The sequence below is a fragment of the Myotis nattereri genome, assembly GCF_964212035.1.
Source record: "Myotis nattereri genome assembly, chromosome: 15".
Classification (NCBI taxonomy): domain Eukaryota; kingdom Metazoa; phylum Chordata; class Mammalia; order Chiroptera; family Vespertilionidae; genus Myotis; species Myotis nattereri.
This window is the reverse complement of record NC_138090.1, coordinates 50,586,504-50,727,146: the sequence shown is the minus strand read 5'-3', so window position 1 is coordinate 50,727,146 and position 140,643 is coordinate 50,586,504. Positions and strand designations below refer to the sequence as shown.

Here is a 140,643-nt window from a genome sequence, read left to right as displayed (position 1 = left end):
CGACGCAGATGGCCTCAGATGCCAGTGCACTGCTGCTTCTAACTTACAGGAAACCATCGCGTTATGAATTTCATCTTCTTTCTTACTTTCATTCATCGACAGCTATTTTGGGGGGCACCTACTATGCGCCAGACATTATTCTATTTAGTGTGCCCCTACTGTGTACCAGGCACTGGTCTACTGATTAGGCACCAACTGTGTACCAGGCACTGATCTACTGACTAGGCACCTACTGTGTACCAGGCATTGATCTACTGATTAGGCACCTACTGTGTACCAGGCATTGATCTACTGACTAGGCACCTACTGTGTACCAGGCACTGGTCTACTGATTAGGCACCAACTGTGTACCAGGCACTGATCTACTGATTAGGCACCTACTGTGTACCAGGCATTGATCTACTGATTAGGCACCTACTGTGTACCAGGCATTGATCTACTGATTAGGCACCTACTGTGTACCAGGCATTGATCTACTGACTAGGCACCTACTGTGTACCAGGCATTGATCTACTGACTAGGCACCTACTGTGTACCAGGCATTGATCTACTGACTAGGCACCTATGTGTGCCAGGCATTGATCTACTGATTAGGCACCTCCTGTATGCTAGAAGGTGGAGCTGTGAATAAGTCAGACAAACCTAAATGCTTCTTCTCACAGAGCTTACCTCCTAGCAGGAGAAGACAGACAAGAAACGAGAAACTTAATTTAAAAGTAAGGTAGAGAGTCCGGGTAAGCAAGAAGGTCAATAAACGTGGGCTGGGCAGCAGGCCCAGTGTGTGCCAGAGCCAGCTCATAACTAGCCCAGAAGAGCCCATTGGCAAATTTTCAGGAATTTTGAGAGCGGGTTGCTAAACACAGCCATTGTTAAAAATTAAATTGCATAAACTTACAATTAAACGAAGGTATATTTAAAACAAAATCCAGTCCGGCCGGAGTGGCTCGGTTGGTTGAGCGTTGTCCTGGGCACCGAAAAGTTGCCAATTCGACTCCCAATCAGGGCACATCCCTGGCTTGTGGGTTCGCCCCCCAGGGACATGTACAAAAGATAACTAATAGATGTTTCTCTCTCTCTCCTTTCCTCTCTCTAAGCCTGTTCTCAGGTGAGGATTAAAAAAATGAAATAAATAAAACTGAAAGGGTGTCTTTAAAAAAACACTCAAAACGAATCCATTCCTAATTATGTTTACCAACATTCATTCTTTGATGTTATTTATGTCTACTACATTACACCTGGTGATAGTGGGCTTCTGAGTATCTTTTTAAAAATATATATATTTTTTTATCGATTTTAGAGAGAAAAGGAGAGGGAGAGAGAGATGGAAACATCAATGATGAGAGAAAATCATTGATCGGCTGCCTCCTGCACGTGCCCCTACTGGGGACCAAGCCCACAACCCGGGCATGTGCCCTGATCGGGAATCAAACTGTGACCTCCTGGTTCATAGGTCGATGCTCAACCACTGAGCCACGCTGGCCGGGCTGAGCATATATTTTTCTGACTCAGTGTCAAGTGACTTTGCAATGGTAGGTTGATACCAACTGAAGGGGCAGTATTTACACTATAGAAATTGGCAAATGGGGCAGATCAGAGAGCTGTTAACCCCTCACCCACACACTACTGGACAGGTCAGCGTGGGAGCAACCTGCTGATCTTGGTGTCTGTCTTCTCATAGTTCTGTGCTGCGGTGGGGGGGGGGGCGGGGGGGGGGCTGCACAGTTCAGAGTGGAACACAGTGTGGCTTCATCAGTGCCCACGTGCTGTGCTGAGGGAACAGCACAGAATCAGAGAGTTCGGAGCTGGCAGCTCTGGGACCTGTGTGACCACAGCAGCTCAGAAGATTTCTGGGAAATGTCCTGGCCAAGTTGCTCAGAGCATCATCCGGATACACTGAGGTTGTGGGTTCGATCCCCAGACAGGGCACACACAGGAATCAATCAGTGAGTGCATAAGTGGGTGGAGCAATCTCTCTCTCTCTCTCTCTCTCTCTCTGTCTCTCTCTCTCTCTCTCTCTCTCAAAATTAATACATTTGCCCTGGCTGGTTTGGCTCAGTGGATAGATCATTGGCTTGTGGACTGAAGGGTCCTGGGTTCATTTCTAGTCAGGGCACAGGCTTGGGTTGCAGGCTCAATCCCCAGTAGGGGGCGTGCAGGAGGCAGCCAATCAATGATTCTCTCTCGTCATTGATGATTCTATCTCCCTCTCCCTCTCCCTTCCTCTCTGAAATCAATTTTTTTTAAAAAAGAATTTATTAAAAAAAATTAATTAAAAATAAAAATTAGCCCTAACCGGTTTGGCTCAGTGGATAGAGTGTCAGCCTGTGGACTCAAGGGTCCCAGGTTCGAGTCTGGTCAAGGGCATGTACCTTGATTGCGGGCACATCCCCAGCAGGGAGTGTGCAGGAGGCAGCTGATCGATGTTTCTCTCTCATCGATGTTTCTGACTCTCTATCCTTCTCCCTTCCTCTCTGTAAAAAAAAAAAATCAATAAGATATATTTAAAAAATAAATGAAATAAAATTAATAAATTTATTTGAATTTAAAAGAAAAAAAGACTGCTGAGCAATGGAGGCTGCACCTTCTGTCGAGGTCACACACACACACACACACACACACACACACACACACACACACTGTGGCCAAACCAGCTCTGTGAGGGCAGGGAAGGTAAGCAGCTGTGTGGCTGGGTCGCGTCAGGCCTGGGTGAGACAAGGATACAGCCCTGTTGTAATTCTTGGCCTGCCTCCTTCCATAAAGCTAAGTAAACATACCTCAAAGATTACTCTAATCTGATTTCCAACCCATACTCCCAGCTGTGGTGGTTGAGTACCATCTTTTATTGCTTCTCACAGGCACATTTCTTTCACATTTTTAACGTTTCTGAAATTGGGAGGGCAGCCCTGGGCACCAAAGGGTCTTGGGTTTGATATCTGATTAAGGGCATATACCTGGTTTGCAGGTTCAATCTCTGGTCCTGGTCCTGGTCGAGGTATGTGTGGGAGGCAACCAACCCATCTCTCTCCTCCTCCTCCTCTTTCTTCTTCTTCTTCTTCTTCTTCTTCTTCTTCTTCTTCTTCTTCTTCTTCCTCCTCCTCCTCCTCCTCCTCCCTCCCTCCCTCCCTCCCTCCCTCCTTCCCTTCATCTCTCCCTAAAAATCAATGGGGCCCAGCTGGTGTGGCTCAGTGGTTGAGTGTCGACCTAGGAACCAGGAGGTCATGGTTCGATTCCTGGTCAGGACACATGCCCGGGTTGCGGGTTCAATCCCTAGTGCAGGGCGTGCAGAAAGCAGTCAATCTATGAGGCTCCTTTCTCATTGATTTTTCTATCTCTCTATCCCTCTTCCCTCCTCCCTCTCAAAAAAATCAATAAAAACATACTTTTAAAAAAATCAATGGGAAAAATAACCTCTGGTGAGGATTAACAAAAAAAACCCAAACACCTAAAAAGTAATAATAATGCGGGGGCATATTACAGCTGATAGTGTCAGCATAATGTCATAATTTAATTGTCACCCCCCCTTTTTAAAAAATTCTCATCCAAGGATATTTTTTCCATTGCTTTTTAGAGAAGTGGGAGGGAGGGAGGGAGGGAGGGAGAGAGGGAGGGAGGGAGAGAGAGAAAGAGAAAAGCATTGATGTGAGAGAGACACAACAATTGGTTGCCAGGGATTGGGAACTGAATCTGCAACCCAGATATGTGCTCTTGACCGGGGATTGAACCAGAGATCCTCTGGTGCTTGGGGACTGACGCTCTAACCACTGAACTACCACCCAGGGCAATCACCCCTCTTTTCTTTCTTACTGGTATCCTCTTATATAATAAAAGGCTAATATGCAAATAAAAAAAAAAGGCAGAATGACTGGTTGCTATGAGGTGCACTGACCACCAGGGGGCACACACTCAACGCAGGAGCTGCCCCCTGGTGGTCAGTGCACTCCCATAGGGGGAGTGCCGCTCAGCCAGAAGCTCTGAGTCTGGCTCACAGCTGGTGAGTGCTCAGTGGGCACATCCCCAGCAGGGAGTGTGCAGGAGGCAGCTGATCGATGTTTCTCTCTCATCGATGTTTCTGACTCTCTATCCTTCTCCCTTCCTCTCTGTAAAAAAAAAAATCAATAAAATATATTAAAAAAATAAATGAAATAAAATTAATAAATTTATTTGAATTTAAAAGAAAAAAAGACTGCTGAGCAATGGAGGCTGCACCTTCTGTCGAGGTCACACACACACACACACACACACACACTGTGGCCAAACCAGCTCTGTGAGGGCAGGGAAGGTAAGCAGCTGTGTGGCTGGGTCGCGTCAGGCCTGGGTGAGACGAGGATGTTGGACTGACGGCTTATGGGCTGAAGCCATCAGTCGGACATCTCCCGAGCGCTCCAGGACTGTGAGATGGCGCAGGCTGGGCTGAGGGACACCCACTCCCCCGCCAGTGCACCAGGCCTCTAGTATGAAATAATAAAGCAAATACAATCCACAGCATGATGGCAACAGAGGGGGCTCTAAGACAAGGAACCTCTCAGGATGATCTGATCACACATTCTGAACTGGGCAGGTCACGGTGGGTGGTTAACCCCAGGCACACAACCTCTTTAGTGAAAGGTTTCAAGCCAGCCTTTGCCATTGTTCTTCTGAGTCTAGACTAACACAGGCACACACTCCGGTGCCCACTTTCCTTCCTCCCACCTCCGTGCGATCTTCCTCAGTTCCCTGCTTACGTAATTCCGAATGCGTAAGAGAGACCCCAGAACGTTTATTCTCCGAAGCATCTGAGATCTCACTCCCCAGCATGTGTCTTCAGTTTGGCTCAAATAAAGGCTTACCAAAAAAAAAAAAAATACTTGCAGGTTTGGATGCTTCTTATGTCGACAGCCTTTTATGTTGACAGCCTTTTAGAGTTAATGAAAGAGGGTGGGAAGGAAAGTGCGTGGGTGAGGAGCCAGGCGGACGTATTAACGAGGTGATCTCATCCCACCACACAGTGTTAATCTACCCGTGTTGCCCTTGGCTCGGCTAGTTTATTGCTTCTAACTGTCTTCGCAGCCTGTGTGGTCCAACGTGGTAGCCACTGGCCACTTGTGGTCATTTTTATTTACTTATTCTTTTTATTTTTTAATCCTCACCTGAGGATATGTTTTTATTGATTTTAGAGAGAAAGGAAAGGAGAAGAGAGAAGGGGGAGAGAAAGAGAGAGAGAGAGAAACATCGATGTGGGAGGGAAGCATTAATTGGCTGCCTCCTGTATGCACCCCAAGTGGGGATCGAACCCTCAACCTGGGCATGTGCCCTGACCCGGAATCAAACCCATGACTGTTTGGTGTATGGGAGGACGCGCCAACTGACTGAGCCACACCAGCCAGGGCACTTGGCGTTTTTAAATGAAGCTTAGCTGAATTTTTTAAAAAATATATTTTATTGCTTTTTTTACAGAGAGGAAGGGAGAGGGATAGAGAGTTAGAAACATTGATCAGCTGCCTCCTGCACACCCCCTACTGGGGATGTGCCTGCAGCCAAGGTACATGCCCTTGACCGGAATCGAACCTGGGACCCTTCAGTCTGCAGGCCAATGCCCTATCCACTGAGCCAAACCGGTCAGGGCCAGCTTAGCTGAATTTAACACGTGTGGGATTTCCATTCCTTCGTCTCACGGCCACATTTTGGTGATCGATAACCGTGTGTGGCTCACGGCAGCCAAATTGGGTGGTGCCAATACATAAAGTATTTGCATATCGGACGAAGAATGTTCTACTGGACGGACTATATCCTGCACCCTTGCTTCTCAGAGTGTGGCCCCAAGAACAGCCGAAGCGTAATCACCTGAAGCTTATTCGAGGTTGAGTCTCGGACCCCCAGCCCAGACCCGCTAAACCAGAGTCTGCATTTCATCACGGTCCCCGGAAGACAGTGCCTAGGAAAGTTCGAGAAGCACCACCCCACGGTGCCAACGTAAGAAACACCCAGACCCTGTAGAGAATTCTTGTAAGCCTTTCTCTGAGCCAAGCTGACGACATATGCTGGGGAGCAAGATCTCAAATGCTTTGGGGAATGACAGTTTTGCAGCTGTGTGTGTGTGTGTGTGTGTGTGTGTGTGTGTGTGTGTGTGTGTCTGAGGTTCAGGAGGGTGCGAAGGAAGATTACATGAAGGTCGGATCACAGGAGAGCTAAGGAGATTAAGTGTTCTCTCTCTGGAGGGTGGTTACGCCTTCCAGGGGTGTCACTTATGGCGTCTCAAAAAGGTGTGTTAACCTAGATGCACAAGAACAATGGCTGGTTTCACAACTTTTCACTAAAGCGGTAAGAAAAAAAAAAAGTGTGTGTGTGAGTGGGGGGTGGGGGGCGGACAAAAAAAATTAGAAATTAAAAAAAGATGCCCTGGTTGGGTCAGACCGTTTGGTTAGAGTGTCGTCCCAAAACACCAAGGTTGTAGGTTCGATCTCCAGTCAGGGCACGTACAAGAAGAAACCAATGAACGCGTCAATAAGAGAGGAACAACAAATCGAGGTTCAGTCTCTCTCAAATCAATAAAAATAAATAAATACCTAGAAGAAGAAGAAAAAAACAACAACAAATAAAGAAGTGAGAGGCCCAGGTGTGACTCCCCACCATGCCCTGCCCGGTTAGAAAATGGTAATTTATTTCACCATCACTTTTTCAGCCACCATGTGAATGACTCAATCCCCCAGTGATGGGCACACCTAGGTTCCCTCCACTACCCAAGCCATGGCGCAATGACTATTTGGGGCGTTGAGCATAAACAGCCGTCAACTTGGTATTCGCTGGACGAAAAGGGTTTATTCAGGGAGAAAAAAAAAAAACACAAAAAAAACACCCTACAATCCGGTACAGTATGTGCAACCATGGCCAGACACGTGGAAGTTCGTGCCAGGACAAAGATGGAGGAAGTCCTTTGTACAGGGGGGAAAAAGCTAAGGGAAGGGGTGGTTACCACCTTAGAGCCACATTGGAAATAGAATGGTTCCTGTAGGGCTCTCTCTACAACACGGGGCATGAGAGCTCCCCCTACAGGCCCTCCCGATTCCTGTCTAGGGTAAGGTCCCTGTCCTACATTTTGACAGAGAGGATAGGATGCCCCTTATGTACCTACAGGAGACGTCTCTGGAATATAGGAGCAGGACTAATGGACCAAACGGCCCATTCTTAATCCGTCTCACCAAATGCCAGCAGGTTTTTGTCCAGATAAAGATTCCTGTCTCCCGCCCCAGCCGATTTGGCTCAGTGGATACAGCGTCAGCCTGTGGACTGAAGGGCCCCAGGTTCGATTCCGATCATGGGCACATGCCAGGGGTTGCAGGGTCCATGCCCATTAGGGGGTGTGCAGGAGGCAGTCGATCAATGATTCTCTCTCATCATTGATGTTTCTATCTCTCTCTCCCTCTCCCATCCTCTCTGAAATCAATAAAAAAACATATTAAAAAAAAAGATTCCTTTCTCCCCACACCCTCAATCATGCCACTAGTTCATTCATTCATTCATTCATTCATTCATTCATTCATCAAATATCCATTGAATCCTATTCTATGCTGGGTACTGAGAAGTCACTTCCAGGGGAGAGGCAGACAAAGAAACAAATGAATAAGTAAAACAGAAGGTATTACAGATGGGAGTCAGCCCTGGAGACGAAGGTTCCAGTGTGGTGTGCTTTTTGTTTTGTTTTTTTTTTCATTGTCACACAAACACTTCCCACCTGCCGATGGGACTCCAATGATCCCATTAACAGATGAATCCCCTTTGTCAGTTACAGCTGACATTCATCATTACTTTATATTCCTTTCAGGTGTACAGCATAGTGGTTAAACAATTATATAATTTACAAAGTGATCCCCCTCTTAAGTCTTGTACCCACCTGGCACCATCTATAGTTAATACAATATTATTGACTACTAGAGGCCCGGTGCACAAAATCTGTGCACGGGTAGGGTCCCTAGGCCTGGCCGGCGAACAGGGCCCATGGGGCCTTCCTTCATTCCACGCCGCCCCCTGGTGGTCAGTGCCCATCATAGTGAGGGATCGAACTTTTGGTTGAACTCCCTAGAGCACACTTTGCATATTAGCCTTTTATATATAGATAGATATTCCCTGTGCTATATTTTACCAGTACATCCCTGAGGGCTGTGATGCTAAGCCACGAAGGGTTGTTAACTCAGCGGGCCTGGGCTGTCCAAGTCCTGCACATTACATAGAAAGAGAGCTCTGGCCTTTGCCTGGCTCCTTGGAGATAACCACGGAGCCTCTGAATTATCCTGTTTCTGTTTGGTCCAGGGCACGGGACCATGTCGGAGAGTCTATGCTAACACGGCGGTGACTTCCGGTGGAGTCCTCAGAGCACGTCGTATCCGTTTCATCTCAGGAGGACCCAGAGATGAAGGTCAGCCACAAAAGCAGACAGCCATGCCTACATGACCAACACCCAATAAAATACCTAGACACCAAAGCTCAGGTGAGCTCCCCCGGTAGACAGCCCTCTGTATGTGCTGCCAAACATCATTGCAGTGGGGATTAGGGGCGATCTGCATGACCACAGCCGGAAAGAACACCGGGAGGCTCATGCCTGGCCCCTCCTGGTCTCTGCCTTGTGTGCTGTGTTGCTTTGTGCATGTTCATCTATAGCCTTTGGCTGCCATTTAACCCAAACCGTGAGCAGAGCCGCTTTTCTGAGTTCTGGGAGTCCTTCTGGGGATTCTCAGAACTCGTCTTGGGCACCCAATTACAGGAGTCAAGGAAGTCTTCGTGGAGAGGATGAGGAGAATAAGAGAAGCCACGTAGACCTCTGGTTTGGGAGAGGGTTCCTAGAGTCAGAACAGGCCTGAGGTGGGAGTATGGCTGGCATGAGAGGGGCAGGAGGAGGGAGGGAGGGAGGGTAGAAGACATCAGAGGACCATCGGGGCCAGATGGTCTAAGTAGAGCCCTGGAGACCACCCTCAGGAAACTTGACTTTCACTCTGAGTGAGGCGGAAGGCATTGCAGGGTTTGGAGAAGTGGAGTGACCTGCCCTGGCTTACTTTTTTTTTTTTTTTTAAAGGTCAGTCTGGCTGCTGTGTCGCAAAGAGAATGTAGGTGGACAAGGACAGAAACAGGGAGACTAGAGAGTGAACATACCTGGTATAGGTGAGAGGGGATGGTGACTGGGAGGGACCAGGTGGCAAGGATGGAAGGTGTTGAGAAATGGGCAGATTCTGGATCTCCTTCGAAGGTGTAGAGCTGACAGGGTTTGGTAACAAAATGGATGTGTGGTAGGAGACAGGGAATTCAAGGGCAAGACTAAGGTTTGGATCAAGGAGTGGAAGGGTGGAGAGACCATCTGCAGAGAAGACCAAGACTGGAAGAGGAGCCTGTGAGAGGAGTGGAGGACAGGAGTTTGGTTTCGAACTTGGAGGAACGCGGAGACACTGAGCAGGCAGTTGGGTGCTAAGCCCCGCGTTCTAGAGCGAGGTCTTGGCCGGAGACACGGATCTGGGAGTCGTCAAACATGTGGATGGTATTTAAAGCCAGATGCGATCATCACCAAGGGACTGAGTATAGGCAGAGGAGAGAAGAGGACCAACCACTGAGTCCCGAGATGCCCCACCACGTAGAGACCGACCGGGGAGATGAGAGCGAACAGCACCAGCCACGGATGAGGACCAGCCAGTGAGTGAGGAGGAAGATCGGGAGGGTGCAGTGTCCCAGAGGCCAAGCGGAGAACCCCTTTGAAGGAACGGGGAGTGATCGGCTTGTTCAACGCAGCTGATAACTCAAGTAAGAGGAACCCTAAAGGGATGGCCACTGGGTTCAGCACCATGGAAGGAATTGGTGCCCTGAACAGGGACACAGTTGGCAGAGCGGTTGGAGGGTGGGGGTGGGGGGTGGGGGCTTAAGAAAGAACAAGAGGAGAGAAATTGCGGCCAGTGAGTGTAGCCAACTCTTTAGAGAAGAATTGCAGTGCAAGGGAGTAAAAATTCGGTGAGGAGAGCATGAAGGTTGGAGAGGTGTATATATATATATATATATATATATATATATATATATATATATATATATATATATAATTTAGAGAGATAGGAGAGAGAGGAGAAACATTGATTGGTTGCCTCCCATACACGCCCTGACCGGGAATGGAACTGGAGCCCCTTTGGGACACTGGATGGTGCTCAACCAGCTGAACCACATCAGCCAGGGCGTTTGGAGAGGTTTTGAAAAATTATTTTAATGGGACATGGGAGAAATGGTAGCATGTCTGTATGCTAGCGGGACAGCTCACTGGTGGGGGGAAGAATCGATGATGTAAACAAGGGAAGAGAGACGTGCTGGCTGGGACGATGCCTTCAAGAAGATGAGAGGGGACGGGAGACTGGGCACAAACGGAGGGGTCTGTCTTCGATGGAGGTGCAGACTGTTCCTCTGTAGACACAGGAGAGGAGGCAGGGGATGTGGGCACGCAGGCAGGCAGGTAGGTGGCAAGGCTGACCTTGCTAGCGTTTGCTATTCCGATGGGTGAAAAGTGATGTTGTCGCCGCCCAGGAAAGATGTGGACTGGGGCCAATGCCTGTGACCCAGGGATCCAGCTCTAACGAATGAATGCATGGCTCTTGACTCCTGGCACATCTCAAGTCTGGTTTTTCTGGGGACATGTCTCTCTCTCTCTCTCTCCCTTATGTCTTTGTGCCTTCTCTCTCTCTCTCTCTCTCTCTCTCTCTCTCTCTCTCCCCCCCCCCTTATGTCTTTGTGCCTTTGTCTCTCTCTCTCTCTCCCTCTGCATTTCCCGACCTCTCCCACCCACTTTGTCTGTCTGTCTCGGTGTATTTATCCCTTTGTCTTGCTTGTATCAGGGCCTCTCCTCTGGGCCTGGTTATGGGGCCAACTTTCTCGCCCCAATCAGCACTTCCAACCAGAACTTCCAGTTCGTGCCTCACAAAGAACCCCATGTTGAAGCCAAGCCAGGGTGGGGCTTCCAGGAACCTCATCTGCCTCCATCTCCTCCAGCTTTACCTATTTAACAAGCACCTGTGTGGCCCTAGGTCCCTATTAGGCGCTTGTGCAAGCACCTTCCAATATTAACTCATTTAACCCTCCTCTGTGAGGTAGGCGCTGCGGACGGTGCCATTGTTCACTGAGGCACAGAAGGTGCTGGTTGCTTGAACTCCAGAGTCGCAGCCCTAAGCCACCAGGAACCCTGCCTCTTTTTCTCGTCTTTCTTTCCCCGGCCCTACTCTCAGAAGCGGGGAAGACCCTGACCTGTGAGACAGTACACCTGGGCTTGGTCCAGTTGATGTGTAACCCACCGTGGGCTCCAGTTGCCTTATCAGTCAAGGGAGGGGGTGGAATGCACCCAACCCTCAGTGGGTCCATGACCTCACATCAACACGAGCCAGCCAGCCTTGGTCCTGGACAATCATAAGCTCAACTATCAACATTGACCTCGTACTCACCCCTCAGAAGATGCCACCCCAGCCACCCCCTCTCCAGGTTCCTTCCAGCCCTTCCTAGGTGAGAAAGGGCCCTTCCGAGATAAGAAAGGTTTTTGTTGGACGCGTGGACCCAGCCACCAGAGGGCACAGGTACCCTGACTTCCCACACGAGCCCAGCACCTCACGTAACCCGGCATCCTCCCTCCTGCCACCCAGACTGAACCCAGCTCTCCTGGGAAAGCATCAACGCGGTATCCACTCCGGCCCCAGCCCTATGGAGTGGGGGAATTCCAAGAGACGGAAGGACAATTGCTTTTCTGTCACCCGGAGAGGAGTTCACAGCTATGTCCCAGCCCACTCCCACCAAAACCCTACCTCAACATAGATGCTCAAGCTCCGTCTTCATCATCCATGGCAATCCATACATAACACCCACTCAAACGCATTTCAACACCTCCCCATCCAAAGCTTCAGTTTCCGCCCCATCCCCAGTCCCAGCCCAACAGGAGGACTCCATCAACAGCCTTATGGCCAGAAACCTCCCAACCACAGCTCAATCCTCTCCCCTACACTGTCGGGCCTACACCAGTGGTCGGCAAACCGCGGCTCGCGAGCCACAATGCGGCTCTTTGGCCCCTTGCATGTGGCTCTTCCACAAAACTGTGGAGGAACACGGAGACATTGAGTAGGCAGTTGGGTGCTAAGCCCCGCGTTCTAGAGCGGGCGCGCACGTACAGTGCGATTGAAACTTCCGTGGCCCATGCGCAGAAGTCGGTTTTCGGCCAGGGCGAGTCTATTTTGAAGAAGTGGCGTTAGAAGAAGTGGGGGGTGGACAGAGAGAGAGGATGAGCGAAAGGAGATGGACGAAACAAGTATATAAGACGAGTGTGGATGGGAGAGTTGGAAGGGGTCGACCTCAGCGAACGTACTGCAATCAGATTGAGGACGTTTTTAGCAAAGGCCAGCTTAGGAGCACCCTAATGAAGCTAATAACAATGTACCTACCTGTATAGTTTAAGTTTAAAAAATTTGGCTCTCAAAAGGAATTTCAATCGTTGTCCTGTTGATATTTGGCTCTGTTGACGAATGAGTTTGCCGACCACTGCCCTACACCAACTCCCCAGCGTCATCTTCACCACACGTCCATCCTTCTCCCCAAATTCACTTGCATTCCCAGTGCTGTCATCGGACCCATCCTAAACATGACCAAGAACTTTTCTCCCTGGTGTAAGGAAACATTGGGAACGACATTGATATTGTGAAGGCGATGGGTGACATCAATGGAAATCTAGAAGGGCCAACTGATTTTGGGGGTCTCTGCTTCTTTTACTGTCTTGGAGCTGCTTTACAACTCGGTAAATTATGGACAGCTGATAGCAATGCAAATAACTCTTGTCCGTAACCACGCAAATGAGTCTTACCAGGTAGAAGTACAATTACCTTCTCCCCACCATGTGGGCTAAGACAGCTTATGTCTATTTATAAATTCATTTCAGCATTCCTTATTGCCTATGGTTCTTTGTAACATCTTGATAGTTTTATCACTTATTAATGAATCAAAATATTAGACATATGTTCAATTTATATATGTAGGAGAGTCATGGTTAGATCTTTTTGAAAAAATTATATTTTAGCCCTGGCTGGTTTGGCTCAGTGGATAGAGCCTCGGCCTGCGGACTGAAGGGTTCCAGGTTCGATTCCGGCCAAGGGCACATGCCAGGGTTGTGGGCTTGATCCCCAGTAGGGGGCGTGCAGGAGGCAGCCGATCAATGATTCTCTCTCATCATTGATGTTTCTATCTCTCTCTCCCTCTCCTTTCCTTCCTGAAATCAATAAAGAAATACATATATTTTTAAAAAATTATATTTTAAGCCCTGGCCAGGTAGCTCAGTTGGTTAGAGGATTGTCACTATACGCCAAGGTTGTGGGTTCAATCCCTGGTCAGGGCACACACAATGAATGCATGAATAAGTGGAGCAGCAAATCAATCTCTCTCTCTCTCTCTCTCTCTCTCTCTCTCTCTCGCTGTCTTCCTTCCCTTCTCTCTCTAAAATCAACAAATAAAAATTGTTAAAAGACACTACATTTGATCCCTATGTCCAAATTTAAACTTTCCCCAATATGGCAGCACCAGTTTTGATGTTAGCACTCATTCAGTCTGGCTCAACCCCTTACCCTTATCCTGACACCACGACCCTCCTCAGACTTCATCTGGCCCCCATCCCTGGCTTCCTTCCAAATTCTGACCCCACCTCGGTTCTCCCTAATCCCTAATCCTGCCTCCTCCACCCCCTAGAATTAACTCTCAGCCCCACCCAGTCACAATTCCAGCAGACTCCTACTCATTCCCCAAACAACCTCTTCCTCCTTCCTCTTCCCTCAGCCCAGCCCCCAGAGCGCTTCCCTCTCCGCGGCCTCCATGCCCGTGGACTCCCTGACCCCGACTGACCCTGCTCCCAAAGGGCCATTGAGCCAAAAGATTGCTTCCCCAGACCCAATCCCGGCCCCCACCCTCATTTAAGGACAGTGGACTATCCATCACCCACCTGAAGAATGAATTCCCTTGCTGTGCCTGAGGGTTGGGGGTGGGGGTGGGAAGGGCAGACGGTAGAATACTTGGGCATCCCTGTGTTTGGGTTAAGGGAAAGGGCTGGAGATGGAGCTGGGGATAGCGTCCGGGCCAAGAACTGAAATCTAGATGCCTTGTTTTGTGATGTTGAGAGATAATTTTGAGATAAAGCTACGATGGCACTGGTTTGAGGGCTAGGCCAAGGGCTGGGTCCTGGTTGGAATTAGGCGGGGAAATGGGAATAGGGTGGAAATAGCCTTCTAGGAGCTGATGTATCTGGAGAGGGTACGCAGGGTTGGCGTGGAGGTTGGAACGCCAGCTATGCGACCAGGAAGGGTCATGGGGATGTGGGGTGGGTTTGGGGAAGGAAGTGATGGGCTTTCTCCTTCCGCCTAGGTGGGTCCTGCCACCTCAGAGTTCACTGTGGGTTCAACTGGGGCTTGGGAGGAGCCAAATCTGGGTCCCAGCTTGTCCCAAAAGCTCCGCCCCAAGCAGAGGGCCAAGCCCAGGCTGGGGGGTGCCTGGCACAGCCTGCTGAGCCATCGGGGGTGGAGAGGGGTAGGCCAGCGACCGGGAAATGCTGAGGGCGCTGGGGGAGGGTGTCAGGGGTTAAAAGGCATGGGTCGGGGCTGAAGTTGGAGGCAGCTGGCTGCAGAAGCTCTCCACCGGGGCCCCTCACCCAGGTAAGTGGCTTGTGCCTGGGGCCGGGGCTGGAGCTTTGGAGGGGAGGGGAGGAGGGGTGCGATGGAAGGGGGAAGAGGGAGCATCGCTGAGTCAGGGAGATGGAGAGAGAGACCTGAGGCTCAGTGAGAGATAGAAATCTGCAGAGATGGAGAGCTGCAGCCGCAGGGAGATAAGCTCAGATTGAGACCAGGTGTGGGAACCAGCCCTGGGAGGGGAGGCCGGCCCCGGGGCCGGAGAGAGGGGCCGGAGGAGCGTGCACCGAGGGCCCAGCTTGCAGGGCAGGGTGGAGGGACTAGCTGCCTGGGTCGAGGACTAGCCAGCCAGTGCCCTCGGGTGCACGCCTCCCCTCCGCACCACCACCACCCCCGACCCCCGCCCACGATGAATTTGGGGAGGACGTGGGCCGGGGTTCTCCAGAGTGTGCAGGCAGACTGACAGCTGGGAAGTTCAGGGGTCAGAGACGGGGATGCCGGCCAGCCCTTAACGCCTCCCTTCCACATTCTCAGGCCCGTCCCGCCCTCCCTGCCCCCCACCCAGGCGCTGCCATGTGGCCCCTGGCCTCTGCGATTGCCTTCCTGACCACGGCCTTGTCCTCGTCAAGCGGTAAGAATGGCGGGGGTGGCGGCGGGGTGGCCACCGCAGACAATGGGAGGCGGGGCCAGGCCGCGGGAGGGGGCGGGGAAGCCGCGAGCTCCGCCCCCCGCCCCCCGCCCCCCGCCCACTCCGGGCAGGGTCCCCTGGGGGACGGTCCCGAGAACTTCCTGCTTATCCCGGAGTGACCTGGTTTCCTGGCTGCGGTCAGCCCCGTGTCCACAGCAAGGCCCCCTCTTCTCTCTGACTCCGCGTTGAAAAGCGCCCCCCCAGCCCCTCCCCCCGTTCCAGGCCTCCCCGAGGGAGAGGAGTCGCACCCACAGGGGTTCGAAACCCTGCCGCTGCCGCTCTGAGCGAGTGGCTTCGCTTCTTTGTGCCTCGGTGGTTCCATCTGTACAATGGGGACGTACGGGGCTGGGCAAAAGTAGGTTTACATAATGCAATCGTTCATAAATTAAATTAATAATAATAATAATATTAATACAAGCATAAACCCCGCGTTTCGCCTAGTACTCATAACTGTAAATGGGCTTTTTGCCCACAAAGGGTTGGTGCGAATATTAAAATGAAACCGGGTCACGCCCGTCTGTGCTTGCTGACTGCCTGGCAGATGGGAGGGAGGGGAGGTTGGTGAGTCGTCACTGCTACCTTCTTAATCGTGTTCTCAGAGCCTCCCGTTTCTTCCTTTCACCCTTGGGGTGACCCCAGACCTATCTGATTCTACCCATAGTCAGTCCTCTCCCATGTAAGCTCCCCCCACCTCACCCCACCTCCCTGCCTTTGCCGGCAAGTTCTCTGGAAAGCCCATTCAGGCATCATTCATGCATTCAGATGATGTATTATAGATGTGTAGCCCTGACAGCTACATCCTTTTATTCACCAATGGCACCCCAATAAATTCAGTAATAATTCTTTTTTAAAAAAAAAACAACCCACAGCTCTGCAATCCAGACGGGGTCCCTGCTCTCAGCACGCAGACCTCGTTTCAACAATTCCCCAAATAATGAGTTAATCATCAGCTGCAATTGTTGAAGGAGGGGATGGCTTTAAAGGACCAAACCAGGAGACCTCCCTCCCCCAAAGGACTAGACCAGGGGTCCTCAGACTACGGCCCGCGGGCCACATGCAAATACAAATATTGTATTTGTTCCCGTTTTGTTTTTTTTACTTCAAAATAAGATATGTGCAGTGTGCATAGGAATTTGTTCATAGTTTTTTTTTTTTTAAACTATAGTCCAGCCGTCCAACGGTCTGAGGGACAGGGAACTGGCCCCCTGTTTAAAAAGTTTGAGGACCCCTGGACTAGACCCTAGAGCTGAGACCCAGTGGAGGGAGGGGGCCACGGGGCACGGGGCACCAGCCCTGGCCTGGAGGTGGGGTGCCTCGTTTCCTTTGGCGACACTCCCAGGACTCCTGCCAGGTCCCCGGCCCCTCCTGGGCGCCACGCCCTGGGCTAGGAACTCCACATGCATTGGCTTGTGGAGCCCTCAACAGTCTTAGGAGGTACCTGAGCTGTAATTACTCCAGTTTCACAGCTGAAAAAGCCAAGCCTCTGACAGGAGAGCCCGGCCGAGACAGCAGCGCCCCTGAGTCAGGGCTCTGATCCACACCTGCCCCGTCCCGTCCCCCACGTCCTGGCACCCATCTTCATTATTTTAGGCCCCAATGACCTGCTTAGAATCTTTTCTTTTCTTTCTTTTTTTTTTTTTTTTAATATTTTCGGTGTGTATTTGTTTTTTTAAATATATTTTATTGATTTTTTTACAGAGAGGAAGGGAGAGGGATAGGGAGTTAGAAACATCGATGAGAGAGAAGCATTGATCAGCTGCCTCCTGCACACTCCCCACTGGGGATGTGCCCGCAACCAAGGTACATGCCCTTGGCCGGAATTGAACCTGGGACCCTTCAGTCCGCAGGCCGACGCTCTAGCCACTGAGCCAAACTGGTTAGGGCTATTTTATTGATTTTTTACAGAGAGGAGGGGAGAGGGATAGAGAGTTAGAAACATCGATGAGAGAGAAGTATCGATCAGCTGCCTCCTGCACACTCCCCACTGGGGATGTGCCCGCAACCAAGGTACATGCCCTTGACCGGAATCGAACCTGGGACCCTTCAGTCCGCAGGCGGACGCTCTATCCGCTGAGCCAAAGCAGTTAGAGCTCACCTCAGTTTGTTGATCATCATCCCATGCGCAGAGAGGTCTCGGGTTCGATTCCTGATCAGGGCACATGCCCGAGTTGTGGGCTCGATCCCCAGTAGAGGGCATGCAGGAGGCAGCCGATGGATGCTTCTCTCTCTCCCCCTTTCCCTTCCTCCCTCTAAAAATCCATGTGAAGATCTGAATTGGAAGAGAACCGGACAGTGACCATGTCTGAGGCTACAATCTGATGTTGCTTATGCCTCATCCCTGTGCCCCCCCAAAATGACCTTGCGCCCACCAATGACTTCTGTCCCCAAATTTGAGAACCACTGGGCTAATCCTGCCGCTTATGGAGGTGGGGAAGGGGCCTGCTGGCCACACAGCTGGGGCCCTCCTGGTGCAGCTAATAATAGCAACAGTAGCAATAGTAGCCACCTGCTGAGGGCTGTGTGTGTCGTAGGTGTAGGATTTTACCGAATCCTATGGCTGCCCCATGAGATGGAACTGTTCCCTTCCCCACGGGATCGCTGGCAGCCTGTGACGGGATCCCCAGCCAAAAAGCGGCCCATTCAGAACTGGGCTTTCTCTGTTCCATTGTCAACGGCTGTGTCCAGGGCCAGATACAGGGCCGGGCACACAGGACATTGGCTGAGCACCTACTGCGTGTCAGAGACTACGCTAGGTCTGTCTCCCTCCTATATCTGCAGTGTCCAGTAGGGTGGCCATTGGCCACTTGCAGGTTTTTGAGCATTTCAAATATGACTGGTGTGGCTGAAGAAGTGAATTTTTATTTTTTACTTGGTTAATTCTCATTTGAGGATAGTTTTTCCATTGATTGTTTTAGAGAGTGGAAGAAAGGGGGGGGGAAGAGACGAGAGAGAGAGAGAGAGAGAGAGAGAGAGAGAGAGAGAGAGAGAGAGAGAGAGACATTGATGAGAGAGACACATTGATTGGTTGCTTCCTGCACATGCCCCAACCGGGGCCTGGGATCGACCTGCAACCCAGGTGTATGCCTTTGACGGGAATTGAACCTGCCACCCTTCGGCCCAGGGCCGGTACTTTACCACTGAGCCACACTGGCCAGGGCAAGAACTGAATTTTTAAGTTTCGTTTTGATGAGTCTAAATTTAGCCACACCAGCTAGTGCTACCATATTGAACAGTGCAGGTCTGGAGAAAGAGCTGTCGAGAAAGAGGAAGCAGCAAGTGCTAAGGCCCTGGTCAGTTTGAGAACAGATCCTTGAAACTGGAACAGAATGAGTGAAGAGGAGAGAGGCTAGGGGTGGGGTCGAGGAGATTAACAAAGATCAGATGATTCAGAATCCTGCAAACTTTGAACTGAGTAGTAGTTAGCCTATGGATGGTATTTGAAGCCATAGAGTAACCCAGTAAATAAGGTGTTAAAAAGATGGATGCATGGATGGACAGATGAGTGGATGGACGATGGATGGGTGGATGGATGGATGGATGGATGGATGGACAGACGGATGCTTGGATAGACAGATGGGTGGATGGATAAAGGATGGAGGGATGGATGGACAGATGGATGGATGGGTGGATGGATGAAGGGATGGATGGATGGACAATGGATGGGTAGACAGATGAATGGATGGACAGATGGGTAGATAGATGGATGGATGGGCAGATGGAGGAATGGATGATGGATGGATAGATGGATGGATGAAGGGATGAAGGGATGGATGGATGGATGGATGGATGGATGGATGGATAGACAGATAGATGGATGGATGAAGGGATGGATGGATGGATAGATAGATGAAGGGATGGATGGATGGATGGATGGATGAAGGGATGAAGGGATGGATGGAAGAAGGGATGGATGGATGGATGGATGGATGGATGGATGGATGGATGGATGATAGATGGATGAAGGGATGGATGCATGGATGGATGGATGGATGGATGGATGGATGGATGGATGGATGATAGATGGATGAAGGGATGGATGGATGGATGAAGGGATGGATGGATGAATGAATGAAGGGATGGATGGATACTGCTAGGTGGTTGTGGAGGTCCATCTCGCTTCTACCTCTTGAGACCCATCCCCATGGTGGAATGAGAGAGAAAATGGAGATGGGGAGAAAGCTTATCAGAAACATCTTCATTCAGTGAACTCTTCCTTCCTCCCCCCAATGGAGGATAGGACACTTCTGTGGAAAAGGACGTTGTCATCTCTTTGCCCTGACTCATCTCTGCTCCGTCGAAAATGGCAACTCCCAGAGCCCAAGAGATGAATCCTCAGTTCCTGGTCACCAAGAGCCAATTCTGACCCTCTCCCCAAACTCAAGAACTACACCTCCAGGCCTCCTCTGCCTGAACCCCCACTCTCTTCTCTAACATTTTCTCTCCTTTACCAGGCGTCTCTCAGGAACATCCCAAGATTATCAACAGCACCAATGGGACCAATGGGTTTCTCCCAGGCGGCTACACCTGCCCTCCCCACTCTCAGCCCTGGCAGGCAGCCCTGCTGGTTCAGGGGCGGCTGCTCTGCGGGGCAGTCCTCGTCCACCCCCGCTGGGTCCTGACTGCAGCGCACTGTCTGAAGGAGTACGTGGGGGCCGGGGGAGCATGGGGTAGGGGTGCTAATGGGACTGGGTGGAGTTTGCATTTGAGGGTGAGGTTTGGGTGGAGTTAGGGGGTGGGGGATGGGAATGGACTTGAAGAAGAGGATTTGGATGGGATTGGAGTTGATGTGGAAGGAGATGGGGAAGGTGTGATGGAGCTGGGGGGGGGGCGGGTAGGGAGGGGCCCATCTTCTCCTCTAACCACCCTGTTGCTGCACCCACAGTGGATACAGAGTGTCCCTGGGCAAGCATACCCTGGAGCACGAGGAGGCTGGAGAGCAGGTGCGGGACGTCGCCCGCTCCATTCCCCACCCTCTGTACCGGAGCAGCCCCACTCACCTGAACCATGACCACGACATCATGCTGCTGGAGCTGCAGTCGCCCGTCCGTCTCTCGAGCCACATCCGCGTCCTGCCTCTCTCCCACAGCGACTGCCTCCCGGCTGGCACCTGCTGCCGCGTGTCTGGCTGGGGCACCACCATCAGCCCCCGGGGTATGTGCCCACACAGCTGGCCTCACAGGTTGGCCGGGGAGACGGGGGCAGAGGCGGGAGAGTAGGTTGGAAGAGGATTCATTTTATTTTTTAATTTGCTGAATTCTAGAGAGAAAGAAGAGAGAGAAAGATTGATTTTGTTGTTCCTCTTATTGATGCATTCGTTGGTTGCTTCTTGTATGTGCCCTGACTGGAGATCGAACCCACAACCTTGGCATGTCAGGAGGATGCTCTAACCAACTGAGCTAGCTGGCCACAGCGAGATTCCTTTATATATAAAAATGAAAGTAAAAAATATATAGTTCTAAAGAAACAAGGAAAATATGTAGTTACATATGTATATTACATATAACATAATGTATACAGTTATATATATCTTTTACATAAATATCCTACCTAATAAAGAGGGAATATGTTAATTGACCCTCATGCAGCCGCCCACAGCCAATAAGGAGGGAATATGCTAATTGACTGCCCCACCCTCAAATATGGTGGCACCCACAGCCAATAAGGAGGAAATATGCTAATTGGCTACCACGCCCTCAAAGATGATGGCACCCACAGAGATACTATACAGTTATATGTCTTTATATACATTTATAAATATATACAATTTCATATATTCTTTTTTTTTAGGATATCCTCAGCATAAAGACTTTTTAAAAATATATATTTTGTTTATTGATTTTTTTACAGAGAGGAAGGGAGAGGGATAGAGAGTTAGAAACATTGATGAGAGAGAAACATTGATCAGCTGCCTCCTGCACACCCCCTACTGGGGATATGCCCGCAACCGAGGTACATGCCCTTGGCCAGAATCAAACCTGGGCCCCTTCAGTCCACAGGCCGACGCTCTGTCCACTGAGCCAAACCAGTTAGGGCTACAATTTCATATATTCTACATATTATGTGCATATTTATAGAAATATACATTATATGCCTGGCTGGTGTGGCTCAGCGGTTGAGCGTCAGCCCATGTACCTACCAAGAGGTTGCTGGTTCGAGTCCCGATCAGGGCACATGCTGGGGTTTCGGGCTCGATCCCCAGTAGGGGGCATGCAGGAGGCAGCTGATCAATGTTGATGTTTCTCTCATCGATGTTTCTTCCTCTCCTTCTCCCTGCCTCTCTCTCTAAAAAAAACATTAAAAACATTTAAAAAAATAAAATATACATCTGTCTATAAATATGCAAATTATAAAAATTAGATTTTCTAAATTATAATTCTATATTTATGCATTTATTTAAATATATTTGTATATAAATTGTATATTATGGTAGGTATATAGTTATTAAATATAATAAAATGTAAACTGCTTTATCCTTTGTGTATAGATGTGATATATAAATGGGTGTATACATATGTATGCGAATATAAAGTTGATCTACAGCGGCACAGCCCTGTGCCACCCCCGCGCTCTCCCAGCTTCGATTCTGTGTCTATCGGCCCAGCATGCCCCATCTCTCTTCCCACCCCTTCCCTCCTCTCCTGTAATTCTTGCCGCCTCTCCTGTGGTTTCCCCGTCTCCATTCCCTCTCACCTCCCCTGTCTTCCTAGTTCCCCCCACTCTCTCTGTCTTTATGCATCAGTTCCCTCTCCTCCTCTCCCTCCCCATCTGTGTCTGTTCACGCTCAGCTCCCTGACCCATCCCTCCCTCCCCTTCCCTTTCCTGTTACCTCTCCCCCCATTTCTCTCCACATTTCTGTCTCTTCCATCACGTTCTCCCCGTCTCCCTCTTCCCATCTCTCTTTTCTGCCAGCTGTCCTCTTGAACTCCCGCCTCATAGCCTGTCCAAGACCGATATCCCCAGACCTTCTCTCTCTCTCCTCCCCAGTGAGTTTCCCACAAGCCTTACAGTGTGCCAACATCCAGCTACGCTCAGATGAGGAGTGCCGGCAAGCCTACCCGGGGAGGATCACACGCAACATGGTGTGTGCCGGCTCCCCTGAGGGCGGCAAGGACTCCTGTGAGGTGAGGCCGCGTGGGGCTGGGGTGGGGGGCTGCCATGGGCCAGGATGGAAGCCAGAATGGAGGTGGGGACGGATGCTGGAGGGAGAGGATTTGCCTTCTAGCCTATGGGGAACTAGACTTTGTAAGGTGAGATGTCCCTTAGAATAGAAGGTTGAGACAAAAGGGAGCACCCATGGATGGCGAATAGAATTCATCTTAAGCCCCCGCTGTGGCTGCCAGATGCTGATGTTGACATGCATAAAAGTTAGGATTCTGCCCTAACCGGTTTGGCTCAGTGGGCAGAGCGTTGGCCTGCGGACTGAAGGGTCCCAGGTTCGATTCCGGTCAAGGGCATGTACCTTGGTTGCAGGCACATCCCCAGTAGTGGGTGTGCAAGAGGCAGCTGATCGATGTTTCTCTCTCATCGATGTTTCTAACTCTCTATCCCTCTCTCTTCCTCTCTGTAAAAAAATCAATTTTATATATATATATATATATATATATATATATATATATATATATATATATATATAAGTTAGGATTCTATTGGTTGCAATTGACTAAAAAATTAAACAAACAAACCCAACTCAAACTGCTTTAAGAAAAACACTGGCTTTTATAACTGGAAAGCCCTGAGGACCCTGATTCAGGCACGGATGGATCCAGGCGCACACGCAGTAGAGTTAAGACCCACGTAAACATCTTGAGCATGACACTCGCGAGGCTGACTTAGGTCCTGTGTCCTAGAACCTCCACTGTGGCCAGAGCTGTGGGATTCTCTGATGGACCAAATCAGGGTCACATGACTCACTGTGGGGGCGGAGAAGGGCAGGGACCAGGGGCACAAATTGAGAGTGGGGGGAGTGGGTCATGCCTAACATGAAAAAAAAATCAGAAAGTTGTTACCAAAATAGGGTAAAATGGATACTACACGGGCAAAATGACAGCTATGTGACATAGAGGAGACTTCTTTTATATATATATTTTTAAATTGATTTCAGAGAGGAAAGGAGAGGGAGAGAGAGACAGAAACATCAATGATGAGAGAGAATCATTGATCAGCTGCCTCCTGCAGGCCCCACACTAGGTACTGAGCCCGCAACCCAGGCATGTGCCCCCACCGGCCATCGAACCCTGACCTCCCAGTTCATAGGTCGATGCGCAACCCCTGAGCCATGCGGGCCAGACTAGAGGAGGCTTCTTAGGTTGCGGCTTGGTTCCGTGGAAAAGGGTGTGATAATGAATCAGTGGCGAGGGCCTTGTCGATAGTAATAACGTGTGTCCTGGGGCCGGGGGGAGAAGAAGCACACGTGTGTACAAGCCCCACCCAGATGGGGGTGGGTTAGCTCAGTAGTAAGATGGCGTGGAGACACCGTAAAGCAGGAGCAGGTTTGGGGGGGGCAGGGGGTGCAAGGTGGGATTCGATGGCAGGGAAAGAGGAATGGGTGTGTGGGGGGTAAGCTTTCACCACTTTCATGAGCCAGAGCAGCGGTTCTCAACCTGTGGGCCGCGACCCCTTGGGGGGTCGAACGACCCTTTCACAGGGGTCGCCTAAGACCATCGGAAAACACATATATAATGACATATTGTCTTTGTGATTGATCACTAGGCTTTCATGATGTTCAATGTGTAACCATGAAATTGGGGGTCCCCGCAACATGAGGAACTGGATTACAGGGTCGGGGCATCAGGAAGGTTGAGAACCGCTGAGCTAGAGGCACAAAAAACAAAAAAAACGAAGAAATACAGAACTCTCCCCCGGCTCAGTGTCTCTCTCTCACTCTCTGTCCTTCTGAGTTTATCTTTGTTTGGGGTTTCGTTTTTGATTTTTAGTTTGTCTTTCTATCTGTTCCTCCCTGTCTCTGCTGCTCACTGTCTCTCCATAGTCCCCCCTCTCTCTCTCTCAGCCTCCATGTCTGTCTCGCTCCATCTTTCACTCTCACCCCACACGGCCCCCTCTCTGCCTTTGTGTGGCCCCAACAAGGACCCCCCCCACTTTCTGTCTCCCCCACTCAGGGCGACTCGGGAGGCCCCCTGGTCTGCAACGGAAGGCTCCACGGTATCATCTCCTGGGGAGACTTCCCCTGCGGGCAGCCCAACCGTCCCGGCGTCTACACCCGCGTCTCCCAATACATTTCATGGATCCAAGCAACCATCCGAGGACAGAGACCCCGAGAGCAGGAATGGACGAAGGGCCCACAATAAAAGTCGGGTTGACTGACCCACCTCCTCACTCCCTTGGAGCCCTCCTTCCACAGCCTGCCCTGCCCTCCCCGGCCCCTCCCAGGGCGCCCCACTTGAGTCTGCGATCCGTGTCCCTGGCGTGTCGCACCCCGGGGATGACATTCCGTGTTTCCAAAGCACTCGGTCCCCGTCGGCATCACGGTCTACCGGGCGTTGGATCCCTGAAACACCCCAGTCCCCCCCGAGAGTCCCAACCCGCATACGTTCCGGGTCTCCCAACTGGGTCAGCGTCCACCTAGATCACCATCTAAATCAGCGGTTCTCCACCTGTGGGCCGTGACCCCTTTGGGGGTCGAATGACCCTTTCACAGGGGTCGCCTAAGACCATCGGAAAACACATATATAATTGCATATTGTTTTTGTGATGAATCCCTATGCTTTCATGATGTTCAATTTGTCACCATGAAATTGGGGGTCACCACAGCATGAGGAACTGGATTAAAGGGCCGCGGCATGAGGAAGGTTGGGAACCACTGATCTAAATGTTCTGTCTGTGGAACATGTAGGTACCTCCAGCCCATTCCAGTGATATTCCATGCCCCATGAATGTACCATTTTTGGAAATATTCTATACCCCTCCAGGTACTCATTGCCAATATTTTATTTTATACTAGAGGCCTGGTGCACGAAATTCGTGCACTTGGGGGGTGGGGGCATGTCCCTCAGCGTGGCCTATGCCCTCTTGCAGTCCGGGAGCCCTTGGGGGGATGTCCGACTGCCACGGAGGTGGGAGAGGCTCCTACCACCGCCAATGCACTCACCAGCCGTCAGCCCGGCTTCTGGCTGAGTGATGCTCCTCCTGTGGGAGTGCACTGACCACCAGGGGGCAGCTCCTGCATTGAGCGTCTGCCCCCCGGTGGTCGGTGTGCATCATAGCAACCGGTCGTTCTGCCATTCAGTTGATTTGCATATTAGCCTTTTATGATATAGGATTCTTCTGTGCTTTTAAAAAATAATTCTTTATTGTTGAAAGTATTACATAGGTCCCCTTTTTCCCCTCATTGACCCCCTCCAGCCCGCCCCAGGCCTTCACCACCCTATTGTCTGTGTCCATAGGTTATGCATATAGCAGTGATGGCGAACCTATGACACGCGTGTCAGAGGTGACACGCGAACTCATTTTTTTTTTTGGTTGATTTTTCTTTGTTAAATGGCATTTAAATATATAAAATAAATATCAAAAATATAAGTCTTTGTTTTACTATGGTTGCAAATATCAAAAAATTTCTATATGTGACACGGCACCAGAGTTAAGTTAGGGTTTTTCAAAATACTGACACGCCAAGCTCAAAAGGTTCGCCATCCCTGGCCTATAGGCATACAAAGTCTTTTCCTTGCCAATATTTTAGATCCTTCTATGTTTTGTACTCAAGAAGGTTCTAGACGCCCATGACATTTCATTCCGAAAACATTCTCTTGTGCCCACAATCTACGGCGCGGTGCCCTTCTGCATGACATCACCGCTAACCTGGACCTCCTAACGGCTCGTTCTCAGGTGGTTCTGGACCTCCCAAATGTCCCATCCCTGCCGCCTCCCATGTTCTGTCAACGTCTGACCCCCTGGCAATATTTCCTATCTCTCAATCCCCGAGCCCACTCTAGAATATAGATTGACGGGGTTCAGTATCCCCAGGGGGTCTCCATGCCCGGACCCCACTGTCCATCGCAGATCCCGTCCGTCTGTCTCCTCCAGGGACACCCTCCTTGAATGCCCCCTGCTGTGGTCACACCTTTGCCCATGACCCCAGCTCACAGGGGTCGAATGCGCGGACCACCGGAGTCCCTGCGCTGAGCAAGTCCGGAAAGTCCCCGCCTCTCTTCTCCCCTGCGAAACAGGGCTCCTCCTCGTTCCTCACAGCACGGTGTGAGGATAACTGCAGAGGACTTACTGCCATTGTTGGCACGATTCCCTGTAAAATGTTACCTTGGGTGGCAACAGCTACCCCTTTGCCGAGTGTCCGGAAGGCGTTGCATTTATTTCTCTCTGCACACGCTTGTGCAGTGCTGGCCCTGCGTGTCGGGCAAATACAGCTTTGTTTACTTACATGTCGGGGCCTAGCCTAAGCCAGGCACTTTTGTAGGCACGGGCGAATTAAACAGGCAGAAACTTCCACTCTTGTAGAGCTCACATTTTTTTTGTGGGGAGATGCATGATAAAGAAGATGAATAAAGAAAGAGATGGTCAGGTGGCAAGAAAAAAGAAAGCAGGATGAGCCCTAGCCAGTTTGGCTCAGTGGATAGAGCATAGGCCTGCGGACTGAAAGGTCCTGGGTTCGATTCCGGCCAAGGGCACATGCCTGGGTTGTGGGCTCGATCCCCAGTGGGGGGCGTGCAGGAGGCAGCTGATCAATGATTCATCATTGAATCTTTTATCTCTCCCTCTCCCTCTCTGATTAAAAAAAGTAATAATAATTTTTTTTAAAAGAGCAGGGTGGAAGGATAGAAAGTTATGATGGAGTGCATGGAGCTGCTAATATATATATATATATATATATATATATATATATATATATATATATATATATATATATATTTGATTTCAAAGAGGAAGGGAGAGATAGAAACATCAATGATGAGAGAGAATCATTGATTGTCTGTCTCCTGCACGCCCCCGACTGGGGATCGAGCCTGCAACCAAAATTGGACCCAGGAACCTTCAATCCGCAGGCCAACACTCGATCCACTGAGCCAAACCAGCCAGGGCTGGAGCTGCTATTTTAAATAGCGCGGTCTGGCAAGGAGACGTTGCACACCAAACAATATGCAAGCTGTTATGACATATACTAAGAAAATCTACATTGAGAATGTAAATGCCAATGAACTGTTCACCTGGAATGTTTCTTTTGACATGCGAGTTTCTTCTTAAATTTTTTAAAAAAAGTTTTTATTGGTTTCAGAGAGGAAGGAAGAGGGAGAGAGAGAGAGAAACATCAATGATGACAGAGAATCATTGATCGGCTGCCTCCTGCACACCCCACACTGGAGATTGAGCCCACAACCCGGGCATGTGCCCTGACTGGGAATGGAACCGTGACCTGGTTCCTAGGCTGACGCTCAACCACTGAGCCACGCCGGCCATGAATTTTTTTTAATGGTAGGTGTTTTTGTTTTGTTTTGTTTTCATTTTGAAATGTTTTTTTTTTTAAATGGATTTTACAAGAAAAGAAACAAAAACGTTTGATTTTACAGAGAGAAGCATTCATTGTACCACTTTCTTATTTCTTTATTGGTTGTCTGTGCCCTGATCTAGGATGAAACCCTCCATCTTGGCATATCCAGAGGATGCCCTAACCAACCGAGCAACCCAGCCAGGGTTTGTTTGTTTGTTTTTGTTTTTAGCAGAAAACATAGCAATTACTTCCCTCAACCTCAGTCTAGCGCAGTGACGGCGAACCTTTTGAGCTCGGCGTGTCAGCATTTTGAAAAACCCTAACTTAACTCCGGTGCCGTGCCACATAGAGAAATTTTTTGATATTTGCAACCATAGTAAAACAAAGACTTATATTTTTTGGTATTTATATTATATATTTAAATGCCATTTAACGAAGAAAAATCAACCCAAAAAATGAGTTCGCGTGTCACCTCTGACACGCGTGTCATAGGTTCGCCATCACTGGTCTAAGGGCTCATCTCCATTTTTTTTTAAAGCGAATAAACACGATAACAAAAGAGACACAGAGACAGCAACAAGGATCTACAATAACAAAGATCATCGCAAAGGAGACAATAATAAAAACAGCAGCCGAGGATGCACAATAGAGATCAAGGCAAAAGATACACAGCAGTAAGAATAGCAGAGGATACACAACAGAGATAATGGCAAAAGATACACAGTGATAAAGAGAACAGCCGTCCTGGCCAGGTCGCACAGGTGGCTGGTCCCCATGTGCCAACGTTGTGGGTTTAACCCGTTTAACACCACCCCCCCCCCCGCCCACACACACACACACACACACACACACACACACACACACCTCCATCAGGGCACATACCAGAGTCAAGCAGTGAATGCCCGACTGGAACAACAAGTCCTGTCTCTCCCTCCCCCTCGCTCAATCGATTTTTTAAAATAGCAGACGGGAAGGGGGATCCACGGGAATGAGATGAGGGGCACGAGGAGGCCCTTGCCGGGATCGCCCGTTCAACTGCCCCCACTCGAGGATGAGGACCCAGCTAAAGAGAGACACAAACGTTCTTAAAAGCAGAAGGTGCTGCCGAGGGCTCTCGGGAGATCACGGTGTTGGCATGTGAGCAGCTCTGGGAAGAACACCGGGTTCCGAGCGAGGGCTCACTAAGTGGCAGGTGTCCTTGGCACTGTGGCTCCTCTTGATAGAATTGTTATGATGCGACGTCTCCATGGCTGCCAGGGCCAGAGCCAGTCCCTTGGGTGACAGCCAGGGATGAGAGAGAGAGAGAGAGAGAGGGGGGGGGGGGAGAAGAGAGAGAGAGAGAGAGGAGAGAGGGGGGAGAAGAGAGAGAGAGAGAGAGGAGAGAGGGGGGAGGAGAGAGAGAGAGAGAGAGAGAGAGAGAGAGAGAGAGAAGAAGAGAAGAGAAGAGAAGAGAAGAGAAGAGAAGAGAAGAGAAGAGAAGAGAGGTGGCCGCCCAGATCTGTCCTGTGGAACAGAAAATGACATCCCTGAGCCGGAGACTGCCCACACCTTCACATCAGGAAGGCCAGCCAGGTGGCCTGGCTTCCAGGCTTCTCAGCTTTTCCTTCCCCTCCCTCTCCCAGGATTTCGAAATCAAGGGATCTTTTCCAGTTTCCGCCCCGGGGGAATTTTCATCACCGTGGGGACCGGGCTGGGAGGATTTGGGAAGCTGGTGGACAACACTGGGAAGGAGACTGAACAGCAAGGAGTGAGGGGTGTCTGAGGGGTGTCCACGGGCAACACTTGTAGACACTAGCCCAGCAGGAAGGCCCATTTTACGCCCCCAAGGCCCCCACTGGGGTTACGTCAGCCCCCCCAGTGCACACAAGTGTCCCCCTAGACGAAGGACACTTCATCAGCGAGTTGAATCCATCCGGGTCCATGGAGACACATTCCTGTACTTCCCCCCACGGGGGTCATTGGGCTCCGCACCCGATTCCAACTGGGTGTGGGATGGGGTTCCCCAACGTGGCCAAGCAATTCTCGGACACCGGGTGGGGGTCCTACAGTCGAAACTCAAGTCCGACACTGCCTACCAGGAGAGAGTGGGATCCCGCCAGGTGAAGGCTCAGTCCTACAAGACTGCCCCCCCCATACCCCGCCCCAACTCAGATGCCAATCCATGTCCAGGTTGTTGCAGATCTGAGTGTCCAAGAACCCCCTCCTCGGGTTCCGTTCACTGGCTAGAGCAGCTCACAGGACTCAGGGGAGCGTCTGACTTACTGGGTCACCGGTTTGTTGTCAAAGGATATGACTCAAGAGCAGCCAGATGGAAGAGATACAGGGGGCCAGGTGTGGGGAAAGGACGTTCTCCCCCGCCCCCCCAAATCCCCACATGGTCACCGCCCCGGGAGCTCTCAGCCTCTCCTCCCAGGTGTTATGGAGCGAGATTGAGCTGGTTGAGCATCAGCCCTCAGTGACTGGTTCAACCTCCAGCCCTATCCCTTCCCTGGAAGTTCCAACCCTCTGATCCCATGGTTGGTTCCCCTGGCATCCAGCCCCCATCCTCAGGTGCTTTCCCAACGTCACCCCATCCACCGGACAAGAGATACCTTTATGGTCGCTTGACTTAGGAAACGCTTAGGCAAGCATGTCAGACTTAAAGGCTAACACGGGCCAAACGAACAAGGTGTAAGTGTCTGTGGGACCGCAAAAAAACAGAAGCTTCAATTTTCATAGACACGTAGGTTTATTTCGATAGAGACGTGCTGAATGCAAAGGGCTGGAATAAATGAGTCGTCGTTAACATAAAATAATAGAACATTTTAATAAAAATTAATATCTTTTCTTGAACATTAACTTACCAGACACTGAATCACTGCACAGATTAATACGCGTCACGCAAATGAACCTATTTTTCTTGTTCTCCGAAAGCGAAATATTTCCTGTTGCCCACACCAAACAAGTCAGTCCAAGACTGATGACGTGGCCATCGGCTGCTAGAATATTCGCTGCTGGTATTAGTGGAGAGAAATGGTGTGCCTGCGTGTAAGACACGTAAGGGAAATGAATGCAACACGATTATAATCACCAGTCATTAGCGAACGTTATAGTTCATTATTAGTCATTATGTATAACAGGATATTGTAAAAATTAAGTTATGAAATTTTTATTAAAATGTTTCTTACATAACATTATATTGGCTGGGTCGCAAAAATATTCATTGTGGGCTGCATGTCAGTATGACATGCGTGCAAAGGGTTTTAGGGGCTCTGTGCCAGAATTGGAAATGAAAATCAAACATATATTTCTTATTATAAATTACTAGAGGCCCGGTGCACGAAATTCATGCACTGGGGCGGGGGGCAGGGGGACCTCAGCCCAGCCTGCACCCTCTCCAATCCGGGACCCCTCAGGGGACATCCAACTGCCAGTTTAGGCCCAATCCTGGCAGTTGGACATCCCTCTCACAATCCTGGATCGCTGGCTCCTAATCGCTCACCTGCCTGCCTGCCTGGTCACCCCTAAATGCCCCCCTGCCGGCCTGGTCACCTTCAACTGCACCCCCTGCCAGCCTGGTCGCCCCTCATGGCCCACCCCCCCCCATCAGCCTGGTCGCCCCACACAGCCTGCTGTTCAGTCATTTGGTTGTCCCTCCCTAACACCCCTGCTGGCCTGGTCATAGGCAGCCACCTTGTGAGGGCGTGAGGGTTAATTTACATATCACCTCTTTATTATACAGGATAATGTCACAGAGGACCATGGGCTTGAAACCCAAGCTTTGATTCTAACAAGTTCAATGATAAGATGCGAGGAGCAGGCAGGTTGTGGGAGGGTTGAGGAGGTAGGAGACCCCCCGTCGGGCTTCTTGGAAGCAAAAGGGACGGAGACTCCAGGAGCTCAGGAGAGAGATTTCAGGGACAGGGAGCGAACGGGCAGTTGAGGCCATCCTGGGAGCTGAATGGAAGTCTCAGCAGAAATAAAGGGAACTTGGCCCCAGCTGGTCTGGCTCAGTGGACAGAGCGCCAGCCTGCAAACTGCAGGGTCTGGGTTCAATCCCGGTCAAGGGCACATGCCCGGGTTGCGAGTTCAGTCCCCAGTAGTGGGTGGGTGTGCAGGAGGCAGACGATCAATGGTTCTCCATCATCCTTGATGCTTCTGTCTCTCTCTCCTCCCTTCCTCCCTGAAATCAATAAAAAATATATTTTAAAAATAGTTTTTAGAAAAGAAAGAAAGAAGGAAAGGAAACCTGGCCCTGGATAAGGTCAGTCTCCTGAGGGTCTGAACCAGGGGACGGCTTGGATGGTGGGACACCCGCACAGGCAGAGTTGGGGCTGGGAACACGTCTCAGACCTGTTGGTGGTGAAACACCACCCGGTGTTAGACTGTGGGAGTCAGACTGGACCTGCTGCTTGAGTTCTGGGTGGGAACGAATTCAGAGCCCTGGCCGGTGTGGCTCAGATGTCTGGGCAGCGCCCTGTGCAACGAAAGGTTGCGGGTTTGATTCCTGGGCAGGGCACATGCCTGGGTTGTGGGCTCCATCCCCTGTAAGGGGGCATGCTGGAGGCAGCCGACAGATGTTTAGCTCGCAGATCAATGGGGACAGGCGGTGAGCTTGGTCTGGGTCATTCAGGAAGCTGTTGGAGGCACAAGCCTGGAGCCAGGGAGAGGCCCGAGAACCAACCTGCTCCGGGGACAGGTGGCAGGTGAGACTGTCAGGTATATGCAGGCTTAGGACCGGGGCCTGGGAACACCCTTGTTTGTCCAGACACCTGTGAAGGAAAAAGGGCCTATTCATGCCGGAGGACAGGAAGGAGAGCCAACAGAGGAGGAGGAAAACCAGGAACGCGTGGCCTCCGGAAGCCGGGAGGGGAGCAGCCGGCCCAGGGAATGCCGTGGAAAACCTGAGTGAGGACCGGACAGGCCGGTGACCGCAGGGTTGCTCAACATGGAAGTCTGTGGAAACCCAGAGAGAGTGTGGCTGCAGGGGACTCGCAGGGAGCAGACCTCCATGGAGGAGGGTTGCTGGGAAGGATGGTAGGAAGACAGGCTGGTAGGACGAGCTTAGTTCTGACTCACGCTGTGGTCCCAGCATCACCCAGCAGGGAGCATCAGGCAGGCCGGCACCTCAGATTGTTTGCTGAGTGACTGACTGAAGAAATGAACGAGCAGTGAATCGAGAGAGAGAGAGAGAGGTGGAAAGATACACAAAAGTTGTAGCATCAAGCCCTGCCCAGTTTGGCTCAGTGGATAGAGCGTCGGCCTGAGGACTGAAGGGTCCCGGGTTCGGTTCCGGTCAAGGGCATGTACCTTGGTTGCGGGCACATCCCCAGGAGGGGGTGTGCAGGAGGCAGCTGATGGATGTTTCTCTCTCATCGATGTTTCTAACTCTATCCCTCTCCCTTCTTCTCTGTGAAAAATCAATAATATAGATATATATTTTTTAAAGTTGCAGCTGATATTTCTTCACATCTAAGGGAAAAAAAGATTCTGTCATTGAAGTCAGCGCTGCACATTTTTACAATAAAGAAATTAACTTTCTCTGACTTATTTCATGTAGCATCACACCCTCCAGGTCCATCCATGTTGTCACAAATGATGCCTTCATCCTTTTTCATGGCCAATTAATATTCCCCAATTGTGTAACTGTCTCATGTCTTCTTTATCTAGTCACCTACTGATGGACAATTAACTGTAACTGAAAAATTAAAATGGAAAAAATTAAAATGCAAATAATATATATCCTATATAATAAAAGCCTAATATGCAAATCGACTGAACAGTGGAACAACCAGTCACTATGACATGCACTGACCACCAGGGGGCAGGCACTCATTGCAGGAGCTGCCCCCAGCCCACAGGCCCCAGGCCAGCCAAGGCGGGTGCCAGCAGGCCCCCACCCCCCCATCATCCCGCTAGTCACCCCACAGATCAGCCCTGATGGCCAGCCAGGCCTAGGAACCCTACCTGTGCATGAATTTCATGCACCAGGCCTCTAGTATATATATATAAAGAGAGAGAGAGATGGCTATTATTTGTAAAAGAGAGCAGGAAGACTACGATACAGATCTTAACTTCAAGGAACTTCCGTCGGATCTGGATCTGTGCTGTTCAGGACCGTACCTGTGACTGCTGCACATCTGACAGGTGACCAGTCCCAGTTGAATTGTGCAATGTAGTCGACACAATAATTTATTTCATTCGCCAATTAGGGCGAGTTGTGTCATCTCCCCGGAGTCTGTTTCCCTTAACCACCACACAGGACCATCTGTTGGCGCTGAAACCACACCAGGTGTCAGACTGGGGGCGCCAGACCCAGCCTCCTCCGTTCAGCAACCTCGGTACTGGAGTTCTGGCTGGGAACGAATTCAGAGCCCTGGCCGGCGTGGCTCAGTTGGTTGGACATCATCCCGTGCAATGAAAAGTTGCTGGTTTGATTCCCGGTCAGGGTACAGGCACGTCTGGACTGTGGGCTCCATCCCCAGTGGGGGACGTGCAGGAGGCAGCACATCGATATTTCTATCTCTCCCTCCCTCCCTCTCTGAAATCAATAAAGATATATTTAAAACAACCCTATTTTAAAAATATATATATATTTTATTGATTTTTTGCAGACAGGAAGGGAGCAGGATAGAGAGTTAGAAACATATATTTTAATATATATATTAAAAAAGAATCTCTAGGGTCAGGCTCAGGGACCTGAATTAAAAAAAAAAAAAAAAAATTCAGTTAGAGCCCTGGTCGGGTAGCTTAGTCGATTAGAGCATCGTCCTGATACCGAAGTTGCCAGCTGGATCTCGGGTCAGGGCACATAGAAGAATCAACCAATGAATGCCTGAATACATGGGACAACAGACCTCTCTCTCTCTCTCTCTCTCTCTCTCTCTCTCTCTCTCTCTTTCAAATCAGTAAATAAAAAGTTAGAATCAGACTTCCACAGAACCCTGGGTGGAAACCCTCTCCTGTCCCTTCCGTCACCTCTTGTGAAATCGCTTCCTTCCCCTCCCCCTCTCTTTCCCAGCTTCTCTCTGCCTCGGTCCTCCTGCCTCTGGCGTCCACCCTCCTGCCCTTGCCCTGCACTTCGTGGGGAGGGACCCTCCCTGAGCCTTCGTCACGGGGCGGGGGGGGGGGGATTAGAACCCAGGTTCCAGATCACCTGGAGCCGTCAGCTGGAAGGGCTGGCTCGGAGAAGAGGGGAGAAGGCGCGGGGTGGGGTCTGTCCCCCAGAGCCTGCTTGGGCCGGTCCCCTGCTCCCCTTCCTCCCGGTAGCCTTGAAACTCAATTACATGCCATTGGAGTGAGGAAGCGTTTGTTAGGGGATTAGAGGGCGCCCCACCCCGTGCCTTCCTGGTCCCCTTCCCTCAACCAGGAAATGGAATGGGCTGGAACAAAGAGAGTTAAAAGCTGTGTCAGCTGCCAGTCTGGGGCAGACGGACAGGACAGACGGAAGGAGGGGGACTGGCGGGGCGGCATGACAGGTGGCTGAGAAGCCAGGTGGACGGGGGAGCACTGGCTGGCCGGCGGGTCGGCTGACAGACAGATAACAGAGACACAGGCACGCTGAGCCGGCCAGAGCCACATGGAGGGCCCGGCAGGCAGAGGGACCAGGTGAGGAGGGGCCGGCAGCCACAGGTGAGGGGGAGGGGGAGGGGGGAGAGAGGAAGGGGCATCCCCCGTGCATGGAGCTGACGTGGGGAGGATGAGCGGGGGAAGAGGGGGAGGACATGGGCAGGGCCATTTCTGAGAATGCCCCCTTCTCCCCAGAACCTGGAGGTGGCCAGCCATGGGGCCCAGCTTCCTTGTGCTCCTGTGTGTTATTGGTGAGTCCCTCCCGCCCCCACGAGGGGACCCCGTCTCTCCTTCTCAGCTCTGGCCTCCATTCACCTCCAGCTCCCAGGGTCCTCTCACCTCCCCTGCACCTTTTCATCCATCTCCCCTCTGTCTCTTCCTGCCACACAGTCTCAGTTCTCTATCTATCTATCTATCTATCTATCTATCTATCTTCTATCTTCTATTATCTCTCATCTATCTATCATCTATCTACCTATCTAATCTATCATCTATCTATCTATCTATCTATCTATCTTCTATCTTCTATTATCTCTCATCTATCTATCATCTATCTACCTATCTAATCTATCATCTATCTACCTATCTATCTATCTATCTATCTATCTATCTATCTACCTATCTATCTTCTATTATCTCTCATCTATCTATCATCTATCTACCTATCTAATCTATCATCTATCTATCTATCTATCTATCTATCTATCATCATCATCTATTACCTATTATCTATCATCTTTCTACTTACCTATCTAATCTATCATCTATCTATCTACCTATCTACATACCTACCTATCTAATCTTTCTATTATCTATCTATCTATCTATCTATCTATCTATCTATCTATCTATCTATCATCTATCTATTATCTCTCATCTATCTATCATCTATCTACCTACCTATCTAATTTATCATCTATCTACCTACCTATCTAATCTATCATCTATCTATCTACCTATCTATCTATCTACCTATCTACCTACCTATCTAATCTTTCTATTATCTATCTATCCATCTACCTATCAACTATCTACCTACCTATCTAATCTTTCTATTATCTATCTATCCATCTATCTATCATCTATCTACCTACCTATCTAATCTATCATCTATCTATCTAACTAACCTATCATCTATCTATCAGCATCTCTCTCTGTTTACCTCTTCCTCTCTCTCTATCTCTTGGGTGTAGCACTGTCTCTTGCTATACATCCTTAGGTGTCTCCCTGTGCCTGGCTCTGCCTTCCTCTCGCCTCGGTCCCTTTCTGTGTCTCAGCATCTTCGTGTCTCTCTCTTCCTGTCTCTGACCCACAACCTGTGCAGGTCTCTGACCCCCTTTCTCTGGCCCGTTCCTCTGCCCTCAGGGCTCAGCCACGGGGCCTCCGAGAAGATTTATAACGGCACGGAGTGTGACCCTCACTCGCAGCCGTGGCAGGTGGGGCTGTTTGAAGGTGTCAACCTGCGCTGTGGGGGGGTCCTCATTGACCGGAGGTGGGTCCTCACAGCTGCTCACTGCAGCGGCAGGTAAGCGCCCCCCCGCCCGCCCCCCCCCGCCCCCCGTTCTGGCTCCCTTCCTGGAGGGGCCGAGGAGGGTGATGGGGAGGGAGTGTCAAGGAGAAAGGAAATGGTCCTGCCACAAGAGTCTCTGAGGTTAGACGACTAGGACTTTTTATTTTAATATATTTTTATTGATTTCAGAGAGGAAGGGAAAGGGAGAGAGAGATAGAAATATCAATGATGAGAGGGAATCATTGATTGGCTTTCTCCTGCACGCCCTCTACTGGGGATCAAGTTTGCAACCTGATCAGAATCAAACCCAGGACCCTTCAGTCCACAGGCCGACACTCTATCCACTGAGCCACACCAGCCAGGGCTGGGAGTAGGACTTTTTAAACAATGGGCCTAGGTAGGGCTGGCTGGGGTGTGGGTGGGGCTGAGGAGGGGCCTGGAACCTGCCCACCCACCTTCTCTGGTTTCTTCGAGTCCCCCTCCCTCCCTAGATGGCGTCTGTCACCAGGCCCAGCCATTCCCTGACCCAGGCTGGGCCCTGGGCCCACATCTGACGCCCACACACTCTGTGCAACCTCAGTGATCCCATCTGTAAAATGGCAGGATTGGGCTTCCTGGGCCTGACCCTCTGTGTTTTATGCGAAAGGGAAGTTTCAGACACACAGAGATGGAGAGATGTGGGGACAGGGAGAGGCACGAGCAGGACAGAGAGCGGTCACACGGTGGGCAGCGTGGGCAGTCCAGGCAGCCTCCTAGGAGGTGGGGTCAGAAGACTGACAGCTGTCCCTTCCCCTGTGCACCTCACCAGCTAAGAGAATCAGATGGGGACACAGATGCAGGGACAGGGGTGGGGTGGGGACTGGGGTGATGGAGATAGAGACCAAGAGGCTGAGAGACAGCACCTTAGAGACCACAGGCAAATGAATGAGGGACCAAGATGATGACATGAGGGCCTGGGGGTCTGAGGGCAGCCCACCTGCTGAGCCAACATAACCCCTAGCAGGTACTGGGTGCGCCTGGGGGAACACAGCCTCAGCCGCCTGGACTGGACGGAACAGATCCGGCGCAGCGGCTTCTCCGTGACCCACCCCGGCTACGAGGGAGCCCGGAGGAGCCACGAGCATGACCTGCGGCTTCTGAGGCTGGGCACCCCCGCCCGCCTGACCCGCAGTGTCCAGCCCCTGGCCCTGCCCACCACCTGTGCAGCAGCTGGCACGGAATGCCACATCTCCGGCTGGGGCACCACCAACCGACCATGGAGTAAGCGGGCCCTGGGGTCAGGGGTCAAAATGGGCAAAAGTCTGGGTATAGGGTGAGAGGCCACAAGTCACACCATCTCAGGGGAAGGAGGGTGAAAGGGTCAAACATCAGGGTTAGAGTCTGGGGTTGGAGATCATGGTGGAGCAGGCCTTGAGTGTCAAAGCGGTTAAGGGGCTGGGGATGGAGTCAGAAGCCCTGGGTCAGGGAGGATGTGATTAGAGGTCAGAGTGCTGATGGAGATCATTGGACTGGAGCAAAAGGCATATGTATAAACTAGAGGCCCAGGGCATGAATCCGTGCACCAGTGGGGTCCCTCAGCCTGGCCTGGGGGATCAGGCCAAAACTGGCACTCTGGCATCCCCCGAGCGGTCCTGGGTTGCGAGAGGGTGCAGGCCAGGCCGAGGAACCCCACCGGTGCACAATCAGGGCTGGGGAGGGACACAGGAGGTTGGCCAGCCAGGGAGGGACCACAGGAGGGCTCCAGGGCGTGTCCGGCCCATCGTACCCAGTCCTGATCAGCCAGACCCCAGCAGTAAGCTAACCTACTGGTCAGAGCGTCTGCCCCCTGGTGGTCAGTGCACATCATAGCGAGTGGTTGAGCAGCCTTAGCATATCATTAGCATATTAAGCTTCGATTGGTTGAATGGCCGACCAGACAACCAGACACTTAGCATATTAGGCTTTTATTATATAGGATGGGATCAGGGGTTGGTCAATGTCATTGAAGAGTTGAGGCCATGGGACCCACTTGTTGCAGCAGCTGGCCACAGTCTCAGGATGGAGATTAGGGGTCATGGATCTGGGATTGGAAGCCATAGAGTTTCGAGTGTGGAGGCAGAGGCTAGGGGTCATGGAGCCAGGGTTCAAATAACCTAGGATCAGAGGTCACCTTGGAATAGAGACCAGTGATTTAGAGGAAGCAGAACTGAAGTTGGAGCTTAAGGTGAAGACAAGGAATAGGGGGTCAGGAGACAGAAGACATGAGGTCCAGTTGGGATCAAAGGATGATAAGACTGAAGGTCGAAGGTTACACAGTAGCTGAAACGAAAGGAGTAGGTCAGGTCCGGATTCATCTATCTATCTATCTATCTATCTATCTATCTGTCTATCTATCATCTATCATCTATCTATCATCTATCATCTATCTATCTATCATCCATCTACCTATCTAATCTATCTATCTATCTGAGGTTGGAGGGACCAGGAGGTATGGAGCAGGGGTGGGCAAACTTTTTGACTCGAGGGCCACAATGGGTTCTTAAACTGGACCGCAGGGCTGGAACAAAAGCATGGATGGAGTGTTTGTGTGAACTAATATAAATTCAAAGTAAACATCATTACATAAAAGGGTACGGTCTTTTTTTTTTTTAGTTTTATTCATTTCAAACGGGCTGGATCCGGCCCACGGGCCGTAGTTTGCTCACGGCTGGTATAGGATTATGACACTCAAAGTTAGAGGTTAAAGGTCCGGGAACTGGGCCAATGGGCTGGGGTCAAGGGTCATGATGGCATCAAGTCATACGTCTAAAGTTTGGAGGTTTGAGGATTATAGTGGAGGTCACAGGGAGGGGACGGGGCATAGTTTTGGACCAAGCTTCCTTGAGAGGAGGGAAGTGGGGGGCTCTGAGGGAACCAGCAGCATCCACCTTCCACCCCCAGGCCCATTCCCAGACAAGCTGCAGTGCCTCAACATCGCCATCGTCTCCAGTGCCACCTGCCGAGCCGTGTACCCTGGGAGAATCACAGACAACATGTTGTGTGCGGGCGGCAACATGGGAAAGGATGCCTGCCAGGTGAGGAGGTGCAGGTGATGCCTGGCCACCGGGGACAGGGAGCAGGGGGTGGAGGAGGGGGTACAGGGGGAGGGTGAGTCAGGGAAAGGGGAGAGGGGAGAAAGATGAGGTCGGAAAGAAGGGGAGGCACAGCCCAGGGGAGGGGGACAGAACAGGAGGAAGAGCCAGGGAGTGGAGGACAGAGAGAGGGAGGGTGGGCAGAGAGAAGAGAGGGAGATGGGGGACAGTAAAGGAGCAGCCGGAATGTGGGGTGCTCCCGTAGCTAAGCTACTCCCTCTCCAGTTCTGAGTCTTCCCCACACGGTCCTCCTCTGGTTGATACTGGCTCAGGTGAGATTCCAGGATGGAGGCAGGAAAGGAGGTCGGGGTGCTCTCAGCCTCCCATTCTGCTTACCTTGCCCTCTTGGGGCCTCCAGAGAGGAGCCCTGCCCCACCCTCCTGGCCAGAGCCCCAGCCTACTGCCCTTCAGAGACCTCTTTATGGAGTCCCGCCCTCCTTTGCTGCGATTGCTTGGTGGCGCCCACGCTCTCTTCCCTCATTGGCCAGGGCCCCTGCCATTGTTCTTGCGGGAACTCTCTACCCTTTGTGGACACCCGCCCACCTTCCCTGTGTCTGGCGCCTGGGAACAGCCTGTTCTTCTCTATTGTTCAGTCATTGCTGTTGTCCTTGGGGCGCTTGGCTGGGCTCTGTTTCTGTCCACCAGGTTGGGAGCCACTGTCCTCAGGGCCCAGACCTGGGCTGGGGAGAGGACACCTGCACCAGGCTTGCTCCCCTATTCATGCCCCGCTCCTTTGCCCCCCTTTTGCTTCCAGGGCGACTCTGGTGGCCCGCTGGTGTGCGGAGGAGCCCTCCAGGGCCTGGTGTCCTGGGGGTCCGTCGGGCCTTGTGGCCAAGAAGGCATGCCGGGCGTCTACACCAACATCTGCAAATACGTGGACTGGATCCGGGGGGTCATCAAGAACAACTGACTGGCTCCTTCCACCTCCACCCTTGCCCAGCTTGGGGTCCACTCGGACCCCCGGAGCGCGGCCGACACCTCCTCCATCGTCAACCCCAGCTCTCACTCTTCTTGGTCTGGGAAATCCCCTTTCCCAGAACTCCAGCTCCAGCCGGTCCCCTCCTAAGGCCCCCGGTTCAGGGAGGAGAGCCTGTGGGGCCATTTGGAATAAATGTAACTCGCCCAGGGGTGGAGTCTCTCTGTCTGTCTGTCTGTCTGTCTGGTATCCCCGTGCTGGTTGAGAACGAAGGGAGGGCTCATTCGTTCCCCTCCTCACTGGTGTAGAACTAGAGATCTCCGATGGGGAGGGATTTCCCACAGGGACAGAGTAGAAAAAGTTACTTATCACAATATAAACAAAGGACCTTTTTCTCCATCGGACACCGCAGGAACAGGGACCAAACGCTCGTAAGCTTTTCCAGGGCCCGTACGCCTAAGAACCTGAAGGAGGGGGGGACAAAAAAAAAATACACTGGTTGCAAAATACCAAGCGACACCTGTGAAACCAAAATTCGTGACCATTGAACGAAATGCCCAATGCGTGTAACATTCCCGCCAACGCGCCCACGGCAACTGGCTTCTGCTGGGGCCGAGCACACGTTACATTATTTAACGACTGGACGCGGCCTGTGGGTTGGGTGGAGTGCGGCCGCGGAAGGCCCGAGGACCCAGCCCATGTCTTCGGATCGTCCTGCCCGGCCCCTTGGGGTCTGTCCTCCCTGCCCCTCCAGGAGGCGCAGAGAGAACTTGTCCGCGGTGCCTGGAAGAGGAATTTGAGGTGTGAGCATGGCAGCCGTGGGAACATGGGGCTGAGAACCCTCTGTCCTTGGCTCTCTTCAAGTCCTCATCCAACCCCCTAAGGCAGGGCTGTCCCCCACCCCCCTCCGCGCACACACACACACACACACACACACACACACCCCTCCAGGTCACAGATGAAGAAACTGAGCCTCGCTGGGGTGGAGTCCCCCGTCCCACGTCACCGTGGCAGCAAGAGGCAGCACCGAGGTCTGGGGCCAGGGCTGGCTGCGGGCAGAACCCAGGCCCTACCTGGCGATCCTGCTCCGCATCTGGTTAGAGGAGAGAGGAGGCACCAACAGGAAGCAGATCGACTTGATAACAAGCCCGAAGACGCAGGGACTGCCACTAGACTGTGCAGGCCAGGAAACCGAGGTGGCTCAGGTCTGGGAAGGCATCGGACCCAGGTCACACAGCCAGTAAGTGCCACAGCTGGATGCCAAGGCCCCTGGGGGGTCCCCGACACACTCGGGGTGGAGGGATAGGGGGCGGGTTAGAGAGAAGGGTGGGCAGAGGAGCCCTCATTTCCTATTCCCCAGCCTTGACTCCCACAGGCCCCGACCTGCCTCCCCCACCCTCCTGTCCTGCCCCTGCGCCTGGCAACAGCCCCACCTCTGTGACGCCCCAGTTCCCCCTTTTCTTGGAATGGAGAAGGGAGGGGCCCAAAGGAGGCCAGGGGCCCACCTGGGCTCGGGCTGTGGGGAGGGAGGGCGGGGCAGGCCCAAGAGGAGATGAGATAGAAGAGGGGTTGAGAGACAGAGGGAGAGAAAGGGAAAGACAGACAGAGCGAGTAGGGAGGGATGGAGGGAGGCAGAGACAAGCTCCAAGAAGGACGGAGCCTGGGAGATGCAAACAGAGGCAGTGGGAGAGAGAAAGGCAGTCTCGCAGACACAGAGAAACGACAGGCACGCAGAATTACGGCGGCGAGGCGGCCGGCCACAGAGGCGGAGAGGGAGGCTGAGTGACAGGGCAGGATGCAGGCAGGCAGGTGGATGCACCAGCTGGAGGGACCGTGAGCAGCAGAGAGAAGAGGGCCTTGGAGAGGTGACAGAGGCTGGCAGGCGGGCAGGCCCTGCGCCTGTCTGGGTAGGGCCCCCCCACACACCCCGCCCCCAAGGCAATAAGGCAGGGCTGGGAGGCCCAGTCATGGGGCCACCCCCCTCCGACTGCCTGCCTGGTGCCTCGCGCTCCGACCCAGCCTGTCCCAGCCTGTCACAGCCGCCACCACCACCACCACCACCACCACCGTGGGTCCCGGGAGCCCCAGCTCCAGAGCCTGTGAGTCTGGGAGGGAAAAGAAGTGCCCCCCCCCCGACCCCCCCCACCCCGACCCCCAGGCATCCAGGTGGTACCAGACAGAGCACTGGGCCTTCTGGTCTTGGCACTGTTTCTCCCTCTGGTCTGTCCTAGGCTTGGGGTGGCGGGTGGGGCGGGGGGGGGGGGGCGGGGGGGGCGGGGGTGGCGGAGAGGCTCTCTGCTTCTCTCTGCCTCTCCAACCGGCTGCCGCCAACCTCCGTGACTGCTGGCCCCGGCCTCTGTCCCCGAGTCCAGCCCTCCACCTCTGCCCCTGTCGGCCAGGGCAGCTGAGGACACAGGCTCTTCCTGTCCCGTCCCCCCCCCCCCCCCCGCCCCCAGCTCAGTCCAGGTGCCCTTCGCAGGGGCTGGGGTGCAGCAGGACAGGGTCCCAAACACCATCCCCAGCTGAGGCCCCCCCAACCCCCCCCCCCCCCGCACTCCCAGAAGCCCATGTCCCCCTGGGTGGTTTCTCAATGGTGCCAAGACCCTTTCCCGTCCTGCCCCAAGCTGCTGGGGCCCGACCGGCTCTCAGGAGAAAACCTGCTCTGAAAGGGACCTGGGGGGGGGAGGAGGGGCGTGTCCGGGGTTCAGAGGTCGACGTGACATGGGGCAAAGCCTCCCCCGGCCACGTCCACATCCTCCTTGGCCGCCAGCAGCTTCTATCTGAGATCTGGTCCCTCCAAAGATTCATGTCAAGGCCCAGAGGTCAGGGTGCTGTGAGGACAGAGCGCAGGGCATCCTGCCAGCCCTGTCGTTTCTCCCTGGGGATGGTCAGAGCAGGCAAGGGAGAGAGGAAGGGGCAGGAACCCGCCCGCGGTCTCCCCACTTGGCCCCCTCCTTGCTTCCAGAAGCACCTGGGGCCTGCCCTCCTCCCCCCACCCACCGCTCCAGGCCATGACGATTCTGCCATTAATCATGCTGGCTCTGGCGACAGGTACGGTAGGCGATGGGGAAGGGCAGGGGCCTCCCTCTCAAACCTCCAGCGTCCCCCAACCCTCTGCGTCGAGAATAACCCAGAGGGGGCATCGGAAGGGATCTGCGAGCCAGAATGAGGCCCTGGAGGTCCTTGGCCGCAGCAGGTGTTAGGGCAGTGATGGCGAACCTTTTGAGCTCGGCGTGTCAGCATTTTGAAAAACCCTAACTTAACTCTGGTGCCGTGTCACATATAGAAATTTTTTGATTTTTGCAGCCATAGTAAAACAAAAGATTTATATTTTTGATATTTATCTTATATATTTAAATGCCATTTAACAAAGAAAAATCAACCAAAAAAATGAGTTCGCGTGTCACCTCTGACACAGGTGTCATAGGTTCGCCATCGTGGTATTAGATGCTAGAATGGGGAGGAGGCCCAGGAGGGTCCCAGGGGAGGGGCCAGGGCAGCGGGCTAGAGTGGGGGGCAAAGAGCTCAGGACAGTGGCTATTGGCCAACCGCTATGTCAATCATTCAATGCCCGGCCTGTCCATCCAGTGCATCCCAGCGGGACACCAGGCGGGGGAGCCCAGACACCCCCCTACTCCCTCTCTCCTGGGAGTCCTCTCATGCCTGAGCCCCCTCTTTTGCCCCCACCCCCTCCAGGGCATGTAGGGGGAGAGACCAGGATCATCAAGGGGTACGAGTGTCGTCCTCATTCCCAGCCCTGGCAGGTGGTTCTGTTCCAGAAGACACGTCTGCTCTGTGGGGCAACCCTCGTCGCCCCCAAATGGCTCCTGACAGCGGCTCACTGCCTCAAGCCGTGGGTGCGGGGGCCGGGGCGGGGCCGGGAGGGGGCTGGAGATGGAAATTTGCATGGAGAGGGGCTTGGTGATGGGGCGAATGTGCATGGGGTGAGACAGGTGGGGTGGAGATGGGCACAGAGGTGGGGCTGAGTTGGCGTTGGTGATGGGCAGCCACTGGGGATCGAGGAGGGAGGGATGGACGACGTCGGAACTGGGACGGGGTTGGGTACGGAGCTGGGTGCTGGGTGCTGGGTGAGGATGTAGTTTGGAAGGGGGTTTCGATGGGACCCAGAGCTGAGGTTGGAAGTGGACATGTGGTCCTTCATTCCTTCAAGGTGCCCTCATGTCTCCACCCCCAACCCCATGCCTCTGGCCCCACCTCCCATCTCTCCTTCTCCTTCCACCTCTGACCACCATCTCTCCCACCTCAGCCAATACATAGTCCACCTGGGGATGCACCACCTTCAGCGACATGATGGCTGGGAGCAGACCCGAAGGGCCACCGAGTCCTTCCCCCACCCGGACTTTGACAACAGCGTCCCCAACAAGGACCACCGCAATGACATCATGCTGGTGAAGTTGGCGTCGCCCGCCATCATCACCTGGGCCGTGCGCCCCCTCACCCTGTCGTCGCGCTGTGTCACCCCAGGCACCCGCTGCCTCATCTCCGGCTGGGGCACCACGTCCAGCCCCCAGTGTAGGAGCTCCACGGGGGGGCGGGGGCGCGGTGGGGGCAGGGTGGTCGCCACCGAGGAAGGAACGGCGGGAGACCGGAAGAACCTTCCCAAATGAGTCCTAGTGATCAACGAGGGGGCTACCTTTGGGTGTCAGGGGTGGGATCAGGTGACAGGAGATGTGGGTGGAGACCGTAGGCAAGCGGAGTCACCTCTGTCCACCTTGGTTTTTCTCTATGAAATGAGAACCATCACACCCACCCACCAGGGCTGGGTTAGAGGCCCTGTGTCTAGACCCCTGGCTCTCGAGCCACATGCGGCTCTTTGGCCCCTTGAGTGTGGCTCTTCCGAAGCCTTAGGAGGACCCTAATTAAGTGAATAACAAGGTACCTGCCTATATAGTTTCCGTTTAAAAAATTGGGCTCTCAAAAGAAATTTCAATCGTTGTCCTGTTGATATTTGGCTCCGTGGACTCATGAGTTTGCCGACCACTGGTCTCGAGCAATGATAGTTGTTGTTGTTACCAGCGGAGAGACGAGCTGGCTGTCCGCCAGCGCAGGGACTGGGTTCAGAGCGAGCCCTGCAGTGCGGGGCACGGAGCCAGGAGGCTCTCATTGTCCACACCCCTTCCTTCCGCTTCCACAGTGCGCCTGCCCCAGACCTTGCGATGTGCCAACATCACCATCATTGACCACAAGGAGTGTGAGAACGCCTACCCGGGTAACATCACGGAGACCATGGTGTGTGCCAGCGTGCGGGAGGAAGGCAAGGACTCCTGCCAGGTCAGAGGGCAGGGCCTGGGTCTCCAGCCTCTGATGTGTCCTCATCGACACCCGCCACCCCCACCTCTTCCCTCACACGGCGCCGGGCACCTGCCCCTCTCCCAGTCTCATCCCAGCTCTACCCCCAGCCCCTGCCCATGCCCTCGGCTGCCCCAAACCCATCTCCATCTCCGGTTCCCTATGCCCACCCCAACCATGCCCAAATCCGTTTTCTTTTTCTTTAAATATGTTTTTATTGATTTCAGAGAGGAAGGGAGGGAGGGAGGGAGAGAGAGAGAGAGAGAAACATCAATGATGAGAGAGAACCACAGATGGGCTGCCTCCTGCACGCCCCACACTGGGGGATGGAGCCCACAAAACTGGGCATGTGCCCTTGACCGGGAATTGAACCGTGACCTCCTGGTTCATAGATGGGAGCTCAACCACTGAGCCATGTGGGTCGGGCCCCAACTCCATTTTCAACCCTAACCTCCATCTTGGTTCTTACCCATAACTCCAGTCTCATCCCCACCCCCTTCCTCCGACTCCACCCTCCTAACCGCACCCCATCCCCATCTCTCCCTAACCCAGCGGTTCTCAGCCTGTGGGTCGTGACCCCTTTGGCGGTCGAACGACCCTTTCACAGGAGTCGCCTAAGACCATCCTGCATATCAGATATTTACATGACGATTCATCACAGTAGCAACATGACAGTGATGAAGTAGCAACGAAAATAATTTTACGGTTGGGGTGACCACATGAGGAACTGTATTGAAAGGGCCAGAAGGTGGAGAACCATGACCCTAAACCCACACCCAGCACCTTCCCCTCCCCCAAGGCCTCTCATTCCCGCTGATGGGTCTTCTCTCTCCCGGTCCCCAGGGTGACTCCGGAGGCCCGCTGGTCTGCAATGGGTCCCTGCAAGGCATCATCTCTTGGGGGCAGGACCCCTGTGCCGTCAGCAGAAAGCCTGGCGTCTACACAAAGGTCTGCAAGTACGTGGACTGGATTCACGAGACGATGAAGAACAACTAGCCGGCACCAGCTCGCCAGCCTCACCCACGCCCCGTCCACGCGTGGTGACGTGGCGCCTGTTCCTTCTGCTCCTGACGAAGCCCAAGCCCGGCCAGGGCCCCTTCACGCGTCCCCGGGGGCGTCCTGGGCTAGACAGACGCCGAAGCGCAATAAGCAACTTGTTGGAACGGATGAGACCGGAATTCATTAACCTGGGAGTCTGGGGGTGGTTGTTTGGTAGCTGTTTGGTTCGCTATTGTATCCCAGGCCCAAAGACAGTTCCTGGCACGAGATTTCAATAAATGTTTAGTACATGGATGGCTCGCCTGAGTGCTTACCTGGGTGCCAGACCCCGGCCCATAGGGCTTTTCCCTGTCACGTACCCTGCACCAATGCCTAAGGAGGTCGTGCTAGGATTATTATTATTACTAGTAGCCCTGTGCACAAATCCGTGCGCTGCCCTCCTGTAGCTCCCCCCAGCCCCCCCCCCCCATAGCTTGTTGCCCTGCCCCATCCTATAGCTCTCTGCCACCCCCTTGTAGCCAGTAGGTCAATGTCACCCTCCTGTAGCTCCCCCCTCCCGCCTCCCCGCCTTGTAGCTTGCTGCCCTGCCCCCTCCTGTAGCTCTCCACAGCCCGCTTGTACCTCCCTGGCCCAACCACTTGCTGATCCATGATCTGGTCGTGACGCGCTTGGTCGTTACACCTCAGGGTGTAACGGCTAATTAGCATATTTTTTTATTCTATAGGATTATGATTATTATTGTTATTATTATACCTATTTGCAGACGAGGAGCCCGAGACACAGTGAAATGGAGTCACTGGCTCATTGTCACACAGCCAGCAAGTAGAAAAGCCAGGAGTCTGAAACAGGGGTGATATCTTCACGGAGCCCTACCGCCTCGGTTTCCTTAGCTGTCAAGCCGTGCATACGCCTTGTACCCCAGCACGTGAGGTCAGTCTGCGTGCACATAGCGAAGACTGAACAAAAGGGAGTGCTCGTTGTTTTGTTTCCAACCTCCGTGAGAGGTAGCTAGTCCCCTGAGACCCCCGCAAGCCAATCCGTTCGCCACTGACCACGTGCGCCTTTTAAAAAATACGTTTTCGTGGATTTTTACAGAGTTGGGAAGGGAGGGAGCCGGAAACGTCCTTGAGAGAGAAACACTGATCAGCTGCCTCCTGCACGGCCCCCAATGGGGATGGAGCCTGAAACCTGGGCATGTGTCCTGACCAGGAATCGAACCCGAGACCTCGTGGGGCATGGGTCGACGCCCGACCACTGAGCCACACTGGCCGGGTGTGACTCTAAATGAAGATTACATGAAAGCAGAAATGCCATTCTTCCGTCCCAGGTGACACATCGCCAGTGTGGTATGGCCACATGTGGCCCGTGGCCGCCCTGTTGGGCAGCACCGTGCAGCTGCAGGAAGTTCGAGTGGACAACGCAGAGCCGCACGGCCTCTGGAAGGAACTCCCTCCTCCCTGGAGAAGTTGCTGGGTCGATAGCCCAGCACCCGGCCTCTTTCCCAGGGTTCTGCTCTCCTGGCAAGGGAGGTAGCCGGCATGAGGAGGAAGAGCCCGCCCGCCTGCCTGGAGCTGGAACTGGGGCCTCCTGGTTGTTAGGCGGACTTGCTGCGTGACCTCCCCTGAGTCACGGCCCTCTCTGAGCCTCCCATTCCTCACCCGAAATGAGGAAGTTGGCTGAGCTCATGTGAACACCCCTGGCAGCCTCCGGTGATTCATGGGCCTGCCTGTCACCTGCAGACACACGGAGGGCAGGGAGGGTGTGAGGGGACCACACATGGGGAGGGCAGGGCGTGCCTGCCTCCCTCCCCTAACACCCGGGCTTGGTTACTGGGGACACACACAGGAAGTCCACTGCCCTGGCTGCAGTGGGGCGGGGTGGGGGTGGACTCCATCACAGAGCATCCCCCTGGGTCTTGTCTTCCTCCATCTCCCCCTTTTCCTTTTCCTGTTTTGTGTCTGTGAGTGTCTCTGAGGCTCCTACGCTGTCCTTGAACCTCTCTTATCTCTGCCTCCCCCTCTCCCTGGCAGCCTGCTGGCTTTCCTTACCTGGTCACCCAGGTATGCATCTCCCTATTTATTTATTGTCCTCAGCTCCCTGTTTATGCTCTTCTCTTCTGGTCCCCGCCACCCTCAGGCTCCCCAGGCATCCTCTCCCCCCATCTGGGAAGACTCCCTGGAACAATGAGACGTAGGGAAATCCCCAAGGAAGCCAGGTCCCCACAAGGGTGTCTTGGGCACTGGGAGAAGCCTGTATTCCCGGGCCCCTCCCAGAGCAGGAATCTGGGGCCCGGGTTGGATGCCAGCCGCGCCCAAGTCTAATTAGGGAGAGGGAAAAGGAGGGGGCGCGGGCCCCAGGGGCAGGGTGGGGAAGTTTCCGGGCTCTCGGAGGTTAAAAGGGAAGGCCTGGCCAGGGGTCCCTGGGCAGAGGATCCAGCGGCCCGCACGACAAGCAGAAGCGCTCTGGGTCACCACCTCCTTCTCCACGACAACCAGGTGAGGTCAGATGCACCTCTCACTCTGGTTAGGGACCCCGAATCCCAGGCCGGAGCCCGGCGGGAGCCTGGTTTCCCTCCAGACCCCCAGCCTGGCTGGGAAGGAAGCGCAGCCCCCACGCACCGATGGGCGGGCAGCCGGGGCAGCCCCGCCAGGAGCGCGCTCCCCGCGGGCGGGCGCAGGAGGGCGCAGCCAGAGCATCATTAAGATAATTGCGCCCATGACCGCTGTCCCGGCCCGAATGGCTACTCCGCCCGCCCCTGGGGTTGTGGCCTCAGGTTACAAGGGTCCCGCGGGCTGGAGGGGGGCGAGGTGGGGGGCTGGCTTGCCAAAGGGCGCGGCAGGATGAGGGTCTTGGTTAGGGCACCTGTTTTAACCAGCGCGCCCCGCTCCCTCCGCCCTTTCCAGCCCAGGTCCAGGCCATGAGACCCCAGCACCTCCACCTCCCCGCCGCCTCGGGCGCCCGGGTCCCGGCCAAGCTGCTGCTGCCGCTGCTGATGGCGCAATTTTGGGGTGAGGCGGGGGTCAGGGCTCGTAGGAGGCGCGGAGACCGGGCGACGGGCGAAGGAGCTCTCACTACCCACCCCCGCACCCGCCCGGCCCGGGGACCCCGCGCGCAGCCAGCGGTCCCGAGCGGGCCCCACGCCCAGCCGCGCCCCCTCGTCTAGCTGCGCCCGGGAGGCCGCGCCCCGGCCCGGCCCCGCCCCGCATGCCGCCCGCGGCCCCCCTCCTCCCTTTCCCTTCCCGCGTCCTCTCTTCGCCCCTAACTCCGCCGGGTGCAGATCCGGTCCGCTCACTCCGCCGGGTGCTGATCCGGTCCGCTCACTCCGGCTCTGTAGGGTCCCGGTCCCTCCTCATGCCGCCCCGTTCGATCCCAAGTCTGGCCTCAGCCCCCTTCTCCTGCCCGTGGCGTGATTCCCACGCCTACCCCTCGCCGACCGCGCCCCGCGTCCTGGCCCCGCCCGCTCCGCCCCAGCCCCTCCAGACCCTGCCGGGTCCCCTTTCTCCACTCCGCCCGGTCCCGCCTTCTTCCCCTTTCACGCCCCTTTCCTTCGCCCACTTCCCTCAGGTTCCCGCAGGACGCACCCCGCGCCCCTACTTCCCACTGTCTCCCCGGTTCTGGCTGCGCGCGCCCCTCCGCCCCGCCCCCTGCTCCGTCCCGCGGCCGCGCTCGGACCCCAAACCCCGCCCTTGCCCTGCGCGGCCTGCTCTGATCGCCACCTCCCGCCCCCCATCTGCAGAGGCGGTGTCCCCCCAAAACGCCACGGCCTGGGACCTCGAGGTCTCTGGCGCCCCGTGCGCGCGCGGCTCGCAGCCCTGGCAGGTCTCCCTGTTCAACGGCCTCTCGTTCCACTGCGCGGGGGTCCTGGTGGACAAGAGCTGGGTGCTCACGGCCGCGCACTGCGGGAACAACAAGTAGGGAGCTCCTCGGGGCGGCGCGGGGGGCGCGGGGGAGGCGGGCCCGAGGGAGGGGGCGGGAGGCCTGGGGCGTTGGAGGGGCGGGTGCTCTCCCGGCTCCACGTGGGGTTAGTTCCGCGATGGTCTGCGCGGTGGCCGCCAGGGGGCAGTGTGGCCCTTCTCAGCATTTCTGGGCCCATCCATCACCTCCGTCCACAGGATTGCCCGTGGGTTCCATGTAGGTGCAGAGAGCTGTGTGCCACAGACAGCGGCCAAGGGATTTCGCACTAAAAGAAATGGTCCAGCTCATGAGTCCCTATTGAGGGAGGCAGAAAAGTGGGGGGACCCTCCCATGTCCCCAGCTCTCCTCTCTTCCGCTCACTCCTCCTCCCTCAGACCCAGGGGTCCAGGCCCCCAGCCCCTCCTCCCTCAGACCCAGGGGTCCAGGCTCCCAGCCCCTCCTCCCTCAGACCCAGGGGTCCAGGCCCCCACCCCTCCTCCCTCAGACCCAGGACTCCAGGCCCCCAGCCCCTCCTCCCTCAGACCCAGGACTCCAGGCCCCCAGCCCCTCCTCCCTCAGACCCAGGAGTCCAGGCCCCCAGCCCCTCCTCCCTCAGACCCAGGACTCCAGGCCCCCAGCCCCTCCTCCCTCAGACCCAGGAGTCCAGGCCCCCAGCCCCTCCTCCCTCAGACCCAGGGGTCCAGGCTCCCAGCCCCTCCTCCTTCAGATCCCCTTCTAGGATCCAGGAGTCTACCCCCACCCCACTGCCTGTACCCTCCTCCCAGGGACTCAGAGTCCTGTTTCAGCCTCTACAAAGGCTTTGCCTCCACACGGCTCTTCCCTCCCCAGGCAGCTGTGGGCCCGCGTTGGGGATGACCACCTGCTGCTTCTCCAGGGGGAGCAGCTCCGAAGAACCACTCGCTTTATCGTGCACCCCAAGTACCACCACGGCTCGGGCCCCATCCTGCCGAGACGCACCGATGACCACGACCTCATGCTGCTGAAGCTGGCCAGGCCGGCTGTACTCGGGTCACGCGTCCAGACCCTGCGCCTGCCCTACCGCTGCGCCCAGCCTGGAGACCAGTGCCAGGTGGCTGGCTGGGGCACCACAGCCCACCGAAGAGGCAAGAGCTGAGGGCCCTGTGTCTTGGGCAAGAGGGGCTGGGAGTCTGGACCCCTGGGTCTGAGGGAGGAGGGGTCGGGGGGCTGGACTCCTGGGTCTGAGGGAGGAGGGGCTGGGGGCCTGGACCCCTGGGTCTGAGGGAGGAGGGCCTGGGAGTCTGGACCCCTGGGTCTGAGGGAGGAGGAGCCTGGGGCCTGGGCTCCTGGGTCTGAGGGAGGAGGGGCTGGGGGCCTGGACTCCTGGGTCTGAGTGAGGAGGGGCTGGGAGTCTGGACCCCTGGGTCTGAGGGAGGAGGGGCTGGGGGCCTGGACCCCTGGGTCTGAGGGAGGAGGGGATGGGGGCCTGGACCCCTGGGTCTGAGGGAGGAGGGGATGGGGGCCTGGGCTCCTGGGTCTGAGAGAGGAGGGGCTGGGGGCCTGGACTCCTGGGTCTGAAGGAGGAGGGGCTGGGGGCCTGGACTCCTGGGTCTGAGTGAGGAGGGGCTGGGAGTCTGGACCCCTGGGTCTGAGGGAGGAGGGGCTGGGGGCCTGGACTCCTGGGTCTGAGTGAGGAGGGGCTGGGAGTCTGGACCCCTGGGTCTGAGGGAGGAGAGGATGGGGGCCTGGGCTCCTGTGTCTGAGGCAGGAGGGGATGGGGGCCTGGGCTCCTGGGTCTGAGGGAGGAGGGGCTGGGAGTCTGGACCCCTGGGTCTGAGGGAGGAGGGGCTGGGGGCCTGGGCTCCTGGGTCTGAGGGAGGAGGGGCTGGGGGCCTGGACCCCTGGGTCTGAGGGAGGAGGGGATGGGGGCCTGGACCCCTGGGTCTGAGGGAGGAGGGGATGGGGGCCTGGGCTCCTGGGTCTGAGGGAGGAGGGGCTGGGGGCCTGGACTCCTGGGTCTGAGGGAGGAGGGGCTGGGGGCCTGGACTCCTGGGTCTGAGGGAGGAGGCACTGGGGGCCTGGGCTCCTGGGTCTGAGGGAGGAGGGGCTGGGAGTCCGGACTCCTGGGTCTGAGGGAGGAGGGGCTGGGGGCCTGGACCCCTGGGTCTGAGGGAGGAGGGGCTGGGGCCTGGGGCCTGGGATGGGAACAGTCTGGGTGTCTGGACTCCTGGGTCCTGGAGCTTTGGGGCTGGACCCCGGGAGAACCTGGTGTTTCCTCACTTTAGTGAAATACAACAAGGGCCTGAGCTGCTCCAGGGTCAGCATCCTGAGCCCCAGGGAGTGTGAGGTCTTCTACCCCGGCGTCCTCACCAACAACATGCTGTGCGCAGGCCTGGACCAGGGCCAAGACCCCTGCCAGGTAGCGCCTGCCCGGGGAGGGCCTCTGGCCGGTGGGAGTGGGCAGAGGGAGGTGACGGGGGAGCAGAGGGTCCACCCTTGTCCCCAACCCCCCAGCCACCCAGCCACCCAGCATCCCCCCCGCCCAACCCTCTCCCACCCCTACCTCGGCCTCATCCCTGCCAACAGAACTTGGTCCAAACCTATATGCCAATCTCATGAGTTTATTGGAGTCAAAATGTTGAGGACTTGCCTGGCAGCGAGATCTCCAGGGATTGAGAAAATGCTCCGGAGACACGCTGCCTGGCCGTTTCTTTCGTACGTTCAGAATCGAAGGGGAGGAGTGAGCAGGGTGGCCCCGCATCCATCTGGTGGTGGATGAAGGAGGCAGGAGGACACACAGCAGGGAAATCTCCGGAAGTGGGTGCCCAGCAACATGGGAGTTGCATACTTTCCCATCGGTGGGCGCAGGGGAGCTCACCGCTCACACTCACAGTACAGGGTACAGAGATGGCACGGGGGGCCCCCCCATCACAAGGAGCTCTGTGGGCCGCCGGTCTGGTGCCAGCCCTTTTCCGCCCAGGGGGTTGGAAAAGAAGATGACGCTGGCATTTCAAAGGCACGTTATCGTAGATGCATGAGAAGGATGGGCAGGCCTTGACGAAGGTGAAGACTGTTATCTTTGCTAAGGGAGCTGTAGGCCTGGGGCACGACCACCCGCTAGGACCTGCCCCGATAGGAATTTGCGATCTGACCATCCTGTGAGGTTTCTTGCGGTCTCTGCGTCAGTCGGCCTGCCCTGTCGCCCTCCCCCCACCCCCGCACCCCCGCCACCCGCCCTGAGCTGGTCAGGTTTATGCCACACGCCCCTTTTCATTCGGGTCCCCACGTCCCAGCCTGCCTCCTTGGGCCCATCTTCTTATGTCCAACCCTGTCCCCAGCCCTACCCCCTTCCCAGGCCATCCTGAACTTCACTCCCATCAAGTCATTCCTAAGCCCCCTCACCCTGTGTCTCTCTCTCTCTCTCTCTAGATCAGTGGTTCTCAACCTTCTGGCCCTTTCAATACAGTTCCTCATGCGGTGACCCAACCATAAAATTATTTTCGTTGCTACTTCATCACTGTCATGTTGCTACTGTGATGAATCGTCATGTAAAACATCTGATATGCAGGATGGTCTTAGGCGACCCCTGTGAAAGGGTCGCTCGACCGCCAAAGGGGTCGCGACCCACAGGCTGAGAACCGCTGCTCTAGATCCATCTCCACCCCCTTCCCTGTCAGGAGTTAGAATCTCAGCTCCATCACGCCTCCATTCTCATTTCCGGATCCAACATCCATAAACCACGGTCAAAGGCCACCCCACTTTATACCTGACTCCAGCCCCATTCCAGCCTCCTCTCTATCCCAGCCTCTTTCTCCCCCATCACGACCTCAGTCCCCCCCAAGCGGCAGCCCTCACATTGGTGCCTGTATCCAACTGCTCCTCCCTCCTCCCCGCAGAGTGACTCCGGCGGCCCCCTGGTCTGCGATGAGACCCTGCAGGGCGTCCTGTCCTGGGGCGTTTACCCCTGCGGCTCTGCTCAGCACCCGGCCGTCTACACTCAGATCTGCAGATACACTTCCTGGATCGAGAAGACCATCCGCTCCAACTGACCCCGCGACTCCTTCCCCATCTCACATCCTTCCTTGTACAGTCGCTGGACTTCCCCTCCCTCGCCCCGTCCAGAGCTCCACCACCCATCCTTACCAGCCAGCACCTCTCCTCTCGCCTCCTCCTCCTCCTCCTGCCCCCTGGAGTGCAGGACGCGGGAGCCCGAGAGAGGCCGGGAAGCCAGTCCCTGAGAGAAGCTATCGGCCACCCAGCCTGGCTTCCTTGGCCGTTCTCTGCTGGGTGACCCTTGGGCAAGCCAGGGACCTCTCTGGGCTTCCGTTTCCACCTGGAAAACGAAGAAAAAGAAGTGCCTACCTCGTAGACGTGTTGTGAGCAAACCATGATAAAGCGTGTGTATGTGTGTAGATCAGCGGTTCTCAGCCCTCCTGATGCCGCGACCCTTTAATACAGTTCCTCATGTTGTGGGGACCCCCAACCATAAAATTATGTTCGTGGCTACTTCATCACTGTCATGTTGCTGCTGTTATGAATCGTCCTGTAAATATCTGATATGCAGGATGTATTTAGGTGACCCCTGTGAAAGGGTTGTTCAACCCCCAAAGGGGTCACGACCCACCGGTTGAGAACCGCTAGTGTAGATCATGATGGTCATTCTCGGGAAAGCATGACCTGGCATGTGGTGTTAGGATCTGTGAACAGGTCCTGGTGACAACATGTGTGACTCTGGGTCTCGGAGAGGAGAGCACAGGGCAGTCCCCAATCCTGTCTCACACACACACACACACACACCCCAGGGGTCTCCATTCCTCCGGGCCAATGGGACCATCCCATGGCCCACCCCCCTCGGAAGTTCTATGAAGCATCTCTGAGCCATTTCCTTCCTCCCTCCCATTGTGTCCCATGCCTGGGTCCACCCAAAACCAGTTGGTCCTGCACAGCAGGAGCTGGCCCGGCTTTTAGTCGCTTGATACCTTCTTTGTCTTCCTGGGGCCCCTGGAACACGAGAGACCTCACCCCGGCTCCATCCCAGCCTCTGAGGCCAGGGGAACGCTCCTCGCCTTCATTGCTAAGCTCCCGAAAAGAGCCCTCCCTCTGACATTTAGGGGAAATTCTCTTTCTGTGTATTCAGGCCAATTGCATCCCTTCACCAACCAAGAGCTGCATTCCCCTCATCCAACGCCCCTAACTCAAGTCCATCCTTCACTGCCCCGTCCCAAGGTGGCTTTGAGGTTTTTGCTCTGAAAGTGGGCGAAGAAGCGCTCTTGGCCTCGCTCTGAAGCTGTCTCTGTGTAAATATTCCTGTACCTGGAGGAGATAATACACAGGATGTGGGCACAGCGAATATATGATCTTGCACCTCCACTTAGCCTGGCGTTTGGAGCGGCAACGTAAGCCGACCCTGTGAGCCACAGAAATTCTCCATCCAGCACAGGCGGTTCTTGGGTCCCCATTCAAACACCAGTGTGTTGAGCGTTTATTGGCTGGCAGGCCGGGTGCTGGGCTGGGAACAGAGGGGTGACCACACGGCCGCTGCCCCCGCAGACGACTGGTGCACAGTCCCTGGCACGGACTCCTCCCAGCTCCCATCAGCACACCCAGGAAACCATCATGAAGCATCAGCTGAGTTTGTTATGGGAGGATCGGAAGCAAAGTGGGCAGGGACTCAAAAACTTGAATCGTTTTCTTTTAAAAAAAATATTTTTATTGATTTCAGAGTGAAAGGGAGGGAGAGGGAGAGAGAGAGAGAAACATCAATGATGGGAGAGAATCATTGATCGGCTGCCTCCTGCACGCCCCCTGCTGGGGATGGAGCCTGCAGCCTGGGCATGTGGCCTTGACTGGAATGGAACCTGGGACCCTTCAGTCCGCAGGCCGACGCTCTAGCCACTGAGCCAAACCTGCTAGGGCTTGAATCATTTCTCAAAAAAATATTTTTTATTGATTATGAGATAGAGTGGAAGGGAGAAGGAGGAGAGAGAAACATCTGTGTGGGAGAGAAGCATTGATCAGCAGCATCCTGCACGCCCCCTGGTACAAACCCAGGTTTCAGGAGCGAGCCTGAGACCCGGGTTTGTACCCTGAGCGGGGAATTGAACCGGCAACTTTTTTTAAAAAAAATTTTTTTTTAAATATATTTTACTGATTTTTTACAGAGAGGAAGGGAGAAGGATAGAGAGTTAGAAACATCGATGAGAGAGAAACATCGATCAGAGCTGCCTTCTGCACGCCTTCTACTGGGGATGTGCCCGCAACCCAGGCACAGGCCCTTGACCGGAATCGAACCCGGGACCCTTCAGTCCGCAGGCCGACGCTCTATCCCAGCCGTGGGCAAACTACGGCCCGCGGGCCGGATCCGGCCCGTTTGAAATGAATAAAACTAAAAAAAAAAAAGACCGTACCCTTTTATGTAATGTTGTTTACTTTGAATTTATATTAGTTCACACAAACACTCCATCCATGCTTTTGTTCCGGCCCTCCGGTCCAGTTTAAGAACCCATTGTGGCCCTCGAGTCAAAAAGTTTGTCCACCCCTGCTCTATCCACTGAGCCACACCAGTCAGGGCTGAACCAGTGACCTTTCAGTGCATGGACAACGCAGAGCCCACTGAGCCACACCAGCCAGGGCTTGATTCATTTTTAAAGGCAGCTCACCAGCCTTTCAGTCACACCACAAGTATTTGCTGAATCCTGTCCTGTGTCACATCCGAGAGATGAATCAGACCGGCCCTGCTTTTGAGGAGCTGCTGGTCAGGTCAGGGAGACAGGCAAGCCTTCCATTCTTGGCATCCAAGTCTCGGCTCCAAGGTTCCCTCAAGGAGGCCTTCCAGCATGGCCTGGGCTGAGGCGGTTCCCGCTCACCCCCACGTCACCCAGCCACTGTTTTGTTTCTCTCACAGCCCTCGTTATAGCGGAAACGATCCTATATAATAAAGAGCTAATACGTTAATTAGACCAGACAGCAGAATGACCGTCCGGACGACCTTCCAGACGGCCTTCCGGACGAAGCTGGGGCTGCGAGGGGCTGCGAGGGATGAGTCCCTTGCATGAATTTTGTGCATTGGGCACTAACTGGTTTGGCTCAGTGGATAGAGCATCAGGGTCCCCGGTTCAATTCTGGTCAAGGGCACATGCTGGGTTGTGGGTTCGATTCCCAGTGGGGGGCATGCAGGAGGCAGCTGATCAATGGTTATCTCTCATCATTGATGTTTCTACCTCTCCCTCTCCCCTCCCCTCTGAAATATATAAAAATAAATAAAATCCTATATAATAAAAGCCTAATATGTAAATCGACCAAACAGCAGAACTACCGGTCGCTATGATGCGCACTGACCACCAGGGGGCAGATGCTCGATGCAGGAGCTGCCCTCAGGCTCCAGGCCAGCCAAGGCAGGTGCCAGCGGGGGCCTACCGGTTGCCCCACAGATAGGCCCTGATCGCTGGCCAGGCCTAGGGACCCTACCCGTGCACGAATTTCATGCACATGGCTTCTAGTCTCATTTATATTTGTTTCCTCCCTAATGATGTGTCCCCTCCCTCCTCATACCCAGTCCATGGGGGCAGGGAGTCTGATTTATTCCTGGTGGTTTTTCTAAGCACCTGGTACAGTGCCTGGCACACAGACGCCACTCAGTACACTGTTGCATTAAAAAAAAAAAATAACCCCAATCGATCAATGCTGTAACAGGAAGAGGGTCAGTGTGCCCCGAGGAGGGGCCCAGGTCTCCTCTTGAAGGAGTCAGGGAAGTCTTCTCAGATGAGGAGGCATCGCACGGGGTTTTTAAGGATACGTAGGCGCTCACCTGTGACAGGGGACATGCATTTCTACCACTTACTATGTTAAGCAGGTTACTTAAACTCTCTACCTTAGTTTCCACCCACTTCCTGTGAAATTGAGATGCCATGCTTACCTAGCTGCCAGGTACAGAGTACACAGTCCATAAAGGCAGCTGTCAAGATGCTCTTAAAGCAGTTAGTATGACTCTTAGCACGTAGTGGGTACTCAGTCCTTGGTCTCCAGACGTGCTCATCTGGAGAGGGAGCTAAGACACCTGCAGTCCTGGGAGCAGTGCAGGGCTCTGTAGGAGACGGACAGACACAGGTGTGTAATACTCACAATGTGCCAGACACTATCCTCACAAGTGTGAATCAACCCCCCTACGACCTCAGCGAAGAGAGGGCCAGGGACCTGCTCAAGTTCACACACCCAGTGATTGCCAGCATTGAGGTTCGGATCCAGGTTGTCCAGGTCCAGAATTCATGCTCCAGACTGCTACGTCCTTGTGAGGACATGCAAAGGGAAGCCAGACCAATTTGTCAACCAGGCTGGTGGCAGGTGGAAGAGGTGGTGAGTGCTCAGGGGAGGAAAAGAGGGACTCTACCAGGAGAAATCACAGAAGACTCCCTGTAGGAGGTGGTATTTAGGTTGGGTCTTGAAGGATGAGTTCAAGTTTCCCTAGGAAAAGAAGGATCTTAAGAAACGCTGCTGTGAAAAAGAAGGAACTCTTACCATTTGCAACACCACGGGTGGAACTGGAGAGCATTATGCTAACTGAAATAAGCCAGTTCAGGAAAGATAAATACCTCACTCATTTGTGGAATGTAAAGAACATTATAAACTATTGAGCAAAAGTAGATAGAGGCAAAGAAGCATCGAACAGACTGTGAAACTACAGCAGGAAGGCAGGGGAGGGGTGGAGGGGAGGGGTAAAAGATCAACTGAAGGACTTGTATGTATGCATATAAGCACAACCAATAGACACAAGACACTGTGTTTGTGTGTGTGTGTGTGTCGGGCGGGGGCGGGGGGGAGTGGAGAGGGCTAGTGCCTGGGGATAGGGGAGGCTGGGAGGAGGTCAATGGGGGGGGGGGGGGGGAGGAGACATATGTACTACTAATTGTAACACCTTAAACCAGTGGTCGGCAAACTCATGAGTCAACAGAGCCAGCTATCAACAGTACAACGATTGAAATTTCTTTTGAGAGCCAAATTTTTTAAACTTAAACTATATAGGTAGGTACATTGTTATTAACTTAATTAGGGTGCTCCTAAGGCTTAGGAAGAGCCACCCTCAAGGGGCCAAAGAGCCGCCTGTGGCTCGCGAGCCCCAGTTTGCCGACCAAGGCCTTAAACAATAGAATAAAATAAGAAAATGAAATGAAATCAAATAAAATAAATACAATAAATAACATGAAATAAAATAAATAATAAAATAAATACAATAAATAAAATGAAATGAAATAAACTAAAATAAAATTAAATAAATTATATTAATAAAATTAAAATAAAATAGATACAATAAATTAAAATAAAATAAATACAAAAATAAAATAAAATAAATAATAAAATAAAGTAAAATAAATAAAATAAGGAAAGAAAAGCATTCACTCATTCAATTAACATATCCTTGAAACCTCCCAGGAGCCCAGCCTGAACTGGGTGATTCTGGGGACACAGAGATGAGTCAGACCTGGGCTTGGCCCTTCCTGGGCTGCCCATCAGATGAGAAGGTGTGGGGGAGCTGCAGCAAGAATGGGGTGATGGGAAGGACAACAGAAGGGAGGACATGGATGAGAAAAACAACAACAAGTGAACGTTCTCCGCGCTCAGCCAGGATCCGGGGATAACAAGAGAAAGGGAAACGCGCTGGTTCCAGGCAGGTGGGCCACCGGGGGCCTCCTGGTGTGAGGATGTGAGGAGGGGAGCAGGTGATGGCAAGTGTGTGTGAATCCCGTTGGGACCGTATTTCTCAAACATCTTTGTGGTCTCTGCTTCTTTCAGTCTGAGTCAGAGTCTCTCTCTCTCTCTCTCTCTCTCTCTCTCTCTCTCTCTCTCTCTCTATCTTCCTGTGTCTCTATCTCCCTCTCCCTTTGATTTCTTTTTCTTTCCCCACCTCAGCCACATCCCGCCTTCTTCTTGCCTCGGAGTCCTGCTGCTTCTCCCGCCTGCAGCCTGATTTCTGTGCAGGATTCCTGTTCATTGGTCATTCAAGACTCCAGAGCCCGCCTTAGGGATCTTCCTCCTCACCCTCGTCCTCCCTCAGGCCACTGACTGTCCTGCATGTAGATCGGGCACCTGGAGGTCATGGGGAACGAGGGCTCCCCCTCTTTGGAGACGCCCAGGAGGATTCCATGTCCTCGGCCCCCCTCCCCATGTAGTCAAGCCCTGGCCCAGCAGGCAGTCAGCTCTTTCTAACAGGGGATCCCCCTGGATGGCTCCCTCTCCAGGCATCCAGGCCAGGCCCCCGGGCTTCCTCCTCCCCCGGTGACATTTCCCAACCCCAATTAATCACAGGGTGGCCCCAGGGAGGAGGAAGGAGATGGCATGGCGAACCATAAAGAAGCAGGGACACCAGAGCCAGATGCCAGGACCCAGGCGCCCAGAGGTCATGCAGCTGGGATTTGTGTGTGCTCTGCTTTCTCTCCTGGCAGGTGAGGCTCCTGCCATCCTCCCTGTCTATCCCGCGGACCCTCTAGGGCCCCAGCAGCCCCTCCGCGTTGCCCTTCATGCCCCCAGCCTTCAGCTCCTGCCCTCCAGGCGTCTCTGCCTCTCCCCCCAGCCCTCCCACCTTGCTCTTCACTGACCCCCCTCTGCCTCCCACCTGCTCACAGGGAACAGCTGGGCAGACACCAGAGCCATTGGGGCTCAGGAATGCCACCCCAACTCGCAGCCCTGGCAGGCAGGCCTCTTCTATGTCACACGCAACCCCTACCGCTTATTGTGCGGGGCGACCCTCGTCAGTGACCGCTGGCTGCTCACAGCTGCCCACTGCCAAAGGCCGTGAGTGATGGCTCTGGGGAGGGCGCCGGGGATAAGAGAAGGTGAGGGGGGCAAGGGCCCCTGGGAGAGGAGGGAGGGAGCTGGAGGCAAGAAGGGATGAGCTTTTGTTTCTGTTCCCAGACGTTCAACTCAGAATTACAAAGAGTCAACTTTTCCTAATTCTAGAGTTTTAAAGAATCTGGTTCTAAGAGTCTAAGACTGGAAATTTGCAGTCTTTGGATCCTCGACTCTGACCCAGAGGAATCCAGAAAATCCGTCAACTCCTAAAATCTTGGGTCCATGAGATTGCACAGGAGCCTCAGAGAATTCTAGAATCTTAGAAGGCCAGAGCAGCATTGGCAATGAAATATAGCACTAGCCATTTAACATTTCTAGTAGACACATTGCAAAAGAAAAACAAGAAGATTTTATTTTAATAATAGATTTACCTACGTACTCAAAATATTGTTTTAACAGGTAATCAATGTTTAGATGCCTACAAATGTCATTGTTAACTCTTTATGGTGTAAGCCTTTGAAACTGGACATGTATTTTGCACATATGACACATCTCAGTTTGAACTAGTTGTACTGGATAAGAGCAATACTCGAATCTTAGAGTATTCCAGCTAAATTCATCGACTGCAGACGCTCATAATCCCAGAATACTGTGATTTGTACCATTCCAGAATCTTGAAGCAAGAAAATTCTAGAAGGTTACATTCATCAGTGTCTAGAATCTGTCGCATTTAACATCCACAGAATGCTATCATTCCAGACTCTTAAAATCTCCACACTTTTTTTTTTTAATATATTTTATTGATTCTCTACAGAGAGGAAGGGAGAGAGATAGAGAGTTAGAAACATCGATGTGAGAGATACACCGATCAGCTGCCTCCTGCACATCTCCCACTGGGGATGTGCACGCAACCCAGGTACATGCCCCTGACCGGAATCGAACCTGGGACCTTTCAGTCCGCAGGCCAACGCTCCATCCACTGAGCCACACCGGCCTCGGCGAATCTCCACACTTTTAAGTCAGAGAATTCTAGAGTCTCCAACTACTTGAATCCCAGATTTCTCAATTTCCAAAATCAGTAGACTCAGAGAATTCTAGAATGATGATAGTCTCGTCGGATTGTCCCCAAAATACTAAAATTCTAGGCTCGTTAAGTCCTAGGTTTAACTCAGATAATTTTAAAATCCTAGAATTTTGGCCTAGAGGAATCTAGAACAGGATAATCTTGGACTCATGACATTCCGGAACGTGAGCCTCATAGAATTCTAGAATTTGTCGGTTCCTAAGGGGTTAGAATCCTAGAGTCCTGGGCATTCTGATAGAATCCCAGAACTTCCATGAGGCAGAAATCCTGTCTGCATATCTCTGGAAAGGGGGCTGCCTACCCTGTTCGGATGTTCTTCCCTCCGGGAATGAAGAGCAGGTGTTGCTACAGGATGCTATGTGGGAATTTCCCATCATGCATTGCTCCACGATGGGGCCTCTTTCAGCTCAAGGTCTGTCTAGGAGAGCAAAGTTGGGATTTCAGCCCCAAAGATGAAGGAGGGGGAAAAGAAGCGATATGGAGGTAGAAGGGCAAGGATGAGAGGCAAGGATGAGTTTGGGTAGGGGGAAAAGGCCAATTTCCCAGACCCAGCGCCCCGGCACAGAGATAGAAATAACGTCACACTCCTCAAACATGGCGTTCTCAGACATTAGCCCGGCCCCTCACGTGAGAGGTCAGAGGCTGGGGGTCGGACATGCAGGCCACCAGAAGGTCCCCAGCTGTCCAGGACACGAACCCAGAGTAGAGGATGTAAACTAAAACCGCAGTAAGAAGACAGGAGGTCAAACCTCAGGAGGAAAGGCATGGAGGGGTTGGCGATACGGCCGTCAAGAAAAGCCGGGGGCCACAGGTGACCCCAAAGTTGGGGATTTTCCATACCCCATCCGCCGGCCACTCCCCACAGAACCACCAGGGGCGGGGCTGTTTTTGTGTTGTAGGTGGAGCCCCTGTGTGCCTCCACGGTGCCAGGAAACCCAGGTCACCGGCAAGGCTGCAGGTGGGGCGATGAAGAAGGTGGCTCGGGTGGCATGGACCTAGGACATGGTGTGAGGGAGACCTACAAAAGCAGAGGCAGACAAAGGGATGGGGTGGGGATCCGGAGCCCAGAGAGGGCGTGTGCCTGGCTTAAAATCACACAGCACTCTTGGGTCGCACATATGATGGGGACCCAGGGAGGATATATATATATATATACTTTGTGGAGAGTCACACAACACCTGGGGTCTTTCCCAGCAGGTTTCTGTGGGTCCGCCTGGGGGAGCATCACCTCCAGAAAAGGGAGGGCCCAGAGCAGCTGTTCCGGGTCATGGACTTCTTCCCCCACCCTGGGTTCAAGCAGAACCGTATCACCCAAGACTACAAGGATGATGTCATGCTGATCCGTCTGCCCAGGAAGGCACGCCTGGGGCCTGCTGTGCAGCCCCTCAACGTCAGCGAGACCTGCGTCTCCCCCGGCACCCAGTGCCTCATCTCAGGCTGGGGGGCCGTGTCCAGCCCCACAGGTACAGCCTTGCCCATGACACGCTCCCTTACGTCTCACGCTGAGGGTCTAAATCCCTCCTCCTTCTCTGTCTCTGCCTTTCATGTCTATCCTCTATCTATTGATCTATCTCTCTCTCCACCCATATGTTCCAGCAAATCTAAGATGCTATCCTATATAATAAAGAGGTAATATGCACATTGTTTGTCACACCCTCACAAGATGGCTGCCTATGACCAGGCCGGCAGGGGGTTAGTGAGGGACAACTAAACGACTGAACAGCAGGCTGCATGGGGTGACCAGGTTGGTGGGGGGGGCCATGAAGGGTGACCAGGTTGGCAGAGGGGGTAGTTTGGGGCAACCAGGCCAGCAAGGGGGGGTAGTAAGGGGTGACCAGGATGGCAGAGGGAAGCAGTTGGGGGCAACCTGGCTGGCAGCAGAGGGCAGTTAGGGGTGACCAGGCCAGCACGCAGAGGCAGTGAGGGGCGATCAGGCTGGGGCGGGGCGGGGGGGGGGGTGGGCCTGTTAGGGACGACCAGGCAGGCAGGCAGGCAGGTGAGCGATTAGGAGCCAGTGGTCCAGGATTGTGAGAGGGATGTCTGACGGCCGGTTTAGGCCCTATTCTGGAGATCAGGCCTAACCCAGCAGTCGGACATCCCCCGAGGGGTCCCGGATTAGAGAGAGTGCAGGCTGGGCTAAGGGGACACCCCCTCCCCATGCACGAATTTCATGCACTGGGCCTCTAGTAAATTATAGGTGCATCATTACTTCACTGAGAATGGGGGGGGGGGTCCCACTGATCCTTGTGAGACCACATTTACTGGGAGACACCTCCTGATTTCGGGGTGTTTAAATGTGCAAATATATGTATCTCAGAATCCAAATAAGGCCGCCTAGTCTCAGAGTCAGAAATCAAAGACCTACTAGCCAAATTTGGCTTCCCACATCTTCCCACATTAGTGCTGGTTTTCCCAGTGTCTTGAAAAATAATGTCTGACTTTGTTGCTGCCAACATGTACAACCTGGGCGATTCTGCATAAAAGCTGAGTGTCTGGATTCACTTGGGGCAATGCTGGACCCACGTTTCCCAAAGACCGACCACTGTTGGATAGAGAGAGTGGAGGTGGCCCCTGCAGACCGAACCACAACAGAGCCTGGCACCCCACTTCCATTTACCCAGCGGGCCCCTGGGTGCATCTGAGTTGGCGCCCAGGCATTGTATATATTGACATAGGTGTGTCTATATTCATATCTATCTCTATGTGCTGTAACCTCCTCTATCTCTACCTCGTATCTCTAAATCTTTCTCTCTCTCTGTATCAGTGACCGTCTCCCCGATAAATGTCTCCTCCCCTTTAACTCGGGGCCTTCTCACTGGATATCTGTGGGCCCGTTTCCATTTCTGCAAGGCCTCCTCTGAGAATTTCTTTCCCCTTAAAAGGTCTCTAGCTCCTGCCACGGTCTCTGTTTTTCTCCGTGTAAAATACATGCGCGTCTCTTCTCGTCTCTCGCTTCTCTGCATGTTTCTGGTTCTCTCCTCTTCATATACATTCAGGCTATGATTCTGTCTCTTTGTCACTGTCGCGCTTCTTGGAGAAGCAGATGCTGTGGCTCCCATGGATCCTCCTTAAGAAAGGGGCTGTGGCCCTAACCGGTTTGGCTCAGTGGATAGAGCGTCGGCCTGCGGACTCAAGGGTCCCAGGTTCGATTCCGGTCAAGGGCATGTACTTTGGTTGTGGGCACATCCCCAGTAGGAGATGTGCAGGAGGCAGCTGATCGATGTTTCTCACTCATCAATGTTTCTAACTCTCTATCCCTCTCCCTTCCTCTCTGTAAAAAAATCAATAAAATATATTTTAAAAAAAGAAAAGAAAAGAAAGGGGTTGTGTGTGCTGCCCTGGCCGGTTTGGCTCAGTGGATAGAGCGACAGCCTGCAGACTGAAAGGTCCCGGGTTCGATTCCAGTCAAGGGCACATGCCCGTGTTGCAGCTCGATCCCCAGTAGGGGGCGTGCAGGAGGCGACCGATCAGTGATTCTCTCTCCTCATTGATGTTTCTATCTCTCCCTCTCCCTTCCTTCTGAAATCAATAAAAAAAATTTTTTTTTTTTTTTTAAAGAAAGGGGTTGTGTGTGCCGAGTGAGGTGGGTACAGCAGCTAATCCTTGATGACCTCCTTCCCCAACAGTGCATTTCCCAGTCACGCTGCAGTGCGCCAACATCAGCATCCTGGAGCCCAGACTCTGCCGGCGGGCATATCCCGGCCAAATCTCCAAGGGCATGCTCTGTGCCGGCCTGTGGGAGGGGGGCCGCGGCTCCTGCCAGGTGAGATCTACTCTGGGGAGGCGATGGAGGATGGGGATCCTGCTACGACACTGAGGCCTGGGAGAGGATGGGGCCAGCACCAGGATTTGTGGATCTAAGAAAGCGGGGAGAGTTGGGGGTCTGAGCTCCAAGTCCTGGGGGAAGAGGGTGCTAGGGGCCCAGAATGCTAGGTCCCAGGGAGGGGTGAAGGCTGTGAGCTTTTCCTCCTGGGTCTGAGGGAGGAGGGCCTGGAGACCTGGATGTCTGGGTGTCAGGGGAGCGGAAACGGGGTGGTCTGTGTGATGTCATACTAGTCATGAGATGGGCCTAAACGTTTCTCTGCTCTTCTCCCATGCACAGGGCGACTCTGGGGGCCCCCTGGTTTGCCATGGGACTCTGGCTGGTGTGGTGTCTGGGGGCTCAGAGCTCTGCTCCCGACCTCACCACCCCGGTGTCTATAGTAGCGTTTGCCACTACGTGCGCTGGATCAGAAAGACGATGAAGGAAAATTGAGCCCTCGTGCCTTGGATGACGGGGGTGGGGAGGCACAGGGTAGGGGAGGGGCAGCATCCATGGTCTCCACCTGTGCCCTCAGCTGTCCTGGAGAGGAGCCTTCTGGATACTTAGGCTCCGCCCCCTCGGGATGGAGCAGGAAGACAGACACTTGCAGCCTCCTGGTTCCAGCTCTAAGACGTCAGCAAGAACTACAACATCTGGTGGCTCAACCCCAGGCCAGCCAGCCACCAAATAGCCCGCCCCTTGGAACTTTGCCCAATGAGAGGTCTCTGCTGGACTCCAGCCCGTGTGTGTGTTTGTGTGTGTGTGTGTGTGTGTGTGTGTGGCCCCGCCTCCTTTGTCAGAGTCCCCGCCCCCATGATATCAGGGGTGCTATAGCTTTCCCCCATTGGCGGGCAGGAAGGGTCTGGTCCCGCCCCTCATGGCCCTGCTTTGGGCGGGTCCTGGGTTTGAATCCTGCCCTGGACCATCTGGGAGAAGTCGAGGGGAGGGTCTGGGTTTCTGCAGATCCAATGGGTGGTTTTGCAATAAAGGCACCGCGGAGCCCTTTCTGCTTTCTGCTTGGGTCGTGGGATGGAGGAAGGGCAATGAGAGGGTGTTGGAGGGCCCAACGGGTATGGCCACTGGAGGAGGCCAATGGGGGGAGGGGAGAATGGGGAACAGCTGTCCTACTGTCAATAAGAATCCTATATAATAAAAGCCTAATATGCTAAGTGTCTGACCGTTCCACCATTCAACCAGTCGCTATGACATGCACTGACCACCAGGGGGCAGACGCTCTGATCAGTAGGTTAGCTTGCTGCTGGGGTCCAGCCAATGGGGATGGGCAAGACAAGCCAGACACGCCTTGGAGCCCTCCCACAGCCCCTCCCCAGGCCCCCATCGTGTACTGGTGAGGTCCCTCGGCCTGGCCTGGGCTCTCTCCCAATCCAGGACCCCTCGGGGGGTGTTGGAGAGCTGGTGTCAGCGGATTTCCGCAGGCCAGGTCGAGGGACCCCACTGGTGCACGAATCTGTGCACCGGACCTCTAGTAATAAATTAATTTCCCCTGAGCCCATCCTAGGTCATGCCTGAAGTGTGTCCCCATCAGCCCTATTGCAGCAAGCCTCCTGGGTTCTGCTCAGGCTGGTCCGGGCGCCCCCAGGGGAAGGGGAAACCAGGTCACGGTGCCTCCCAAACCTGCCTTCCCAGGCCAGACAGCTCAGGGGACAGCGGGCAGGGCTGATCTATCCTCAGGTGCCTGACCAAGAAGACTTGTTTTTCTTCTATTCGGGGTTATTGGCGGCAGCAGCAGCAGCCCCCCTCCCCCCTCAGTCCCAAAGTCCGGGCCCCAAGCCCTCTCATCCTTGTATGCAGGATCCAGACATCCTCCCCCTCCTCATTCAGACCCAGGAGGCTAGGCCCCCAGCCCCGGCCTCGCCCAGACCCAGACGTCTGAGCCTCCAGTCCTTTCTGTTTCTGACCCAGGAGTCACAGCACTGAGCTCCTCTCCCTGGCCTCTGGCCCCGAGAATCCAGCCCCTCCTCCCTGGAGAATTTCCCCTCAGCCCCTCAGCCCGCAGCCCCCCCTCCCTCCAGCCCAGGGTGCTCTGTCAGCTCAGGGCGGGAGGAGGCGGAGCAGGAGGCGGGGAGTCCCAGTTAAAAGGCTCCAGGTCCCTGGACCAGGCAGAGTGAGCTCCTGGGGCCTCTTCCTCTGGGTCAGAATCAGTAGGTGGCCCCGCCCCCTGGCCTCTCAGAGCCTGGCACCTGGACCCGGGCCCCTCCTCCTTCAGGCCCAGGACTTGAACCCCAGATCCCCTCCTCCTTCCAGCCCCGGGAATCTGAGCCCCGAGGAGCCCGGGATACTACCTCCCTTCTCCCTGGGAACCTAAAAATCCAGACCCACCGCCCCCTCTCTCCTCAGATTCAGGAATCGGGGGCCCCACCCCCTTCTAAGACCCAGGTTCTGGGTCCCAGCCTTTTCCTCCCACAGGACCCAGAAGAACAGCTCTGGATGCTCTGCTCCCCTGGACCCCCCATCCCAGGAACCTACTAGGATTTCAGGCTCCCCTCTCCTCCTGTCTCAGCCCAGGCTCTCCCTCCCCCAGGCCTCAGCATGGGACGCCCACCGCCTGCTGCCATGTGCACCTGGATCTTCCTGCTCTTGCTGCTGGAAGCCTGTGCAGGTGAGGAGGGCCGGACGGCACCGGTGGTGAGTGTGCGCCTGTGTGCACGCCGTGGTGGCTGTGTGGGTGCCTGTGGCGGGTGAGGGAGGTGTGAGGTGTGTGATCGCATGTGGGGGCTTCAGGGGCTGGCTTTGGTGGGGGCGGGCGGAGGCATGGCTCTGGGGACAGCAGGTAGGAGAGTCAGGGGATGCTGCAAATCTGCATGAGCACACCTAGCTCGCGGGGCTGCTTGCCGAGGGGTGCAGATACCCACGGGAGAGTAGGAGCATGTGGGAGCATGTGCAAGTGTGTGATGACTCAGGGGCTTCCATTGTTATCGTGGTAATTAGCTAGTTAACTTTATTTTTTAATGTTTTTTAATTTAATTAATTGATTTATTTTTATTGGTTTCAAGAGAGGAAGGGAGAGAAAGAAAAAAGCATCAATGATGAAAGAGAATCATTGATCAGCTGCCTCTTCCACGCCCCCTACTGGGGATGGAGCCCGCAACCCGGGCATGTGCCCTTGACCGGAATTGAATCTGGGACCCTTCAGTCCACAGGCTGACGCTCTATCCACTGAGCCAAACCAGCCAGGGCCAGCTAGTTAATATTAACAAAGAAAGCAAAGGGAATTCAGACATCGTTAAGCATGGTCACCTGGGAAGGTTCACCAGGAAGCTACAACTTCCACAGTATTGCTCCTCCAAGCGGACTCACACCGCTCCGTCCCCCATCCCGAGGTTGGGGGTGGAAAGGGCGAGTTAAACCAGTGAAGTCAGGATGGCATATGGAAGGCGCTTGTCTGTCAGTCTCACCTGGGAAATGCTGGAGTGTCTAGGGCAGCAGTTCTCAACCTGTGGGTCGCGACCCCTTTGGGGGTCGAACGACCCTTTCACAGCGGTTGCCTAAGACCATCGGAAAACACATATATAATTACATATTGTTTTTGTGATGAATCACGATGCTTTCATGATGTTCAATTTGTCACACTGAAATTGGGGGTCACCACAGCATAGGAGCTGTATTAAAGGGTCGCGGCATTAGGGAGGTTGAGAACCGCTGGTCTAGGGGGTGGCCCCATCAGAAGCTCCTGGAATCTTGGAAAGTTAATAGGTCAGTTTGAAGAAGCTCCTGGTTAAAATCCCCCGACAAAGAGTCCCTTCTCTCCTGCTCTCTTTAGCTCCACGACCCCACTGGCAGCTGCCTGCCCGGCTTCTCCCTGCAGAGCCAGGTGGACCTCGCACGCAGGACGCTGGCCTGGGCAGGACGCTCACCTGGAGCAGAAGCCAGGGACAGTGGCCTTTATTCTGGTCCTGCTGAAGATGAGACCGGATGTGTTCCGTGGTGGGATGGAGGGAAATGGGACATGGGGAAAGCAGGGGTTTGTTCCCACACCCATAAGCATCGCTCTCCTCCTGTGCCCGTCTCGGGAAACTCTTTTCCTGGAGACATAGCAAGAACTCCACCGCCCCCAATAACACAATGCGTGTCCGTGTGATTCCATGTGGTGCATGTGCAAGCCGGGAGCCCCACACGGGAGGGTGTGTGGACGCGGGAGGAGACAGGCAGAGAACCTGGGTGTGTCCCTTTGAACCCACAGCGGTTTTCCTGCCCTCCTCCTCCCTCATCCTCCCCCCTACACTGCCCCAGGGGTGGCGATCCACCCCTCTCCCTCCTGCTGCAGGGCACTGGAGGGCACAGGAGAGCAAGGTGCTGGGGGCCAGGGGCTCAAGGCCCATTCGCAGCCTGGGAAGGCGGCTTTGTTCCAGGGCATTCAGCTGTCATGTCAGGGTATCTTCATAGATGTCACAACTGGGTCCTCACAGGAGCCCACTGTAAAAAATAAAAATAAAAAAATTGTGGGTGGCCCTGGCTGGTGTGGCTCGGGTGGTTGAGCGGGGTGCCATGCACCAAAAGGTCACCAGTTCAATTCCCATCAGGATGCAGGTCCAGGTTTTGGGCTGCATCCCCAGTAGGGGGCGTGCAGGAGGCAGCTGGTTGATGTTTCTCTCTCTTTCCCTCTCCTTTCCTTTCTCTCTAAAAATCAACAAAAATATGTATTTAAAAACCTAGCTGGTTTGGCTCAATGGATAGAGCGTCGGTCTGTGGACTGAAAGGGTCCCAGGTTCGATTCTGGTCAAGGGCACATGCCCGGGTTGCAGGCTCGATCCCCAGTGGGGGGCGTGCAGGAGGCAGCCGATCAATGATTCTCTCTTATCATTGATGTTTCTATCTCTCCCTCCCTCCCTCCCTCCTTTCCTCCCTCCCTCCCTCTTGCTTCCTCTCTGAAATCAATAAAAATATGTTTTAAAAAAACAAAAACCTGAATGGATGCTTGGCCTGAGGTGGGTTTGGCCTAAGGAAAGAGGGGGCTGGATTTTCACATCAGGGAAGAGAAACTGGGGACTGAGTTTCTAAGAGAGGAGGCTTGGGGGCCTGGGTCTGAGGGAGGAGGCTTGGGGGCCTGGGTCTGAGGGAGGAGGGGCTGGGGGCCTGGACCCCTGGGTCTGAGGGAGGAGGGGCTGGGGCCTGGACTCCTGGGTCAGAGGGAGGAGGGGCTGGGGGCCTGGGCTCCTGGGTCTGAGGGAGGAGGGGCTGGGGGCCTGGGCTCCTGGGTCTGAGGGAGGAGGGGCTGGGGGCCTGGGCTCCTGGGTCTGAGGGAGGAGGGGCTGGGGGCCTGGACTCCTGGGTCTGAGGGAGGAGGGGCTGGGGGCCTGGGCTCCTGGGTCTGAGGGAGGAGGGGCTGGGGGCCTGGGCTCCTGGGTCTGAGGGAGGAGGGGCTGGGGGCCTGGGCTCCTGGGTCTGAGGGAGGAGGGAGCTGGGGGCCTGGGCTCCTGGGTCTGAGGGAGGAGGGGCTGCGGGCCGGGACCCCTGGGTCTGAGGGAGGAGGGGCTGGGGGCCTGGGTCTGAGGGAGGAGGGGCTGGGGGCCTGGGGCCTGGGATGGGAACAGTCTGGGTGTCTGGACTCCTGGTCCTGGAGCTTTGGGGCTGGACCCCGGGAGAACCTGGTGTTTCCTCACTTTAGTGAAATACAACAAGGGCCTGAGCTGCTCCAGGGTCAGCATCCTGAGCCCCAGGGAGTGTGAGGTCTTCTACCCCGGCGTCCTCACCAACAACATGCTGTGCGCGGGCCTGGACCAGGGCCAGGACCCCTGCCAGGTAGGGCCTGCCCGGGGAGGGCCTCTGGCCGGTGGGAGTGGGCAGAGGGAGGTGACGGGGGAGCAGAGGGTCCACCCTTGTCCCCACCCCCCCAGCCACCCAGCCACACAGCATCCCCCCGCCCAACCCTCTCCCACCCCTACCTCGGCCTCATCCCTGCCAACAGAACTTGGTCCAAACCTATATGCCAATCTCATGAGTTTATTGGAGTCAAAATGTTGAGGACTTGCCCGGCAGCGAGATCTCCAGGGATTGAGAAAAAAACAGCACAAAAGACCTGTCTGCCTCTGTAACGATAATATCTAGTTTCCAATAAGCTTATCTAAATACTCTATTAACCAGTTAACTGCCGCTCGTCCAACACAGAAACCATCCCCGCACATCAAGATGTTTTGAATTGAAATTTTTTAAAAAATCAATTCGCAATGAATATTATAAAAATAAGTATATTACTCACACTACGGGTGTCCTTGAATATTTTCCGTTGAAAATATTCTCATGGGAAAAAAAAAAAAAAGATGTTAAAGCATCTACAGACGCTTGTGGCGTACAAGGGGTTAAAATGCAAATTCTGAGGAATGAATCTCACCTAAGCCGATCAGTTTAACTCCAGTCACCTGTGGTATACTGACTCTGTAAATTTTACTGAATGCCTGTCTCCATTAAAATAACTCTCTTAAGCCCGGCCAGCGTGGCTCAGTGGTTGAGCATCGACCTATCAACCAGGAGGTCACGGTTCAAATTCCCGGTCAGGGCACGTGCCCAGGGTTGCAGGCTCCATCCTCAGTGCAAGCCATGCAGGAGGCAGTTGATCAATGATCCGCTCTCATCATTGATGTTTCCCTCCCTTCTGCTCTGAAATCCATGAAAATATTTTTCCAAAAAAATGTCAGGAAGTTTGCTAAGACATCATAAAATTCGTTTGTCAGCCGAGGGAATGCCAATGACTCATTTTTATGTTTTCTCTCTCCTAGCTCTCCTGAAGTCCTCGCTGGACATTCTCCAGGACCCGTTTAAGGGATGTGGGACTTTGGAAACGGAGGCATGTCATTTCCACAGGTAAATATCACTCCTTATCCTGAGCCAGCCTCAGCAGGCTCTTTTTCTGAACACGTCGCAAGTACCACAGCCCCACCAGCAGTGGACGAATCCCACCCACGTAGTCCTCCGATAACATCATGATCTGCAAACAGCTCCTGGGGACAACGTGTGTGGCTCTGTGTCCTGGGGAGAAAAGCGCAGGGCAGTCCCCCATCCTACCCCCTCACACACCCCAGAGCCGAGGGGAGCATCACAGGGCCCACCCCCCTCGGAAGTTCCTTGAAGCATCACGGCACCTCTTCCTCCTTCCCTCCTCCCACTGTGTCCCTTGTCTGGGCCCACCCAACACCAGTTGGTCCTGTACAGCAGGAGCCGGGCTGGCTCTGAGTCACCCGGTACCAGCTGGCCTTCCTGGGGCCACTGGAACCCAAGAGACGTCACCCTGTCTCCGCCCCAGCCTCTAAGGCCAGAGGAACTCTCCTCTCCTCTGTTGTTACATCCCCACAAAGAAGCCCGCTGACATGTAGGGCAAATGGTTCAGTTTGCTTGTGAAATCCAACGGCATCCCTTCACCCACCAAAAGCTGCAGTCGCAAGCTCACCGCGTCTCCATGCTCAGCCCTCACCCAACGCCCATAACCCAAGGCCAGCTCCATCCTCCAGACCCCACTCCCGAAACGGCTTTGGGATTTTGCTTGGAACACGCGGGAAGAAGGGTTCATTTCCTCTCTCGGGAACTGTCTCCGTGTAAATATTCCTGTGCCAGGAGTGGGACTGGGGAGGTGTGGGGCGATGATACGGAGTCCAGGCGAAGTCAGCAAATGTTCTTGCACCTCCACTTAGCCTGGCGTTTGGAGCGGAAACGTAAGCCGACCCTGTGAGCAACAGAAATTCTCCATCCAGCACAGGCTGTTCTTGTGTCAGTTTGTTGAGCGTTTATTGGATGGCAGGCCGGGTGCTGGGCTGGGAACAGAGCGGTGACCACATGGTCGCTGCCCCCACAGATGACTGGTGCACAGTCCCTGGCACGGACTCCTCCCTGCTCCCATCAGCACACCCAGGAAACCATCATGAAGCATCAGCTGAGTCTGTTATGGGAGGATCGGAAGCAAAGTGGGCGGGGACTTGAACACTTGATTCATTTCCAAAGGCCATTCACCCGTTTCTTTAGTCATGTCTCCAGAGTTCATGGAATCCTGTCCTACTTCAGTTCCCCGGGGTGACTGGGCCCTACCCCCATGGAGCTGCTACGCAGGTCAGGGAGACAGGCAGATCTTACATTCTGGGCATGCAGGTCTTCACGCCAAGGTGCCTTCCTCAGAGGCCCTCCAGGATTGCCCTGGCTAAAGGGGTTCCCCTCAAGTCACCAATCTATTGCTGTGTTTATTTTTAATTTATTTTTTTTGGAGCACTTGTCATAGCAGAAACTATCTCATTTATTTGTTTACTCCCAAATGATCTGTCCCCTTCCTCCTCCCACCCAGTCCATGAGGGCAAGGAGTCTCATTTATTCACTTGTGTTTTTCTAAGCACCTAGTCAGTACCTGGTACACAGAAGCCACTCAATAATACATTTCTTTAAAATATTTTTTATTGATTTTAGAGAGGAAAGGAGAGAGAGAGAGAGAGAGAGAGAGAGAGAGAGAGAGAGAGAGAAACATCAAGGATGAGAGAGAAACATTGATTGGCTGCCTCCTGCACACCCTGCCCTAGGTATCAAGCCTGCAACCTGGGCATGTGACCTGACCAGAATTGAACCGTGACCTCCTGGTTCATAGGTTGACACTCAAGCACTGAGCAACACCGGCTGGGCAATACACTGTTGAAATAAAAAAAACTAATAATAACATAAATCGGTCAATGCTGTCAGAGAAAAAGGTACAGTGTGCCCTGAGGAGGGGCCAAGGTCTCTTCTGTTTTTTAAAAAATATATTGTTATTGATTTCAGAGAGGAAGGAAGAAGGAGAGACTGATAGAAACATCAATGATGGGGATCATTAATTGGCTGCCTCCTGCACCCCCCCCCCCTCGAATGGGGATCAAGCCTGCAACCTGGGCACATGCCCTAACCAGGAATCAAACCGTGACCTTCTGGTTCATAGGTCAATGCTCAACTACTGAGCAACACTGGCCAGGCAATATATATATTGGCCAGGAATATATATCCTATATAATAAAGAGCTAATATGCAAATGGTCATCGCGTTATCACACTGTCACGCCGCCACGGCTCAAACAACACTGGGGAGAGAGGAAGGGGGACCAGCCAGGCACAAATGAGCTCCTGAGAGAGGAATGGGGACCAGCTAGGCTGTGGCCTGGGAGAGGGACAAGTCATCCGCCCCACGCTCCCGGGTGCCAGTGGCTGCGTCTGCACCTGCGACCTGGGAGAGGGACAAGCCACACACTCCGTGGTCCCAGGTGCCAGCGCCTGCACCTATGGCCCAGGAGAGGGACAAGGCCCGTCCTGAGGTCCCAGGCCCCAGCACCTACGGCTGTGGCCCAGGTGCAGCTACCTGCCCAATGGTCCCCTGCAGCTGCGGCTGGCCCGGGCAAAGCTGGCACAGGTCCTGGGTGCCTGCAGCCATCCAGAGGAAGGGAAGCCCAGGTCCTGGGTGCCTGCGACCGGCTGGAGGGCGGCATCCTGGGTCATGGGTGTAGGGCAAGGCAGAGGTGGTTAGGGGCAATCAGACCAGCAGGGGAGCAGTTAGGGGCTATCAGGCAGTCAGGCAGGTGAGCAGTTAGGAGTCAGCAGTCCCGGATTGCGAGAGGCAGTTGGACATCCCCCGAGGGGTCCTAGATTGCAGAGGGTGCAGGCCGGGCTGAGGGACCTCCCCCCGCCCCCCCCCCCCCCGCACGAATTTCATGCACTGGGCCTCTAATATATATATACATACACACACACACACACACACACACACACACACACACACACACGGTTGATTTCAGAGAGGAAGGAACAGGGAGAGATAGAAATATCAATGATGAGAATCATTGATCAGCTGCTTCCTGCACGCCCCCTACTGGGCATGGAGCCCACAACCTGCGTGTGTGCCCTGACCAGGAATTGAACCATGACCTCCTGGTTCCTAGGTTGATGCTCAACCACTGACCCACGCTGGCCAGGTGGCAAGGTCTCTCCTTAAAGGAATCAGGGATGTCTTCTCAGATGAGGAGGCATTGCATGGGTTGCTGTTTTCTTTAATCCTCACTCTAGGATAAGTTTTTCTTGACTTTAGAGAGAGAGGAAGGGAGAGAAACATTGATGTGAGAGAGAAACATCAATTTGTTGCCGCCTCTAAACGCCCCGACCTGCGATTAAACCCAAAACCCAACCATGTGTCCATATGGGGAATTGAACAGGCAACCTTTCGGTGTATGGGATGAAGCGCCAACCAACGGAGCCACCCAGCTAGGGCTGCATGGGGTTTTAAAGGATAAGGAGGCGTTCACCAGTTCTGGAAGGAAATGTATATCTATAACTTATTGTGTGACACTGACGGCTCTACCTTAATTCCCATCCCCACTTCCTGTGAAATTGAGATGAAAAAGACTTTTGTGAGAAGTAAATGAGATAGTATACATCAGCGGTTCTCAACCTGTGGGTCGCGACCCCTTTGGTGGTCGAAAGGCCCTTTCACAGGGGTCGCCTAAGACCATCCTGCATATCAGATATTTACATGACGATTCATCACAGTAGCAACATGACAGTGATGAAGTAGCAACGAAAATAATTGTATAGTTGGGTCACAACATGAGGAACTGTATTGAAAGGGCCAGAAGGTTGAGAACCACTGGTATACATGCAATGCTTACCTAACGGCCAGGTACAGAGTACACAGTCCATAAAGGCAGCTGTCAAGATGCTCTTAAAGCAGTTAGTATGACTCTTAGCACGTAGTGGGTACTCAGTCCTTAGTCTCCAGACGTGCTCATCTGGAGAGGGAGCTAAGACAACTGCAGTCCTGGGAGCAGTGAGGGCTCTGTAGGAGACGGACAGACACAGGTGTGTAATACTCACAATGTGCCAGACACCATCCTCACAAATGTGAATCAACCCCCCTACAACCTCAGCGAAGAGAGGGCCAGGGACCTGTTCAAGTTCACACACCCAGTGATTGCCAGCATTAAGATTCAGATCCAGGTTGTCCAGGTCTAGAATTCATGCTCCAGACGGCTACGTCCTTGTGAGGACATGCAAAGGGAACCCAGACCAATTTGTCAACCAGGCTCGTGGCAGGTGGAAGAGGTGGTGAGTGCTCAGGGGAGGAAAAGAGGGACTCCGCCAGGAGAAATCACAGAAGACTCCCTGTAGGAGGTGGTATTCAGGTTGGGTCTTGAAGGATGAGTAGGAGTTCACTAGGAAAAGAAGGATATTGAGAAAGACATTCACTCATTCAATTAACATATCCAGGAATCGAGCCTGAACTGGATGATTCTGGGGAAGCAGTGATTAATCAGACCTGGGCTTGGCCCTTCCTGGGCTGCCCATCAGATGTTGAAAGAGAGGAAGAGAGGCAACAAGAATGGGGTGATGGGAAGGACAACAGAAGGGAGGACATGGATGAGAAAACAAAAGACAAGAGAATGTTCTCTGCCCTCAGCCAAGATCTGGGGATAATAAGAGAAAGGGAAAAGTGCTGGTTTCAGGCAGGTGGGCCACCGGGGGCCTCCTGGTGTGAGGATGTGAGGAAGGGAGTAGGTGATGGCAAGTGTGTGTGAATCCCGTTGGGACCGTATTTCTCAAACATCTTTGTGGTCTCTGCTTCTTTCAGTCTGAGTCAGAGTCTCTCTCTCTCTCTCTCTCTCTCTCTCTCTCTCTCTCTCTCTCTCCCTCTCTCTCTCTCTCTCTCTCTCTGGATCTTCCTGTGTCTCTATCTCCCTCTCCCTTTGATTTCTTTTTCTTTCCCCACCTCAGCCACATCCCGTCTTCTTCTTGCCTCTGAGTCCTGCTGCTTCTCCCGCCTGCAGCCTGATTTCTGTGCAGGATTCCTGTTCATTGGTCATTCAAGACTCCAGAGCCCGCCTTAGGGATCTTCCTCCTCACCCTCGTCCTCCCTCAGGCCACTGACTGTCCTGCATGTAGATCTGGTACCTGGAGGTCATGGGGAACAAGGGCTCCCCCTCTTTGGAGATGCCCAGGAGGATTCTATGTCCTCGGCCCCCTTCCCCATGTAGTCAAGCCCTGGCCCAGCAGGCAGTCAGCTCTTTCTAACAGGGGATCCCCCTGGATGGCTCCCTCTCCAGGCATCCAGGCCAGGCCTCAGGGCTTCCTCCTCCCCCAGTGACATTTCCCAACCCCAATTAATCACAGGGTGGCCCGAGGGAGGAGGAAGGAGATGGCATGGTGAACCATAAAGAAGCAGGGACACCAGAGCCAGATGCCAGGACCCAGGCGCCCAGAGGTCATGCAGCTGGGATTTGTGTGTGCTCTGCTTTCTCTCCTGGCAGGTGAGGCTCCTGCCATCCTCCCTGTCTATCCCGCGGACCCTCTAGGGCCCCAGCAGCCCCTCCACGTTGCCCTTCATGCCCCCAGCCTTCAGCTCCTGCCCTCCAGGCGTCTCTGCCTCTCCCCCCAGCCCTCCCACCTTGCTCTTCACTGACCCCCCTCTGCCTCCCACCTGCCCGCAGGGAACAGCTGGGCAGACACCAGAGCCATTGGGGCTCAGGAATGCCACCCCAACTCGCAGCCCTGGCAGGCAGGCCTCTTCTTCCGCACGCACCTATTCTGCGGGGCGACCCTCATCAGTGACCGCTGGCTGCTCACAGCTGCCCACTGCTACAAGCCGTGAGTGACCGCTCTGGGGAGGAGGCGATGTGTGAGGAAAGAGTGAGGTGGACAAAGGCTCTGGAAGAGGAGGGAGGGAGCTGTGGGGCCAGAAGGGACGAGCCTCTATTTCTCTTCTCAGAGGTTCAACTCAAAATTACAAATTTGTCAACTTTTCCTAATTCTAGAGTTTTTAATCATCTGGTTCTAAGAGTCTATGATTGGAAATTTATGCCCTTAGAATCCTCGACTCTGACCCAGGGTAATCCAGAACTGTAGACTCCTAAAATCTTGGATCCACGAGATTCTACAGGAGCCTCAGAGAATTCTAGAATCTTAGAAGTCCAGAGCAGTGCTGACAATGAAATATAACACCAGCCATTTAAATCTAACATTTCTAGTAGACATGTTGCAAAAGAAAAACAAGAAGATTTCATTTTAATAATGGATTTAACTTTAAATATTATTTTGACATGTAATCAATGTTTAAATATCTACAAATGTCATTGTTTATTCTTTTGTGTGTGTGTGTGTGTGTGTGTGTGTGTGTATGTGTGTGTAAGCCTTTGAAACCGTACGTGGATTTTGCATGTCTGACACATCTCAATTGGAACTAGTTGTACTGGACAGAGCAATATTAAAATCTTAGATTCAGAGTCTTCTGTCTGGATTAATCAAATATAGACACTCATAGTCCTAGAATAATACTGTGGTATGTAACGTTCAGAATCTTGAACCAAGAAAATTCTAGAAGGTTTCTCTTCATAAACATCTAGAATTTGTTGGATTTAATATGGCAGAATGCTATGATTCCAGATTCTTAAAATCCCCACACTTTTCATTCAGAGAAGTCTAGGGTCTCCAACTATTTGAACCCTAGATTTTCAAATTTCCAGTCAAAGCTTTGTAGAATTCTGGAATGATAACAATCTTGTGCGATTGCTTCAAAATATTAGAAATTTAGACTTGTTATGTCCTAGATTTAATTCTGATAATTTTTAAAAAATATATATATATTATTGACTTTTCACAGAGAGGAAGAGAGAGGGATAGAGAGAAACATCGATGAGAGAGAAACATCGATCAGCTGCCTCCTGCACACCTCCCACTGGGGATGTGCCCGCAACCAAGGCACATGCCCCTGGCCGGAATCAAACCTGGGACCCTTCATTCCGCAGGCCGACGCTCCATCCACTGAGCCAAACCGGTCAGGGCAATTCTGATAATTTTTAAAACCGAGAATATTTGATCTAGAGAAATCTAGAACAGTACAATTTGGGATTCATGACATTCTAGAACATGAGCCTCATAGAAATCTAGAATTTGTGGGTTCCTAGGATGTTAGAATCCTAGAGTTTTAGATTCTGAGCATTCTAATGGCATCATATAGAATCTCCCTGAGGCAGAAATCCTCTTTGCCCATCTCTGGAATGGAGCTGTCCACTCTGTTCGGATGCTCTTCAGGAATGAAGCACAGGTATTGTTTACAGGATGCTGTGTGGGAATGTCCCATCATGCATTGCTCCATGATGGGGCCTCTTGCAGCTCAAGGCCTGCACACCAGGCTAGATTTCAGCTCCAGACACAGAGCAGGAGAAGCAAAGAGGGGTGGGGGTGGAAGGGATGAAGGGGCAAGTATGAGTGTGAGTGGGGAAAGGGCTGGTTGCAGAGGCAAGACCGTGACAGAGAGACACAGAGAGAGAAATAACCTCACGCTCCTCGAACCCGGCGTTCTCCGGGATCGGCCTGGCCCCTCCTGTGAGAGGTCGGAGGTTTTGCAATGGGATGGATATGTAGAGCCCCCAGAACGTCGCCAGCTGACCAGGCCATGGACCCAGAGCAGAACAAGGGAACGAGAAACACAGCAAGAAGGCGCAAGGTTACACCTCAGGGGGAAACGTACTGGAGGGTTAGCCATAGGGCAGATCGGAAAAGCCTGAGGCCACAGCTGACTCCCGAGTTGGGGATTTTCCATATCCTATCCACCTCCTGCGAACACACTGGAAGGCACAAACAGCCACTCCTCACAGAAGCCACCAGACCTGCGGGGGCAGGGGTGGGGCTGTTTCTGTGCTGTAGGTGGAGCCCCCATGTGCGTACCTAGTTCCAGGGGACACAGGTCACCAACAAGGCAGCAGGTGGGGCAATGACGAAGGCGGACCCGTTGGCACGGACCTGGGGAAGGGTGTGAGCTTTGGAGGAGAGTTACAAATGCCCAGGCAGACAAAGGGATGGAGTGGGGAGCAGAGGCCCAGAGAGGGTGTGCGCCTGGCTTAAAATCACACAGCACTCTCGGGTCGCACATACGATGGGGACCCAGAGAGGATACGGAGCGTGTGGAGAGTCACCTAACACCGTGGTGGACACGGATTCTGACCCCTGAGGTCTGTCCCTGCAGGTATCTGTGGGTCCGCCTCGGGGAGCACCACCTCTGGAAATGGGAGGGCCCAGAGCAGCTGTTCCGGGTCACGGACTTCTTCCCCCACCCTGGGTTCAACCAGGACCTTAGAGCCCAAGACCACAATAATGACATCATGCTGATCCGTCTGCCCAGGAAGGCACGCCTGGGGCCTGCCGTGCAGCCCCTCAACGTCAGCGAGACCTGCGTCTCCCCTGGTACCCAGTGCCTCATCTCAGGCTGGGGGGCCGTGTCCAGCCCCATAGGTACAGCCTTGCCCATGACACACTCCCTTAATCTCACGCTGAGGGTCTAAATCCCTCCTCCTTCTCTGTCTCTGCCTTTTCATGTCTATCCTCTATCTATTGATCTATCCCTCCACCCGTATATTCCAGCAAATCTAAGATGCTATAAATTATAAGGCGTATCATTATTGCACCTCATATTATTTATTCTCATATTATTGAGAATGGTGGGGGGTTCCATTGACCCTTGTGAGATACCATTTACTGGAACTCACCTCCTGATTTCGGGGTGTTTAAATGTGAAAAAATATATGTATCTTAGAATCCAAATAAAGCCTTCTATTCTCAGAGTCAGAAATCAAAGACCTACTAGCCAAATTTGGCTTCCCACATCTTCCCACATTAGTGCTGGTTTTCCAAGTGTCTTGAAAAATGATGTCTGAATTTGTTGCTGCCAACATCTAAAACCTGGGAGATTCTACACAACAGTCAGGGTTCTTACTCACATTCATTCCCACAAGAGCTACCAATATTGGAGAGAGTGCAGGTGGCCCCCTGCAGGCCAAACCACAACAGCCTCCTGTTTACCCACCAACCCCCTGGATGCACCTGAGTTTGCATCCATGTCTGTCATTTTTGCACATTACATACGTGGACATATGCATATTTATATCCATGTCTATCTCTATATGCGGTAACGCCCTCTATCTCTACCTCGTATCTCTACATCTTTATCTCTGTCAGTATCAACGACCATCTCCCCATAAATGTCTCCTCCCCTTTCACTCACAGCCTTCTCACCGGATATCTCTGGGCACATTTCTATTACTTCATGGCCTCCTCTGAGAATTTCTTTCCCCGTAAGAGGTTTCTAGCTCCTGGCATGGTCTCTATATTTTCTATGTAAATTATATATGTGCCTCTTCTTGTCTCTTGCCTTTCTGTGTCTCCCCCCCCCCACCCTCTCTGCATCTTTCTGTTTCTCTTTCTCCCTTTCTCCTTCTTCATATGCATCCATTTCCCTTCTATGCTATGATTCTGTCTCTTTGTCGCTGGCTTTGTTTCTGTCTTGGAGAATCTTATGCTGTGGTTCCAAGGATCCTCCTTAAGAAATGGAGGGGGAGCCCAGCCCCGTGCTTTAGTGGCTGAGCATCGACCTATGAACCAGGGGGTCACAGTTGGATTCCTGATCAGGGCATATGCCCAGGTTAGGGGCTCAATCCCCAGTAGGGGGCGTCCAGGATGCAGCCAATCAATGATTCTCTCTCATCATGGATGTTTTTATCTCTCTCTTCCTCTCTGAAATCAATTATATATATATATATATATAATTAGTGGCCAGTGCATGAAATTCATGCACGGGGGGGGGGGGGTGTCCCTCAGCCCAGCCTGCACCCTCACCAATCTGAGACCCCCCAGGGGATGTCTGACTGCCGGTTTAGGCCCTCTCTCAATCCGGGACCACTGGCTCCTAACTGCTCACCTGCTTGCCTGCCTGATCGCCCCTAACAACTCTGCCTGCCAGCCTGCTTGCCCCCAACTGTCCTCCCTGCCGGCCTGCTCACCCCCAACTGCCCCTCCCCCCTGCTGGCTTGATCACCCCCAACTACCCTCCCCTCCTGGTCTGATTGCCCCTAACCGCCTCTGCCTCGGCCCTGCCACCATGCCTTTGTCCAGAAGGGCATCCGGAAGGTCTCCTGGTCTAATTAGCATATTACCCTATTATTAGTATAGATTTTTTTTAAAAGAAATGGACAGGGAGGATGCTGAATGAGATGAGTAAAGCTGCTGATCCTCCTTCCCCAACAGTGGAGTACCCACTCACGCTGCAGTGCGCCAACATCAGCATCCTGGAGCCCAGACGCTGCCGGCTGGCATATCCCGGCCAAATCTCCAAGCGCATGCTCTGTGCCGGCCTGTGGGAGGGGGGCCGCGGCTCCTGCCAGGTGAGATCTACTCTGGGGAGGCGGTGGAGGATGGGGATCCTGCTACGACACTGAGGCCTGGGAGAGGACGGGCCAGCACCAGGATTTCTGGGCCTAAAAGAGGAGGGAACTGGGGTGGGGTGGGGGGTCTGGTTTCTAAGTCCTGGGGGAAGAGGGTGCTAGGGGCCCAGAATGCTAGGTCCCAGGGAGGGGTGAAGGCTGTGAGCTTTTCCTCCTGGGTCTGAGGGAGGAGGGCCTGGAGACCTGGATGTCTGGGTGTCAGGGGAGCGGAAACGGGGTGGTCTGTGTGATGTCATACTAGTCATGAGACGGGCCTAATCGTTTCTCTGCTCTTCTCCCACGCACAGGGCGACTCTGGGGGCCCCCTGGTTTGCCATGGGGCTCTGGCTGGTGTGGTGTCTGGGGGCTCCGAGCCCTGCTCCCGACCTCGGCGCCCCGCCGTCTATAGTAGCGTTTGCCACTACGTGCGCTGGATCAGAAAGACGATGGAGGAATACTGAGCCCTCGTGCCTTGGATGACGGAGGGCGGGGCACAGGGTAGCGGGGGTCCAGCCTCCATGGTCTCCACCCGTGCGCTCAGCTGTCCTGGAGAGGAGCCTTCTGGATAGTTAGGCTCCGCCCCCTCGGGATGGAGCAGGAAGACAGACACTTGCAGCCTCCTGGTTCCAGCTCTAAGACGTCAGCAAGAACTACCACCTTGTGCAACCGCGCCACCTGGTGGCTCAACCCCAGGATGGCAATAGCCCCACCCCTCGGAACTTTGCCCAATGAGAGGTGCCAGCCGGACTCCAGCCCGTGTGGCCCCGCCTTCTCCTTTGTCAGAGTCCCTGCCCCCATTGGCGAGCAGGAAAGATCTGGTCACGCCCCTTGAAGCCCTGCTTTGGGCGGGTCCTGGGTTTGAATCCTGCCCTGGACCATCTGGGTGAAGTCGAGGGGAGAGTCTGGGTTTCTTCAGATCCAATGGGTGGTTTTGCAATAAATGCATGGAGCCCTTTCTGCTTTCTGCTTGGGTCGTGGGATGGAGGAAGGGCACGGGATGGGCGGTGGAGCGCCGGTAGGGAACCGTCACGGGGTTAAAATTTCCCCGGGTCGGTCCTGCCTGAAGTCTGTCCCCATCAGCCCTATTGCAGCAAGCCTCTTGGGTTCTGTCAGGCTGGTCCGGTCGCCCCCAGGGGAAGGGGAAACCAGGTCACGGTGCCTCCCAAACCTGCCTGCCCAGATCCCACCCTCTCAGGGGACAGAGGGCGGGGCCGACCCGCCCTCAGGTGTCCTAACCAAGACTTGCCTGTCTTCTGTTGGGGGTTACTGGCAGCAGCCCCTCTTTCCTCTTCCCCCCCCCTCCCCGCTCAGTCCCAAAGTCCGGGCCCCAAGCCCTCTCATCCTGGTATGCAGGATCCAGACATCCTCCCCCTCCTCATGCAGACCCAGGAGGTTAGGCCCCCAGCCCCGGCCTCGCCCAGACCCAGACAGACGTCTGAGCCCTCAGTCCTTTCTGTTTCTGACCCAGGAGTCACAGCACTGAGCTCCTCTCCCTGGCCTCTGCACCCCGAGAATCCAGCCCCTCCTCCCTGGAGAATTTCCCCTCAGCCCCTCAGCCCGCAGCCCCCCCTCCCTCCAGCCCAGGGTGCTCTGTCAGCTCAGGGCGGGAGGAGGCGGAGCAGGAGGCGGGGAGTCCCAGTTAAAAGGCTCCAGGTCCCTGGACCAGGCAGAGTGAGCTCCTGGGGCCTCTTCCTCTGGGTCAGAATCAGTAGGTGGCCCCGCCTCCCGGCCTCTCAGAGCCTGGCACCTGGACCCGGGCCCCTCCTCCTTCAGGCCCAGGACTTGAACCCCAGATCCCCTCCTCCTTCCAGCCCCGGGAATCTGAGCCCCGAGGAGTCCGGGATACTAACTCCCTTCTCCCTGGGAACCTAAAAATCCAGACCCACCGCCCCCTCTCTCCTCAGATTCAGGAATCGGGGGCCCCACCCCCTTCTAAGACCCAGGTTCTGGGTCTCAGCCTTTTCCTCCCACAGGACCCAGAACAGCTCTGGATGCTCTGCTCCCCTGGACCCCCCATCCCAGGAACCTACTAGGATTTCAGGCTCCCCTCTCCTCCTGTCTCAGCCCAGGCTCTCCCTCCCCCAGGCCTCAGCATGGGACGCCCACCGCCTGCTGCCATGTGCACCTGGATCTTCCTGCTCTTGCTGCTGGAAGCCTGTGCAGGTGAGGAGGGCCGGACGGCACCGGTGGTGAGTGTGCGCCTGTGTGCACGCCGTGGTGGCTGTGTGGGTGCCTGTGGTGGGTGAGGGAGGTGTGAGGTGTGTGATCGCATGTGGGGGCTCTGGGGCTGGCTTTGGTGGGGGCATGGCTCTGGGGACAGCAGGTAGGAGAGTCAGGGGATGCTGCAAATCTGCATGAGCACACCTAGCTCGCGGGGCTGCTTGCCGAGGGCAGAAGACACACATGGGAGTGTAGGAGCATGTGGAAGCATGCTTGGGTGTGTGACTCTGTGTGATGACTCACGGAGTTCATTGAGTGTACGTGTGAATGTGTGCGGTGGTATGTGCCAGCCGGGAGCCCCACACGGGAGGGTGTGTGGACACAGGAGGGAGGCAAGCAGAGAACTTGGGGTGTGTCCCTTTGAACCCACAGTGGTTTTCCTACCCTCCTCCCTCATTCCCCTTCCACTGCCCCAGGGGTGGCGATTCAACCTCTCCCTCCTGCTGCAGGGCACTGCAGGGCACAGGAGAGCAAGGTGCTGGGGGGCCAGCCGTGCAAGCCCAACTCGCAGCCTTGGCAGACAGCCTTGTTCCAGGGGGACCAGCTGTTATGCGGGGGTGTCCTCATAGATGACAACTGGGTCCTCACGGCAGCCCATTGTAAAAAACCGTGAGTGGGTGCCTGGGGCAGAGGTGGGCTGGGCCTGGTGAAGGAGGGGGCTGTGTTTTACCTTGGGAAAGAGAGCTGGGTACCAGGCCTCTAAGGGAAGAGGTCTGAGAGAAGAGGGAGCTGGGAGCCTGGACGCCTGCATCCCAAAACTAATCCTCATCACTACAGGAGGTACACGGTCCGCTTGGGAGAGCACAGCCTGCAGAATAAGAGTGGGCCGGCACAGGAGAGGGCCGTGGCCCAGTCCATCCCACATCCCTGCTTCAGTGGCGACAGTGAGGACCACAACCACGACCTGATGCTCCTTCGACTACGTGAACCAGCATCCACAGGGCCCAGCGTGAAGCCCATCAACCTGACAGATCACTGCCCTCAAGATGGCCAGAAGTGCACCATCTCAGGCTGGGGCACTATTACCAGCCCCCAAGGTAATTGGAGTGGAGGAGGAGCTGGTGTTCCCAGTGGACCCCAAGCCACTAGGAAAACTTTACCCCTGGAGAGACATAAGAAAGGAAATGTGACTGTGGGGTTGCAATTCACAAGTGGTCCATGTTAGGAACTTCGAAGGCCAGAATATGAATAGGATTGGTGGGAGAAAGCATAGTAACACATTGCTTAGCAGGGCTCGAAAATATGGATGGATGGATGAATCCCTCTTTTATGATGGAGAGTAACGTGTTATGAGATCTTTGTTGTATAGGATTTTATATAATCTCATTAATAGACTTGGGATACAAAGGATTTACAATGGCCCAAGAAAGCAGATTTCTCAGCCCCTTTTCCCTCTTGAACCCAAGAATACTGGCCCAGGCTCTCGGCCTCACTCGTTTATCTAAACGAATGGATAGACTCTGAAGCTCCATAAGGGCTCATGTTATATCTATTTTTTTAATTGGGCATTCCTGGTGCTCAATACGTATTTGTCGGATGATCATGTGGATGAGTGAAAGAGGGAACAAATAACTCCCTCCTTCCAAAAGCTGTTGTGAAGATTAAACGAGATGAGAGCATATAGCTCCTGGCTGGTAGAGGTGCCTACGTTTCCCCACTCAAACCTACTGCTCAAAGGCGAATAAGAAAGACAAATTCCACTTACACTCATTAAAACGCAAACACTTGTGAGGATCTGACAGGCCCCACATGCTGGACGGGATGAGTCCCTGTCCTTATAGAGTTGCATGACAGGTGGGGGAAAATAGATAACATAGAACATGAAATATGAGAGTTGTGGCATAGTGAAATACCCTGGAAGGTAAGAGGATAGGGCAGTGATGGCGAACCTTTTGAGCTCGGCGTGTCAGCATTTTGAAAAACCCTAACTTAACTCTGGTGCCATGTCACACACAGAAATTTTTTGATATTTGCAATCATAGTAAAACAAAAACATATTTCTGATATTTATTTTATATATTTAAATGTCATTTAACAAAGAAAAATCAACCAAAAAAACGAGTTCACATGTCAGCTCTGACACACGTGTCATAGGTTCGCCATCACTGGGATAGGGAGTGATAGAGATGTGGTGTTTTATTTAAGATGGTCGGAGAAGGCGGGGGGGGGGGGAGGAGGAGGAGGAGGAGGAGGAAGAGGAGGAGGAGGAGGGGGAGGAGGAGGAAGGGGAGGAGGAGGAAGAGACGACGGAAATGGGAAGTACAATTCAGCTGAGATTGAGAACCTGGTGGCCTGGGGGTGGGAAGACTGGAGGGAGTGGGACAGATGTGTCACAAGAGGGCACCTCCAAATCCTCCTGTCCCAACTCTTAATTTGAACATGACTCAAGGCAAGAAACAAAAGATAGGATCCAATGGTCCGACACCAGGGGCCATGGCTCTATTGAAGATGGTGAGAAATGATGAGCCACAAGGAATGTGCCAGAAACTACCCCTGTTCCTCTCCCCACCCCCCGCCCCCTGCAGCTGTGGATGCAGAGGAAAGGTTAGATCCAGGCAGGCATGGAGGGCAAGGGTTGCTCTCTCTGGGAGCTTACAACCTGTACTCCCTCAGAGAACCTTCCGGATGCCCTCACCTGTGCAGAAGTCAAAATTGTGTCCCAGAAGAGGTGTGAAGACGCCTACCCTGGGAAAGTCACCGAGGCCATGATCTGTGCCGGAGACAGCGGTGGGGCTGACTCATGCCAGGTGAGTGACTTCCTAATCAACCAATCAAAACCCTCTGAATTAGCCAACCTGAAACCCCTTTCTTTCCCCCCCCCACCCCCTTTCTCTCCTGGTAGAGGCTGGAGGCACCGCAGTGGGGTGACCCCAAAGGCTCGTTCCCGTCTCTATAAGGTGGGAAGAAGATTCAGAGAAGGCCACACTCTCCCTGCAGGTCACACAGCACAGGGATCAGAAGCGTTGAGTAGTCGCTGTCGTTTTTATGGAAACCCCTGTCTGCAGGATGAGGATGAGGTTCAGGGAGGGGAAAGTTAAAGGGGGTGAGAGGATGTTTCCATGAAGGAGAGAGTCGGAGGCTACAGGGCGCACAACCTTCCGACGTTTGTGCAGACTCTGCCATCCACCAGCTAGTCAGCCACTTTGATTGGCTCCTGACTCCGTTTCTTAGCACAGCTGCCTGCTCCTGATTGGTTTCTTGGGGGAGTCATGCTCTCTTCTCAATTGGCCAGGGAAGGGTGCCATGGATTAGTCCTCCTTCAAAGACGCCCCATCCCCAAGATAACACGTCTTGGGATTTGCCACAGATGTTAACTCTCTCTTTTCCATTGGCTGCAACTCGTCTTCAGGGCTCTTCCTGGCTTTGTCCCCTGCATGGAAACCCCGCCCCCTTTGCCAATGATCGGACCCTGAAAACGATGCTCCACTGCAGTTCTTCCCCATTGGCTGGGAACACAGTCATTCCATCAGTGATCCTGCCCTGAAATCAGTTTCTGTGAATGGTTCTTAGAGAGGATGGTTTCTCCCCACAGACTCCTACAATTATTGGCATAGGTGCATGTGTGTGTGCATGTGTACAGGAACCCTGCTCTTTTTCATGTTTGGTAACTAGATTCAATAATCTGTTCACCAAAAGCCAGGAATGGAGAACACATCAGCTCAGTCCCCGATGTTTTCTCTTTAGATGGGACCCTTCAGAGCACTCTCTTCTCTCATTGCCCGGTGTTTCCCTCACCCCCCCCCCCCCCCCCGAGACAATTTGTCTGGTCCCTTGTATGTGGAAGACCCCACCCCACTCTCTTAACCTCTCACTCACCCTAGCCTGCTGGAGCTGACCAGCAGACCCTAAGCAACAGATGATTACTCTGACACACGTTTCTGTGAAAGAGAGGGCTAAGGGACTGCCTGGCTAAAGGAACCAAACAGCCCCATTTACCTGCCTCCTTAGGCTTTTACTGTAGTAACAGCTTGAACTAAACTTGACCTCTAGATCAGTAGTTCTCAACCTTCCGGCCCTTTAAATACAGTTCCTCATGTTGTGACCCAACCGTAAAATTATTTTCATTGCCACTTCATAACTGTAATGCTGCTACTATTATGAATCGTAATGTAAATATCTGATATGCAGGATGGTCTTAGGTGACCCCTGTGAAAGGGTCATTCGACTGCCAAAGGGGTCGTGACCCACAGGTTGAGAACTGCTGCTCTAGATACTATTAGCAGGGTAAGCATCCTTGAGAAAACACCTGCATCTGTAATGTCTTTAAAACAAGGACGTTTTGAAATCTAAACATAAAGATTCCAGTAAAACACCCAGGGGCTCAGACTTGTTTAGAAAAGTCAAGGCAGGGTCTACCACCCTCAGCAAGGTTCCCCTAGGTATCCGACCTTCCAGAGAATCCTTACAAACTTTCCAACCAAGTCCCGTGCTTCCCTACATCAGCCAGCAGTTGGAACCAGGGGACAATGCTCTTGTCCCCAGTGGCTGGGGGGGCCAATCATGCAGCAGAGCTGGTGCTAAATGCTGGGTACAGCTGGGTATCTTAGGTGAAACTCTCCCCCTACTCCCCTGCAGGGCGATTCCGGGGGCCCACTGGTGTGTGGTGGAGTTCTCCAAGGGATCACATCCTGGGGATCGGACCCCTGCGGGCAGCCCCAGAGGCCTGGTGTCTACACCAACCTCTGCCGCTACCTCGACTGGATCAAGAAGACCATGGGCAGCAGGAGATCAGCCTAGGACAAGCTTTGGATCCCTCAATAAACCAAAAACCATGGCCTGGCTCTTTGCCTGTCTTGCTTTGGCCCTGCTGGGAGTGTGGAGGGACAGGATCTGTGCACTATGGGAGGCTTGACAGGAGGTCTAGAGAGACCAGGACCCCAAGGCCACTCTGGCCATTACCACTGCCTGAAGAGACCCCGTTTTCCTGGAAAGAGTTGGAGGAAGGGGAGATTAATTTCAGGGGAGAGAAAACATGTAAGAATTTTTAAAAACCTTTATTGTATTACATATGTCCCCCTTTTTCCATTAACCCCCTCCAGCCCGCCCCAGTCCCTCACCACCGCACTATCTGTGGCCATGGGCCATACAAGGTTCTTGGTTGAATACTTCCCACCCATCCATCCTCCCCCACCTTTCCTCTGAGATTCTGCACTCTGTTCTATGCTTCTGTCTCTCTGGATCCACTCTGTTCATCTGTTTACTGTGTTACTTAGATTACACATATGAGCGAGATCATGTGATCCTTGTCTTTCTCTGATGAAGACTTGTAAGAATTTTCTAATATCCAATGGCATGGCCTGCCAAAGACGGACTTGAGAGGGTTTATGTTTCCTTTTCCTGAGCAGCTAATGTGTTCTTACCTGCCGAGGAGAGATTCTTCTTCCTCGCATTGTTAAAATTTTGAAATATGCAAAACAGGGTGCAGGAAGTATGTTGACAACTAAACATGCACTCGTGAACACCCATAAGGCACCACCCAGGTGAAGAAATAGGACACTGACAGCCCTGAGATGTCTGAGAGACCAATTCCCTCCCCCAGCTCCCCTCAGGAGAAATAGCACTCTTTCTCACAGCTTAGAGCTGCCCGGGGGTAACTGCTGTGGAAGAAGGGGGTGAGGCACATCATTGCTGGTGTCCAAGTTGAAGTGTGGGGAAGAGGAAATTTGGGGCAGTTCTTAGGAAAGATGTGTGTGGAGTGGGTAGTTGTTGTGAGGATATAATGTATTGCAACCAAGTGGAGACAGGCTCCCCTCTGCACCTCTCTCCTGGCTCTTCCAGGATGTTCTATGACTTTCTTGCTAACAACCTTTGGTGCTGCAAATCCCTTTTCTACTGCTTCTGCATTTTCAGTGTCTGCTCCCTCGTGCCTTTTCCCATTTCTCTCTCATTTTAACTTTTCAACTTCACCTTCAACCATCAACGGCTCCATTCTCCCAGAATTCTTTAAATTTTATTTATTCATTCATTCATTGAGAGAGAGAGAGAAACACCAGTTTGTTGCCCCACTATTTGTGCATTCATTGGTTGGTTCTTGTATGTGTCCTGACCAGGGGATTGAACCTGCAACCTTAGCATATAGGAAGAATGCTCTAACCAACTGAGCTAGCCCTCCAGGACTCCCAGGATTTCTCAGGACATATTTTCATAAAAGAAAATCCAACTGGTCCAGCTCAACTTTTCTCCTTCAGCCACATCATAGGTCCCTGAATGGCCAATGGTTTGACTGCATTCTGGTCAAGTGACCAACCCTATCCAATTACCACAGGGTGTTTGGAGTCAAGCTCTATGAGAGATGTGGATGAAGTGGTTTTCCCCAAGGGTTGTGAGATGTCTTGTATATAACAGTCTCCCTGAACTTCCATGAAAGTCCCTTCATGCCAGAAATCCGGAGGAAATCTTTCATGCCTGACACTAAGTCCCTGGTGCCACGAATGCGTATCTGGAGGGGCTACCCAAAGGTCATCTCAACATGAAGAATAGCCCAGACTTGGAAGCAGCCCAAATGTCCATCAGTAAATGAGTGGATAAAAAAGCTGTGGTACATTGACACAACAGAATACTGCTCAGCCCTAAGAAAAAAAGAAATCTTACACTTTTCTGCAGCATGGATAGACCCAGAGAGTATTATGCTAAGTGAAATAAGCCAGTCAAAGAAAGACAAGTACCATGATTTCACTTATATGTGGAATCTAAAGAACAAAATAAATGAACATAGTGGAGGCAGACTCATGGATACAGAGAACAGCCTGACAGTTGTCAGAGGGGAGGGGATTGGGGGCTGGTTAAGGGTGAAGGGATTAAGCAAGGGAAAAAAATAAAGACTCATGGGTGCAGACAACAGTATGGTGCCTACCAGAGAGAAGGGGGGAGGGGGGATAGAAGAGGAAAAAAGGGATAAATGGTGATGAAAGGAGACTTGACTTGGGGTGGTAAACATGCAATATGGATAACTTCCCTCTAGCGGAGAAGCTCTCTGAATCCTCAGACCCATTAGCTTTTATTTGATATATACCCTGATACTGGGAGGAGATGAACCCAACATTCCTCATCATTATCTTTTACCTGCATAACCTCAGTAAAATATTTATGTGCAGTTAACGAACTTGCATTACCTGTAAAAGAAACATGTACCTCTCCATTGTCCTTTGTATGTATCCAATCCTACAGATTTCCCCACTTTTAAAAAATTCAACAAAGAGGGATATCATAAGCCATTGGCAACAAATTCCACTCCTGGACTTGTATAAAGGAGCTGAGAGGCAGGACTAGAATACACATTTGACCTTTAGCAAAGCAAACAGGCATATCAAAGGTAAAGATTGGTAAACAGTAAAAGGATTAGCAGGTTAGGGCAGTGGTCAGCAAACTCATTAGTCAACAGAGCCAAATATCAACAGTATAATGACTGAAATTCTTTGGAGAGCCAAATTTTTTAAACTTAAACTATATAGGTAGGTACCCTGTTATTAACTTAACTAGGGTACTCCTAAGCTGGCCTTTGCTAAAAATGTTCTCAATCTGATTGAGGTACGTTCGCTGAGGTCGACCCCTTCCAACTCTCCCATCCACACTCGTCTTGTATACTTGTTTCGTCTATCTCCTTTTGTTCACCCTCTCTATATGTCCAAACCATCTCAACATACATACCTTCTCAATCCTCGACACATCTTCTTTCACTCCACAACATTTCCTAAAATTAACTTAATAAACTTTACTTAAAGTTTTAAGTCTTAGTTAAACTATAGGTACGTTTAATAAAACCTGGTATCATACTTAATAACGATATTATTTATTGATAAAATTAAATTCCTTACAATTTACAATATCCATAAAATTAAAACATGACAATGACTGACAAACACTAATGTGAACAATGGCCTTGCATCTCCTTGGAAAGTCTGGGTAAGTCAGGTTTGTATGTTGTTGTTTTTAATTTTATGCACGATTCCAGGTTCTCATCAGTAAGACAACTTCTCAATTTACTCTTGATAAGGTTCATGCTTGAAAATGATTGTTCGCATAAATATGTAGACCCGAATAAGGAAAGAACAGCAAACGCTAGTTTTTTCAGTTGATTATATGAGTCAGGAATACTATTCCAGGCGTTAAAAATCAACGTATCTTCCTTCTCCAGGTCTTTCAAAGCAGGCCACTTGTGCTGTGAACTAAGTTCACATTTGTTTTCCTCCATTATTTCTATGTCAGCACAAAGACGTTCAAATTTCGAGCTCCACAGTTCTCTGTTTTTTAAATCCAGCAATTGCATTTCAAAGTTGCCAATGTCAATATTAAAGGGAGAAAAATTTAATTCTGTTACAGTAGCATCGAGAGGTTTTTTAACAAAGGCTAATGTTGCTTTGCTGTTTCTGAATTCCTGAAACCTGTTGAGAAAAGCTTCCCTCATATTTAAAAGTGTTGTTTTGAAATAGCAAATGTCAATATCAGAATTATTTTCTTGGCGATGTTTCAACAGGCTTGGAAAGTGAATCAAAGTTTCTCTATCAAAATCTTGAGCAAAAAGATATAATTTGTTTTCAAATGAAATAACTTCTTCTAACATCGAAAAAGCTGTGTTTCCTTTCCCCTGTAGTTTATGATTAAGCTGATTTAGATGAGACGTAACATCTACCATGAAATAAAATTTTTGGATCCACTGATCGTTTGTTAGTTCTGGATAGTGAATACCCTTCTCAAGGAGAAATGCTTTAATTTCTGTTAATAAGGAAGAGAAACGTTTCAAAACGTTTCCTCTTGATAACCAACGTACCTTGTTATGCAGCAGCAGATCTGCGTACTCACTCTCTATTTCAACTAAAAATTCTTTAAATTGGCGATGATTAAGAGCTTTAACTATAATGGAGTTGATAATCTTAATCACCAATTCCATAACTTTGCAAATTTCTTCTGGAAATGTCTGTGCACAAAGCGCTTCTTGATGAATGATGCAATGGTAAGTAAGTATCTCGTGATTAATTTTTTCTTTCAAAATAGCAACAAATCCGTTTCTTACGCCAGTCATACTTTTCGACCCGTCTGTTGAAATTGAGACAATTTTATCGAGTGGAATATGATGTTTTTCAATGCACTCAATTACAGCATTTGCTATATCCTCTCCACATGTTTGACCTTTGAGTGGCAATAATCCTAAAAGTTCTTCTTTAGGACCTGTAGATGAAATAAATCGTACAAAAAGTGAAACTTGTGCTGTATCATTTATGTCACAAGACTCGCCAACTGCTATTGATAAAGCTGAAACCAATTTAAGATCTTCGACTTGCTGGTTGGTTATATTCGAAGACATTTTGACTGTTCTATCTTTCACTGTTTCAGCAGACAATGGTAACTCTTTAATTTTTTTTAGAATATCTGCTTTGTTCTTAAAATCCCGAAATAGCTCTTCGGATGCATTTATAAAACAACTTTTTATATATTCCCCATCTGTATATGGTTTTCCTCTCTTAGCAATCTCTTGACTAACCACAAAACTTGCAATATTAACATTGTTGGAAGATGGCATCCAGTAATTAAATTCAGAACTTAATTTTTCTTGACTCTTCTGAAGTTCCTCAACTGCTTTCTTCCTTGCATCACCGACAGGATATTTAATACTAAATGACACGTGTTTAGTTGTAAAGTGTCTCTCCACATTTGATTTCTTATTATGCGCCAATTTTTCCTGACAAATAAGACAGGTCGGAAGGCCATTTAAGTTTTGAATAAATGCAAAAGTCTCGGTCCATTCAACTTTAAATTCACGGTTTTCATCTTCTGTTCTTCGCTTCTTCTTTGTAGTCATGTCAAACAGGACACCTAAAAAATGTTTCACTTTATAATAAAGCCACCAACACAAAATAATTACATTCTTAAATTGATGACAAAAATACCTGTAGGATTTGCAGCTGGTTGGAAAAATACAGGTAACTTTATGCTTCGAGTAAGTACTTTTGTCACCTGCATGCAATTTGCGGACACGACTAGCACTAACCACTGCACAATGAGACTGCTGACTGACGGCTCACTCAACTTGTACATAAATCACGCGCGCCTCCCCTGCGCTGTGTATCCCACAGTCTGCCTGCGCGGCGTCTCCTATCGCCTGACCGACCAACACCCACCCCTTCTTCTAATGCCACTTCTTCAAAATAAGACTTGCCAACACTGAACACTGACTTCTGTGCATGGGCCATGGAGTTTCAATCGCACTGTACTTGCGCGACCGCACATGGTATTTTGTGGAAGAGCCACACTCAAAGGGCCAAAGAGCCGCATGTGGCTCGCAAGCCAGTTTCCCGGCCACTGCCCTAGCCGGTTTGGCTCAGTGGTTAGAGTGTTGGCCCATGGACTGAAGAGTACTGGATTTGGTTCTAGTCGAGGGCATGTACCTCAGCTGCAAGCTCAATCCCCAGTCCAGGTCAGGGTAGTGTGGGAGGCAACCAATTGATGTGTCTCTCCCTCTACCTTCCACTCCCAAAAAAAACATCTATGGAAAAATACCCTTGGGTGAGGATTAACAACAGCAAAAGCCAACCTCGTTGGTTCTGCCGACTTAGCTACAGGGAAGAGGCAAACAGAGAGCACCCCCATGTGCATGGAGGTTGCAGAAATAAGGCCCTTTCCCCTTTTCAAAAAGGAGAGGGGCATGGGAAAATCAGAGTCTCTGTACGTGCAGGTCCTCAGCTGTGGAACAGGAACAAACGAGCCAGTTCACTGGGCTCCTGAGGTCTGAAGGAACAAGTGCAGAGCACTGCATGCTCAGAGTGGGTGCTCAGCACCTCTCATTATACCAACATCACCACAATTTAGGTCTTTTCAACTAGAAATTTGTAACATTAGAAGCTTAACATGATTATTATGGAGTTAATAAGAAGATACTTCTGTTCTTACCAAGAAGGATGAGGGCGGCTGTTGACTCCTGGAGGAACCACCTGCAGAAAGGAGTAGGGAGGGAAAGCAGTCAGCGGGGTGCAGGGCAACCATGGTCCCCCATGCATCCCTCCCCAGAGCCAGGGCCCCTCAGACTCCTGGGTGTCAAAGATCCCAGGGGGCACCATGTCCTCAGGGGAGGTCAGAGCCCAGTGCTGGACATCATGGGGACCCTAGTCTCCCTCTTCACCCAGGCCCCAGAGCGACTTGCCTACAGTCCTAAGGGGACAACACAGACAAGAACGCAAAGATCCAGGCAGGAAAAATGACTAATACATGGCCCTGAGCTGCAACAAGAGAACCCCCATTGCCTGCCTTCTGACACTGTATCTCATTGACACCTCAGTGGCTTATCCCTGGGTGTCACACTACTTGTATGACCTGCAGCACCTGACCTAAGCCCCACTGTTGAAAATGGGAATAGATTCGCCTTGCAGACAGGCTGTTGGCAGAATCCAATGAGATGAAGGTGTCCCCTTGGCTCAGCTCCAAGGTGGGTCCGATGAGCACATCCCTGCACGTGCTCTGCCCACACCTCAGGTCTGCTTTCCCACCCAGCTCCCCAAAGCATCCAGCTCTGGGCCAGGCCTGCATCGCCATTCCTTGCTTCTTAACCTGGGGAAGCAGCTATACCAGAACCTTCTGAATCAGAAAAAGTTAAATGCCTGCCATCAGGATCTGGGAGGATCTGGTGAGTTCTCAAAAGTACTGAAACAGGGCAAGCACTTCCTATTGTGAGCTACTCTTTAGCAAACAGAAACCCTTAAATCCGAATTTTGTATAGAAATATGCTGTCCACTTGAATGCACATATGCATGGTCCATGAACACAGACAATGGGGTGGTGAGGGTTTGGGGGGACGGACAGACAAGGGACAGGCTGGAGAGGATCAATGGGGAGGAAAAGGTAACAGGTGTACTGGTTAATAATGCGGATTTTGTAATCAAAACACGTAATTTCAACAGAAACATCAAACGTGCTTTATTCAAAATAATGACCATCGCTAGCTACACATTTCTCCCGTCTTTCCGATAATTTGTGGATACTATTCTAATAGAACTTTTCTTGTTTTGAGGCAAACCATTCAGAGACCTAATTTTTCACTTCTTCATACGTTTTGCAGTGCTGCTCAGAAAGTGTGTGCCATCGATCGGAACAAGAGGTAATCTGAAGGAGCAAGGTCTGGTGAATACGGCGGGTGGGTTAATACTTCCCAGGCAAGATCTTTTTTATTTTTTTTTAAATGTATTTTATTGATTTTTTTACAGAGAGGAAGGGAGAGGGATAGAGAGGTAGAAACATCGATGAGAGAAAAACATCAATCAGCTGCCTCCTGCACACCTCCTACCGGGGATGTGCCTGCAACCAAGATACATGCCCTTGACCGGAATCAAACCTGGGACCTTTCAGTCCCCAGGCCAACGCTCTATCCACTGAGCCAAACCGGTTAGGGCCCAGCAAGATCTTTTAACATGTCTTTAACTGGTTTTGAAGTGTGTGATGGTGGGCCATCATGAAGCAAAATTACTTTGCCATATCTTCTGGCCCATGCTGGTCATTTTATGATCAAAGCATGGTTCAAATTGATTATTTGTTGTCGGTATTGATCAGTATTAACAGTTTCACCTTGTTTTAGAAGCTCATAATACACCACACCTTCCTGATTCCACCAAACGCAGAGCATTGTCTTCTTTCCAAAGCGATTTGGCCTTGCAGTCAATGGTTGACCAGAATCAACCCATGATTTTGTGCATTTGGAATTCTCAAAATAAATCCACTTTTCACTGCCAGTCACAATTCGATGCAAAAGACGTTCTTTTGTGCCGCCGAAGCAGCATTTTACTGATGACTTTTCGGGTTTCCCATTTGTCTTTCGTTCAGTTGATGTGGCACCCATTTTCCTTCCTTTAAAATCTTTCCCATTGCTTGTAAATAATCGGAAATTGTTTGCTGAGGAATGTCTAATCTTTCTCCAAGTTGTTTTTGAGTTTGACACACATCTTCATCTAATAAGGCTTGTAATTGTTGGTCTTCAAACTTTTTTGGTTGACCAGGATGTTCTTTGTCTTTCACATCGAAATCATCACTTTTAACACATTGTTTGTGGGTAGTTTTTATCGCGCGCTAACAGGTGGCACGGGCCATTTTTGCTAATTTTTTTGCGCAAATGGCAATGTTCAGTAAAATTACGATAACTTTAGTTTTGCATATTTTTTTCAATGAAACTTTTCGTGATTTACTATAAAATGTATACTGCATTATTTTTCTTAAATTTTAAAGACAAATACTGGAATTGTGTGAAGGGATGATTCTACGCAGTTGAATAGATTACCGTTATACCTGGAAGTACATACATAATTCACCATTGTATGTGTTAGAGACCCAAATTTTGTCCTTTGGAATTCGTATATCTTCATGTTAGCATCCCTTTAGAGCAATAAAAAAGTATAAAAATAAACGTATTTATACGTTACCTGCATTCTACCGCTAGTCCATAAAAAACATATTAATACGTGTCCCGCACTCTACCACCAGTCAACATAAAAAGTATAAATACGTTTCCCGCATACAATGTGTTAAAGCGTTTAAACCAGCATTCACAAGTATCTTGAGATGGAGCATGTTCACCATAAGCTTCCCAAAGTATACAACTCTGAGCAGCACTTTTCTGTTCAAAATAATGAATTAAAACTTCTCCCAAATGCTCTTTTTTTGGCACGAAATTCGACATTTTTAAGTGTAAAAAATCTCTGTTAACACCTTCAGAAAATTTGACATAGGAAGGTTTGAAGCTTGCTGTCAATGCCAAATAGCATACGTATCAAATTGCATATATAGCAACCCATGTGTAACTCCATCTACTGAAAAAAATCCAATTAACCAGTACACCTGTATGTAACACTTTCAACAACAACAAAAAAAGACAGAGACACTATCTCCCCTGCCCCCCATACCCACGTCCAGCTGGCACCTCCCTCCCTCCATGCTTTCCCAGAAATTCCCTCTCAAAGGGCACTTAGGGTGAAGAGCATCTGCCCCTCAAAAGACAATTAGGGCCTGGCCGGTGTTGCTCGGTGGTTGAGTGTCCACCTATGAACCAGGAGGTCAGTTGGATTCCTGGTCAGACACATGCCTGGGTTGCGGGCTCGATCCCCAGTAGGGGGCGCTCAGGAGGCACTGATATTTCGATCTCTCCCTCTCCCTTTTCTCTCTGAAAAAAAAAAGTGAAAAGGGGGCATGAAAAAAAAAAAAAGAAACGTATGGGGCAGTGGCGAAAAGACGGCAATGCCAATGATGAATGAATGAGAAAAATCTTCCCACTTGGGACATGGTGGTTTGGTGGGGGAGACGGGAAATGAGCTTCACAGCCGGTAGCCTGGGGCGAGCCATTGCCCAGCAGCCAAGAAGCCCAAGTCCAAGGCCATAAGGCAGCGGTTCTCAACCTTGGCTGCACATTAGTCACCGGGGAATCTTTTTAAAATCCTGATTCCTAGGCCCCATCCCCCGGTGTTACGGAGCGAGTTCCCCAGAGACAGACCACCGACTTCTAATTAGAGCAAGCAAGCATTTATTGATTACAGATTCGAATCTGGGCCCCTGCCGTAGCTGACACAGCAGCAGGCAATCGCCGGGTGAAGGGCGGAGGGGCAGTCCCTCCTTTTATCACCCCTCCCGACCTTGGCTGATCTGTCCTATTCCTATTGTTTGGCTACTGAACTAACAGCCCGCCCCCCCTGGCGAGGGCCACGCGGAATTCCTGCTGTTTTTCAGGCTTTGCCCAGCTTCCTTCTTTCCCCAGATGCCACTCTGGCGAATTCCTGCTGTTTTTATTAAAGCTATTCTTCTCCCTGACAGGCTTTGCTCAACTTCCTTCATTCCCCAGACGGCACCCTTATCTTGACTTGTTTTTCAAATCTGGTCTTCCCCTATGTCTGATTCAAGTTACAAGCTATGTTCAGTACTTTTCCACCCTGGCTGAGCCCCCCACCCTGTGATTTCTATCTCATTCCCCACTCCTCTTACGGGGGGGAATCAAACCTTTGATTCGCTCTCACTCTCCTCGTCCATAGCGCGATTTTGGTACTGGACACGGAGAGCAAGGATCTTAAGGTCCTGAGTCCTGGCTTGAATCATGTTAGCTATCGACCTAAAAATGCAGGGGGCTATAGTTAACATTAGTATAAGTCCAAGTAGTGGCCCCAAAAGGGGAAGTAGATAGGGGAGGAGTCCGTTGAAGCTGCTCCATAAGGGGTTGTCGGACAGTTCTTTCCTCCTCTTGACTAGATCCTCCTGGAGATTCTTGATCTTGTCTCGGACGATTCCAGATTTGTTGGCATAGAAGCAGCAGCGTTCCTGGAGGGCTAAGCAGATCCCTCCCTGCTCTGCAGTGAGTAAGTCGAGCCCCCTCCGGTTCTGGAGGACAACTTCAGGTAGAGAGTCTATTTGGTCTTGGAGGTCATTTATAGTTCCTGAGAGGGCTTGATCATCAATTAAATGATTGGAAAGCTTGGTATAGGAGTGTACAGCTACTCCTTGTCCTGCGGAGCCCGATGCCACAGCACCCGAAACTCCTAGGCCTAAGAGTAGGGGAATAAATTGGATAGCCCTTTTACTGCGTCCTGCTATGTAATCAAGACTAGGAAGGGGAACGGGCTCTTCTCCTGGGATAATGTCTATATCGGGGAGGATAATAGCCTGTATGCATAATCCTGTCCAGTTGACAGGTAGGGCTGTGAAGGCCAGGCTACCCCCGCAAACAAAAACCTGCCCAGGGGCTGGGCAGAGGGGTGTGGAGTGGTTTGAGACCTGGGTGCACTCGGAGAAAGTCTGATACCCTACATCTAAATCATAGCTATTGTTCTGGAACAGCCCCCTAAAACATAGGGAGGTATTGAACCTTACGGGCTGTATTCTGAAGGGAAGGGTGAGGCTGCAGCTTCCAGTCTCCTGTATGGAAGAATTCCCGGCGGGGAGGGCAAGGGGCATGGCTGTCCCAAGAGTCATACATAGCCAACAGTCTGCGGCCAGAGACGGGTTAGAGCCATTTAGAGCTCTAAGGGTAGCCTCTAAGATGTCGGAGGTCTGGGCATCTAGATCGATGTCCCTGGGCTTGCGGAGACCCAGAGGATGGTAACGGAGGGGTGGGTACAAGGAGTGAATCATCTGTTCTATCTGTTCTTGTACCTCAGCTTCTCTAACCCGATCAGTGGGTCCCCCCCCATCAGATACGTGGATTGGGGCACGAGGTGACCAGCAGCTAGCCTGGCCAAGATTGCCTCGGCAGGAGGCTTGAGCAAGTTTGGAGTACCCTTGGCTACTGCTAGTGTCCCAGTCCCCTCCAAAAGAACCAGAATACGTTCTCTGCAGGATGGCAGTTAGATAGATTTTCCCATCTGTATGGGTGCACTGCTGGACCTCCCGGTAGCAAGTAGAATGCATTTCTGTGGCCATCTGACAGTTGGAAGGGCACGGTCCGGGTTTGCCCTTCTCTGGCAGTATAATTTTAGGTTTACTGACACACTTCCATCCCTGTTTAAATCCGCCCCCCGTCAAAGCCTTAAAAGTTAAGTAGGCTGTTTTACTGCCACAATCAGTTGTTTGGGAGTATTGGGACGGAGTCACTCCCGTACTCCCTCCCCTGCAGTCACAAGGGCTCCCATAAAGTTCCCGCACTAAGTCCTGTGTATTGGGTGGGGGCTCTAGCCCACCCTCTGAAGGGTGGGGCAGAGTCGCCAATAGTAGTAGTAAGGTTATTATTCCTTCCCCACCCGGGTTAACTTGATCTTGAGTGGGTCGTCGGTCGGGCTGATTTGCCATTTCTCCTGGTCCCCTGGGAGTTCTTCAGGTGCCCTTTTCAGCCGGGTGTGATGTATCCAGTGCTGCTTTCCAGCTACCCTGACGGCTGTAGGAGTACTGAGAACAATGAAGGGTCCTTCCCACCTTGGTTCTAATTGTCCAGGATTTAACCTTTTAATCCAAACCAAGCTTCCAGGTTGTGCCACCGGAGGTCTAGGGGGTGCGCTCGCCTCTGGTGTTGGCTGGCGGACTAGCCAGTGGACTTCCTCTCTGGTCTGTTGTAATGCCTGTAGAGACTTAAGGAGGTTTCTGTTAGTTATTCCCCCCATGTGTTCTTCCCCCACGCGGGGGAGAAGGGGAGGTGGTCTCCCAAACATAATTTCATAAGGAGTGAACTTCTCCAGGTAGGGGGTACATCGAGCCCTCAGTAGGGCAAAAGGGAGGAGGTTCACCCCATCTCCGCCAGTTTCTAGTTTTAACTTAGTTAAGGTTTCTTTTATCGTCCTATTCATCCTCTCTACCTGCCCGGAACTCTGTGGCCTATAGACACAGTGGAGTTTCCACTTAATTTTTAGGGTAGTTGCCAGTTGTTCGGTGACCTTGGCGATGAACGCCGGCCCACTGTCAGACCCCATTGTAGATAGGTAAGCCGAATCGGGGAAGAATTTCAAAAACCAATTGTGTTTTACTACTGCCTGGGCAGTCTCTCTCTTCGTGGCGAACGCTTCTGGACACCTGGAGAAAGTGTCCACAAACACAAGGAGCTACCTGTATCCTCCCCATGCGGGGGAAGTTCGGTGAAGTCCACTTACCAGTGCTCACCGGGGGTGCTGCCTCTGAACCGGGTCCCCGGTTCCTTCACTGGCACTGGATTGGGGTTGACTAATGCACAGGCGCGACATCTTCTGGCTATACCTCGAGTTAACCGGTCTAGTCCTTCAACTAGGTATTTCTTCTTTAGGAGTTCAGCTAATTTGACTCCACCCAAGTGTGTGGCCCGATGCGTCTGTTCCGCCACCTGTCTTCCTAGGGCTTGCGGTAGGAGGCTTCTTCCATCGGTCAGCTGGATCCACCCGCCTGCGTTCCTCTGAGGCCATTCCTATCCGCTTCTCAGAACACCAGCCATTCGCGTGGAGACCCCACTCCCACGTTCCCCTTCGTGGCCTCTGGGGTCCTAACTCCCCTCAGTCTCTGTTCGAAGCGGCAAAACATGCGCAGCCGCCTGGGGTGGGAAACAAAGAAGCTACGTCCGAAGGGAAGCACGCGCGGTAAACCTCAGGAGAACTCGCCGCCTCACGCCCCCCGCCCCCTAGGAAGACGGACAAAATGGCGGACGCCCGGGCCGAGCGCGCCAGCGGCGAGAGTCCTCCCCACTGCGCGCGCCCCCCACCCGCTCCAGACGCCCCAAGATGCGGGGCGGAGGCCGTGGTCCTAACCACGCGACAGCGTGGCCATCCCGCCACAGCCCCGGGCACCTCATTGCACGCGCGGCCCAGATCCCCAAGCCCCGCCGCGCAGACGGAAAGAAACCGAAGGCGAAGGAAACACTCACGCGATTCCGACTTTCTCCTCAACAAACGCGACGGGGCTCGCGCTCGCGCTCGCGTCCCACTTTAGGGAGCGCGCCGCTCGCGAGGACCCCCCTCACGGCCAGTCTGGGGCCCCGCCCCGAGGCGTCTAGTGGCGGCGCCGGTGCCAGAAACCCCGCCTTGGTGCTTGGGGAAGGACAGTGTCTGTCCCCGTTAGAATCCTCCTGAATGTCGGGACATAATACGTTGCCCCCGTAGGCGGACAACACAAACCGAGGAAACATCGCCGCCTGCTGTCCTATCAGGAGCGTCAGGCACTTCGGTGGACAGCCCCAAAGAAGGATCGGGAAGGGGAAGGACCCCGAGTGGAGGCGGGGCCCGCGCCACAGCCCTGGCGGAAGGGGCGGGGCCGACTCCCGACGTAATCCCAGCGGCAGAGTGGGAGGCGGGGCTAGAAATGAGATTGACAGGGCGGAGTTCTGGGAGGGCGCTCTGGTGCCGCGGAGTAGAGGCTTAGCCTGGACTCTGGTTCGGGGCGGGGAGGTGCGGGGGGCGGGAAGCGGGGAGAGGGGGGCGGACTGGGGTCCTGGGCTCCGGTGTCCGGAGGAGGAGGACGGGGACAGGACTCTGGGGCGGAGGCAGCACCGCCTTTGGGCTTGTTCCCCGGTTTTTAGATCGCCAGAGACCTGGGGGCTGGGTTTCATGGTAGGGTTGGCGATCTAAGGCGTGATGGTAAAACGTTTTTGTGGTTTTTTTTTTTTATATTTTATAAATTTTTTACAGAGAGGAAGGGAGAGGAATAGAGTTAGAAACATCGATGAGAGAGAAACATCAATCAGCCGCCTCCTGCACACCCCCTACTGGGGATGTGCCCGCAACCCAGGTATGTTTTGTTTTTTGTTTAGTTTTTTTTTTTCAAAGATGAAATAGGAAACTTTAATATATCAACCCACACACCGGAGGTCGCCGTGGTCAACAGTTTGGTGCGGACTCTTTATGACACACGCACACACACCACACATGCACACACATACACACACGCGCGCACACAGGTACGTGCGCACACACGCACACACATGTGAGCAGAACACACGTTGTTTAGCTGGTTCCCCTCGTTTTCTGGGGGTTTTTCCTTCCTTCTGGCTGGGAGAGTCCTCCCGTGAAGTCTGTAGTCCGAAGTGAAAGGAAGAGACGCGAACTCCTCGCTTAGGAAAAAACGAGGCGTTTCCTACCCGGACCACACGCCACCCGAGTGAAGCCAGGGCTTTGCTGTGGCCCCGAGGCTGGGAGTGACGGGGGGGGGGGGGGCTGGGAGTGGCGTGACCCCGAGGCTGGGAGTGACGGGGGGGGGGGTGGGGGGCTGGGAGTGGCGTGACCCCGAGGCTGGGAGTGAGGTGCCGCGGTCCCCTAATCCTCCTCCCTCCCCTCCCTTGCCCGGCCCCACGGGCACGCTGATTCCCGGGCCTTCTTAGGACCTGCCAAGCACACAGTTGCGCCCCAGGACCTTTGCATTTGCTGTTCCCTCTGCCTGGAACTCTTTCCCGCAATCTGACTCCATTTGCTCTCTTCCTCTCTTGAGCCATGATTCCGCTCAGGTGTCACCTTAGCAGAGAGGCCCCCCCCACCCCCCTTCTCTTTACAGAACAGACCGGTCTCCCTTACACTCCTTTGTTTCTCTTCAGAGCACGGATCCCCTAACACACCCAACTCTTCGTTAGTGGTCCTATTATTTTGCCTCCCAGATGAAATGTCAGTTCCGTAAAGACAGGGATTTGCATCCAATGTGATCACCGTTATAGATCCGGTGTCTGGCACATAATTACAAATCAGCCTGCGTGAAAAAGAAAAAAGAAAAAAAATTTGACCCCTGGCTGGGTAGCTCAGCTGATTGGAGCATTGTCCTGTACACCGAAAGGTTGCTGGTTCAATCCCTGGTCAGGGCACATACAAGCAGCAAGCAATGAATGCATAAGTAAATGGAACAACAAATCTCTCTCTCTCTCTCTCTCTCTCTCTCTCTCTCTCTCTCTCTCTCTCCCCCCCCCCCCTCCACCTCTCTTCCACTTTCTCTCTCTGAAAAGCAATGGAAAAAAAATCCTCGTTGGTCTAATTCTTGGCTGGCCTTGTACCTCAAGTCTCTTTGTCATGATTCCCTCCCCTCACTTCTACCCTTAAGTCCCATCCTTCTACCCCACAGGGCCCAAGGTGCTGGGGTCCAGCCCCAGCGGGTCCAGGGTTTCCCCAAGGTGTGGACGGAGTCAGTGTTCAGGTGATCATCATAGCCAGGTTCTTCTTTTTATTGTCATCTAACATCTGTATTTATACTATTTTGTCCCAATCCTATCCATTCTATACAAAAGGCCAGGGGGCATCCCATCTCCATTCAAAGGTTACTCTATTGCTCCACTAAGCTACAAGGAAGTAACTGAAGGAGGTCACTCCAAGCAAAGATCAAAGAGACCAACCACCCCTCTGGGGAAACAACCTTTCTCAGGCAGGTGGTCCTGTTTAAAACACATAGCTGTTAAGAGGGGAGCAAACATATTAAGAACAATATGCCATATATGCCAGGTCCCTTGAAACATCCCTGCAGGGACTGCCTCAAGCAGCCAGGGTGGATCGGCTTCCAACACCAAGGGACGACCTCAGGAGGTAGGGCAGTACCACAGAACACTGACAAGGTACTAACTAAGCCAAAAGCATATTCTGGCCAAAAGTACAGATTTAAAAATGCCGATTTTTAACAAGAGTCGTGGTGGGTGTGAGGGCCAGAGAGCAGGGTCGTCAGCCCCATTACAGGGAGCTATGGGAGCAGGAAGGAGGGCCATTCCCATGGCCTGGGGTGCCAGGATGAACCAGAAATTCACGTAGTTCATGTAGGAAATGAAACCTGAGGGAGGAAGGAAGCAGAGGGGGTGAGGTGTAGAGTTCACCAGCCCCACCTGGGCCCCAGTCCTCTCCCATGCCCAATGATACCCCCTACCCTGTCCCCACATCCATCCCTACACCCAACCTCAACCCCATTCCCTGCACTGTCCGAGTCCATTTCCAAATTCAATCCCGTCCCCAGTTCCATCTCATTCCCTACTCTGTCCCCAACCCCTTCACCTGCATTTTCCTCAACCCTCCACCTTCAAACCCAAACCTAACCCATCCCTACCCGGCCCCCAATAATCCATTTCCTAACCCAAACCCAGCCCCATCCTCATCCCCAACTCTTTCCGGGCCATCTCCCACCGGTATCACGGAACCCTGTCCAAACCCAACCCCATCCCAGCTCAGACCAATCGCCAGGAAGCAGAAGATGCCAGTCCACGCCAGGTAGAAGCTACGCCCCAGACTGTAGGTCATGCATTCCTGCAGGAACTCATGGGCCTGCAGCAGGTAGAACAGGACACCCAATACCATGCTGGTCCCTGCAGGAGTACAGGTGTTAGGAGGCTGGACAGCAGATGTGTGAAGACCCGTGCCCCTGGCTGTGTAACTGCGTGGCTCTTGCCCATTATTTCCCCACTTCCTTTGCCCCCCTGTATCTCTGCTCACAAGCAGGATAAGAGGCTTCTGACAATGTCATAGCAGAGGGCATTGGAAATGCAAGTCTTGGTCTTTCTGTGGGCCACGGGGTTGTCTAAAACCACAGGCTTTGGGGCCAACTGACTGGAACATTTGTCTGGCCTCGGCCTCCCACCGTCGGGACACACTCCATCTCCCTGAGCCTCATTTCCCCCATCTGTAAAGTGGGCATAATTGCAGGAACCATCTCCTTGGTTGTCAGGAGAAGAGTTATTGAGGTTGGCCCATTTCCTGGCACACAGGGAGCCCTCAAGAATCAAGCCAGATTACCATCACTGTACTGGGTCTTTAATTTGGGGTTTCTGAGGTAGTGGATAAGGAACTCTGTCATTCTGGATATTTTAGCTGCATTTTTAAATGACATGAATTGAAGATGATTTGTGAAAAGGAAAAGTTTTTGTTTTCAGGTAGTGAATGGAGTACTGGGTAATTTTTATTTATAAATTTTTGAGAGAGAGAGAGAGAGAGAGAGAGAGAGAGAGAATGGAGAGCGAGGAAGACAGAGAGAGAACATCGATTAGTTGTTCCTCTTATTTATACATTCATTGGTTGATTCTTGTATGTGTCCTGGTTGAGGATAAAACTCACATCCTTGCTGTATCAGAACGATGCTCTAACCCAGTGGTCAGCAAACTGCGGCTCGCGAGCCACATGCGGCTCTTTGGCCCTTTGAGTGTGGCTCTTCCACAAAATACCATGTGCGGGCGCACAGGTACAGTGCGATTGAAACTTTGTGGCCCATGCACAGAAGTCGGTATTTTGTGGAAGATCCACACTTTGTTGAATTTTTTAAAAAGTGGGGAAATCTGTAGGATTGGTTACAAAGGGCAATGGAGAGGTACATGTTTCTTTTACAGGTAATGCAAGTTCGTTACCCTCTCACATAAATATTTTACTGAGGTTATGCAGGTAACAATTAACGATGAGGAATGTTGGGTTCATCTCCTCCCAGTATCAGGGTATGTATCTCTGGAATTTTGGAGAGATTATACTGACTTTGAAAGCAGATGCACAAACAGTGAACAGGGTGTGCTCAAGATAAAGGTTAACATACCATATAGACCTTAGGACGTGACTTTCTGCAATAACCCATCTGTTGGGAGTATTTTATGATCAGAACATCCCATGTGGTTACTTTCAGTTAGTGAGTTTGTCAGACTTGCCAAATAGTTATATTCTTGCTCGTATTTCTTCTCATCGTATCTCCCTCTTGAGTCTCTCCTAGCCCCACGCTCCACCCTTCCCCATTTTGCAGAAATTCTGCAGCCATTGGTTCACTGCACCCAGGAGGTGAAGACCCCTCCTGGAACAAAGTCTCCCAGACGCCCCTCTCTCAGACTCAGAAGTCCACACCCGTCCTGCTTAGGACCCACAGTCAAGGGACCAGCTCCCTCCTAATTCTGGACCCCAAAGTCTGGACCACCATGAAGGTCCTTCCTTTTGAGACTTTGGAGTCCAGGTAGCCCCTCATATTCTTCTTCACAGTGGAGAACTTGGGGTTCATCTCAGAAAGGCAATGTGTCTCACCAGGAAGCAGCACAGCCCGGGTTCAGGTCCCTGCCGGCCTGACTCTCATTTCTCAGAAAACACGGAGAGGCTGTGAAAAGCCACCCAGGGCCTCATGGGCTATACTGAGGACCAGGTTCTATGCTGTGATTTGGCAGGGACACCCACTTCTCCAGCGTCAATGCTGAAGCTGGCATTGTCCTCAACGAACACTCATCAAGCTCACTTCCTGGTGTGAAAATGAACTTGGCCACAAAAATGGAGAGATTGGTCAGATGATCCACGTGGCATCCATATAGTGAGCGCCCCCTGGACCCCAGCCCTGTGGGAGGAGGAGAGGCCTTCAGCTACTGGCGAGTCGTTGCCCCAAATCCATTCCCAACACACTGAAAATCTCCTGACCTCCACAGGGTGCAGCCCTGACATCCTGGAGAAGTAAGGGTGTGGCCTAGGGAGGCCTAGCTTGTCATACATAGTAAAGCTCACTGGCCCTAGCTGGTTTGGCTCAGTGGATAGAGCCTCGGCCTGTGGACTGAAGGGTCCCAGGTTCAATTCCAGTCAAGAGCACATTCCTGGGTTGCAGGCTTGATCTCCAGGAGAGGGCATGCAGGAGGCAGCTGATTCATGATTCTCTCTCATCAATGATGTTTCTTTCTCTCCCTCCCTCTCCCTTCCTCTTTGAAATCAATAAAAATATATTTTAAAAAATAAAAGTTCACTGTATCCAGTCCTCCCCCCGCCCCCCAAAAAATCAACAACAACTGTTGTGAAGATTAAATGAGATGTGAGCATATAACTTCTGGCTTATAAAGGTGCCAGATAAGTGTTTTCACCTCAATTCTATAGCTCACAGGCTAAAAAGAAAGGTAAATACACTTTCAGCCATTAATTCAACATTTACTGACGATCATCTGACAGACCCCAGATGCTGTACTGTTTGAGTCCCGATCTTTTTTTAAAAAATATATTTTATTGATTTTTTTACAGAGAGGAAGGGAGAAGGATAGAGAGTTAGAAACATCGATAAGAGAGAAACATCGATCAGCTGCCTCCTGCACACTCCCTACTGGGGATGTGCCTGCAACCAAGGTACATGCCCTTGACTGGAATCGAACCTGGGACCTTTCAATCCGCAGGCCCATGCTCTATCCACTGAGCCAAACCGGTTAGGTGTATGAGTCCCTATCTTTATGCAGCCGCATGCGACGTGGGGGAAATGGACAATGAACAAATGCATAAAAAACAAAACACGACACAGGGTTGAAACAGGAATTTTAGGGGTAAATAGAACAGATTTAGGAAATTTTTGAAATGAAGGGGACCATGGAGGAAGCACAGGGCTGCAGAACAGCAGAAGGTATATTTCTATAGAATAGGGGAAGCTGAAAAGCTGCAACAGGCACATTTCCATAGAACGAGAGAGCTAGGAACAGCAAATCTTTAAAAAATAAAGCGAAGGAAGCCCTTTATCCAGAAGGAGAAGAAGAAAGCCCAAAGGGAATAGGAAAATAGGGAAGGAGTTGGGGGAGAACCTCACATGTCCCACGTGGGCCAGGAGTTACTATAGTAACCAGTCTAAGGGAATAGTGACCATCAGAGGGAATATCAAGGCACCGGGATCTGCAGTCTTTATAAGCCATAGGGAAAAGGAACTCAGTGGGACCCTTCCCTCCTCCCTACGTGGGAGTCCATTCTGTGGGACTCTTTCTCTCTCCCCACTTGGGAGTCTACATATTCTTCAATAAATCTCCATCTTTGCTATACCACTTTCTCTCCGTGCATTCATTCTTCGATTCTGGCGGACAAAAAATCGAGTTCTAGTCCAAAAATTCCATTTCAGAGTTAAGTGCTATAATGAAATATCGCAGATGGTAAGAAGAGCTTACCCCTGGAGAAAGGGAAAGGTTTGTTGGTTAATTTGGATTCCACATGAAAATTCAGCTCGTAATTAGATTTGGAATTGATGGTTTGGGATCAAATTCTAGACTAGCTCTGAAATTGGGACAGGACATCGAGGTCTACCTAAGAAGACTCTGGCAGTGGGGACAACAACAACACAGAAACTTTAAACCAGAAAGGAAACCTGCGGGTGACATGAGATGAAGGGACTCCATGGAGCATTAACTCACCAGCTCAGCGACCACATCAAAGACAATGACCATCACCATCGCTTTGTCTACCTTTGTCCATCCCCAGAGCTATGGCTCTATCCCCCGGGCACTTCCCTCCCCAGATCCAGGAGGGCTGCCTCCCTTCCAGAATTTACACCCAGAAGGGACCCTGTCTAACAGAGTTGAGGAGAACTCTTCTCCTGCCTCATTTTGGGAAGAGGAGAGCAGTTCCCTGAAGTAACCCAGGGGTCTTCCCCTGCCTCTTCATTGGCCAACATTGTATCACATGTTTTTTAGAAACCAATCCCTGGACAGCAGACAACCCCCACCCCCACCCCCTTGGTGCAGTAAAGTTCATTTGTGGTCACATGAGCACAGCAGGTTGTCCAAACTAAATCAAGGTTCTGACAAGTGGCAGAAGGAGTGCATGCTGGGTAGGGAACACCAATGTCTGTGATGGGTCAACTTGTGGGACCGAGGTAGAATTGGATTAAAGATCTGAATTGAGATAACACATGGGCTCACACTAAGGAATGAAACATATTTGGGGTCTGAGTTAGAAGTGAGGGTCAATTCCACTGTTAGGGATCAGCCGTCTAGTAGTAATCTGACAATGGTTCCTGTGTTACTCCATGAAAATGCCAAAGTCCTACCTCTGTCCTCAATCCCCGTGTTTTCGAAATCCTATGAGGCCTCTGAACCCATCCCCCAACCTTGTCCCTCTGATTCATTCAGCTCCAATAAAAAAGTCTTCCCTGCTAGAACATTCTAGGTCTCCCTCCTCTTCTCACCTGCCCACGACTCTGCCAGGACTCACTGCTCCCAAGTAGCAACAGGAATCCACCTACCACCTCCTACAAGATTTTGTTCAAATGTCCTCTTCACCTGGGGTCTTTCCAACCACCTTTCCCAACATTATAACTGCAGGGGTTGCTCAGATCAAAGGGAACCAATAACCCCCTAGGCCTCCTCTGGTCTTATTTTTCTCCATAGCACTCACTGCCTCATAAAAAACAACCTATAAATGTGAAGTTCTTGTTTCCTTAAAGTCTCCACCCACTGGAATGAGGGGCTTTGTGACTGAATTTTGCTGTTTTGAGGAAGCTGTGCCCTCAGAGGCCAGAACAGATTCTGGCTCAGAGTCAATGCTCAGTAGATACTTCAGGAATGAATACAATGAGCAAAGATGAAAGTGCAAAGAAATTCATCCCACCATCATTGTAATGAAAGCCATTCAAAGGCACTTCAATGTTGAAGAGTGACATAAGTCAGAAGACAGATACAGTGTAGAATAACGGTAGGAGTAATCATTCTAAGAGAGGAAATTCTCCAAGACTTTTTAAATTTATTTTTAATTTGTTTGTTGTTGTTGGTAATCCTCACTCAAAGATATTTTTTCATTGATTTTTAGGGAGAGTGGAAGAGAGAGGGAAAGACAGAAACATTGATGTGAGAGAGTGTTACGGCCAAAGGAGAACCTCATTGGGGGGCGGGGGTGGGGGGGCGGTGAAAGGATTGAGAAAAGACAGGCAAGAGAATGAAAGCTGGATCTCGGTGGGACGCTGCTCCCTGATGAGGAGACAGCGCCAGCGCCCACAAGCCGTGTCTTTATTTTATAGCAGATGCCACGAGGCAAAGTAGGGGCATGATCACGTTGTTTACAGCATTCTCGTGAGTTTCAACCTCACTTAACTACATGTACCCGAACTCTACCACAAGGCACGTGGGGCTATGAGTTCAGACCATAGATTCAAGCTCACAACCACAGCCGTTGGCTATGATTGTGCTGGGAAGGCCCTGCCCTCCAACTGGGACATGCACGTTGCATTGAGAGGACCCTGTCCTTTCATTAATCCCAGGCCTGAACCTGGCCAAAACACTGTAACCGCGCCCCACAAGAGGGACACATCGATTGGTTGCCTCTTCCACCAGCCCCGATCAGGGCCCTGGCTGGGGAGGAGCCTAAAACCAAGGTATACGCCCTTTACCGGAACCAAACCCAGGACCCTTTGGTCTGCTGGCCAAAGGGCTTTCCACTGAGCTGCCTAGGGCTTCTAAAGACTTTTTATAGAGTAAATAAAATGTCCCATGGCATAATGTTCAGATTTTTTTGCTAGAAATTCATACGATGTATAGAAATCAAAGTATAATAAGTGAAAAACAGTACATATTTAGTAGGTGGAGTTAGAAAAGCCTTCTCTTTAGATTCATACCCCAATATTAGGGTTGGGTTCAGGTTCAAAGACACATCTGGGATTCGGACTGACAAGTTCCCACAAGCTGCTCAGAGTCACGGGATAAGGTCTAGGCCACCCCTGAGAGGGACTGAGGGCAAGAAAAGTGGCCACAGTGGAGGACCCAGGGCACAGTCCATCCTTGACTCCTGCTCCTGCCCCTCAGCACCAGTACCTGGTCACACCCTTCATAGATGCCACCAGAGAGCTGGGACGTGCTGGAGCCAAGCCCCTGACCTGGCATCAGGAATGAGGGTGGAGGTAGAGTGCGGGCATATGGGTTTAGCAGCCTCCAAGTACCAGATAAGAGCAAATGCAGGTAAGGTAACCCCAGAGTTGGGTTCGCTGAACTCCAGGACCCTGAGAGTTGGAGTGGGGCGGGTGGCTATAAGAGGTCAACTATGCACAGGGCTGGGCACCATTGAATCCCAACCCAGACTGAAGACCAGACCAGACCAGACCAGACCAGACCCCTGCAGGTGAGAGGAAATCCCATGTGGGGTGGGGCAGGTGCATCTGGAGGGACAGCTCCGTCTTGCTCTTAAGGGCAGAGCAGTAGAGGCCCAATATCTGGTTGTGAGAAGGAGGGGCTGGAGGTCTTCAGTTTTGGGACTTTTACCTTAAAGGAACTTGGGACATAGAATTAAAATGGGGAGGGACAGACAGCCCCATCATTAGGTGCTCTGCATGGAAGGCTGTCTCTGGCCTGGACTTGTGGGTCTAGAGGGAGCAGGTGGATGGAGACTGAGGCTCCTGGGTCTGAGCGGGAGGTGGGCGCTCCTGGGTTTGGGCAAATAGAAGGAACGTGGAGACCAGGAGTCCTGCTTCCTGAACTCTCTGTCTTTCCAGCCCCAGCACAGGAGGCCCTTCCTCCGTGGCAGCCACAGAGGCTCAGACAGGGCACATGGCAGTTCCCCGGCTCCCACCCGTGCTGCTCCTACTGCTATCCTTCACCCTGGGATCGGCTGGACAAGCAGGTGAGGACCAGCCTGGGAGTCCTGCCCCTGCCCCTGGGCCTCACAGTCCCCCGCATCCCCTCTCCAGGCCCCCTCTCTCCAAGGAGCCCCTGAGTCAGGACCCTCCGCTGCAGCAGCCTCCTCCCATGGAGACCCGCCCCCTGGCCTGTGGCCCCTCTCTTCCTGCTCCCTCCTGACTCCTGGGCTCTGGGTGCCCTCCAGGCTGCTTCCCGCCCTCAGTGTCTCTCTCATCAGAAGCTGGGGCTGCCTCCAGATCAGCTGCTGCCCTGGGTTTTTTGATCAGCCTCCCTCTGTCTCTCTCCATCTCCGTCTGCAGTTGTCACTGCCCTGGGCTCCATGTCTGCCTCTGCCCTCCTCCACGCCTCTCTGTCTGTCTCTCTCTCTATCACTGTCTCTGCGCATCCATCCCCTGAGGCCTGCTACCCACGCTTTTTCCAGGTCTCCATCCAGCCCAGGATACCGGGGAGAGGATCTTTAATGGAGTTGTATGTCCAAGAGGCTCCCATCCCTGGCAGGTGGCCCTGTATGACAACAATAAGTTCCAATGTGCAGGCGTCCTGGTCAACCAGCAATGGGTGCTCACCGTCGCCCACTGCCACCAGAGGTATGGGACAGGGCAGCCAGTGCCACTCTATGTCCCTCTCTGGGTCCTTCCCTTTCTCTCTCTCTCTCTCTGGGCTTCTGTCCTCCTAACTCTGGGTCTGTGTACCCTTCTCTCAATCACAGTGTCTCCCTGTGATCATTACTTTTTTTTTCTTAAGTGAGTATATTGTGCAAATGGGTAGTGATCTTCTGGTTGATGGAAATGCCCAGAGGATCAAGGCCACACAGTCCTTCATCCACCCCCGGTATATCAACCACACCGATAACCATGACATCATGCTGGTGAAGCTGAGCAGCCCGGCCACGCTCTCGCCCACTGTGAGCACAATCGACCTACCGTCCAGCTGCAAAGACCCTGGGACAAGCTGTACTGTGTCTGGCTGGGGCGTCAGCACCGGGGATAGAGGTGAGGCTGCCCCTGTGACCCCAGTCACCAAGGTCCCAGCTCCCTTCTTCCTCAGGCCGCAGACACAGGGGACAGATCCAAGGTTCCAGACGCGCCCCCTCCCCCCCAAACACCTCCGATCTCAGATCCAGGAAGCCAGACCCCCAGGGCATGCACCTTCAGATCAGGAAGTTTGACCTTTAGACATAGGTTCCCCCAGGACCCATCCCGCAGACCCAGGCGTTTAGAACCCCAGTCACCACCTCACGCAGAGCCAAGTGGTTAGGCTCCAAGCTGCTTCCCCCCTTTAGACCCAGGAGTCATGGCCTCCAGGCACCTTCTCCCTCAGACGAAAGGAGACCTGGTCCACAGCCCCCTTCTACCCAGGAGGTGTCCCTCAATGCCAGCACCTCGTCCCTCCCTTGGTAGCTGCCACCAGGGATGGTGGGGCTGGAACGTGCGGGGGCCAACCCCCTGGCCTGGCCTGAGGAATGCGGGTGGAGGTAGAGTGCGGGCATCTGGCTTTAGCTGCCTCCAGGTTCCAGATAAGAGCAAATGCAGGGAAGGTAACCCCAGACCTGGGTTCGCCTGAACTCCAGGACCCTGAGAGTTGGAGTGGGGAGGGTGTGCTATAAGGGGTCCACTCTGCACAGTACGTTATAACCCAGGTGTTCAGACACAGGTCCCTTCCTTCCGAAAACCCGGAAGTCCAAGAAATAGGACCCTTTTCATAACTATGGTACTGAGTCACCCAGCTCCTCCTCCTTCCATGTCCGGGGTCCCCATCCTTTATATCAGCACCCACTGGTCCATAAGACCCAGCCTCTGACTGCCCCACCCCCTCCAACATCTGCAGCAGCAACAAATCAATCCGACCTCATGTGCTCGAATGTCAACATCATCTCCTACCGGGAATGCAAGCGGTCGTACTGGATCCTGTTGAAAAAATACATGCTCTGTGCGGCTCCACCCCGCGACGGGCTCTCAAACAGCTGCAAAGTGAGTCCCCTCCTCCCCTGCCCAGGGTTCCGCTTCTCAGTCCAGGCCTGTCTCCCCCTCCGTCCAGTGTCCCGGGGCCTGACCCTGGTGCTGAGCCTTCCCTCACACCTTACCAGCCCCGCTTTCCTGGCTCTGTCTCCTCAGTTCTCTGCCCGGCTGAGGGTGGGAGCCCACGGGAGACTGTGGGGCCTTAGGGGCGGGCACAAAGCTGAAGGATAGAAACTGGGTGTGGGAATGGCGCTGGGACTATGGGGAGGGCAGTGAGGCACTGGCTATGAGCACAAGCTTTAAGGGCATACCAACAGCTCAGTGACCAGGAAATATCATATTCCACTGAAATATTTAAAAAATAATCCATGGCCGAAACCGGTTTGACTCAGTGGATAGAGCGTCGGCCTGCGGACTGAAGGGTCCCAGGTTCGATTCCGGTCAGGGGCATGTACCTTGGTTGCGGGCACACCCCCAGGAGGAGGTGTGCAGGAGGCAGCTGATCAGTTTCTCTCTCATCGATGTTTCTACCTCTCTGTCTCTCTTTCTTCGCTTCTGTAAAAAAATCAATAAAATATATTTAAAATAAAATAATACATGATTAGCAAAGCATCAGAATTTTCAACAAAAGAAGCAACCAGAATGGGCTGCATTTCCCATTGGCTTCGGGCTTCTATGTGATTCAGAGCAGCACTGTAATGACCTGGTCTTTATCTAAAACTGGAATACCACCCTAGCCAGTTTGGCTCAGTGGATCGAGCATAGACCTGCGGACTGAAGGGTCCCAGGTTGGATTCCAGTCAAGGGCACATGCCCAGGTAGCAGGCTCAATGCCCATTATGGGGCGTGCAGGAGGCGGCCAATCAATGGTTCTCTCTCACTGATATTTCTACCTCTCTCTCCCTCTCTCTTCCTTTCTGAAATAAAGAAAAAATTTTAAAAATAACACAAAAGAACCTGGAAAGCAGGTTGCTCATGGATTTTTTTCATATTAAATTTGACTTTTAAAATATGCCTTAAAATGTTTGTTGCAGTCACTGAGATGCATGCGCCTGAGGCTCATGCCCTGCTTCTATGTCTGTGTCTCTGGTTCTAATTCTGAAGAAAGAAGGAGCCCCTCCCTTTTGTTCTCCCTTCCTCATCTCTGTAGCCTCCTCTCTGACTCTCAGAACCCTCTCTCCGAATCGCTCCTCACACCTCACTTCGTTTTATTTCTAATATTTTTATTGATTGCAGAGAGAAAGGGGGAGGGAGAGAGAGAAACAACAATGATGAGAGAGAATCATTGATCGGCCGCCTCTGCACGCCCCCACACGGGGGATCAAGCCAGCAACCCAGGCATGTGCCCTTGGCCAGAATCAAACCTGGGACCCTTCAGTCCACAGGCTGATGCTCTATCCACTGAGCTAAACCAGCTAGGTCCTCACACCTCATTTCATTTTCTGGTTCCCTCTGTGTTCTGTATTGTGATCTCTCGCTTTCTGTCCCACCCTCCCTCCGTCCCCCTCTTCCTCTCTCTCCGGCCTCCATCAATTCTTTTTTATTTTCTCCATCTCTGCCTCATTCCCTAGCCCTAACATTCTGCTTCTCTGTCTCCTTCATCCTTCCCTTTCTTCTTCTCTCCATTCTTCTCTCTCTCTCTTTCATCCTTTGCCTCTTTGTAACCCCACTATCTTTGCTCACATCTGCATCTCAGCTTTCAGGGGTGGTGAAATGGTATGTGTTAGGAAGAGAGGTGATGGGACAAGGTTGAATGTCCTAAAAATGGGGGATTCCCCATGGTCCCCCACTGAGGACCTGATTCATAATTCTGCAAACTGTGCAGGGACACAGAGTCGCAACCTAGGGACAGTCCCGCACTTGTTGAACGCACTCGCTTCTCTTAAACTTCCTATATTTGAACCTGGTGGTCCGAACTTTATTTTGCACTAGAGCCTGTAAATTAGGGCATTGGTCCCGCCCCTGGTTTCCAGGACTACCCTGTTCCCTATCTCTGGGTAAGGCAATGAATGGGATTCCCTGGAGGTAATGCTTCTTCTCCCAGGGGCTTGACAAATAAATGGGGCGCTGACATACTGTAAGCCCCACCCACTCCCTTTGATTGGCTGGGGGTCAAGCCAATGTCTCCTGAAAACCTGGACGGTCCTCTCCATGATAGTATTAATTCTTGCTCTGCCATTGGTTCCCAGAGACAATGAGTCTCTTCCCATTGGCCAGGTGGTAGGCTGAGTTCTGGAAGGATAAAGGCCTGAGAAGCCTGGTGTCTGTGGGACCTCATTGCTGGTTATTTTGAAATCAATGCTAATCTGCTCTCTCCCCTCCAGGGTGACTCCGGGAGTCCGCTGATTTGCGAAGGTTCCCTGCAAGGCCTGGTGTCCTCCGGCTATGTCCCTTGTACTCCGCCCTTTGAGCCAGTGATATACACCCGCATATGCATGTACCGCAAATGGCTGTATAAAACTATGAAAGCAAATTCCTAATCTCTCCATGCTTTCATCCTCCATCCCTATGCCCTGAACAGGGCCTTCCCAGAAATAAAGACATCCCTGACTTGCAGCCGTATTTGACTGTCTCATTTTCAAAGTTGCATGAAACCGTCAACAACATTCTAATAAACATTTGCAAAAACCTACGAGTTAAACATAAAACACAAAAACGTCAGTGCTGGTGAAGATGCGGGGAGACCCCGGCCATGGTCTCAGGGGAAGTGGAGAACAATTTTTATGACACAAGGTTAGGCAAGGTGAGTCCACAGTCTCATTCATCGCTTTTGACCTAGGAATTGTGGTAAATCCAAAACGTGGGCAAGGTTTGAATTCATCACAACACTGTGGGGAGCTGGAAAGGCCATGACATACTCAGCCACAGGGCGCCTTGTGTGCCATGCCAGCTCAGCCTGGGTCAGTGACCCTGAGAGGGGGCCGTGAAAGGCTTAGAAAAGACAGACAAGAGAATGAAAGCTGGGTCTCAGTGGAACACTGCCCTCTCGGGTGGAGAGAGACAGCGTCAGCGCCCACAAGCCGTGTCTTTATTCTATAGCAGATGCCAGGAGGCACTGTAAGGGCGTGGTCAAGATGTTTACAACATTCTCGTGGGTTTCAATCCCACTTCACTACATGCACCTGAACTCTATCAAGCCTGCATCACTCAGGCACGTGGGGCCATGTGTTTGGACCATAGGTTCCAGCTCACAACTACTCCTGTTGGCTATAATTGTGCTGGGAGGGCCCTGCCCTCCAAGCTGGGACTTGCACGTGGCAATGAGAGGACTGTGCCCTCTCCTCATTCCAAGGCTTGAACCTGAGCAAAACACTGTAGCTGTGCCCCACATATTAGCTGTCATAGCAAAACAGTGGAAATGCTGAACCTCTCCCGAGTTATTCCATGGCTTATGTCAACAACAAATGGATGTAGGTCAGGAGACTAATGATGCTGTTCAGATTAATAATTATGCAGAACTGTGAGTGTCACTCAGAATGCATATGCTGTCTTTTGTTAAATGCAAAAAAAGAAACAAAAATCGTATATGTCTGAGATCGTCACCGTGTAAAAAGAAATAGTCACAGAATAAGAGCATGTACCAAACTGCCTGTGGACGGAGTCCTGGGTGCCTCCTTCCTTCCATGTCCCTTTCTGTGCCCGTGCACCTCTACAACCTGAACAATATGGTGGGGACCTCTGAGGAGCAGAGGTTGGGGCGAGGAGACCTTCACAGAGGGAGGTGGGAAAGGAAAATGAACTGATTTTGGAATCTCACCCTGTCACCTGCTCCCACTGACACAGTGGCGTGTTCCTCTACATTTTCCAGGCTTCAGTTTTACAGAGATAGAGGGGGAGAGAGAGAGAGAGAGAGAGAGAGAGAGAGAGAGAGAGAGAGAGAGAGAGAGAAAGAAGAAGAAGAAGAAGAAGAAGAAGAAGAAGAAGAAGAAGAAGAAGAAGGAGGAGGTGGAGGAGGAGGAGGAGGAGGAGGAGGAGGAGGAGGAGGAGGAGGAGGAGGAAGAGGAGGAGGAGGAGGAGGAGGAGAAGGACAAGGAGAAGCAGGAGGAATAGAGAACAGGAAGGCCTACTTCACACGTGTGCAAAGGGATGTGAAAAGAGGTCTGAGCACGTCACAGATGAAAAACGAGGAGAGAAGGGCCACATTTTCAGAAAGGATGGCGCTGGCACGTAGACAGGACACCAGAATCCATCGAGGCCACAAGTGAGCACCAGAGTTTGGAGGAAGAGAGAACAGTGGGGGTGGAAACAGAGGTAGGTGGGCTCCTATTCTCACCGTGTGCCTGGAAGGGGCCTCTGGATGAGAGGAGGGAGGAGGGAGGAGGGTGGAGTCCCCTGTGTCTCAGAGCCTGGCAAGACCAGCAGGTTCCTGGTACCCTGGGCTCCCTGGGCAATGACCACAGTCCCTGCTGACTGAGGGTCTTCTCCAACCAGCTGTGATAGGCAGTTAGGCAGACATGAGCACAGCAAGGAACACAGACCGGGCAAAGAAGGTCACCAGGGCAAAAAGCCCAGATGCCTAGCAAGGGTCAATATTGGGAAAACAAGGACCTCACCCTCAGGATAACCCACCCCCTGTCCCCCAGCACATGGCTGGTCATGTAGTTTTATTCCCTGGGGATAACGTCTAGGCCTCAGCTGTATTTCAGTTCCTGGCCCAGAAAAACAGCAAAACTCAGACAAGTGATGCCATGGCTACCTCAGGACCCCTTGCCCAGGCACTGACCAATCAGTGGAGACCACGACCCTGAAAGAACACACCTGGAAAGCTGATGAATATTTTATTGAGTCCCTCCCCTGAGACCTCCCCAATGATTCCCACCTGCAAGAGGGAGATAAGTCCCCTCCCTTCTGGGGAGCATGCCCCAGACATTCCCTCTCCCATCTTCTTCCCCTACAGGCATTACTCTCCTAAACTCTAAGGGAGTCCAGGAGAATTGCAACCAGGGGAGCAACGAGCAGCGGCCGACTAACCCCCTGAGCCTGTCTCCAATCCCCTCTTTGCCCTGACTTCCCAGTGAGCCAGAGCGGCCCAACCTGGACTCTCCTAACGCTTCCATGTTGAGCCCTTCCTTACGTCATTGTCCTGGCTATGCTTTTGCTGCGGCCAACAAATCCTTTGCTTGCTGTGCTGCACGTTGTTTCTTGATTGAATTCTTTCCTACAAGAAGCTAACAACCGAGGTCTCTGCATCTCCCAGGTCACAGAAGAAATGAAAGCAAACGCTATCTGATTAGGATATTGTTGGCATTTTAAAAATATATATATTGATTTTTCACAGAGAGGAGGGGAGAGGGATAGAGAGTAAGAAACATCGATGAGAGAGAAACATCCATCAGCTGCCTCCTGCACATCTCCCTACTGGGGATTTGTCCACAACCAAGGTACATGCCCTTGACCGGAATCAAACCTGGGACCCTTGAGTCTGCAGGCAGACACTCTATCCACTGAGCCAAACTGGTTAGGGTTATGAGTCCCTATCTATTTTCAGCCCCATGTGAGGTGGGGGAAATAGACAATGAACAAATGCATAGAAAACAAACCATGCTACAGAGTTGAAACAGGAATTTTAGGGGTAACATAGGACAGGTTTAGGAAATTTTAGAAATTTTTAAAATGAAGGGGACCATGGAGGAAGCACAGGGCTGCAGAGAGCAGGAGGTATATTTCCATAGAATAGGGGAAGCTGAAAAGCTGCAACAGGCACATTTCCAATGAGGGAGCTGGGAACACAAAAAGCCCTATATTTACAAAATAAGGGGAAGGAAGCCCTTCATCCAGAAGGAGAAGAAGAAAGCCCAAAGGGAATAGGAAAACAATACGAAAGGAGTGGGAGAGAACCTCACATGTCCCATGTGAGACTCCACCTTGAGCCCAGGAGTTACTATAGTAACCAGTCTAAGGGTCTAGTGACCAATCAGAGGGGATATCAAGGCACCAGGATCTGCAGCCTTTATAAGCCATAGGGAAAAGGAACTCAGTGGGATCCTTTCCCCCTCCCCACGTGGGAGTCTACATGTTCTTCAATAGATCTTCTCCTTTGCTATACCACTTTCTGTCCATGGGTTCATTCTTCGATTCCGGGAGACAAAAGAATCCGGGTTCCAGTCCAAAAATTCCGTTTCAGAGTTAAGTGCTATAATGAAATATCAGAGATGGCAAGAAGAGCTACCCCTGGAGACTGGGAAAGGTTTGTTGGTTAATTTGGATTCCACATGGAGATTCAGCTCAGAATTAGATTTGGAATTGGTGGTTTGTGATCCAATTCTAGACTTGCGATGAGATCTGAACATGACCTCGAGGTCTATCTAAGAAGACTCTGGCAGTGGGAGCAACACCAACACAGAAACTTTAAACCAGAAAGGAAACCTGCAGGACACATGAGATGAAGGGGCTCCATGGAGCATTAACTCACTAGCTCAGCAACCTCCTCAAAGACAATTACCATCACCATCACTTTCTCTCCATTTGTCCATCCACAGAGCTATGGCTCTACCCCTGGGGCACTTCCCTCCCCAGTTCCGGGAGGGCTGCCTCCTTTCCAGAATTTACACCCAGAAGGGACCCTGTCTAACAGACTTGAGGAGAACTCTTCTCCTGCCTCACTTTGGGAAGAGGAGAGCAGTTCCCTGAAGTAATCCAGGGGTCTTCCTCTCCCTCCTCATTGGCCAACATTGTATTACATGTCTATTTATAAACCAATCCCTGGACAGCAGACATTCCCCCCGCCCCCCTTTGTGCAGTGAAGCTCATTTGTAGTCACATGAGCACAGCAGGTTGTCCAAACGAAATCAAGGTTCTGATAAGTGGCAGACGGAGTGCATGCTGGGTAGGGAACACCAATGTCTATGATGGGTCAACTTGTAGGACCGAGGTAGAATTGGATTAAAGATCTGAATTGAGATTACATGGGCTTACACTAAGGAATGAAGCATATTTGGGGTCTGAGTTAGAAGTGAGGCTTAATTCCACTGTTAGGGATCAGCCGTCTAGTAGTAATCTGACAATCGTTGCTGTGTTACTCCATGCAAATGCCAAAGTCCTACCTTGGTCCTCAATCCCCGTGTCTTCCAAAACCTTGAGGCCTTTGAACCCATCCCCCAACCTTGTCCCTCTGATTCATTCAGCTCCAATAAAAAAGTCTTCCCTGCTAGAACATTCTAGGTCTCCCTCCTCTTCTCACCTGCCCATCACTCTGCCAGCACTCACGGCTCCCAAGTAGCTACATGAATCCATCTACCACCTCCTACAAGATTTTGTTCCAATGTCCTCTTCACCTGGGGTCTTTCCAACCACCTTTCCCAATATTATAACTGCAGGGGTTGCTGAGATCAAAGGGAACCAATAATTCCCTAGGCCTCCTCTGGTATTATTTTCTCCATAGCACTCACTGCCACATAAAAAACAACAGCCTATAAATGTGAAGTTCTTATTTCCTTACTTAAGGTCTCCACCCCCTGGAATGTGGGGCTTTGTGTCAGAATTTCACTGTTTTGTGGAATGTGTGCCCTCAGAGGCCAGAACAGATTCTGGCTCAGAGTCAATGCTCAGTAGATACTTCAGGAATGAATACAATGAGCAAGATGAAAATTCAAAGAAATTCATCCCACCATCATTGTAATGAAAGAGTTTCAAAGGCACTTCAATATGAAAGAGTGACAAAAGTCAGAAGACAGCTATAGTGCAGAATAAAGGTAGGAGTAATCATTCTAAGAGAAGCAATTGTCCAAGACTTTTTAAATTCATTTTTTAACTTTTTGTTGTTGTTGTTAATCCTCACCCAAGGATATTTTTTCATTGATTTTTAGGGAGAGTGGAAGAGAGAGGAAAAGATAGAAACATCGATGGGTCTCTCTAGACCAGCCGTGGGCAAACTACGGCCCACGGGCCGGATCCGGCCCATTTGAAATGAATAAAACTATTGAAAAAAAAGACCGTACCCTTTTATGTAATGATGTTTACTTTGAATTTATATTAGTTCACACAAACACTCCATCCATGCTTTTGTTCCGGCCCTCCGGTCCAGTTTAAGAACCCATTGTGGCCCTCGAGTCAAAAAGTTTGCCCACCCTTGATCTAGACACATCGATTGGTTGCCTCTTGCACCAGCCTTGATCAGAGCCCATGCTGGGGAGGAGCCTGCAAGGTGCATGCCCTTAACTGGAATCAAACCCAGGACACTTGGTCTGCTGGCCAAAGGGTTTTCCACTGAGTGGCTAGGGCTCCTTAAGACATTTTATAGAGTAAATAAAATGTCCTATAATATAATGTTCAGACTTTTTTGGTAGAAAATCATACGGTGTATAGAAATCCAAGTATAATAAGTGAAAAACAGTACATATTTAGTAGGTGGAGTTAGGAAAGCCTTCCTTTAGATTCATACCCCAATATTAGGGTTGGGTTCAGGTTCAAAGACACATCTGGGATTCGGACTGACAAGTTCCCACAAGCTGCTCAGAGTCACGGGATAAGGTCTAGGCCACCCCTGAGAGGGGCTGAGGGCAAGAAAATGACCACAGTGGAGGACCCAGGGCACAGTCCATCCTTGACTCCTGGTCCTGCCCCTCAACGCTAGTACCTGGTCACACCCTTCGTAGATGCCACCAGGGAGCTGGGACGTGCTGGAGCCAAGGCCCTGACCTGGCCTCAGGAATGAGGGTGGAGGTAGAGTGCGGGCATATGGGTTTAGCTGCCTCCGGGTTCCAGATAAGAGCAAATGCAGGTAAGGTAACCCCAGAGCTGGGTTTGCTGAACTCCAGGACCCTGAGAGTTGGAGTGGGGCGGGTGTGCTATAAGAGAACCACTCTGCACAGGGCTGGACACGGTTGAATCCCAACCCAGACTGAAGACCAGACCAGACCAGACCAGACCCCCTGCAGGTGAGAGGAAATCCCATGTGGGGTGGGGCAGGTGCATCTGGAGGAATACCTCACTCTTGCTCTTGAGAACAGGTCAGTAGATGCCCAATATCTGGTTGTGAGATAGAGGGGCTGGAGGTCTGCAGTTTTGGGTCTTTTACCTAAAAGGAACTTGGGGCATAGAATTAAAATGGGGAGGGACAGACAGCCCGATCATTAAGTTCTCTGCATGGAAGGCTGTCTCTGGCCTGGACTTGTGGGTCTAGAGCAGGTGTGGGCAAACTTTTTGACTCGAGGGCCACAATGGGTTCTTAAACTGGACTAGAGGGCAGGAACAAAAGCATGGATGGCGTGTTTGTGTGAACTAATATAAATTTAAAGTAAACACCATTACATAAATGGGTACCGTCTTTTTTTTTTTAGTTTTATTCATTTCAAACGGGCTGGATCCGGCCCGCGGGCCGTAGTTTGCCCACGGCTGGTCTAGAGGGAGCAGGTAGGTGCAGACTAGAGCTCCTGAGTCTGAGGGAGGAGCTGGAGGCTCCTGACTTTGAGCAAAGAGCAGGGACCTAGAGACCAGGAGTCCTGCTTCCTGAACTCTCTGTCTTTCCAGCCCCAGCACAGAAGGCCCCTCCTCCGTGGCAGCCACAGAGGCTCAGACAGGACACATGGCAGGTCCCCGGCTCCCACCCCTGCTGCTCCTACTGCTGTCCTTCGCCCTGGGATCTGCTGGACAAGCAGGTGAGGACCAGCCTGGGAGTCCTGCCCCAGCCCCTGGGCCTCACAGTCCCCCACCTCCCCTCTCCAGGCCCCCTCTCTCCAAGGAGCCCCTGAGTCAGGACCCTCCCCTGCAGCAGCTTCCTCCCATAGAGACACGGCCCCCTGGGCTGTGCCCCTTTCTTCCTGCTCCCTCCTGACTCCTGGGCTCTGGGTGCCCTCCAGGCTGCTTCCTGCCCTCAGTGTCTCTCTCCTCAGAGGCTGGGGCTGCCTCCAGACCAGCTGCTGCCCTGGGCTTCTGAGCAGCCTCCCTCCGTCTCTCTCCATCTCCGTCTGTAGCTGTGTCTGCCCTGGGCTCCATGTCTGCCTCTGCCCTTCTCCACGCCTCTCTGTCTGTCTCTCTCTCCATCACTGTCTTTAGGCATCCATCCCCTGAGGCCCGCTACCCACACTTTTTCCAGGTCTCCATTCAGCCCAGGATACCGGGGAGAGGATCATTAATGGAGTTCTATGCCCAAGAGGCTCCCATCCCTGGCAGGTGGCCCTGTATGACAACAATAAGTTCCAATGTGCAGGCGTGCTGGTCAACCAGACGTGGGTGCTCACCGTCGCCCACTGCCACCAGAGGTATGGGACAGGGTAGCCAGCGCCACTCCATGTCCCTCTGGGTCCTTCTCTCTCTCTCTCTCTCTCTCTCTCTCTCTCTCTCTCTCTCTCTCTCTTTCTCTCGCTCTCTTGGCTTCTGTCCTCCTAACTCAATCACAGTGTCTCCCTGTGATCATTACTCCTTTTTTTTTTTTAAGTGAGTACATTGTGCAAATGGGTAGTGATCGTCTGATTGATGCGCGTGCCCAGAGGATCAGGGCCACACAGTCCTTCGTCCACCCCCGGTATATCAATGGCACCAATGATCATGACATCATGCTGGTGAAGCTGAGCAGCCCGGCCACGCTCTCGCCCACTGTGAGCACAATCGACCTACCGTCCAGCTGCAAAGGCCGTGGGACAAGCTGTACTGTCTCTGGCTGGGGCGTCACCACCGCGGATGCAGGTGAGGCTGCCGCTGTGACCCCAGTCACCAAGGTCCCAGCTCCCTTCTTCCTCAGGCAGCAGACACAGTGGACACACCCAAGTTTCCAGACACACCCCACACCAAACACCTTCATTCTCGGACCAAGGAAGACAGACCCCCAGGCCCTGCATCGTCAGATCAGGAAGCCTGACCTTTAGACATACCTCCCCCCAGTCCCATAATCATTGGATCCCAGGCCTCCATCCCACAGACCCAGGAGTTTAGAACCCCAGTCACCACCTCACCCAGAGCCAATATGCAGGCTCCCAGCCACTTCCACCTTCAGACCCAGGAGTCTGGGCCTTCAGGCGCCATCTCCCTCAGATAAAAGCAGACCTGGTCCCCAGGCCCCCCTCTACCCAGGAGGTGTCCAACAATGACAGCACCTGGTCCCTCCCGTCGTAGATGCCACTAGGGATGGTGGAGCTGGAATGTGCGGGGGGCCAACCTCCTGGCCTGGCCTCAGGAATGAGGGTGGAGGTTGAGTGCTGGCATATGGATTTATCTGCCTCCGGGGTTCCAGATAAGAGCAAATGCAGGGAAGGTAACCCCAGAGCTGGGTTCACCTGAACTCCAGGACTCTGAGAGTGGGACAGTTGTGCTATAAGGGGCCACTCTGCACAGTACGTTCAAACCCAGGAGTTCAGACAAAGGTCCCTTCCTTCCAAAGACCCAGAAGTCCAAGAAATAGGATCCTTTTCATAACCATCGTATTGGGTCACCCAGCTCCTCCTCCTTCTTTGTCCAGGGTCCCCATTCTATTACATCAGCACCCACACGTCCACCGGACCCAGCCTCTGACTGACCCCTTTCCCCCCCCACCCCCCAACTTCTCCAGCAGCAAAAAAGTCCTCAAAGCTCATGTGCTCGATTGTCAACATCATCTCCTGCCGGGAATGCCAGCAGTCTTACCGAGACCTGTTGAAAAAATACATGCTCTGTACGGCTCCCCGCGACGGGCTCTCAAACAGCTGCAAAGTGAGTCCCCTCCTCCCCTGCCTGGGTTCCGCTTCTCAGTCCAGGCCTGTCTCCCCCTCCGTCCAGTGTCCCAGGGCCTGACCCTGGTGCTGAGCCTTCCCTCACTCCTTACCAGCCCCGCTTTCCTGGCTCTGTCTCCTCAGTTCTCTGCCCGGCTGAGGGTGGGAGCCCACGGGAGACTGTGGGGCCTTAGGGGCGGGCACAAAGCTGAAGGATAGAAACTGAGGGTGCGAATGGGGCTGGGACTATGGGGAGGGCAGTTAAGTACTGGCTACGAGCACAAGCTTTAAGGGCATACCAACAGCTCAGTGACCAGGAAATATCATATTCCCATGAAATATTTAAAAAATAATCCATGATGAGCAAAGAATCAGAATTTTCAACAACAAAAAAGCAACCAGAGTTGGCTGGATTTCCCGTTGGCTTCGGGCTTCTATGTGATTCAGAACAGCACTGTAAGGACCCTGTCTTTAGCTAAAACTGGAATACTGCCCTAGCAGGATTCGATCAGTGGATCCAGGGTAGGACTTTGGACAGGAGGGTCCCAGGTTCGATTCCAGTCAAGGGCACATGCCCAGATAGCAGGCTCAATGCCCAGTAGGGGACGTGCAGGAGGCGGTGAATCAACAATTCTCTCTCATTATCCATTCTACCTCTCTCTCCCTCTCCCTTCCTTTCTGAAATAAAGAAAAAATTTAAAAAAACACACACACTCACACACAAAACTGGAAAGCAGGTTCCTCATGGATTTTTTTTTCATATTCAATTTGATTTTTAAAATATGTGTTAAAATGTTTGTTGCAGTCACTGAGATGCGCCTGAGGCTCATGCCCTGCTTCTATGTCTGTGTCTCTGGTTCTAATTCTGAAGAAAGAAGGAGCCCCTCCCCTTTGTTCTCCCTCCTCATCTCTGTAGCTTCCTCTCTGACTCTCAGAACGCTCTCCCCTTATCTCTCCTCACACCTCACTTCTTTTTATTTCTAATATTTTTATTGATTGCAGAGAGGAAGGGGGAGGGAGAGAGAGAAACAACAATGATGACAGAGAATCATGGATTGGCTGCCTCCTGCACACCCGGCACTGGAGATCAAGCCTGCAACCCAGGCATGTGCCCTTGACTGGAATCGAACCTGGGACCCTTCAGTCCTCAAGTCGATGCTCTATTCACTGAGTCAAACCAGCTAGGTCCTCACATCTCATTTCATTTTCTGGTTCCCTCTATGTTCTGTGTTGTCATCTCTCTCTCTCCCCCACTCCCTTCCTCCCTCCCTCCCTCCCTCCCTCTCTTCCTCTCTCCAGCCTCAGTCAATTTTTTTTTATTTTCTCCATCTCTGCCTCATTCCTTACCCCAAACATTCTGCTTGTCTGTCTCCTTCATCCTTCCCTTTCTTCTTCTCTCCATCCTTCTCTCTCTCTCTTTCATCCTTTGCCTCTTTGTACCCCCACTATCTTGCTGACATCTGCACTCTCAGCTTTCAGGGGTGGTGAAATGGTGTGTTTTAGAAAGAGAGGTGATGGGACAAGGTTGAATGTCCTAAAAAATGGGGGGGTTCCCTCTGGTCCCCCACTGAGGACCTGATTCATATTTCTGCAAACTGTGCAGGCACAGAGAGTCGCAATCTAGGGAGAGTCCCGCACTTGGTTTAACTTACTCGCTTCTCTTAAACTTCCTATATTTGAACCTGGTGGTTCGAACTTTTCTTTTGCACTACAGCCTGTAAATTAGGGCATTGGTCCCACCCCTGGTTTCCAGGACTACCCTGTCCCCCACCCCTGGGAAAGGCAATGTATGGGATTCCTTGGAGGTAATGCTTCCTCTCCCAGGGGTTACAAATAAATGTGGCTCTGACATCCTGGAAGCCCCGCCTTTCCCTGTGATTGACTAGGGGTCTAGCCAATGTCTTCCAAAAACCTGGTTGGTCCTCTCCTTGATAGCATTCATTCCTGCTCCGCATTGGTCCGCGGAGACAATGGGTCTCTTCCCAGTGGCCAGGTGGTAGGCTGTGTTCTGGCGGGATAAAGGCCTGAGAAGCCTGGTGTCTGTGGGACCTCATTGCTGGTTATTTTAAAATCAAAGCTAATCTGCTCTCTCCCCTCCAGGGTGACTCCGGGAATCCGCTGATTTGCGAAGGTTCCCTGCAAGGCCTGGTGTCCGCCGGCTATATCCCTTGTATCCCGCCCTTTAAGCCGGTGATATACACCCGCATATGCATGTACCGCAAATGGCTGTATGATACCATGAAAGCCAATTCCTAATCTCTACATGCTTTCATCCTTTGTCCCTATGCCCTGAACAGGGCCTTCCCAGAAATAAAGACAGTCCTGACTTGCAGCCGTATTTGACTGTATCATTTTCAAAGTCGTATGAAACCGTCAACAACATTCTAATAAAAATTTGCAAAAACCTATGAGGTAAACATAAAACACAAAAACGTCGGTGTTGGTGAAGATGCGGGCAGCTTCCCGCCGTGTTATCCAGCAGAAGCAGAGAACAATTTTTATGACACAAGGTTAACACGGTGAGTCCACAAGGTTAGGCAAGGTGAGTCCGGAATCTCATTCATCGCTTTTGACCTAGGAATTCTGGTGAATCCAAAACATGGGCAAGGTTTGAATTCATCACAACATTGTGGGGAGCTGGCACGGCCATGGCATACTCAGCCCCAGGGCGCCTTATGTGCCATGCCAGCTCAGCCTGGGTCAGTGGCCCTGAGGGGGGGCGCTGAAAGGCTTAGAAAAGACAGACAAGAGAATGAAAGCTGGGTCTCGGTGGGATGCTGCCCTCTCGGGTGGAGAGAGACAGCGTCAGCGCCCACAAGCCATGTCTTTATTTTATAGCAGATGCCAGGAGGCACTGTAAGGGCGTGGTCAAGATGTTTACAACATTCTCATGGGTTTCAATCCCACTCCACTACATGCCCCTGAACTCTATCAAGCCTGCATCACTCAGGCACGTGGGAGCACGTGTTCGGACCATAGGTTCAAGCTCACAACTACAGCTGGGGCTATAATTGTGCTGGGAGGGCCCTGCCATCCAAGCTGGGACTTGCACGTGGCCATGAGAGGACTGTGCCCTCTCCTCAGTCCAAGGCCTGAACGTGTGCAGACACTGTATCTGCGTCCCACACAACACTATCTGTCATAGCAAAACAGTGGAAATGCGGAACCTCTCCCGAATTATCCCATGGCTTATGTCAACACCAAACGGATGTAGGCCAGGAGACTAATGACGCTGTTCAGGATAATAATTATGCAGAACTGTGAGTGTCACGTCAGAGTGCATATGCTGTCTGATGTTAAATGCAAAAAAAGAAACAAAAGTCGTATATGGATGCGATCGTCACCGAGTAAAAAGAAATAGTCACAGAATAAGAGCATCTACCAAACTGCCTGTGGACGGAGTCCTGGGTGCCTCTTTCCTTCCGTGTCCCTTTCTGTGCCCGTGCAATTCTACAACCTGAACAATACGGGTGGGGACCTCTAAGGAGCCGAGGTTGGGGCAAGGAGACCTACTCAGAGGGAGGTAGGAAAGGAAAATGGAACCGATTTTGGAATCTCACCCTGCCTCCTGCTCCCACTGACACAGTGGCGTGTTCCTCTACATTGTCCAGCCCTCAGTTTTACAGACAGAGAGAGAGAGAGAGAGAGAGAGAGAGAGAGAGAGAGAGAGAGAGAGAGAGTTAGAAACATCGATTAGAGAGAAACATCGATTAGCTGCCTCCTGCACACTCCCTACTGGGGATGTGCCCACAACCAAGGAACATGCCCTTGACCGGAATCGAACCTGGGAACTTTAAGTCCACAGGCTGACGCTCTGTCCACTAAGCCAAACTGGTTAGGGCTATGAGTCCCTATCTTTATGCAGCCCCATGTGAGGTGGGGAAATAGAAAATGAACAAATGCATAGCAAACAAAACGTGATAGGAAGTTGAAACAGGAATTTTAGGGGTAAAATAGGATAGGTTTAGGAAATTTTTAAAATGAAGGGGACCATGGAGGAAGCACAGGGCTGCAGAGAAGCAGAAGGTATATTTCCATAGAATTAGGGAGCTGGGAACAGAAAAAGGTCTATATTTACAAAATAAAGAGAAGGAAGCCCTTCATCCAGACTGAGAACAAGAAAGCCCAAAGAGAATAGGAAAACAATAAGGAAGAAAGGTGGGGGCTGCGGGGGGTGGGAGAACCTCACATTTCCCATTTGAGACTCAACCTTTGAGCCCAGGAGTTACTATAGTAACCAGTCTAAGGGAATAGTGACCAATCAGAGGGGATATCAAGGAACCAGGATCTGCAGCCTTTATAAGCCATAGGGAAAAGGAACTCAGTGGGACCTTTCCTCCTTCGCACATGGGAGTCGATTCTGTGGGACTCTTTCTCTCTCCACACTTGGGAGTCTACTTATTCGTCAATAAATCTCCACCTTTGCTATACCACTTTCTGTCCGTGGGTTCATTCTTCGATTCCGGGAGACAAAGAATCCGGGTTCCAGTCCAAAAATTCTGTTTCAGAATTAAGTGCTATCATGAAATATCAGAGATGGCAAGAAGAGCTACCCCTGGAGACTGGGAAAGGTTTGTTGGTTAATTTGGATTCCACATGGAGATTCAGCTCAGAATTAGATTTGAAAGTGATGGTTTGTGATCCAATTCTAGACTTGCAATGAGATCTGAACATGATGTCGAGGTCTACCTAAAAAGACTCTGGCAGCGGGAGCAACAGCAACACAGAAACTTTAAACCACGATGGAAACCTGCAGGAGACATGAGATGAAGGGGCTCCATGGAGCATTAACTCACCAGCTCAGCAACCTCCTCAAGACACTGACCATCACCATCACTTTCTCTCCATTTGTCCATCCACAGAGCTATGGCTCTATCTTCTGGCCACTTCCCTCCCCAGTTCCAGGAGGGCTGCCTCTGTTCAAGAATTTACACCCAGAAAGAAACCTGCATAACAGAGTCTAGGAGAACACTTCTCCTATCTCACTTTGGGAAGAGGAGAGCAGTTCCCTGAAGTAACCCAGGGGTCTCCCCCTCTTCATTGGCCAACATTGTATCACATGTCTATTTATAAACCAATCCCTACACAGCAGAAATGAACCTCCCTGCTTGGTGCAGTAAAGCTCATTTGTGGTCACATGAGCACAGCAGGTTGTCCAAACTAAATCAAGGTTCTGACAAATGGCAGAAGGAGTGCATGCTGGGTAGGCAACACCAATGTCTATGATGGGTCAACTTGTGGGACCGAGGTAGAATTGGATTAAAGACCTGAATTGAGATAACACATGGGCTCACACTAAGGAATGAAGCATATGTGGGGTCTGAGTTAGAAGTGAGGGTCAATTCCACTGTTAGGAATCAGCCGTCTAGTAGTAATCTGACAATGGTTCCTGTGTTACTCCATGAAAATGCCAAAGTCCTACCTCTGTCCTCAATCCCCGTGTCTTCCAAATCCTGTGAGGCCTCTGAACCCATCCCCCACCCTTGTCCCTCTGATTCGTTCAGCTCCAACAAAAAAGTCTTCCCTGCTAGAACATTCTAGGTCTCCTTCCTCTTCTCACCTGCCCGATACTCTGCCCAGGACTCACTGCTCCCCTGCAGCTACATGAATCCATCTACCACCTCCTACAAGATTTTGTTCAAATGTCCTCTATACATGATGTCTTTCCAACCACCTTTCACAATATTATAACTGCAGGGGTTGTTGACATCCAAGGGAACCAATAACCCCCTAGGCCTCCTCTGGTCTTATTTTTCTCCATAGCACTCACTGCCTCGTAAAAAACAACCTATAAATGTGAAGTTCTTGTTTCCTTACTTAAAGTCTCCACCCAATGAATGAGGGGCTTTGTGACTGAATTTTGCAGTTTTGTGGAAGCTGTGCCCTCAGAGGCCAGAACGGATTCTGGCCCACAGTCAATGCTCAGTAGATTCTTCATAAATGAATACAATGAGCAAAGATGAAAATGCAAAGAAATTCATCCCACCATCATTGTAATGAAAGCGATTCAAAGGCACTTCAATGTGAAAGAGTGAAATAAGTCAGAAGACAGCCATAGTGTAGAATAAAGGTAGGAGTAATCATTCTAAGGAAGCAATGGTCCAAGACTTTTTAAATTTATTTTTAATTTTTTTATTGTTGCTGTTAATCCTCACCCAAGGATATTTTTCTATTGAATTTTAGGGAGAGTAGAAGAGAGAGGGGAAGACAGAAACATCGATGTGAGAGAGACACACTGATTCGTTACCTCTTGCACCAGCCCCGATCAGGGCCCGGGCTGGAAGGAGCCTGCAAACAAGGTATACGCCCTTAACCAGAATCAAACACAGGACTCTTTGGTCTGCTGGCCAAAGAGTTATCCACTGAGTGGCTGGAGCTCCTTAAGACTTTTTACAGAGTAAATAAAATGTCCCATTAGATAATGTTCAGACTTTTTTGTTAGAAATTCATACAATGTATAGAAATCAAAGTATAATAAGTGAAAAACAGTACATATTTAGTAGGTGGTGTTAGGAAAGCCTTCCTTTAGATTCATACCCCAATATTAGGGTTGGGTTCAGGCTCAAAGACACGTCTGGGATTCAGCCTGACAAGTTCCCACAAGCTGCTCAGAGTCACGGGATAAGGTCTAGGCCACCCCTGAGAGGGGCTGAGGGCAAGAAAAGTGGCCACAGTGGAGGTCCCAGGGCACAGTCCATCCTTGACTCCTGCTCCTGCCCCTCAGCGCTAGTACCTGGTCACACCCTTCGTAGATGCCACCAGGGAGCTGGGACGTGCTGGAGCCAAGCCCCTGACCTGGCCTCAGGAATGAGGGTGGAGGTAGAGTGCGGGCATATTGGTTTAGCAGCCTCCAGGGTTCCAGATAAGAGCAAATGCGGGTAAGGTGGCCCCAGAGCTGGGTTCGCTGAACTCCAGGACCCTGAGAGTTGGAGTGGGGCGGGTGGCTATAAGAGGGCCGCTCTGCACAGGGCTGGACACAGCTGAATCCCAACCCAGACTGAAGACCAGACCAGACCAGACCAGACCCCTGCAGGTGAGAGGAAATCCCATGTGGGGTGGGGCAGGTGCATCTGGAGGGACAGCTGGCTCTTGCTCTTGAGGGCACAGCAGTAGAGGTCCAGTATCTGGTAGGGAGAAGGAGGGGTTGGAGGTTTGGAGTTTTGGATCTTTTACGTAAAAGGAGCTTGGGACATAGAATTAAAATGAGGGAGGACAGACAGCCCGATCACTAGGTGCATCTGCGTGGAAGGCTGTCTCTGGCCTGAACTTCTGGGTATAGAGGGAGCAGGTGGGTGTAGACTGCAGCTCCTGGGACTGAGGGACGAGGTGGGTGCAGACCGGGCCTCCTGGGTCTGAGTGGGGAGGTGGGGGCTCCTGGGTTTGAGCATAGAGAAGGGACCTGGAGACCAGGAGTCCTGCTTCCTGAACTCTCTGTCTTTCCATCCCCAGCACAGACGGCCCTTCCTCTGTGGCAGCCACAGCGGCTCAGACAGGACACATGGCAGGTCCCCTGCTCCAGCCCCTGCTGCTCCTACTGCTGTCCTTCGCCCTGGGATCTGCTGAAAAAGAAGGTGAGGACCAGCCTGGGAGTCCTGCCCCTGCCCCTAGGCCTCACAGTTCCCCACCTCCCCTCTCCAGGCCCCCTCTCTCCAAGGAGCCCCTGAGTCAGGACCCTCCCCTGCAGCAGCCTCCTCCCATGGAGACACGGCCCCTGGCCTGTGGCCCCACTCTTCCTGCTCCCTCCTGACTCCTGGGTTCTGGATGCCCTCCAGGCTGCTTCCCGCCCTCAGTGTCTCTCTCTTCAGAAGCTGGAGCTGCCGCCAGACCAGCTGCTGCCCTGAAATTCTGAGCGGGCTCCCTCCGTCTCTCTCCATCTCCATCTACAGCTACCTCTGCGCTAGGCTCGGTGTCTGCCTCTGCCCTTCTCCACGTCTCTCTGTCTGTCTCTCTCTCCATCACTGTCTCTGGGCATCCATCTACTGTGGCCTCCGCCTTCTTCGGAGGCCCGCTACCCACGCTTTTTTCAGGTCTCCATCATGCCCAGGATACCGGGGAGAGGATCATTAATGGAGTTCCATGTCCAAGAGGCTCCCATCCCTGGCAGGTGGCCCTGTATGACAACGATGAGTTACATTGTGCTGGCGTGCTGGTCAACCAGCAGTGGGTGCTCACCGTCGCCCACTGCCGCCTGAGGTATGGGACAGGGAGACAGCGCCACTCCATTTCTCTCTCTAGGTCTCTCTCTGGGTCTCTCTCTGGGTCTCTCTCTCTCTCTCTCTCTCTCTCTCTCTCTCTCTCTCTCGGCTTCTATCCTCCTAACTCTGGGTCTATGTACCCTTCTCTCAATCACAGTGGCTCCCTCTGAACGTAACTTTTTTTTTTTTAAGTGAGTATATTGTGCAAATGGGTAGTGATCTTCTGGTTGATGGAAATGTCCAGAGGATCAGGGCCACACAGTACTTCGTCCACCCCCGGTACGACAACAGCAATTATAATCATGACATCATGCTGGTGAAGTTGAGCAGCCCGGCCACGCTCTCGCCCACTGTGAGCACAATCGACCTACCGTCCAGCTGCAAAAACCCTGGGACAAGCTGTACTGTGTCTGGCTGGGGCGTCACCACCGCGGATGCAGGTGAGGCTGCCCATGCGACCCCAGTCACCAAGGTCCCAGCTCCCTTCTTCCTCAGGCCGCAGACAGAGGGTACACACCCAAGGTTCCAGACACTCCAACCCCCAAACACCTCCTTTCTCACACCCTGGAAACCAGACCACCAGGCAGCACCATCAGATCAGGAAGCCTGACCTTTAGACATACGTCCCCACAGGCCTCCATCCCTCAGACCCAGGCGTTTAGAACCCCAGTCACCACCTCACCCAGAGCCAAGTGTTTAGGCTCCCAGCCGCTTCCACCCTCAGACCCAGGAGTCTGGGCCTTCAGGCGCCATCTCCCTCAGATGAAAGGAGACCTGGTCCCCAGCCCACTCTACCCAGGAGGTGTCCCTCAATGCCAGCACCTCGTCCCTCCCTTGGTAGCTGCCACCAGGGAGGTTGGGGCTGGAACGTGCGGGGTCCAACCCCCTTATCTGGCCTCAGGAATGAGGAGGGAGGTAGAGTGCGGGCACCTGGCTTTAGCTGCCTCCGGGGTTCCGGATAAGAGCAAATGCAGGGAAGGTAACCCCAGATCCGGGTTCAGCTGGACTCCAGGACCCTGAGAGTTGGAGCGGGGTGGGTGTGCTATAAGAGGGCCACTCTGCACAGTAAGTTCAAACCCAGGAATTCAGACACAGGTCCCTTCCTTCCGAAGACCCAGAAGTCCAAGAAATAGGACCCTTTTCATAACCATTGTATTGGGTCACCCAGCTCCTCCTCCTTCCATGTCCAGGGTCCCCATTCTATTACACCCGCACCCACAGGTCCACAGGACCCAGACTCTGACTGTCCCCCCCCCCCCAACTTCTCCTGCAGCAACAAATCCATCAGAGCTCATGTGCTCGAATGTCAACATCATCTCCTACCAGGAATGCCAGCAGTCTTACCGGGACCTGTTGAAAAAATACATGCTCTGTACAGTTCCCCCCGATGGGCTCTCAAACAGCTGCAGAGTGAGTCCCCTCCTCCCCTGTGTCACCCTCCATCCAGTGTCCCGGGGCCTGACCCTGGTGCTGAGCCTTCCCTCACACCTTACCAGCCCCACTTTCCTGGCTCTGTCTACTCAGTTCTCTGCCCGGGTCAGGGTGGGAGACCCCGGGGGCCTCGGCGGCCTTGGAGACAGGCACAAAGCTGAAGGATAGCAACTGGGGGTGGGAATGGGGCTGGGACTATGGGGAGGGCAGTGAGGTACTGGCTATGAGCACAAGCTTTAAGGGCACAACAAAAGCTCAGTGAGCAGGAAATATCATATTCCAAAGAAATATTTAAAAAATAATCCATGATGAGCAAAGCATCAGAATTTTCAACAACAAAAAAGCAACCAGAATGGGCGGGATTTTCCATTGGCTTCAGACTTCTATGTGATTCAGAACAGCAGTGTAATGACCCCGTCTTTGTCTAAAACTGGAATACCACCCTAGCCGGTTTTGCTCAGTTGGTCCATCAGAGGCCTGCGGACTGAAGGGTGCCAGGTTCGATTCCAGTCAAGGGCACATGCCCAGGTAGCAGGCTCAACCCCATTGGGGCCATGTAGGAGGCAGCCAATCAATGATTCTCTCTCATCAATGATGTTTCCATCTCTCTCTCCCTCTCCCTTCCTCTCTGAAATAAAGAAAAAATTAAAAAAAAAAACCACACACACTCACACACAAACTGGAAAGCAGGTTCCTCATGGATTTTTTTTCATATTAAATTTATTTTTAAAATATGCCTTAAAATGTTTGTTGCAGTCACTGCGATGTGCCTGAGGCTCATGCCCTGCTTCTATGCCTGTGTCTCTGGTTCTAATTCTGAAGAAAGAAGGAGCCTCTCCTCTTTGTTCTCCCTCCTCATCTCTGTAGCCTCCTCTCTGACTCTCAGAACCCTCTCCCCTCATCTCTCCTCACACCTCACTTCTTTTTATTTCTAATATTTTTATTGACTGCAGAGAGGAAGCGGGAGGGAGAGAGAGAAACAACATGATGAGAGAGAATCACTGATTGACTGGCTCCTGCACGCCCTGCACTGGGGATCAAGCCTGCAACCCAGGCATGTGCCCTTGGCCAGAATCAAACCTGGGACCCTTCTGTCCGCAGGCCGATGCTCTATCCAGTGAGCCAAACCGACTAGGTCCTCACACCTCGTTTCATTTTCTAATTCCCTCTGAGTTCTGTGTTGTAATCTCTCTCTCCCTCCCTCCCTCTCTCTCCCTCCCTCCTTTCCTGTCTTTCCCACCCTCTCTGCCTCTCTCTCTCTGGCCTCTGTCAATTTTTTTTATTTTCTCCATCTCTGCCTCATTCCCTACCCCCAAAATTCTGCTTCTCTGTCTCATTCATCCTTCCCTTTCCTCTTCCCTCCATCCTTCTCTCCCTCTCTTTCATCCTTTGCTTCTTGAACCCCCACTATCTTTGCTCAAATCTGCACTCTTAGCTTTCTGGGTGGTGAAATGGTATGTGTTAGGAAGAGAGGTGATGGGACAAGGTTAAATGTGCTAAAAATTGGGGGTTCCCCCTGGTCCCCCACTGAGGACCTGATTCATAATTCTGCAAACTGTGCCAGGACAGAGTCGCAAACTAGGGACAGTCCAGGACTTGGTTTAACATACTCGCTTTTCTTAAACTTCCTATATTTGAACCTGGTGATCCAAACTTTTATTTTGCACTACAGCCTGTAAATTAAGGCATTGGTCCCGCCCCTGGTTTCCAGGACTACACTGTTCCCCATCCCTGGTGAAGGCAATGTATGGGCTTCCCTGGAGGTAATACTTCCTCTCCCAGGGGCTTGACAAAAAAATGTGGCTCTGACATCTGGAAGCCCCGCCCCCTCGCTGTTATTGACTAGGGGTCAAGCCATGTCTTCCAAAAACCGGGTTGGTCCTCTCCTTGATAGCATTCATTCCTGCTCTGCCATTGGTCTGCAGGGACAATGGGTCTCTTTCCAGTGGCCAGGTGGTAGGCTGTGTTCTGTCAGCATAAAGGCCTGAGAAGCCTGGTGTCTGTGGGACCTCATTGCTGGTTATTTTAAAATCAAAGCTAATCTGCTCTCTCCCCTTCAGGGTGACTCCGGAAATCCGCTGATTTGCGAAGGTTCCCTGCAAGGCCTGGTGTCCTCCGGCTATTTCCCTTGTAACCTGCCCTTTGCACCAGTGGTATACACTCGCCTATGCATGTACCGCAAATGGGTGTATAAAACCATGAAAGCCAATTCCTAATCTCTGCATGCTTTCATCCTCCATCCCTATGCCCTGAACAGGGCCTTCCCAGAAATAAAGACATCCCTGACTTGCAGCCGTATTTGACTTTATTATTTTCAAAGTCACATGAAACCGTCAACATTCTAATAAAAATTTGCAAAAACCTATGAGTTAAACATAAAACACAAAAACGTCAGTGCTGGTGAAGATGCGGGGAGACCCCGGCCATGGTCTCAGGGGAAATGGAGAACAATTTTTATGACACAAGGTTAGGCAAGGTGAGTCCGCAGTCTCATTCATCGCTTTTGACCTAGGAATTGTGGTAAATCCAAAACGTGGGCAAGGTTTGAATTCATCACAACACTGTGGGGAGCCGGCACGGCCATGGCATCCTCAGCCCTAGGGCACCTTATGTGCCATGCCAGCTCAGCCTGGGTCAGTGGCCCTGAGT

At 52.2% G+C, this 140,643-nt stretch overlaps 9 protein-coding genes and 1 long non-coding RNA gene across 11 annotated transcripts in view; 9 read left to right on the top strand and 1 right to left on the bottom strand.

Annotated features, from left to right (window-relative positions):
• Nucleotides 1-40,853, top strand: part of LOC308530664 (uncharacterized protein) — a gene marked incomplete at both ends in the record, with an annotated part of 46,131 nt that extends 5,278 nt beyond the window's left edge. Inside the window, 11 exons of the mRNA XM_081107360.1 lie at nt 15,199-15,264; nt 19,773-19,962; nt 20,204-20,472; nt 22,306-22,442; nt 24,438-24,615; nt 29,398-29,522; nt 34,017-34,095; nt 36,689-36,848; nt 37,834-38,093; nt 39,753-39,886; nt 40,698-40,853. Of these exons, the coding sequence (XP_080963486.1) occupies nt 15,199-15,264; nt 19,773-19,962; nt 20,204-20,472; nt 22,306-22,442; nt 24,438-24,615; nt 29,398-29,522; nt 34,017-34,095; nt 36,689-36,848; nt 37,834-38,093; nt 39,753-39,886; nt 40,698-40,853 (1,754 nt within the window). The remainder of the gene's footprint in view (nt 1-15,198; nt 15,265-19,772; nt 19,963-20,203; nt 20,473-22,305; nt 22,443-24,437; nt 24,616-29,397; nt 29,523-34,016; nt 34,096-36,688; nt 36,849-37,833; nt 38,094-39,752; nt 39,887-40,697) is intronic.
• A 3,017-nt stretch (nt 40,854-43,870) lies between these two features.
• On the top strand, nt 43,871-47,338 carry LOC308530347 (kallikrein-11-like; the record flags this gene model as incomplete). 2 transcript variants are annotated; one of them, XM_081106938.1, is made up of 5 exons in its annotated part: nt 43,871-43,910; nt 44,556-44,712; nt 45,127-45,392; nt 46,015-46,151; nt 47,013-47,338. In XM_081106938.1, the coding sequence occupies 5 exons, from the start codon at nt 43,871-43,873 to the stop codon at nt 47,163-47,165; spliced, it is 753 nt and encodes a 250-aa protein (XP_080963064.1). In that variant the 3' UTR covers nt 47,166-47,338. The 2 variants fall into 2 exon arrangements, with proteins under 2 accessions (XP_080963064.1, XP_080963063.1); XM_081106937.1 differs by having other exon boundaries at nt 44,556-44,716; nt 45,056-45,392.
• Nucleotides 47,339-50,085: 2,747 nt separating this feature from the next.
• KLK10 (kallikrein related peptidase 10) lies at nt 50,086-55,090 on the top strand (the record flags this gene model as incomplete). Its single annotated transcript, XM_081106800.1, has 5 exons — nt 50,086-50,176; nt 50,905-51,079; nt 51,912-52,186; nt 53,327-53,460; nt 54,938-55,090. The coding sequence occupies 5 exons, from the start codon at nt 50,086-50,088 to the stop codon at nt 55,088-55,090; spliced, it is 828 nt and encodes a 275-aa protein (XP_080962926.1).
• A 6,275-nt stretch (nt 55,091-61,365) lies between these two features.
• LOC308531573 (kallikrein-9-like) lies at nt 61,366-67,162 on the top strand (the record flags this gene model as incomplete). The annotated part of the gene is made up of 5 exons (XM_081108544.1): nt 61,366-61,477; nt 61,658-61,826; nt 64,105-64,370; nt 66,534-66,670; nt 67,010-67,162. 5 exons carry the CDS (start codon nt 61,366-61,368, stop codon nt 67,160-67,162), a joined length of 837 nt encoding a protein of 278 aa, XP_080964670.1.
• Nucleotides 67,163-78,847: 11,685 nt separating this feature from the next.
• LOC308530311 (kallikrein-9-like) lies at nt 78,848-84,364 on the top strand (the record flags this gene model as incomplete). Its single annotated transcript, XM_081106872.1, has 5 exons — nt 78,848-78,959; nt 79,140-79,296; nt 81,674-81,939; nt 83,728-83,864; nt 84,212-84,364. The coding sequence occupies exons 1-5, from the start codon at nt 78,890-78,892 to the stop codon at nt 84,362-84,364; spliced, it is 783 nt and encodes a 260-aa protein (XP_080962998.1). The 5' UTR covers nt 78,848-78,889.
• A 1,632-nt stretch (nt 84,365-85,996) lies between these two features.
• On the top strand, nt 85,997-90,860 carry KLK8 (kallikrein related peptidase 8; the record flags this gene model as incomplete). Its single annotated transcript, XM_081108733.1, has 5 exons — nt 85,997-86,066; nt 86,540-86,732; nt 86,901-87,160; nt 88,737-88,870; nt 90,699-90,860. The coding sequence occupies 5 exons, from the start codon at nt 85,997-85,999 to the stop codon at nt 90,858-90,860; spliced, it is 819 nt and encodes a 272-aa protein (XP_080964859.1).
• Nucleotides 90,861-93,895: 3,035 nt separating this feature from the next.
• LOC308531617 lies at nt 93,896-104,625 on the bottom strand. Its single transcript, XR_013996932.1, has 3 exons — nt 104,395-104,625; nt 97,008-97,048; nt 93,896-95,933 (listed from the first exon to the last, which is right to left on the bottom strand). It is a non-coding gene; the product is annotated as an uncharacterized lncRNA (long non-coding RNA).
• A 10,074-nt stretch (nt 104,626-114,699) lies between these two features.
• LOC308531338 (kallikrein-7-like) lies at nt 114,700-119,227 on the top strand (the record flags this gene model as incomplete). Its single annotated transcript, XM_081108305.1, has 5 exons — nt 114,700-114,772; nt 115,211-115,376; nt 115,534-115,781; nt 116,617-116,759; nt 119,072-119,227. 5 exons carry the CDS (start codon nt 114,700-114,702, stop codon nt 119,225-119,227), a joined length of 786 nt encoding a protein of 261 aa, XP_080964431.1.
• A 7,043-nt stretch (nt 119,228-126,270) lies between these two features.
• On the top strand, nt 126,271-130,624 carry LOC308531317 (kallikrein-7-like; the record flags this gene model as incomplete). The annotated part of the gene is made up of 5 exons (XM_081108276.1): nt 126,271-126,343; nt 126,781-126,946; nt 127,123-127,370; nt 128,230-128,369; nt 130,469-130,624. 5 exons carry the CDS (start codon nt 126,271-126,273, stop codon nt 130,622-130,624), a joined length of 783 nt encoding a protein of 260 aa, XP_080964402.1.
• A 5,242-nt stretch (nt 130,625-135,866) lies between these two features.
• On the top strand, nt 135,867-140,210 carry LOC308531295 (kallikrein-7-like; the record flags this gene model as incomplete). The annotated part of the gene is made up of 5 exons (XM_081108250.1): nt 135,867-135,939; nt 136,396-136,561; nt 136,756-137,003; nt 137,837-137,973; nt 140,055-140,210. The coding sequence occupies 5 exons, from the start codon at nt 135,867-135,869 to the stop codon at nt 140,208-140,210; spliced, it is 780 nt and encodes a 259-aa protein (XP_080964376.1).
• Between the last annotated feature and the right edge of the window lie 433 nt (nt 140,211-140,643).